Consider the following 144,179-nt stretch of genomic DNA (forward strand, 5'->3'; position numbering starts at 1 on the left):
ACACACACACACACACACTCTCTCTCTCTCTCTCTCTCAAGACATTTTTTCTAAACCAAGTATGATACTTCTTACTACAAATTTATTCTCTCTGGTTGTAACAATAGCATATGAGCACCACAGATAATGCTGTAAACAAAATTTTAACAAGTAAACTAAGGGCAAATATCCATTTCCCTTTATTACAATATTTAATAGATCATGATTTAAGAGTTTCTATTTACTACAATTTCATTTTCATAATTAAAAATTCAGGCATATTTATACAAACAAGAAACAGTTACATATATTTAAAAAAAAGCAGATTAGCTGGGTCTAAGACTCTTAGCATACAAAGTGAGCACACAAAACCTATAAAATGTTACTGTATGCAATGTATAAAAAATCCAATAACCTCTTATTTTAAAGCTTGGTTGAATAGATTAATCACTAGTAAGAATTAAGGATGGTAGTTTTGCTGGCTTATAAGTATTCCTGTAAACAGTCTGAAAGAAGCAAAAAATTAGAAATGTTTTAGTCAATAACTTACCCCTTTTCTTCCCTTCTAAACCAGTGTAATAGTAGTTAATATTGGCTCTTTCAAATAGATTGATTCCAGGAGAAAACAAATTAGGACCATGGAAAACCACTGTAATTGATTCTATATAAATATACTAAAAGGGAAAAAAATATTGTACTCCAAATGTGACCTGGGCTACAAGTTGTGTGGAAAAAGTGACAGTTACTACTCAGTTTTACTGGAATTTTGTTGCTATTAAACTGATCAATCATTTGGTAGCAATATAACAGAAAAAGGGGGGGACCCGAGTGCTTAATAATATATCTACAGATTTATGCAACTAAAAAAACCTAATGTTGAGAATGCTTTTTCCTGTTCTTGTTGCATAGGGAACAAATTTCATTTGGCACACTGGACTGAATTTTGAGAAATAAAATAAACTTACAGCATTTGGCATTCCAATCAGATGTTGCAGTAAAGACAAATGTGGGATGGGGAATGGAAAAAAATGTGTTAAGAGGGAGAAAAAAAAAAGTGAGAAGACAGAAGACCAAAGGTGCTGGTGCCTTCTACCATTCAATGTCTGGAATACTTTTATCTGGAACAACATATACAAATTATTATTCACACCATGATTAAACTGCTAGAAGATCTTAATCATTTTTTATTGTGCTCTAATTTACAGTACCCAGCAAGGAAACCCTGACTATAAAGGCAAGGATGCCTTAAACAGCAAAAGTATTCTATTCACATTGTATGTTTTTATTCAAATTTACTTTCTGGTTCAGTTTCAAGTTTAGTGCACAAATAGTTGTAAGAATCTGTAAGATCCCATAAACTCGGGCCAAATTTCAGCAGTTTAAACCAGCTGCTCCTTGCAAATAATGTTTTTCCTTCTTGGCAGGTAAACATAATCTCCTCAGTTTCACATAAGTACTTCTTTAAACTGTAGTATCTCCAAAGTCCTTGTTCCAACGGATATATGCTTCTAGGGTTTGAGGGCTCACACTGCGCTTTATCTTTTTCAAGGACTCGGTGAAATCAGATAATCGAATATTTCTCATCTGTATTTCAAAGAATAAGAACAAAACATTTTTATAAATACATGAAGAATTATCAAACATTTTCTTTAGCATACATATCCAAGACTAAAATTAATCATTCTGTCCATTAATGCTACAAATAGAGATGTATTTTACTTTACACACCATATTCTTCAAAATATTGTATAAAAATGTTTTATTAAAGCTAATGTTTTAAACGCACAAAGGGAATTTACTACATAAAATGAACTCTGAATTATTATGTTTCTTGAAGTGAGGGCACATCTATATAAGAAACTGAAGCACTTTTGCGCCCACCTATAATTTTAAAGATCATTAGAAGGGTCAACTTGGACATTTAAAAAATGTAGGAGGCAACATGGCAGGTGGAAAGGTTATTAGACTTGGAGTCAATAATTCTGAACCTCAAATTTCCTTGTATTACCTACTTCAGAGGGAGTCTGAAAGGAAAATTATTGTAAGTTCATGTAAAGAGTTACATAATCAAGCTATTATAATAAAGTATAGCTTCCTAAATACAAGTATTTTATATTTAACTTTTTATATGAGAACCTTATGCAAAAGAATGAAATTTGAAAGGACCCTATCTTTATTACTTTAGTGCTTCAAAAAATTTTTCCTGTGTGGGTCTTCCTTCCATCAAAACAGACTACAACACTTCCTTGCTTTAGCAGGTTGTTTATTTAAGAGTTGCAGTGGCAGGAAAAAAGAATAGAAAATCACTAGTAGCCTGTCTCACGATGACAAGCTTTACAAACTTAGCTAAGCTGATACTCCGACTATGTAAGGCCTGTATAAAAAGACTTTCTAGTAGAATTCTTAAGTGAAACAAACCAAATTTTACCTCACTTGATAAAAAACTAATACGAAATAATTCAGGTAAGTCATTTGACTTTTTTTTTTTTTAATACAAAGGGAATGATAAAGCAGTATACCTCACTGGCAGACATATTCTTCACTTGTTCTGGTTTCAGTTCTACAAAATATAAAAAAAATTTTTGTAAGAAATGAAACTAGGGTTTCTGTTGTATAACAATAAAATACAAGTAAATTTGCAAGTATATGTTTGATAAGAAGACACATTATAATTTTACCAATACATAAAATCCTTCAAAATGGTAAAAAGAATAATTCCTTTGCTGAATAACTTTGAGGTAATCTATTATTATGTACAATGCTGAAGCATAGTAGATGGTTATTCCTCTCTTATTAATTCTGGAGAGTACAATTTGTCATTCATATAGATGACCAAATATTTTTCTAATTTGTTTCAAAATAGTAGAAAATGTTTTAAAAATATAAATGACTTATCTTTGCCAATGATCTTAGCTCTACTGTGACAAGGCTTAAGTTGAATAGTTGGGACAGAATTTCTTAACATATTTGTAAGTTTAAAAGGTGCAAGATTGTCAGCCTCAGTTTCATCCAGAGTCACTGAAGTCCAGTGGCAAGACAGAGTTAAGATAACTGGTGATGGCCCAGGATGCAGTGAATGACCACTTGGTGTCTTTGATGTCTGACCAAGCTCTAAGCACTCCACAGAACCTGCTTCAGCTGCCTTCATGGCCACTGGAACAAAATATTCTCATTCACCCATTCTGCTAGGGGAAGTCTTGACATGCTTGGGGTAATCCCCCTGGGAACTTACTATACTAATGAAATCACAAGGCCAGTCCCTAAAACCCACCCAGAACTAGTCATATATATTGTTTTTTTAAGTTGCTTTTTTTTTTAAAATATGACTGAAGAAGAATCCTTTGTTTCTTTTCACTACTGGAATATTCATGTTAATATTTTATTTTCTTGTGCACTCTCTTGTTTTTCAACCAAAAAATAAGCTGCTGCTTAGAAACTACTTTATACCACATTTTATAGTCATGGCAATGCTAACTCTGTCTTAGAATGAATGATGTTTGTAAGTAATTCCACTTGAGAAAGTCTGTTAATGGAAATCTCCTATTTTAAATGCTTTTGGTGCCTATAACCTTTGGTAGCAAAATATTTACAAGGTGACTCTCAAAAGACAGATAGAATAAAATAGACAGAAATGTCATATGTCTGTTTATCACTTACCTCGTATGGGACCCAGGGCTGCATCTTTTGCAAGTGCTGTTAAATCACTTCCTGAGTATCCTTCAGTCATTCTTGGAGAAAGGGAAAGAAAAACAGCAAAACACTTATATCACTGGAAATATTAAATCTTAATGATGACAAGTTTGGCACACTCTATGGATAAATAGTTGCTTACATGGCATGATCATATGGTCCACCTGCCAAATCAAAACAAAACAAAACAAAACAAAACTTCCACACTGGTTTGAAGCTGCTATGATTACTTTACTTTATGTTAAAGTATTTCTTCTACCTTCAGAAAGATCCTGTAATTTGTGTTTATTGGGTCAGGGTAAATCTTTCAACCACTGGAATTCATTAGCACATCAACAACAGATCTATTAACAAAGATTAACTGCTACCCTGACAAAGGGACAAGGACACAGCTCTGAAGATTCGGAAAGGCAGATCTAGATGGGAATGTCTTGGTGGATAATCTAAGGGAAGTTCAGCTCAGAGCAGGAAGGGTGAGAGGAAAAAAAGGATTGTTATAAAAAGCTATTAAGAAAAATGCATGGTAACCAGATCAATAAAGCATTTTTGTTATATGTCACTTATCAGGATAAGGAAACAGTTTCACTGGGTATTATCTATGTAATTATAAGAAATATATTTGTTAAAGTTTAAAAATAAATGAAAATATTTCATGTTCTTCTCACTTTATCCAAAGGTGTTTAAATTTGATTCACTTATTCATTCCCCATGTACTTTGCCAAAAATTAATATGATGAACATGTAGTAGCAGTATATACTTTATCAAAAAGACAGAATAATTCCAATTTGTCCCAGTATTTAATTGACACCTATACAACTATAACTATGACTGAAAAATAGTAGTCACTCACCTAGCTGTATATATACACATATGCATGTTAACCTAGTAGAACTTTTCAGTGATTAAAATAAAGAACATGTGGTATTCTAAAGTCAGAGTTAAGTACATGGCAAATTGTTAAAAAAAAAAATGAGTGCGCTCATTGAAGCCTTTAATATTCTCAGAGACTGAAACAACATTTTCACAGAGAACCAAGAAACTGATGTAAAAGAAATAAAGAGGAACCACACTGCTAGTTAAATGGGATAAATTGACATGCTGCATGCATATAAGGAAAAAAGGTGCATATAAAGTTATTGAAATTTGCATAAATTTTCAAAATTGGAAGGAATCTCATAAGCCATATAATCTAATCTATACCTGAACAAGAATTCTCTCAATGAGTTCCTCAACAATTGGTTATCCCGCCTTTGCTCCAATACTTCCAGAGTAAGGAAAAGCCCACTACTTCCACAGCCAGACCATTTATTTCACTTTTGAGGAGCTCATTTTTTTTCTGAGAAAAAAGTTTTATTAATGCCTTTTATCTTTATGTTAGTCACTTCTGGAAATACTCTCTTCTCAGGTCCTATGCCCACATTACTCCCACCAATGAACCCTTTCTTATAACAAAGAAAAACAGTTAAACATAAACACCTGTTACAGAGAGTACATCTGACAATATATACATTCTGCCCTAGGAATCCCTCAGCCCTCTGTCATAAGCAGGGAGGAAAGGTTCATTATCTGTTCTCAGAGAATATTGCTAGTTCTTTGAGGTACTCAGAGTTTGGCATCCTGTTAGCGGTCTTTTCCTTTACCTTGTTGTAGTAATCATGTACATTGTTCTTTTGATTTTACTTATTTCATTAAGCACTAGTTGATATGAATTTCCCCTGCTCTTCATAGGTATCATTTCAAAGATTTCCTTAAGTCCACTCTAAATCGGCTTCTTAACTCATTGTTCCTAGTTCTGTACTCTAGGGCCAAGTAGAATAAATCAAATTTCTTTCTTAATGACAGCCCCTCAAATACTTGAAAACTGATACCATTCTCCCTACATATTCTTTCTGCCAGTTCCTTCAATCCATCCTCCTCTGTCACAGTCTCCAGTCTCCTTACCACCCTGGTTTGACTTCCTAAAGAAATTTTTTAACTTAATATTCTTCCTAAAATCTGGTACTTAGGGCTGAAAACAATACTTCAAATACAGTCTAATCAAGGTAGACTACAGAAGGTCATTGTTAAGGCGGCCTAAGACTGTATCAGCATTTTGTGTTTCCATGTTACACACAACTCCTACTAAGCTGTCAGTTCAATAAAACTTCCAGATGTTTTTCAAAAGAACTGATATCTATTTTATGCCTCCCCCATATTATATCTGGGTCCAAACAAATGAACTTCACAAATGCACTTTAAATTTATTTCTATTAAATAAACTTTTCAGATTTGACTCTTCTTTTTAGCCTACTAAGCTCCGTTTGGATCCTATGTCATTCAAAGTATGGGTTATTGCTCCCAGTTTTGTATCATTTGCACGTCTCACAAGAATGCCAATTATTCTTTAATCCAAGTCACTGGTAGAAATGTTGAATAGTACAGTCATGAACAGCTCCTTATAGCATGCTACTGTAACTTTTCCAAGCTGACATCACTCAACAAGTTCTAAATTCTACTAACCATTAGTCTCACATCTCAGTCAACAAGCATTTCTTAAGCACCTACATATGTCAGGCACCAGGCTAAGGATTGAGGAAACAAAGAAAGGCAAAAAAAACCAACAAAATGTCCTTGCTCTAAAGATGATCAGCTTAATGGGGTAGACTACATGAAAATAAATATACACAAACAAGATCTAGATAGGATATCAACAGAGGGAAGGCACTAACAGTAAGGGGTATTGGGTTAAGGCTTCTTGAAGAAGGTGAAATTTTAGCTGGGACTAGAAGGAAGACAAGAAAGCCAGGAGGCTGAGATGAGCAGGGGAGACAATTCTAGAGGACAGCCAGTGAAAACACATGAAGTCACAACATGAAATATCATGTTCAAGGAACAGCAATGAGGCCAATGTAACAGGATCTCAGAGTATGTGGGGATGAATAAGGTGTAAAAAGATTAGAATTTTAGAAGGAAGGCCAAATTATAAAAGGCTTTGAAAGTCAGAAAATCTTCTATTTGATGTTGGAGGGGACAGGGAGCCACTGGAGTTTACCAAATAAAAGGGTGACACGGTGAGAACAGCACGTTAACACCAATTTAGTGGCTGAATGAAGGATGGAAAGGAGTGGGGGAGAGACTTGAAGTAGGGAGGCAAGGCAGATTACTGAAGTAGTCTAGATGCAAAGAGATGAGGGTCTGCAACAGGTGGCAGTGTCAGAGCAAGAAGGGAATGTAGGTAATTGACTGAAAGTGTGTGTGTGAGCGCACGTGTGTGTGCGCATTCAAATATAATACCCAAGGTTTGGGCCTGGGTGACTAAAATGCTGGTATCCTCAGAGATTTTAGGTAGGGGAGGTTTGGGGGTTGGGAGAAAGAAGAGAAAGATAATGACTTCAGTTTTTAAGATATGTATAGGATATCCAGTTTGAGATGTTCACTAGGTATTTGAGATGTGATGAAGGTTAGGCCTGGACAAACAGATCACAAATGACAACTGAATGCACAGGTGCTGATGACCTCACCAAAAAAAAAAAAATAGTACAGACTGTTTACTATAGAGGAAGAAGAGAAAAGTGTGTCCAGAACAGAGCCTTGGGGGAAAAATATAAACCGAACAATTTAGATCTGTTACTATCCAGTCAAAGAAAACATATTACTTTTGAGAAGATAGAAATATTTAGGTAGAGTTTTCACATTATATAGAAATTTGCATTTCCTCATCATAAAACTTACTTTAAATCAAACAGAAAACCACTTCTTCATAAAAATGCTGAAGTAATCCAAACAGAATTACTCACCTAGCTAGCTGGGCTAGCTCTTTTTGGGTCAATGGGCTTCCTTGTTTGCTTAATAGATTTTTTAGTAAAAGTAGTCTAGTCTGAAAAGCGAGAAGAAAAATATACAAGTTACAAAGACCATCAGCTTAAAATCATCTTAAGAAACAAATATCTCTATTCAGATGGTTCTCAGATTTCTGTATCTAGCCCTAACCTCTCTTATGAATTCCAGTCCCACATCACCAAATATTTACTGGACATTTTGAACTAGATACCTCATAGACATCTTAAACTCAACATGTTCAAAACAGAATTTATTATCTTTTCCACAAAACCTTCCTCTCTTCCCAACTCCCCTATTACTGTTGAGAGCATCAATGGATCAATCAATAAGCATTTATTAAGCATTTGCTATGAGCTGGGAATTGTGCTAACTGCTAGGCCAGGGATAACAAAAAGAGGCAAAAGAAAGTCCCTACCCTCAAAGAGCTTACAATCTAATGGGGAAGACAACATACAAACAAATACAAAGCAAGCTATTATATAGGATAACTAGAAAATAATTAACTGAGGGAAGGCACTGAAATTAAGAGGGATTGGGGAAGGCTTCCTATTGAAAGTGGAATTTTGGTTAGAACTTAAAGGAAGCCAGGGAGGTTGGTAGACTGAGTACAGGAGGGGAGAGTATTTCAGATATGGAGTATAGCTAGAGAAAATGCCTGAACCCAAGACAATGGAATGTCCTGTTCCTGAAGCAGCCAAAAGGCCAGTTGTTAAAAGAGTGGATCAAAGAGTATCTGTCAGGGGGAATAAGGAAAAGAAGACTGGAAAGGTAGAAGGGGGGCAGAGTTGTGAAAGGCTTTGAATGCTAAAGAGGATTTCGTATTTGCTCTTGGAGACAAGAAGCAGCTATGGGAGTTTACTGAGTAGAGGGGTGACATAAAAGTACCTGGGCTTCAGGAAAATCACTTTAGTGGCTGAAATGAAGATGGATTGGAGTGGGAAGAGAGACTTGAGGCAGGCAGACCCATTAGCAAGTTACTGCAACAGTTCAGCCACAAGGTGATGAGGGCCTGAACTAGAGTGGTGGCAGTGTCAGAGGTGAAAAGGGGATATATTTGAGAGATGTTGCAAAGGTGATAACCAGAGGCCTTGGCAACAGATTGGCTAAGGCGGGTGTGTGTGTGTGTGTGTGTGTGTGTGTGTGTGTGTGTGTGTGTGTGTGTGTGTGTGTGTGTGTGTGTGTGTGTGTGTGTGAGAGAGAGAGAGAGAGAGAGAGAGAGAGAGAGAGAGAGAGAGAGAGAGAGAGAGAAACAGAGACAGAAAGGAATCCTGGATGACTCCTAAGACATGAGTTTAAGATGTCTATTAGACATCCATTTCAAGATGTTAGAAAGGCAACTGGACATGTGAGACTGGAGGTCAGCAAAGAGACTGGGGCAAGAAAGGTAGATTTGAAAATCATCAGCATAGAGATGGTAATTAAATAAATCCATGGGAGCTAATGAGATTACCAAGTAAAGAAGAGAATCCTGAGGGAAACTCATGGTTAGAAAATGTATTCTGAATATGGATCCAGCAAAGGAGACAGAGGAACAATGATCAGAAAAATAGGATGAAAACCGGGAGAAGATGGTGTCCCAAAAACCTAGAAAGAAGAGATTATCAAGGAGGAAAGAGTGATCATTAGCATCAAAGGCTGAGACAGGTCAAGGAGAACAAAGACTGCGAAAAGGTGATTGGATTTGGCAACTTGAAGTTAATTACTAACTTTGGAGAAAGTAGTTTTTGTGGAATGATAAGGTCAGAAACAAGATTGTATGGGGACAAGGAGAGAGAGGGGAGAGAGAAAGTGGAGGGATCTATTGTCAAAGGCCTTTTTGAGGAATTTAGCTACAAAGGACAGAAGAGATGTGATAACAGAGACGGAATGATCAATATTTGTAGGCAATAGGAAATGAGCCAATAGACAAGGAGAGACGAAAAATAAATTAAAAACAGTAACAGAAATATTTTAATGATGATCAAGAGTTAAAGATTCAAGATAATTCCAAAACCCATGATGAAAAATGTTATCCACCTCCAGAAAGAGAATAGATGAACTCTGAATGCAGACTGAAGCATACTTTTTTAACTTTTTCTTTTCTTTTCTTTCTTTCTTTTTTTTGTGTATGTTTTCTTTTATAACATAGCTAATATGGAACTATATTTTGCATGACTTCACATGTATAATTAATATAATATTGCTTGCTTTTTCAAAGGGTAGGCAAGGGGTGAGGACAGAGAATTTGAAAACTCAAATTTTAAAAAAATCAATGTTAAAAATTTTTTAAAATATAATCAGAAAATATTTAATTTTAAGTAAAAATACATTAAAAAAAGAAAAAAAGAAGTGATAGACTGGGGATGATGGGGGCAATCTATTGGAGGAGATGGGATAGAATGAGATCACTTGATCAGGTAGAAGGGTTAGTAAGGAGTAAGTCTCATCACATGAGACAGGGATGAAAGAGGAGATAATAGCAAAAGACAACAGAATGACAAGAGATGATTAAGGAGTTCGTGGTGAATGCTTTCAATTTTTTTCTATAAAATATGGGACAAAGTTCTCAGCTAAAATAATTGGGGCAGGGTAGTCTTGGGAGGTATGAGGAGGGGTGAAAAGGTTTGGCACAGAGTATGCTGCGGAGAGTTGGACAGTGAATTGATAAGGGAGGTATAGTAGGATTGCCCAGGAGCAACGAGCACCCCGTTGAGGTTATGTAACATAAATATGTAGTGGATTCAGTCAGAATGGCTGTATGATATTCTTTACTTTCAATTCAGCACAAGTGAAGGTGGTGACTGGTGGGGGTTATCTGAGGCTGAGCTTTGGCTGGGCATAATAAGTAATATGACGAGTGGGCTAGGAATTCAAGAGAGGAGGATAGTAAAGAGTTGAATTGGTTCACCAAGGAGTTAAGATAGGGAGGTGAGGAGAGAGTGACTAGAGTGGGGGAGATGGTCTGAGAAAGAATTGAGGCATCAAGGGACTGGAGGTCAGGATCTGAATAAAGAGCAGGGTTATGTAAGGGAAGCCTGGCAACCCTGCTGCCATCAACTTCCCCTTAGAACTGATGTCACATAGCTAAGTGTTGCCACTTGTACCTTCAATCTCTCATATACATCCACTTCTCTCCATTCATATAGCAACCACCCTTGTATAAGATCTTACCCCCTCTTTTGCTTGAAGTATTATAATAGTCCTCTATAGGTCTTCCTGCCTCCATTCTCTCCCTACTCCAATCCAACTTCCACTCAGCTGCCACAGTGATGTTCCTAAAGCACAGGTCTGACCATGTCATTATCCACCTATTCAATATACTCTAGGAGCTCCCTGTTATCTCTAGGATCAAATATAAAATCCTATGTTTGGGCTTTAAAGCTCTCCACATTTCCTACATTTCAGGTCTTCTTACACTAGACTCCCCTCTTGTACCACCCAATCCACCTATGCTGGCCTACTTGCTGATCATGGAACATGACACTCTATCTCCAGTCTCTAATCTCCTTGCCTTTGTCCTGGCTGTCCCCATGTCTGAAATGCTCTCTCTGCTGACTTACATGTCTTCATTTCCATGGATCCCTTCAGGACGCGGCTCAAATTCCACTTTTGCAAGAGGCCTTTCCTTTCTCCTCCTCATCCCACACCTACCCTCCTTCAGCTAAAGCCTTTTTCCTCTAAGTTCTGCATATATATTTTGTACTTATATAATTAAATACATTTTGTCTCCCCACAGAACATAAGCTTTTTGAGAATAGAGACTACATTTTTCTCTTTCTTTGTATTTACAGTGCTCAGTAAAGCACAGTGGTTGGTACATAGTAAATTCTTAATAAATGCTTGGACTGACTGGATGACATATTTCTTCCTTCAGTTTAGCTTTTTTCTTATATTCACAAATAGATATTTAGCCTCCTTTTCTATCTGTTAATTGAGTTACTATGTCCCTAATCATGCAAGCTCAAAACTTCCCTCTCTCTAGCTCTTCATATTCAACTGAGCCATCATTTAATAAATGAATGAATGTCATGCAAAAGGCACCATAATAAAAGAAATGAGATAGTTCTTGCCGTCAACTAGCTTGCAAGCTTCCCAGCTTGCAAAAGGAGACAAGACATACACACACACACACACATATAAGTAATACAAACTAAAATACAAATGGAAAGGAAACATTCAAATTATATGCTATAAGGAACTATAGGAGGGAGAGGTCATTTCCAGATTTAGCAGGTGTGGACGGGGACCATAGAAATCATCTTTCAGGGGAGTATGCCCAAGGTTGAATGTGAAAGAAGGGAAGAATTAGAAAGGTAGGGATGACGGGTGGGAAGGCTTCCAGGCATTGGGTATCAGCTAAACAAAGGCACAGAGATGGGGAAAAAAGAGAATGATGATAAAAATAGCAGGCACATAAAGTTTTAAGGCTTACAAAGTGTTCTACACACTTTTTGTCATTTGATCCTAATAACAACTGTGTGAGGCAGGTGCTAATAATATTCCTACATTACAGATGAGGAAATCAAGCATCAGAGGCTAACTGACTTGCCTAAAGTCACGCAGTTATGAAATATCTTGAGGTGGGATTCAAAGCCAAGTCTTCCTGATTACAAGTCCACCTTGGAATAGTTTAAATGGAACAGAACTGGTGAGGTAGAGTAGTGTAAGTAAAGGGAGTCAACACAGGTTGAAACTAGATTGTAAAAGTTCTTAATTCCAAGTTACGGCATTAAATTATTGAAGGTTTTTGAACATGAAAGTGATGTGGTTGAGTAGGAAATAGAGAAGATTCCAAGTAATGGAGTATAAAGGATGACCAGAAACAAAAAGACTAGTCAAACAGCCTACTGCAGCAGACCAGTTAAAAAAGTGATGATGGTCTGAATTAGGATGGTCAAGTGGAAAGGAAGGGGTAGACTTATTTGAAAGTTACTGCACAGGTAGAATTAAAAGAACCTGGGAAGTAACAGAAGCAGGGAATGGGGCGGCAGGGAGAGGAAAGAACCAAAAATGATTATGATTTTGAGCCTAGGTGACTGAGAGGATAGTTTTATCAATGAAAATGGAAACATTAGCAGATTTGGGGTGGTGGAAGGGAGTAAGTTCAGTTTCAGATACGTTGCTGAATTTGAGGTATTCCTGAGATGTCGAAGCACAGATATTCAGAATGCAGTTGGAAATGTGAGACTAGAACTCTAGAAAAGGTTGGAGCTTGAAGTAAAAGATATGGGAATTATTTTCAAAGAGTTAACTAAACCATGAGAGTGAATGAGGTTACCAAAGAAAAGAGAATAATTAAAATTAAAAGCATACAGTCCTCCTATACAGGTGCTATGTAATTGGTAAAAAAACAAAACAAAACAAAACACCAAACCTATATATTCATTTCAAATTCCACATTCTCCATGAAATCATGTCTGACTACCCTGGCTACATGTGATCTCTACTTCCTCTCAACTCCTATGACACACAAAACCATTCTTATGATACAAACCACTGCATTTAGTTATTTGTGTATTTGTCATGAGATAAGTTTTCCTACCAGAATGTAAAATCCACTTTTTTTTTTTTTTTTTGGCTTTTTGGTGAGGCAATTGTTGTTAAATGACTTGCCCAGGGTCACACAGCTAGTGTCAAGTGTCTGAGGCTGGATTTGAACTCAGGCCTCCTGACTCTAAGACCAGAGCTCTATCTACTGTGCCACCTAGCTGTCCTCAGAATGTAAAATCCTTGAGGGTAAAAACTGTCTTACTCATTCTTATTCATCTTATTCTTTTAACAAAATATAATCAGTTACCTTAGATATTAAATTTAAAGATTCCTTCCCACCTTAAAAGGATCTCTTTCAACTTCTACAATGGCATAATAATTAAATTAATTAAAATGAAGAAACCTTTTTTTTTTTTTTAAGGAAAGAGGCACTAGTTGTATAATTGGAAGTAAAATACATACTTACCTCCTCATTTGGTAAAGACACATACACTCGTTTGATGAAACGCCTAAAAAAAGTTTTGACCAAGTAAGAAAAATTAGATTTAAAATGTTAAATTCACTTAAAAATAAAGTCTAAATTCAAGATATCTTAGAGAAGACTTGAAGGAGGTTGTAGAGAAAAATTGTTTTATATAACTTTGAAAGACTTGGGGACTCTGACCAACACAACAACCAAACACAATTCCAGAGGCCTCACGACAAAACATGCTACCCAGTTCCAGATGAAGAGGTGATGCATTCAGAGTGCAGACCGAGGCATGTTTTTTTTTCCCAAAACATGGCCAATGCGGGAATTTGTTTTACTTGAGTAAACGTTTTTATAATAGATTTTGTTTTCTTGACTTCTCAAAAGGTGAAGGAAGGAGCAGAGGAAGAAGAGAATGCAAACCTAAAAATAAAACTGAATTTTTTTTAAAAAGTAAAAAAAAAAAAAGAAAAATGTTTTAAAGAAGTGCTTTTTTACATCATTTACTGTTTAAATTTAATTTATCTACTTTACTTAATACCATCATAAAATAACAGATGGAACTTTTGTAACAGCCAAAAATTGTGAACAAAGTGGGTTCCCAAAGTGAATGGAATGGCTGCACTGTTAACATATGACTGTAATGGAACACTCTTGCACTGTAAGAAATGACAAATATAAAGAAATGAAAGAAACATGGGAAAAGTTGTATGATAGCATGAAGTAGGCATAACTAGAAAAAGTATATACAATGACCATAACAATGTAAATAAAAACAATACTGAAAGGCAGATAAAATGATTAATTGTAATGGCTTTTTTGTTTAGAACAGGTAAGAGGTGAGAGACATTCAAGACTGTTGAATGTTGCATATACCATCAAACATCTGCTTTAATTTTGCATAACTGTTTCTCATTGTTACAAGGGATGTTCAATGAGTGGGGGTTTCTGGAAATGACTGTGGTATCAGAACAAAAGGCACTAATACAGCTTTAAAAAATGATAGGTGGTTCTAATCTATTTTTGGTGATAGCAAAGACATAGCAACATGCTCTAATGGTAAAATAAGAAATTAACTAATCAATTAACTCAAAATATATACCTAAATACTTGTACACTTGGATTGTTAACTTTTTAAGTACAAATATTTTATACAATTTTGCCATAAAATGTTTCAAAAATAATGTTAATTCCTTATATCTAGCTGTTTCATCATTCCAAGTGGTGGCTCTCCCACTTTCCTGTTTTAGGGGAAGCACTTCTATCCTCTTATTCTTGTCAAGAGGTAAGTATGACCAATCCATAACAGTTACTGAACTTATTTTCTGCCCGAAGGAGTTTCCAGTCTAGCAGAATCTCCTCTTATCATTCTGTACTTTAGAAGTTCTCACACCAAGAGTTTTAGGTGCTAAAAGTAGATTTCTCATTTATAAGACTGTTGCTGTTGAACTAATTTCCTCCCATACTGTTTTACCTAACATTATATTTCCACAAAATCAACTGACTTCATTAGGGTAGATATGTCTAAGCTATGGAAATAAACAACCCAGGAGGAAAATTGAAAAAAAAAAGTTAAATCCTATTGTAAAGTATTCTATTATGCTATAGATTTAATTTTACTATTGTATAAATCATGTTCCTCATGAACACAGTGACAGAATAACTATAAAATAGATGATGGATCTTTATTCCTCAACAGCATCATGATAGGATCCTTTTGTAATGGAAATTATTCCTAGATCTTGTAGAACAGTATGCTTCTTCAAGTACCAGCAAGAACTTGCTTGGTAGTACAATTTTCCCATGTTACTTATTACCATTTGTTTTTCCACTCTACATTTCCACAGTTGGGAATTCAAAAAAAGGTCAGAGTAATGGCGAACTGCAATAAAGCTTCTGTACAAACCAAGTAGTCACTATATATCAATGAAGGCCCTAATGCTAGGACTATTATACACACTCAAAGACACCATACAATGAAAAACAAAGAATTTATCAGTTTGAAGCCTGCTTACAGAACTCCAATTTAACTTTACTCATTTGAATGGTTGAATGCTTATTTATATGAAAGCTTATACGTATAATAATATGTAACTGAATGAAAAATGTATTAAAATGCCTCATATTTTAATAAAAGGGCACCAGACTTGGTCAATATTTTCCTAGGCATTTCCACACTTTGGCTTTATTTATATCCATACTAGTATTAAACTAATATGAACATTATAAAATTGATGTTAGGTTTTTTGGGGGAGTTTTCAGGATATACTAAATTATGTGCTCTGCAAAAAACAAATTTCTTAAAGTATATAAATCTTGAGTTTGAAATGTAAAATACAAGCTCATATACAGTAAGTTAACATATATACTTACATAATTCCCATTTTCCTCCACCTATATTTTACTACTAGAAGAAGAAAGTGAGGGTTATTAGGTGCTAATTCTCAATTAGGAAAAGGAAAATGTTAATTGTTTTTGGTTTGAAGGAAAGTCTTCAATTGTGCTGATTTACTAGTTAGTAGTCCTCATAGCTAACTCAAGAAGAGTTAACACTGGTGTGAATGATTTAACACAATGGAGAAAAATACAAACAATAACAATATGGTTTACCTTCAAACCATAAACAATATAGTCTACCTTACTATCAAGGTTTACCTTGATATAATTGATAACCAAAGACGACAAAGGAAATCATGAGAGGAAAAAAATATTATCCCCTCCTCACAATTAAGAGACAGAGGAATCAAGGGGAGAAGAGAAGGCAAATGAGGGAAAAGGAAAGTAAAAGTGTAATGAAGCTTTTACAAATACAGAAAGACATACAAATATTTACCTGAGAACAGCCTCATCAAGCTCTTGTGGCCTGTTAGTTGCGCCCATTACAAGGACTCTGTCATCTCCAGCAGACTGTACCTATAAGATGAATCAAAAAAAAAAAAAAATTTTTTTTTAAGTTTAAAGTGATACAAAAGAATACATAAAAATAATATACACTATACACAAAAATTATATTTCTAATTTTGGTTATTTAAAAAAAGGAAAATATTTATGTTAAAACAAAGATCATGAAGAATACTTACACCATCAAATTCTATTAAAAATTCAGTTTTTAAACGTCTACTAGCATCATGTTCTCCTTCTCTTCTTTCACATAAAAGACTGTCAACTTCATCTGCAAAGAAAAAGATGATACCATCATCAATGGCCAAACTACCCAAATCATTTAAAATTATTTCTATGTAGCTTATTTCTTATTTTAAGAGCTAAATGTTACAAGTTATTAACAGAGGGAAACCAATATAAGTCATCATGTAGTCTTTAACATGAGTTTCTTCTTTGAACTTTTCCATTTTGAAAGATGTTTGCTAACTAGTGTCCCTTCTCCACCACAAAAATCCTATTCCAATGTCCTCTAGGGGCACAGAGATAAATTTGGACTCTTGAAGACTCAGTCAATGGAGAATAAACCCTGTTAGGTTCTACCATGCTGAAAAAGTTTGAATTAACAAAATAGATCTGCTTTTTAAAAAATGCTTTATTGATAAAATTTTCATGTCTGCTTTCCAGTTAATCTAAGTATAAAGAAACTCATTATCAGGGGCAGCTAGGTGGCATAGTGGATAGAACACTGGCCTTGAAGTCAGGAGGACCTGAGTTCAAATCCGGCCTCAGACCAAACACTTGACACTTACTAGCTATGTGACCCTGGGCAAGTCACTTAACTCCAATTGCCCAAAAACAAACAAACAAACAAACAAAAAAAGAAACTCATTATCAGTAGGCAATGAATTCAATGGCTATAGCAATGTGTGAAACAAAGAAATGCATAAAACAGCCCTCAATCTTGCTCTACTCTGACAGTCATGATGGCAGTGGTCGGAAATAATGCAAAGAGTGCTACAAATCAAAAAATCAAAACTGTACAACAAAATAGTTGTAAGATAATTAACATTAATTAGCTGTTGGTACTTTTAATGTGAGGTTGTTGGCCTACAACTGGGCGTCCACTGAACTGAAACTAAAACACTGATAATACTGAAAAGAATCATATAAATACTGGCACTGTCATTATAAAAAGAAATCAAGGATATAAGATCCCTGCAGCTGAACTAAGAGATTACTCACAAATTCTTCAAGAATGAGGTTTTATGACACCTATAAAGGCTAAAAAGAAATATAATTTCAAAGAATACCTGATCATTCTGCACTGCAAAACACATGAGGACCATTTTGCAAAAGGATCACCAAAGATAGTGGCAACTTATTTGACAACCTCTGTCACAAATGATGCAGTGGTAGAGACATTTATGGAAAACTTATTGAGTCCTTCCTAAATTAAATCACTATATACTTTAAAACTCAGGGATCTTTAATGCAAAGATGACTGTAGGAAAGGACAGCGAAAAATATGATGGAAAAATATGATTCAGAAATAAGATAGAAAAAAGGCCAAAAACTCATATTCTACTCAGAAATCACATGCCTATAAATATGAATATTTTCTTCAAGAAGAGAATCATGAGGCTCTGGGCATGGGAAAGACTGAATGTCATAATAAAAAAAATGAAACTTTCCAAACCTTATTAGATAAGAAATGACTGGTTACTAATCTATAGTCAGACCACTGACTTGTTATAACAAAGGTCAAAACCCAACAAATTTAGAAGAATAAAAATGAGAAAAATACTATATCTTAATATTTTGCATCTGACCTACTTAAATAACCTATTGATACATAAAAATGGAAATTAGTAGACAAAGAAAGAGACTATTACCATTTCCAAAGTAAGTTTAATCAACACAGGTTAACTGCCACAGTGAGGGAACCAAGAGTTTAGAAACCACCTTGGATGGCAAACATCTAATATCCTTGCCAACTGGAGAGCTATAATAGCTAAGAACAATACCAGTTTAGAACATACTCATTTGAAAAACAGAAAAAACACATGTAATCCCAGTTACCAGGGATTATTGGGAGAACAAAGCTGGCAGATCTCTTGAGTTTGAGAGTTTTGAGGTACACTGGAATACATCAATCAGTGGTCTGTACTAAACTGGGTATTAATATGATGAACTCTGGCATGGCAATGGGGTGGAAAGAGAGCCAAAAATTATCCTAAAAAAAAGCTGAATTGGCCCAGGCCAGAAATGAAGCATGTCAAAATTCCCATGCTGATCAGTAGGGAGACTGGGCCTATGAGCAGTTCTATACTTCCATCCTGAGCAAGATGGGGAGACAGTACAGAAAAAGGAAAGGAAAGGACAAAGGAAGGGAAATGTAAAGAATTAGATAGTTTCTATAACAAAAATGATAACAGAGCCAATTTGGAATCTAATATCATGCTGCTTAATGTAACTTATGAGGTTGTAGAAATGGCACTAAAGAAAACAGAGATGGGAAAACCAAGAGACAACCTAGAGGGCACTAAGGGATCAATTCTTAAGGTATCAGAAAGAGGGGGAAAAAATCAAAGCTGTTATTATTACAAAAAAAGAAGAGAGAGGAGAACTTGAGAATATATCAGTAACGACTAATTTGTATATCTATTCGTGCAAATCTGCAACATCTTTATGAGAATTTACACACATAAAAGACATTCTTGATGAAGAACTAAGAAGAGAACAGGCAGGGTGCAAATTATATTCTGTGGCGGATGACATTTTTATAGTCAAACAGTTGACTGAAAGGTAGAAAACCTAAAAAGAACCCTGTTTGTTGAATGAAAAAGCATCTAGTCTGGCAGAGGAAAATGTAGCCTTAAAGGTCTCCTTCATCAAAATGTCTCTCAATCATATATTAAGATCATACAAGCTTCCCTGAAAGATGCAACAATAGAGAAAATGTTGACTATCCTCTGACTATTCATATCAAGTGAGGCATAAAACAGGGAGACATATGCTCACCAAAGGTGTTTGTCACTGTCATGAAGGATATCCAGTACAAAGTCCAAAAGGAAGAGTGATTCCCTATAGATGAGGTCTTCCAGAAGCTCCTGTTTGTGGATGACATAGTGCTGGCTGCATCAAGCCCCATAACACTGCAGAGCAGCCAAAACGAAATCCATAATCACTCAAAAGAACTTGGCCTAACTATCCACGCAAGAAATACAAAGTAGATGAAGAATTCATATTGACCAGCCTACCATATACAGTCAATCGGATAATCTATAGAGCACATCCTATACTTTAATTGGCAAACATGGTAGATGGACAATGAACTGGACTCAGAATTGAACAGAAGATAGGAATGGACAAGATTGCCTGTAGTGCTCTCAATTACTCTAAATTTCTCCACTTGATCTTGTTAACATCACTATCTTCCTAGTGATTCTACACTGTAAATCAGAGAATACTATAATTCATGAGGAATCAAAATTATAAGTCAAGGTTAATAGCAAGATGTGTGGTGGTAAACATATTCATCACATTATCAATAATAAACTATGTACCCAGAGCAATGTAAAGGATAACAGAAATTTCTGAACAGAAAAAGTGGTGGACCTGTTATAAATTAGTTATAGATGGACAGCCTACATGCTGCATAGGTACCCATATAAAACCAAAAGATCTAGATGGAGTTCCTCAGCATGTTGGGTGAATCTCTTGTGAAAGATTTATGGGAAGACATGAATAAGAGTTAAACAGCAAGCAAGAGTTTTGATAGGTTGTTATCTGTATCTACAGCAATGATACCACAGATCTATTTAAGTACTGAAAGAATAAGAGCCCTATCATATTTGGAGAAAGGGATTTCATGAATGATATTTATCAGCACAACATAGTCTTACCTATGAAAATTATAGAAGGCTGAAGTTCTCTAGCCACAGCAAAAAGAGCTCTTACCAATTTCTCTCCTTCACCTACCTAAAAACAAAGTATTAAACATTTTGTTAAACATTAAACCTCAAAATTATTCCACCTCTTATCATTTCTATGACTGTAATCTTAGGACAAACAGATCTGATTTTTCTCCTTTTGTTTCAATATAAATTTAGGGGGTAGAGAAAGAAGAAAACATCAAGATTTAATTCGGGTTTGAAAATTAAAATAAAACAAAACAAAACAATAAAGTCAACTTTAGTTTTCTTCTCCCTTAGGAACAAATAGAATTTGGGATAGAGAGCACAGGGGGTAGGTAAGTATATAGAATAAGTGAATGCTCTGTGTGTGTGTGTGTGTGTGTGTGTATGTAAAAATAATTTCTGGAGGGGAGTAGGAGGGTAAGATGAAGGAGAATCCATCTTACAATGAATAATCCCAGTGAAACTTCCTGAAAAAGTCAGCATCATAAACACCAACAGTAGGCAACAAATTCCAGGTATCATGAGTCACTTTGGCCTGATTGAAATATTCCTGAAGTGCCAAATCCAGTCAACTTAGGCCATCTCCAGTTGCCACAGTACTTAGTAATACATAAGAAAACAAATGGTATATAGACAAGCCTAGCTGGAAATATGTTTCTGTGATGCCTCTTCTCCCTTCCTTACCTGTTTCCACAACTCCATTACCAAAAGAACCTGATATTTGGCCAAGGAGACTTGGCCCAAATTTATGGATACCCAATCTTTGCACAAAGCTGCTTTGATGTGTGTTTTACTTTGCACATCTCAAGCAGAAACTAAAGTGCTATTACTGTAATGACTGATTTTAAAAAGGCTATTCTAAATAATTAAAAAAAAAACAAAACAGCATACTAAGTCCTATAGCTCCTTTTTTTTTACATTTAAATTGAGCTAATCATTTACACTTCCAAATTTTTGTCAATTTTCAGATCCTTTTCTAATACCATCTTCTTTTGCTCCTGCTATTCTTCCTTTAATGAAGGAAATACTACTGTTACAATGTGAAGTAATTGGTTGGTAATTCATAAGCTGATAAATTTGTTTTTTTACATAAATAAACAAGCTAATATTAGTTTATGTGTATGCAAAATTGTCCATATTTAACACAGTAGGAAAAATATGCAACTGAAACCCTTGTGAAAGATTTGAGGGATTTCACTTGATCACAAACTTAATATAAACAAACATTCATATGCTCTTGCTAAAAAAAGCTAATGTAATCTCGGACTATATTAACAGAAATATATCATCTGGACAATGTGAAATAAAATAAATTATACATCGCAGAACTGGAAGGCACCTTAAAAACATCTACTTCATCTACTTCAAAAACAACCCCCCTTCATTTTACAAATGAGAAAAGTGAAGTCCAGAGAGTTTCCAAAGTTTTTCAGTTCCTCTATATTTTGTGCTACTCACACATTTGCTGTAACATGCCTAGTTCTGTCAGTTTTTAAGAGGAGTATTGGCAAACTGTAGTATCCTAAGAGGTTGGGAAACAAGGATAATGAAAAAGTCTAGACCCCTTGATCTTTGAGGAATAGCTGATAGAACTGGGTATGTTTAGCTTAGAAATAAGACTAAGGAGAGATATGGTGTGCATCATAAAAGGATATCATGTAGAAGACAGTACATACAGTCTTGTTTTGTGTTGCTTTTGAAGGCTGGATGAATATTTATTAAGAAGCAGACCTGGGTTCAATATAAGGAAAAGCTTTACAATAACTAGTGTGCTCCAGTAATTGAACAGGCTAACATGCTATCCTAACAGATAACGAGATTTCCTCCAGGTATTTAAGCCAAGACTGGGGAGCCATTTGTCTTACTTCACTTATTGAGTGTGACATTAAGTTGGCTGACATCAAAAGTCTATGGTACCTTAAGACATTTAATAAACATTCATCCAACTGAATTTGTAGAATGATTCTAAGATCACTTTAGTGGAACACACTAGAACACACTAATCCATGGTCAGAAAATGATTCTGCTGCTTTAATGACTCATTTCATTCACCATTGTTATAAACACTTAATAACTACAGAACTTATATGCATACTTTCATCAAAGAAGTCTACAACCAAAACCAGACCAACATCTAGGACAATCATAATACAGTACGATTTGAGGGGAACCAGAAAGGCTTTCTTCCTCAGAATTATCACATTCCCTGACCTGCGACCTATGGTTAAAATTCCATCATTAGAGTTGATTCCTGTGGCTTAAAGCTTTGACTTCTATTAAAATCCAAATACTGGGAAATCTAACATAGTATAAATCATCATTTACATATCTAAGTATGAATAAGATAAAAGTTTTTCCATCAAAAAAGTATAACCTTAATGCATATGAAGTGACCAAATTATCTTCAAAGTATTCCTCTTTGTAAGAACACATTGTTTTTAACTTCTGATATAGATAGAATGTATTATTTCCACAACTACTTAAAAATTCTTTTAAGTTCTGTTGGCTATTATGATTTTTGCCATGTTTTTCAAACTACCATAATAATTTTTAAAAGGCTTTTAAAATTTTAAAATATTGGTTATTTCTGTAGTAGGATTATAGTTCGTTATGCTAATCCAGGCTTGTGTTTCCCCTGGACTACTGCAAAAAAAGTCTACATTTTTTTCTTGACTCAAGTTGCTCCCTACATCAATCTATCCTCCACATAACTGCCAAAGTAATTTTCCTAAAGCTCAGGTCTTATTGTGTCACTCTTCTACTCAACAAACTCCAGTAGCTCCCTATTTCCCCTAGGATGAAATATTGGATATCCCAGAAGTCTTTGTGCAGTTTTAAGCTTTGCTTAAGTAGCTTAAAACTGCAGTGACTTCCAGAATACACCATATAAACTCTTCTGCTTTCACCTAAGCTCTTCACAATGTTGCTTCTTTCTACTTTTTCAGTCTTCTTACACCTCACTCTACAATGCAGCCATACTGGCAGACTTCACACAATACTCCATCTTCCATCTCCATGTCTTTGCACTTAACTGTTCCCCATGCCTATAATTAATTCCCTCTTCACCTCTGTCTTTTCAAATTCCCATTTTTTTTTTTACCACCATGCCTCAATGCCTCAGATGCTTCTCACTCCACCACTGTGGTCCCCTTTTCTCATTGGTCAGTTCTACTCAGAACCTCCATTTGGAGAAAGGACTCAGATGAGTTGTGCTTCATCCTCCAGACTACCACAATACACACCTCTACCATGGGGTACATCCCCTCCTTAAATCCCTCCTACTTTTAAGCCCTCTTTGATATGTTGTCTTTCTCCACTAAAAAGTAAGTTCCTTGAGGTCAGGAGCTATCTTTCTTTTTGCTTGTATCTGCATCCCTAGCACTAAACAAAGGGCCTGGCACAGAGAAAGTGATGAATAAATGCTTGTTGATTCAACTCAAGTACCACCTTCTCCACGCAGCCATTCCTAGTTCCTGTTAGGGTTAGTATACACTCTGCACACACTCCTATATATACATATTAGAAAGTAAACTCCTTGGAAGTGGGGACTTTAGTCTCTGAATCCCCTGGTATTTCAGCACCATGCCTTGCACACTCCAAGTCCTTACTGAGTGACTGACTGAAGGCTGGAAATAAAAGTCAAACTACCATATTCACAATTTTGCCTGGCATTGACCTTGTTAATATATCTGCTATGTAACATCAGACACTGCTACTCTTAAAAGTTCTTGCCACTGAATATACGAATATCAAGTTAAGCTCCTTCTGGAATATCATCAATGACATTACAAAGCAAATGGAGAAAAGACACAAAACTGACATATATAAATAACAGAAAGGAAATAAGGGAGAGGCTTAGGAAGGTTACATAGAAAACCTGAGTACTGGGGTAGGGGGGTGGAGGGAGTCTCAGAGAATTTGGATGCTTCCTTTCTAGAAACTAATATTATCTATTACTCCCTTCTCCTAAGGATAAAAACAAAACCTTTATCTTGGAATTTAAAGCCCTCTGCTATCTGGCTACCATCTAGCTCTTGAGTCTTATTTTACATTCTTCACCTCTATTTCAATCAAACCAGCCGATTAACTATTCCCTTTACAAGACATTCCATCCACTGCCTCTTGTATCTTTGCACGAGCAGGCTCCCATATCATCTCACCCCTGCTTCATAAAATCCTTAGCTTCCTTCAAAGCATAGCTCAGATGCTATCTCTTACATGAAATATTTCTTGATTTCCTCCCACTAGTAATTAGTGCTCTCTCCCTCTTGAGGATACTTTTCATACATTTTACATTCATATTTTATATTTACTTACTTTGTACATGTTGTATTTTCTCAGAAGTAATTAAGCTCTTTAAGGGCAAGGACTGCTTCATGTTTTACTTTGTATACTTGATGCTTGTACTTAATAACATTTGTTGAATTGAATGTTTAGAGGTAAAATGATTATGTTCCACAAAAGGGAAATATTAAATAATAAATAAACTAACTACTTTCAAGTCTATAATTTCTTGTTATATCTTTAAAGTAGGTACAAAATCCTAAGAAAACATTCTTACTTACACTACCATTATTAGTATTTAATACATTAAAATTTGCACATTAACTTAAGTTAATAAATATTGAAAGTAGTTACTTACATATTTTGAGGTTAAACTTGCAGCACTTATATTAAAGAAAGTTGCATTGGACTCTGCAGCTACTGCTTTGGCCTTTAAGAAATGTAAAAAAGCAGGTATAAAGCCACATGAGCATATATTAAAATAAGGATTTAAAGAATCACAATACCCTATTTAAACAGTACCTAATTTGGGATGTTAAAATAACTAACAAAGATTTTCTAAAAATTAAAGACATGATTACTGATATTATAACACAATTATGATGTTTTTCTCTATTATGCAAAAGGAGAAGCTTCCTGTCAGTCCTTTTCTTAAAAGGACTAGAAAGAAAAGAAGAAGATGCTGGCTTTTCTCCTTTCTATTATGGCAATGGCAGCTTGCAATAAAGGAAGTTGAGCTGCCAGCAAAAAACAGTGCCAGGTCTTTGTTCATTCTCTCTTTTTTGCAAAGATATCCAGGAGAGCAGAAATACCTGGAAACATAGCAGGAAAAAGGTCTTAGCAACTTTGACAACCAGGTTTCTGTATAATTTGAACAAATTATTTTTTAGTCTGCTAAAGTAGCTAGAATCTAAAAAACTACTCAACATAGGGTATATACAGTGTATATATTGTTACTTGGTCCAGATGTGATGTCACTGGTATGGAGAACTTACAACTTAAATATTCTCTCCACAGATGCAGACTGACCATGCTTCTAGAGTTGCCTTGAGTCACCAAGCAATAAATTGACTTCTCACACTTGTATGTTTTAGAGGCAGAACTTTAATCCAGGACTCCTAAGTCCAAGGCCAGTCTTCTAGCCACTCTGACATGTTGCTTATTGTATGCTTTTATATAAAGCCTGAATACAATGAAAATTATTCCACTACTCCTTTCAGCTGTCCCAAAACACATACTGAGCAGATTGCATGTTAGCCATTATGTAAATTTGTTTGTGAGGTCTTTAATAGAAAAGATGGGAAGCAGAAAAAACACACATCAAAAAAAAAAAAAAAAAAAAGCTACAGTTATCCCTTCCACATCATGGTGGTTAGGGGCGTGGAGGCCTTGCAACCTGGAAAATCTGTGTAAAATTTTTTGGCTCTCCTTTCATACCAGAGAAGATGTCTGGATTTTTTCTTTTATGTGGTATTTATAGTACCTTATTGTAAAATGTGGGTTAAGTATTTGGTTATAGGTTCTGTGTTGTCAGCTGGCCTTCACGTGTCATCTGCGACTTCCACAAAACTCCCAAAAAATTCCCATTTAATTTCTTATGGATTTGTTAAGGGCTGTTAAGGGGTCCTCTGAACTTGTCTTTTTGAGTTGTACTATCTTCCAGAAACACAGGACCCAGAGCATGCAGAATGTGTCATGGATGAAGTCCTCCCTGCCCTAAGGCTGAGATAATTTGCTGTCTGCACCCCAAACCAGATTCCCTGTGTGTCCTTGGGAGGCAAGGCAGGTGTTACACAGCCAGTACCAGACTGGGGAAAATACTTATGTAGCTGGGGTCCTGTGCAGATAAGCAGACACTCCTATCTTCGTAGTCTAGCCGTTCCCAAGGGAAAAGAACGAGGCTTTTGCCATCACCTTGCTCCTCCTTCTCAGGAGGGATCACTTCACCTTTCCCCTCCCATGCCATGCCCCTTCCTGTTTTCTCCTCCTTTTGTGGTACTGTCACAAGCATGCAAAATTCTGTAAGGATTGTAAACTCTTTGGGTTCCACAGGCATATTCATTTCTCCTGTAATAAACCTGGTTTTCACATAAGTCTCGTGACATTGTGATTGCCTGTTGACACGCTGACCCTTGGTATACTGAAACCACAATCGGAAAAGTCAAGATGTGGAAGGGATAACTATACTCAGTTACAATTAAGGAAAAACTATCAAATACTACACAGGATGCAACTATTAAGAAAAATATTTACTACTGATTCCCCAATTCATTTATACAGTTTTCTGAGGAATATAAAAACTTTCTTCATCAGTAAAATCAGGACAATAATATTTGCCTTATGAATCTCATAAGGTTATTATGAGTTAGCTTAGGCACAGAATGTTAAAGTGACTTGCCAATGATCATACCACTAAATGTCAAAGAAGGGATAGGGATGTAGGTCTAACTCACAGTCTAGTCCTTTTTTCCATTACCCCACAAAGCCTCTCCAGCACTAACATTATTTTACAGCTATCTACTTCAACATTACTAAAGTTTCTGGATAGTGATAAATCTTTTATAAAGAAAAATCAGAGAAACTATCTAGGAAAGAAAAATGATTTCTAGAATATATTTCTATATTTCTCAAATATAGAAGATTCAAACACATAACAAGCATTTCTTACCAGCATAGTTTTTCCATTTCCAGGTGGGCCAAATAGCAACAATCCTCGAGCAGGAGCTCTAAGCCCTGTGAATAACTTTTAAAAATACAAGAACATATTTTAGTTCAAAACTTTGTTCTACAGGTAGATGAATATCACTAAATCTGGGGAAATGGTTATTAATGAAATAGAAAAGATAACTTTACAAAACAAAGACAAACATTTCCTAATTATTTTCATTCAGACATAAGACAGACAACATTAGAATTTGAAATCCAGGGAGATGTTAGCACAAAGAATAGTTAGAAAGAGCAATAGGTTTCATTGTTTCTTTATTGAAGGTGAATATGGCAGAAGAATGAACTAGGCTAAAGTAAGGCAAATTTTCTAAGTACAGACATAGATATATACAAGTTACACAAAAGAGAACTAGGAGATATTGACTTACATTAGAATATATTGACTGGAATTTTGAATTTATCTGCAAGTTAACTGTACAAATCCATTCATGCCTCTACCTTCTTCACTCCCTTTCTTCTTTCCAAGTCCTACCCATTCCAAACCCTACTTCCTCTAGGGGGACATTTAGCCTACAATGACCTTGTCCTGCTTCAAAATTTCAATAGCACTTAAGAAGTTCAAACCATTCATTTGAAATCCAACAGCACAGTACATTATGGCATTTACTTCTATTATTAATGCATTCGATTATTAATTTTACCTCTTATAATGTTACTTAGGTTTTTTATAATAATATATTTATATTATATTTTAAGTTGCTTATATTCCCAATTAGACTATAATTTCCTTGAGGGTTACACACTATGGGAGATTAAAAATGAGAGAGAGATTTTCTATCTGCAAGGAGCTTACCAAGTGGTAGAAAGAAAAATAAACAAATAATTATTAAGGTGGAAAATGATTAACACTATAAGAGAAGTATATATAAAAAGGTATAGGGGATAACGAATAGAACACTGGACTTGGCGTCAGAAGACCTGAATTTGAATTTAAATATTGTGAGACCCAGGGCAAGTCACTTCTCTAAAACTCAGTTTCCTCATCTACAAAATGAAGATAGTAATAGCACCAATCTCACAGTATTATTTTGAGGACATAACAACAGCTAACATTCATGTAACACCTACTATGTGTTAGGCACTGTGCTAAGTGCTTTACAAATTTAATTTATTAATCTTATTTAATCCTTACAACAACCCTGGGAGATAGGTCAATAATACATGAGATAACATATGTAAACAACTTTGCAAACTATAAAGGACAATATAGATCTTGGCTATAATTAATTATAATCACTTATATAGGAAACCTTTCTAAGGGCTGAAAGAATACAGAAAAGCTTCAAATGAAGAGATAGCCTTTAATTTAAACCTTAACATAAGTATATAAACAAGCAGGAATGGCAAAGGGAAAAGCTTTCCAGGTACATGGAACAGAATGAGGTGGTGAAGTTAAATGTTTTAGGAATGAGTTGTTTGGTTGTAGTTTTGATTGACTGTATATGTGTGTGGCTACATTCAATTCAACTCAACAAATATATATTATGTAGCTGCCACCTGAAAGACACCAACAAAGTGCTAGAACACAACAAAAATTAAATAGTCCCTGCTCTTAAAGCGGTAGAATGTCACAGATGGGGAATACTAAATAGGTTGGTTTGACTCAACTACATGGTACATGGTGGAGACTAATATGAAATAAATTTGAAAGAAAGTTTAAGACAAGATTGTGAAAAGTTTTTAATGCCAAAGAGCTTGTATTTTATCCTAAGGACAATATAGCAAGTCCCTCAAGCTTCTTAAGCAGGAGAGTTGCATAGTCAAACTTGTACTGTAGGAAGATGATTTTGTGTGGAGGATGGACTAGAGAATGGAGAGGCCAGAAGCAGGAAGATTATTTATTATTATTTAGAAAGTTAATAGTTCAGTCAAGACACAATGTAGGCATGAACATGTATACTGGTCATGTGAAGAAAGAAGGTGAAGGGATGCATGCAAAAGAGGTTATGGAGATAGAATCAAGAAGACCTGGCAAGGGACTAGATACGGGAGTGTGGGATCAAGAATCCTGTTGATTTGAACCTGAATAAATGGAATGATGTTGGTTCCTTTAATAGAAACAGAGACATTAGAAAGAGAGAAGTGGTTTAAGGAAAAAATTAATAAGTTCCATTTTAGTCAAGTTAAATTTGACATATCTGTGGAATACATGGGGGAGATATCCAGACTCCAAAAAGGAAAAAGATAAGGTCTATCTAAGTCTGTCAATCACCGCATGAGAAAAGATTAAAGCAACAACTTCTATCAATTTAGAAACAAATCAAGTCTGAGTATCATCCATTACTTTGAAATAAATTTTATTACTTAAATAATCTGTTACTCCATAATTCTAGAATAATGTGAACATATTCCTGATAATACAAATTATCTGTTATTTTATTACAACTTGGTTGGCACATTGCTACTTCTCTGAAAATATGCCTCACATAAAGTCACAAAATAGTTTTACTCTGCTGAGTAGTAACATCATTTGAAGGAGAAAGTTGGGAGTTATCTCCAAAGATAACTGTATCCTTGTGAGCTTATCAAGAAAGTACAGAGAAAGAAGAGAGGGCAAGAATAGTTTTGAGGTACACCTATGCTTAGGAGACAGATCATAGATAATGGTACTAGAAAAGAAACTTGAAAGGAAGAGTCAGACAGGTAGGACGAGAAACAAGATACAACAGTGTTGTGAAGTCCAAAGAATAAAATGGATTTCAGGCTGAAAGAGTGGTCTACAGTACCACAAGCTACAGAGAGGTCAAGAAAGATGAGTACTGCAAAAAAGACTATTCGAATAGTAGGAATAACAACTAAAAAGGTAACATGACCAAATAACAACAGGTCTTGACTCAGGAGATTTAGGCTTTACTAAAGTTCTCGGGCAAGAGAATAACATGCTGGGAGCTTTATGAAGATTAATCTAGCAGGACTACACTAAATAAATGAAAGGGAGAAGAGACTAGACACAAAAAGACCAGGTATGAGACTATACCAGTATGAGAAAAAAGTGGACACCTCTAGCTAATTTCCCTGCTTATGTACTACCTGGCCTTTCTATCTGTCATGAAAATTTATGTGTATCTCCCCCAATTAGAACATGATCTCTTTGAAAGCAGGGAGCATCTCAATTTTCTATGTGTACCCCCAGAGTTTATCAAGTGCTGTCACTTAGTATTAAGTGACTAATAAATGCTTTTCCATTCCATCCCTCCCAAGCCTATTTGTATTTTTAACAGAAGATCCACGAAGATGAAATCCCTTAGTCAAAATACGAAACTGTAACAGTGAGACTTCATATACTATTGACAAATCAGCAGTAACATCGATTAGAGGAGAACCATCAGCAAAATCAATCACACTATGTAGTAAAGTAATGACAACTAATTACAATTTTACAGTTTACAAAACACTTTCTCACAATAGTACAAGTATTACAGCTGTCATTTTACAGATGAAGAAGCTCAAGTAAAAGAAGGGCTTAGTGACACTGCCTGGGATCAGAGAGCTAGCAGCATGCTACATAAGCATCCACTTATTTGCTTCCAATCCCAGCACCCTTTCCCATAAATCTCATGTCTGCCATGCCAATGTCTATAGTCAAACACTAGACAGAGCAGAGTACATTCTCCTTTGGAAACATTTGAGGAAAGTTGTTTGGAGAGAAGACATTCTGAGTTGGTGGGAAATACCACATCGTCCTGGATAACCTAGTGTTCTTTTGAACATCCACTAGAAGCCTCTGCATGAGAAAAGATTAAAGCATCACCTTCTATCAATCTAGAAACAAATGATATCTGGTTATCATCCATTACTTCGAAATCAAACAGACTGCTTAGACCCCCTGTTCTGTTACCCCACAATTCTACAATAAAGTAAACATAATTGTCATAACACTACCATGTTCTTTTATTCTAACTTGGTTTGCTCATGGTTACTGCTCTGGGAATATGCCTAGTATAAAGGTCACAAAATAGTTTAATTCTGCTGTTTACATCAGGTATGTTCCTGGAAATCTAAGTAATGACAGAATTACTTTTCTCCATGATTCCATTACAGTTCCAGAAATGTTTCCCACAAAAAAAAAAAAGATATAAACCTTAGCAAGTATTAAAAACCACATTTAATGAATATTCAACACTTCAGTGAGTATTGTCTTGGTCTTCGTGTATTTGATTCTCTCATATAACTGCTGACAGAAGTTACTCAAACTGATAATCCACATATTTTGGCTACCATTTGAGGCAGGATTATATAATCTATAGCCAGAAGAGATCTAGAGGTTCTCTTATTTAAATTGCTCATTTTATACACAGATGAGGATACTGAGGAAAAAGAGGATAAGATGACTTTCCCATACTAAGTGACAGAGAAAGAGAGATAATTTGAACCTTGGTTCTCTGACTCAAAATGTAGGGCTCTTCTGCTGCCTCTCAAAGAAGTAAGATCTCACTCTCCATAAGAAGTATATAAAGATAAGACAAATGAAATAGCCATAATTTGAACTCTAAATAAAAAACATAACTGTCCCTTGATTAGTCCTATCAAGTTTCCTCAAAAAAGTATGAAGATTTAATTAACAAGAAAGGCTTCCCAAGGTCTTTTATTTGACAAGAATAATGTTTATATTTTTGTTTTAAAAAGCTTCAAATAATCTTTTAAGTTTTTTTGGTAGTGCTCATGAAATACAAACAAATATATGCAAATCTTGCTTTATTAAGTGTTCAAATCCAAAACAACACTAAATGTTGCACTAAATATACAAAGAGCCCCCGTCAGCAAACTGTTAATTTCCACAAGGCAATTAAGAAATGTATTGGGAATTTAGATGTCTCCCCGCCATTCACTGTCCCTTTCTTCACTCTGGTGAACTCAGTGACTTTGGAGAGTAATTCCTAAGCATTACTGAGGCCAAATTTCAAAGACGTTCCCTTTTGTATTTCTAATTCTGGTTACTTTGACTTACTTTATCAAAACAGTAATTGTTCAGGAACATTCTATTAAGTTTCCTCTAAAGTCCCTTTCAGCTCAGAATCTATGATTCTATAATGTCATAACAAATTTTTAAATGACTGAACAATGGCAAATACTGTTTCCCCTCCTGCATAACTAGTCATCATATTGCACTAATACATAGCATTGTGATTTCCATCCCCTTGTCTGTCTTACCATTTTTTCCATGTTTTCATTAGCTCTATTGTCATAAATAGTGCATAGCATGTGAATAAAGTTGTACTGACATAGTGGCACTTGCTTACTGTCTCTACAGATGCCATGACGCATGATGCTATAGGAAAATGTTAATGATTTCCTTACCTCAGGTCTAAGGGAAGGAAGAATAACAATTTCTTGTAATGCTTGCTTTGCTAACTCTTGTCCAGCTATATCATCAAATTTGACAGCTGTTCCACTGGCAAAGAAAAAGAATATTAATTCTATGATGGGAATCTATTCACAGTTATATCTAAATTGAAGTAAAATAATTAATAGTTTATTAAGCATTTAGTAATTTTCATGTTTCAATATTTAACTATAGCATGAATTATCTTTATTAAGTGAAAACTATCATGAAAATTAAAAATGTAAAAAGTATGTAAACATTGAACTTTATTCACTCAGAACACATATTGGTCATAGAGTAAGAAATTTAAATTGATGAATAGAAGAAAATTCAGTAATATAACTTACTTGTCAACAATTTCATTCATAATAAGATTAGCAAGATTACTGTCCACATTCCTAAAATTCTTCAAATCTTTCTTTTTTCGAGCAGCAGTCATAGGAGTTGAAGGCTTATTTGTCCTATTAGTTTTGGGAGTGCCCTTAAAAAATAAGGTTTTTAATAGTGAAACAAATAACAATCTAACATTTGTACTCTCTTCTAACAAGTTATCTTTAAGATTTCAGACAGTTAAAATTTTAAACTATGAAATAAAATTAAGCATATGCTCAGTTAGAAAATAATTTTTTTTTATAATTCTATCAGTTAAAATTTAATTTTGCCCACGGCACTGGCTGATTTCAAAATCAGATCCTCTATCCCACAAATGCATAGCTTTTCATCTAAGTATTTCAAATCTGAAATTTACCATACTTAATTTAATCCCAGCAGAACTGGCTAAACACATTTTCACTATGAAAATATTTATTATAAGGCAGGTCTGGGGGAGACTTTGTCCAAAAGAATTTAATTGCTAAATATTAAAAATATCCTTTTGAAATCAGCATTTCAAATATAAAGTAGTACAATAGACTAGATTAGAGCTATAAAAAACATTATACCAAGTTTCTAAAATGCTAAGATTCACAAATAGTTTTTAATGACAGGAAAATTAGGATTTCAAATGAAAATGGAATGCTATGCAAGTAAATACAACATATGAAGACAAAATAGGCACTGAAAGAGTCAGGATTAGGAGTCCCTTTAATAGTACATTCCCAACTGCACTTTAAGTGAAATCCATTTTCAGAAACATAGCTTGCAACTTTACTTTTTAGGAACATAACTATTCAGTTAAGGAAAGCACATAGGTACAAAAAACGAAGTACAACCATTTCTAAGTTTTCACTTGTGATAGCAGAGCAAGTAAGGTTACAATTTAAGAGTACCTTATGAGATGTAGTTGCAGGGACAGTTCCCTGTCTAGCTGAAGAGAGCATGGATAGCCCACTACAACTAGGTGCTCTGTGGTGACCTGAAAGACCCGTGGATGCGGTTTTTGCAACAGTTTTTGACCGAGGAAGTGAATTACTAGTGTGTGTTAATGGGTCCTTTCTTTTGGGAACAGCTCCACTTTCTAAAAGAAAAAAGTGAAAACTTTTATAACAGGTAATTCTACAACAGTTAATACTAAAATAATGCAACATATTTACTAGTCAGTCTAATATTTAAAATCAAAACTATAATCACACAAAATATTTTCTCTACTCAAAATGATCAAAGTTACCCCCAAAAATTTATGAAACAAAGCGCTTAAGATAGCTGTTTTAGAATGCCATTGAGGATAAAAGTGGTACTAAACTAAATGAGTTCTAAAATTTCAAGTGTTATGGCATATTATACATAGTTTTACAACTATGCCCCTTCATGTACAGGTATATGAATTTTCAAAACATCATAAAGCAGTCAAAGCATTATAAATAAGGCAAGTATTTAAGATCAAAACCAATGATTAACATAAACTGTACTTTTATTAAAATTACAGGTTAGAAACAATACATTTTAAAAGACCCATCTCAATTTAACTGCTGAATATCCTTAAAATCCATGATTTCAAAATAACATTTTCCTGTCTTATATATCATAATATAACCTAACACTCAAAATTAAAAGTGGAACTTTAAATTACCCAGTAGGGCAACTAGTATGCTTACTGAATAGGATTATAAATTTAAACTCTCCTTCTGACATTAAATAGCTTAAGAGGACTTATATATCTACATATGTGCATATATGTAGATATATTATATAAATATACATACATATGTGTGTATTTATACATATTCAAAATATAATAAACTCTGTTAATAATCTATGCTCACAAACAGGCAGTTTTCAGATGATGAAATCAAAGCTATCATAATCACATGAAAAAATGCTCTAAATCAATAATAATTAAAGAAATACAAATTAAAACAATCCTGAGATACCACATCACATCCATCAGATTGACTAACATGACAGAAAAGAAAAATTACATGAAGGGTATGTGGAAAAATTGAGACACTAATGCATTGTGGAGTTGTGAATTGGTCTCACCATTCTGGAGAATAATTGGTAACAAGGCTGAAAGGGCTGTAAAACTATGTACACCCTTTGACTAAGCAATACCACTACCAGGTCATTATCACAAAGAGACCAAAGAAAAAGGGAAGGACAGACAGACTGACAGACAGACACACAGACAGACAGACAGACAGACACACACACACACACACACACACACACACACTTTTATCAGCTCTTTTTGTTATGGCAAAGAACTGGAAACTGAGGGGATGCTCATCAATAGTGAGGATGGCTGAATAAGACGTGGCATATGACTGTGATGGAATACTATGGTGCTGTAAGAAATGATGAGTGGGACAGGTTCAGAAAAACCTGAGAAGACTTATATGAGCTGATGCAAAGTAAAGTGAGCAGAACCAGAAGAACATAATACATAATAACAATATGGAAACAATGATCAACTGTGAAAAACTTAGCTACTCTGATCAAGACAGTGATCTATTCAAAGGACTTATGATGAAAAATGCTATCCACCTCCAGAGTGAGAACTGGTATTTTTAAAACTTTTTTTTGTTTTTCAACATGGAGAATATGAAAATGTTTCACATGACATCACATGTATAATGAGTATCATATTACTTGCCTTCTTGATGGGTAAGGGAGGGAATGGAGGGAAGGAAAGCAAATGGAACTCAAAAAAATAACATTAAGAAAATATAATAACCTGTGCCTAATATTCAGGAAAAAAGAGAAGCAGATAATCCCCAGAACAATTATTTTGGGTTTAGAAATGTAACCCACTTACCCAACCCTATTCCTCCCCAAGAGCTTAGTTCTCTTATCAATAGTTCAGCATTCTGAGGGAACATAAGTGGGAGGCTTTCAATCATATTTAGAAGGAAAAATGCAAATAATTTTTACTTATTGGTAATCAGAGGCAATCGAGAGGCAATTTATGACTAGCCCTTATCCAGTTTTCATTTCCTGGGCAAAAAAAGTGTCATAATGCGGAGAGTAATCTCTCAGTTTTTATCTCTATATGACTGGAAAATTCTAATTGCTATATTCTGTTCTCACATTGAAGCCTCGCTGTCCCCCTGATCCCTTTTATGTTGTTGCTGAGTCATTTCAGTCGTGTCTGACTCTTTGCGACCCACTTGGGGTTTTCCTGGCAAAGGTACTGCAGTGGTTTGCCATTTTCTTCTCTAGCTCATTTTACAGATGAGGAAACTGAAACAAAGTTCAGTGACTTGCCTAGGGTCACATAGGTAGTAAGTGTCTGGGGCTGGATTTAAACTCAGTACTTTCTGCCTCCAGGCTTGTAAACGAACCTTTTCTGAATCCTTTCTGATTTTGTTGCATTTTTCTTGATGACAATCACAATAGCATGCAGCATATCAAATGCAGAGGCACAAATGGTTTTATTTAAACTTAAGAAAATGTTTTATTTTAATTTCAGTACACTTTCTGACATCACTCAGCATCTTGCTGCTCTTTTACTGAACCCAAGTAGCATACAACGCTCCAAACTGTTTCTTGGGTCATGACTGGTAACTGTAGTCTGGCTTATTTTCCCCTACATTGAAGTTTCTATCTGTGGCTTTCTAGTTCTTCTACATAGTGGCCTTTCCTGATTTTCTCAGTTATCACTGTAGTCTCCCTCTTAAAATTACTCTGTATTACTCTACGTTTACATATTTATTTACATGTTTTGTCATCTCCAGGAGAATGTAAGCTGCTTGAGGGATAAGGCTACTCCATTTTATGCCTTTGTATCCTCACACCCCTGCATGGTGCCTTAACACATAGCAGGCACTTAATAAAGGTAATTTTGAGATTTTCAAATGGTTCAGCTCCACAACTCTGACATTTAACTATCTAGAAAAGACTGTCAATAATGTCTAGTACAGAACATCAACACATAGTAAGTACTTAGTAAATACTTGTTAAATGAATCCATAATCCTATAAATTTCAGTGTATACAACTTTTAAAATCATTTTGTAAAATTATAATGAGACTAAGCCCTAGCCTGGTACAGTAGAAATAACCCAGGCTCTGCACCAAGAGGATGTAGTTCAGCTCCTGTGTCTGACATTTATTACATGTGTGACTTAGGGGAAGTTCCCCATCCTCCCTAGGCTTCAGTTTCTTCATCTGTGAAGGGACAAATTTAAATGACCCCTAAGGTCACAACTAACTCTACATCTATGATTATATGATCCACATCCCAGAGGTTAACATCCTCAGGGTTAACATTATTCCATTCAGGGAGAAGCTGATTACCATTTTTGGATTTGCTTAAACCATTTCCCTATGTCAAAATGTTGCTCCAACTTTTCCTATGATCTCTCCTTTTTTCTCTTTAGATCTATGAAAATTTCTCAAAAGATTAAAAAAACCTCAACTCTGAACAAATTATAGCTACTGTATCTTGTTCAAAGGTAAAGGTGTGACAAACATTTAACTGTATCATAAATGCCTGGAGTTACAAGTTTTTTCATTGTTGTATAAGAAGTATCTATAATCTCAAATTTTCTCTAAAGAAAAGCAGTTGTACTTCAAGTTATAATTCATTTTTTGGACTAAGGTCAAATGTAAAAAGTACAGGCAACTGCTAATTGTTAGAATATATTGCTGGGTCAGTCTGGCACAGAATAAGTAGCAAAACTACCTTACTAAGTAAGGCCTGACTTAATTTCCCAACTCATTCATGAAATCTTGAGAAGAAAGGATCGGATCGTTGGTATGAATTAATAAGGATAAAAGGAATGAAAAGCAGATAAGCCAACTAGATCATAAGGGAAAAACTGGTTAACAGTAACCAAAAGCCAACTGTGGATTCAAGAGAAAACTAGTCTTGGCAACTGAGAACTGCTAGTTAAGAAAAGAACAGAACTTAGAAGCCCAGCTGAGCAACACACTCAGAAAAGACATTTTGCTGAGGGAGAACTATGAGGATGCCACAGGAGAGAAAGAACTTACTCAGCAGGGCCAAAAGTAACGAGTTACCTACATATGTCTATCACTATTAGTGTATTCTAAGTCTTTGCGCACTCTCCCTATAGATGCTGTGTGTATCTGTGGAATAGTGGGGTTGAAGGATGTGCATAAAATGTTCTAACAATAACATAGTAGTAAATATCTTTACTATGAGTTTACTGTGTGGGGCAGCTAGGTGGTGCAGTGGATAGAACACCGGCTCTGTAGTCAGGAGGACCTCAGTTCAAATCCAGTCTCAGACCAGACACTTGACATTGACACTAGCTGTGTGACCCTGGGCAAGTCACTTAACACCAAATGCCTTGCCAAAAAAAAAAAAAAGCTTACTATGTCTGACTTGCTGACTGGTAATGGGAAGCAGACCGGTAGAAACTTGTTAGTTATTAGAAAAGGAGTAGTTAGCCACAGGTACCTTTAGAAGCTGAGGTAGAAGCCACCATCTGGGAACCCAAACCACAAGGGCCAGTGCAAGATGAGCACAGAGGGAGTGTTACACAGAGGATCAGTTCCACAGAAAGACAAGCTAGAATTCTACTGGTCACTCACAAAAACTATAACAGAACTTATACTACTATACTTGGAAGGATGCATGAAAACATACCCATAAGCAGCAAAATATTTCTATCCACCAGGTCCTACTCCAAGGCATCATCATGGTGCAGAAGTGATCATGGTTTCTCTAAGGCTAAGCGAGTAAAGTTCACACACTAGGAATTTCTACCATTCTGGAAAAGTTTCAGTTATGGTCTTATCAACAAATTGTGTTTGCTTTCTGAGGACTAACCTAGATAAGTAGAGAAAGGCTTATCTCCAGTAGGTTGGCCAGCTGCTAAGTTCTTTGGCTATAGCAACACACAAAACGGAAAATTACAAAATGATCAGCCTAACATTAGTGGATTACTGGTTAGAACTGGTCCAACTATTTGGGAAAGCAATTTGGAACTATGTGCAAAAATTCACTAAACTTACACCTTTGATCTAGTAATACCACTATTAGAACTACACCCCTAAAGACATTAAAAAGAGAAAAGGACTCACTACAAAAAAAGAATTCATATGTATGAAAATTTATAGCAGCTTGGCAAAGAACTTGAAATTAAGAGGATGCCCATCACTTGGGGAATGACAACAAATTTAGGCACGTGAATGTTATAGAATATTATTGTACTATAAGAAATGATGAAGTGGATGGTTTAAAAGAAACATGGGAAAACTTGTATGAACTGATGCAGAGTGAAGTGAGAAAAACCAGGATACAAATTATATAACAATAATATTCTAAAGTCAAACTTTGAAAGACTTAGCAATACTGATTAATATAATGACAATGATCATGATGAAATGTGCTACCTATCTCCTGACAGAAAGGTAATAGTGCCAGAATGATTAAGACATGTTTTTTTGGACATGGCCAAGGCGGGAATTTGTTTTATTTATCTATATATGATTTTAATATGGGCTTTATTTTTCTTGCTTTCTCAACTGGGGTGGGTGAGAAAAGGAAGTGGATTTTGGCTTTAAAAAAAATTAATTTAAAACAATAAAGACCAAAAAAATACCATAAAAATTTTGGTATATGAATATGATGAAATACTATTGCGACAAAAGAAATTATGTAAGGGACAGTTTCAGAGAAACCTGGGAAAGCTTGTATGAACTGTGGCAGAGTAAAGTGAACAAAACCAGGAGAACAATTTACACAATTACAACAAATAATAAGGCTGCAAAGCCAAATAATTTTGAAAAACTTAAGACCTCTGATTAATGTAATGACTAACGAGATTCCAGAGGAACCCTGATGAAGCATGCTACCTACTTCCCGACAGAGAGGTAATAGATTTAGAGCATAAAATGAGACATGTATTTTTTAGACACAACCAACATGGGATTTTTTTTTGCTTGACTATGCGTATTTGTTATAAGGGTTTTGTTTTTCTTTTCTTTTTTTCCCAGTGGGGAAGGGTAGGAAGTGGGAGATAAAGAAAATAGACTTTTATTCTTTGAAAAAACAAAATTAATTATTTTTTATTAATGGCCAGCTTGTGAGCCTTTCTGTCCAGGTTGGTTACCTCTGCTCCCTCTGCTTTTGCAGTGATGATGACAAAGGGAGAAGTGAGGGGCTAAGAGTCAGCTTCTAGAAATTTTATAAACATAACTTAGTTATAGATATTCTGACTGTAATACCCTTCTTCAATGACCAATGAGCAAATATACTCTTCTTCTACTAAGGGAAATGAATTATACAACAATGTTGGTATTGTTCCAATCAACAAAATCAGAAGGTTGCTATAATTAAATATAAAGATAGATCATAGCCTCTTCTTTGAAAAACAAAAAAAAAAAGGAACTGGCAGAGTTGGCTTTACTATACACAAAGACAACAAAAATACCTTTCTTGGGAAACCTGGTCATTTCACATTTGCAAGACTACCCTGAAAATACTTGTAGCTTATGAACTAACATTACGCTGAAGATAAAAGGAAGGAAAATTTTACAGAGCACTGGATAAGACTTCTATTCCCCATGAAATCAATATACACTTTAATACTCACTAACTTCAATGTAAAGGTGCCCACTTTTGAATTTAAAAAATAACCAACTGTGTGACTGTGGAAGGAGGGCAATGACTGTAAGAAAAATATTTGCACAAATTTCTGCAACAAATGATTTTTTCCATCAATGACAGTAAAGCCACTGTGTCCTCAATGTGATTCACAGAGGAAATAAAAATGGAACCACGAGAAAGGCAGTTATACAACAGACAAATGCATGTCTCATATATGCTCACCATTTCTGACACAGAATTAGAACATATATATATAAGCACATATATATGTATATAGAGAGAGACTTATAATTTTGATATAAAAGGCTAAAGCCTCCAACAAGATGTCTCCCATGTATATATCAAAATCACACAGATTTCATTAATGATTTAAAACAATTATCTTTGTCCGATGATCTATTAACATCAGACAAAGCACAAAACTTGAAGATAATTATGTTTGCTAAAGCTATCTGCCATCAAGGATATCCTAAAAAAGGAGTACAAATGGAAGGATTCGCTCTAGATAAGGAGTTCTTAACATAGGATCAGGGAATTTATTTTTTAGTATTTTGATGACTGGAAACTGGTTTCCTCTGTAATCTTAAGTATTTTGTTTTATATATTTAATATTCTGACAAGGGGTCGATAGGCTTCATCAGACTGCCAAAGGTGTCTAAAACGCATATAAGGTTAAGACATCCTGGTCTAGATGGTGAAGTTTTTCAGATGGTTCTGTTTGTGCATGGAATTATGTTAACTGCATTTTCCTAGTACAATGTAGAGCCTTCTAGGTGAGAACCATAATCACTCAAAAGTCAGTCTAACTATCCTTCATATTCCCCTTTCCATCCTTTGCCTAGAATGTTCCCCTCACCTCTACTGCTAGTTTCCCTGGTTTCCTTGAAGATGCAGCTTAAAGCCCACCTTTTGGTGGTTTTTTCATACTCCTGTCAGCTGCCAATGGCTTCTCTCTGATTAACTTCCATCTCTCTATATATTTTGTACAGTTATTCAATGTTGTCTTTCCATTAGAATAAATAGCCCAATAGAGCTCCTAAGGGCAGGAACTGTTTTCCTTTCTTTGTATTTCCAGCCGTAATCACAGTGCTTGGCACATAGTATGCACTCAATAAATGCTTACTGGCTAACTGAAAAATCAAGTGAATGAAGATTTCCTATCACCCAGACTATGATATACAGTTGGATGAATAGCCTATTTAAATGTATTTTTGGACAGAGACTGACGATAAAATAAGACTAAGGCCCAGAATCGAACAGGAGAAAGACAGTAGGCTAGACTGCATTTAGGAAACAGCATAGTGCTATTAATGACTTTAAACTTTTCTCTGAAATAAAAGACCCTTTACAAACAATGTTGCGATGATGCCATATGACTGAGTTATAGAATATCACAATCTCCAAAGAATAAAAGCAAGTTACCCAAAGTACAACCAATGGATTGCTGCTTCATGGTGGTTCTAAATAAACTGTAACATGTTACCAAAAAAGAGCTAACCAACCGAAGCCACCCAACATTCCTCCCACACCTCCCATCCCATGCCAAATACACTGTGTGCTCTTAACTCATACCTTTGTCCTCTCTATCTAGAATGTTCTCCTTTCACATCTTCCTCAAGAGAAAAACTCTTAACTATGTTTTAAAAGCTTACCCAAACGTGACCTCCTCCAGGAAGGCTTCACCTAATCTGCCTTCTCCCCTTAGATCACATAGCACTTTGTACTGAAACCCCAGAATACACTGGTCAGGCAATACTGCATATTATAGCTATCTGAGCTCCTTGAAGGCAAGTATTTTATCTTATCCAAACCTTGCATTTCCTCTAACAAAGTGCTTTATAGATGGTACGTACTAAATTTGTTGATTGATATCTTTATATCTACTCACAATTCAGCATTTTATAATTAATAAGATAATCAAAGCTAAAGAGGCGATTGGTCACATTTGAGATTCATTCTTCTCATGATAGAGTCAAATGACAAAGAACAACCTGGAACAACAAAGCATCTTCCTCTTAATGATGAAAGTTCCTGGAGTAACCTTGCAGAGCTCCAAATAGCAGCAGCTGATCAGAAAGAAAAGGTAATTTCTGCTAGTCACAGCACCAAGGGGATCAAGACTATGCCATTTACTTACGGATAAGGTATCATGTCTTCCTTATCATGAATGAGCCCTCTTAAGTTGTTTCATGAACTTAACATTAAAATAAGCATTACTAGGGGTGTGGGGAGGAGTGTCCAAAAGGAGGAGTGAGCTAATAAGAAAAGTGATTCCTTAGGGAGTCTCTATGGGGGAAGGGAGGCTAGAGATAGAATAATTGCTACCACCAAAGCTAATGATTACCCACTAACTTCACTCTTTGCAAATCACGTGCCTAGTAATAGAAATGGGGCTCACTAAAGGACATCTATAATAGCCATTCAAAGAGTAAAGAGTGGTTGGAGACTACATGCCCTAGTTCTGTTCCTCTCCCAAAGATAAGCATTAACAGAAAAAAAACGAAAGAGTATTCTCAAGAGTTATGGCATTCAAATTAAGAAACCATACATAGTTTATGGATCAAGAATAAAATGATTGCTGAAACTTTGGAGGTTATCTGTGGGAAGAATGAAAAGAAGACATAATTTGAAAATTTTACTCCATATTTATTAAATGTCCAGATTAAGAGTTTAGAATAGATTGACAAAACATCACATATTAAATTTAATGAACTGAAATTTTGAGAGAAGCACTTTGTAAAGTATTTTAGATACATTATCTCATGAGCCTCACAAAAACTCCCTGAGTTAGGCAATACAGGCATCATAATGCCTGTTTTAGAGATGAACAAGGTGAAGGTCAGTAGAATTAAAGTTACTTGCCCACGGTCATATAAGTAGTAAGATTCGTATGTGGGATTTAAATCTAGGTCTTCTATACTCTAATAGCAGTTTTCTATTTATTATGCCATGTTGCCTTCTAATAATAATAGTGAGCATTTATAAAGTATGCTTTACAAATATTATCTCATTTGATCCTCACAACCTTGGAAGTAGGTGCTAATGTTATCACTATCTTACAAACGAGGAAACAGAGACAAACAAAAGATAAGTGAGTTGCACAGAATCACAAAGTTATTAAGTGTCTGAGACCAGATTTGAACTCAGGTCTTCCTGATATGAGGTCCAGTGTTCTACCCACTACGCTACCAGTTACCTATAATAATGAACTAAAGACTACGCAAACTTAAATGCATTCAATCTTCCAAATAGGATGAGCTACTTGATATTTTCCATATATGACACTTCATCTTCCACCTCTATGCTTAACCCAAGTTCCTCAGACCTGGAATGCTCTCCCTATGTACAAGCACCTCTTGAAACATGTAAGCTCCCTTCAAGGCTCAGCTCAAGAGACATCACCATCAAGTGGTCTTTCCTAGGGCCCTATTGTTAATGCACTGCCTAAATCACTGTGTATTTATTTGTTATACATCTTCTATCTATTAGTCTGTGGATGCTGTAAAATAGGATATAAGCTCCTTGAGGGCAAGGACTATCTTATATTTGCATTTGTATCTTCAGTGTCTAAGCACATAGGAGTAAGAAAAGCTTAAAAATGACTGTTCACTGATTGAATGCACTGATTGAAAATTTACTGAATATTTGTGGAGTACAACCTAGCAATATACCATAAAAGTTACAAAAAAACCCCAAAACATTGTTTGATCCAAAAGTCTTGTTGATGGTAATACACCATGAAAGTGTCATAAAAACCCCCACAAAAATATGCTATCCAAGAATTTCTAGGGCAATATTATATATAAGAAAGAATGGAAGAAAGAAAGGAGAGAAGAGAAAACAATCTTTAGGTCCAACAATAGAGGAATGATTAAATAATTTATAGCATGTAAAGGTAATATAGTACAGTAAATTAATTAAGACTATCAAGTATGAGGAAAACAAGGCAATGTGAAAGACCTTTATGAAATAATACAGAGGGGAAAAAAGTAGATCCAGAAGATCAGAGTACAAAATATAACCAATAAAAACAAAAGTAAATGAGAACAAATGGAGAAAGAATCCTAATGAGGAATTAAAGAGGGTGAGTAAAATTGTTAATACTCTCCATACTGAAATTAACATAGTTATTAAACAAACTTAGTGCATTAGTGTTCAATGTAAAATTTTAATAAAATATTTAATTTTTTTAAACAAATAACTAGTCTCTTTGTGAAAAGCAAGAGGTAGAAAAAATACTTCATGATTTTCCTTTAGAATGCTTACTTTTAGTTAAATCTTGTCCTATGCCCCTAACCCACACACATGTTGGGATACAAATGTACTGCTGTTTGATTTATTTTGAAAGCTAAACTGAATTTTTAAAAAACTCATGCTAGTATCTTCAGAAGGTCATAGATTAATTTCAAAAAACATTCAAAGGTTAAGAACAAAATGGTAACTTCAGAAATCTCAGTTGAACAGGATTCCACAACATTAAGCAAAAATTTGAATCAAGGAAAATTAAGTGAAATCAGGTTGTCCCAAACATATGTGCTATACAAAATGCTAAAAAATCATTTATGATAATAACAATGAAAAGAAAACCTATAGTAAATCAAAGAGACAGACAGACAGACACACAGACACACACCCACCCTCCACCTATTCTGGGTAAATAGCCAAGGAGTACTATGGATCCATAAAAGTATGGCTTGTCTAAACTTAGAATTGCTAATCAAACACCTATTAAGAAAATTGCTTAAAGACCATGAAGAACTCCTGCAAAAGGAAATGACGATGTTGCAAAGAAGTATATCAATTCAATTAAAATATTTATTAAATGCTGACTTTCTGCAGACTATGTATAGGGGCTGAGAGAAATGTCAAGTTTAGATAATAACCTGTCTTCACTGTTTTAACTATCACCCCTAAACAGAGGGCTTCAAGACCTCCCTTCTGAACTCCAGAATTCAATCTTCAACTTCCTATGGAATCTCTCTATCTAAATGTCCAGCTAGTACTTAAAACTCATTACTAAGTCCCACACTGACGTCTTTTCTCCTAAAATCTAGTCCTCTTTCTAATTTCACTACCTCTGTTGATGGCACTACTATTTCCATAATCTCCCATATTCATAACAAGGTTGCTCCCTTTGACTCTTTGCTTCAGCTTTTACTTCCTTACCAAGGCCTGTTGATTCTGTCTGCAACATCTTTTGTACCTGATCGTTCCTTTCTACTGTTAATGCTACCAACTTAATAAAGGCATGCCCTCATTAACACCCACATTAATTACATTCCAAGGGCCTAAAAAGATCTTCCCAACTGTTCTTTCCTCATTCCAAACCATCTCGTTAGACTCATGTTCATGCCAAAGGCAGCTAAGAGTTTTCAATGTTGCTCCATTTGTAGAAAAATTCATATGGGTGCATACTGCATAAATTTTAAGTAATTATCCATCCAAATCTGGTAGCATCACACCCAGGAGAATTAAATCACGTAACTACAGTGGTGGACAAGTGGTTCACTCATACTGGCCTATTAGTTCATATGCCTTTTTTTTTCCTCCCCAACCCTCTCACATAGTAGCTATAGGGCAGGGCGAGGCAGGCTACACTTTAGATACCTGGTCCCTTATAGTTGGATTTTTGATGTTGCTCCTCTTCTCAAAACCCTACAGTGGATTCCTATTCTCTACTGACAAAAGATCAAAATTCCTCTGCCTAGTATTCAAGGTCTCTTACAATTAGATTCTCTACTTTTCTAGACTTATTTCATATTACACTACAGCCAAAATGTAGTACTATTTGTTCCCTGCACACAACTCATATTTTACCCCATCAATCAATCAAGAATTTGAGACAGATAGGTAGCACAGTGGATAGAGCACTGGGCCCGGAGTCAGGAAGCCCTGAGTTCAAATTTGGCCTCAGACACTTCCTAGTTGTGTGACCCTTCTGTTTGCCTCAGTTTCCTCGACCGTAAAATGGTAACAGCATAGGTAACAGCACCTCTTCATAAGGTTGTTATAAAGATCAAATGAAATAATAACTGTAAAACACTTAGCACAAGAGGCACATAGTAGGCACCTTATAAATAAATGTTTATTCTCCTCCCTATTCTCATTTATTAAGTGCCTACTACGTGCCAGGCACCATGCTGATGCCTAAACTTGGTGAGCTCATATTGTTCTGGAAGTAAGGCTACGTGTCCATAGGAAAATACAAAATAAAACCATGAGGATGGGGGGAGGGGGGAAGGTGCAAACAGTGCTAACAGCTGGGGGAATCAGGAGGTAGCACTTGAACTGAACCTTGAAGTGATTGAGGGGTTCTAACAGGTAAGGAGAGAATGCATTCTAGGTATGGGGAGCGATCTAACACTATAGAGGGGGAAGACAGACTGTTCTTCACAAGAAAAGTAAGAGTATTGGTTTGACTGAAGCTAAGTGAAATCTCATCAGCTTAGATAGATAGGCTGGAGCCAGACCATAAAGGGCTTGAAATGACAGATAAGGTTTGTATTTTTTCTAAAGCTTCTTGTACAGGGGAATAAGATGGTCATACGTGAGCTCTGGGGATATCTATTTGCCAGTTATGTGGAGAACGAATTGGAGAGAGGAAAGACTGGAGGCAGGAAATCCTATATGGAAGTTATTCCAACAGTCCAAATGAGAAGTTATTGGTTATAGGAGGTAAGTGAAAGTGAAAAATCAAGAAGACACAGATTACTCAAAGAAAGGTGGTGCCCTCAACAACAACTACGAAATTAAGAAAAAGGGTAGGTTTTTATTCACACTTTTCTCTATACTTGGAATGTTTACTTCTTTCCTTCTGCTAGCTGAATTCTCACCAGTCCTTTAAAATTAAATCAAACACCATGATCTCCAAGGAATCTTTGATTCATTTTCTTTTTTTTATAATCATATTAAACATATTTCCACATTAGTCATGTTCTGAAAGAAGAATCAGAACAAAAGGGAAAAACCATGAGAAAGAAAAAAAAAGAGAAAGAGAGAAAATAGCATACTTTTATCTGCATTCAAACTCCATAGTTCTTTCTCTGGATGTGGACAGCATTTTCCATCCCTAGTCTTTTGGAAATGTCTTAGATCACTGCATTGCTGAGAAGAGCTAAGTCTATCAAGTTGGTCATTGCACAATGTTACTGTTACCGTACACAATGTTCTCCTGGTTCTGCTCACTTCAGACTTCATGTAAGTCTATCCAGGTTTTTCTGAAATTCACCTGCTTTTCTTATGGAACAATAGTATTCCATTACATTCATATGCCACAACCTGTTTAGCCATTCCCCAATCGATGGGCATTCCCTCAGTTTCCAATTCTTTGACACTACAAAAGAGCTGCTATAAATATTTTTGTATAAATATTTGTGTGGGTCCTTTCCCCTTTTTTTATGATCTCTTTAGGATACAGACCTAGTAGTAGCACTTTGATTAATTTTCTCCAACACCCCTGTACCAATCAGTAATGACCAGACCAACAAGGACTGGACGTATCTCTCTGCTCATACCTCCCTTATCCTTTTACCTTGTACTGTTTTCTACTATAGTTACTTGTATACTTATCATAGACTTCTATTATATATCACTAGCCTCCACAAGTATAGGTATGATTTCATATATGAACCTTTTATTTCATCTCAAACCCTATGGTGTTTTATACTTAGTAGGCAGTGAATAAATACATGAAAACATCTTAAACTCAGAAAGAACATTATAAACAGATACTTCCATTTCAATGGATTCAAAATCTCATGGGTGTAGATTTGCCCCCCAACAATGATAACACAACTCCACATTTTTCCTCCTCTTGTGACAGACTAATCTATGTCCTTTTATAAATTCCCTGAGAGGATCTACCTAGCACCCTGGAGTTTCTGTTTTGTTGGTTTTTTTTTTTTCCAATATTAGTACAGCATTTGGACTGCTCACTTGTCATGCTCACTTTAAATAAATGATTAGCCAACTTCCTTCTTTGGTCATACATTTTTTTAATGGCACCATTACATTTTAGAGCTGAAAAGGACCTTTGATAACATCTAATGCAGTTTAAAGTCACCTAATAATGTTCATAATTTTTTTTATTATAAGCAATATGAACTTAGACAAAAGCACAGATTGCTGTATAACAAAGACAGGATGCAAAAAGATCTCAAAAACTCAGAACATTAGGCCATATCCAATACTATAGAATTTAAAGGACAAGTAAAAATTCTTACACTTGGATTCAAAAAGCAATTTTATACATACAAGATGGGGAAGTCATGGTTTCAGATAACTTCAAATGAATAAGATCTGGGGATCTTAGGGAAATAAACCAAAACCAAATCAAAACAAACAAAAAAAACTCCCACAAATCAAAAATGCAATGTGAAAGCCAAGAAGAGTAAGGGCACCTTAGGCCTTAAGAGAAGAATAGTGACCAAGACTAAAGAAATAATTGTATCAATGGACTCCGCCATGCACAAACAATATCCAGAATATTTATTATGTACAGATGTAGACACCACATTTAAGGATAAAAATAATAATTATGAGAGTGCATAGGGTTACCTAAATTCTTTATTTATTTATTCAATGACATACCAGTTAATCTACCAATCACTTTATAGAGTTAAAAAAAAAATAACATTCATCCAGAGTAACACAAGGTCAAGAAACATAAAGCATTAATGAAAAAAGTGGGAAGCTGGGGAGAGGGGAGGCTAATAATACCAGATCTTAAACTGCAAAACCACCATCAGCAAAACTACTTGATACTGAATTAAACACTGAAAGACTGATCAAGGAAACAGATTAGGTACACAACATTCAGAAAAAAATGGACATAGTAGCATAGTATTCATATTCAATAAGCCAAAAGATCCCAACTACTGGGATAAGGACTCACTGATGGACAAAAACTGCTGGAAAAACTGAAAAGCACTTATGGCCAAAATTAGATACAAATCATCATCTCACACCATAGACCAAGATAAGCTCCAAGTGTATGTATACACATACATATACACATATATAATACATATGATATGATACATATAATATATGTGTGTGTATATATGTATATTTATATATGACTTTGAGATAAAAAGTCAAATGATGAATTAGTAGAGAAAGGAAGAAAATGCCTTTCACAACTATGGACTGGGCAGGAAGAGTTCATGACCAAAGAGGGACAGAGAAGATCACACAAGACAGAGTGAATAATTTTGATGGCACAAAATTAAAATGGTTTTTGCATAAGCAAAATTAATGCAGTTGACATCAGAAGGGAAACAGCTAATGGGGAAAAAAAAATCTTATAGCCAGTTTCTCTGATAAAGGTCTCATATCCAAGATATATAAGGTACTGATTCAAATTCATAAGAGCCATTTCCCAAGAGATAAATCACCAAAGGATATGAACAGTTTTCAAAGAAGGAAATCTAAGTTCTCAATAACCAAAAGGAAAAATACTCTGTATCACTAAGTATTAAAGAAATGCAAAAATGAAAGCACCTATGAAATTCCACCTCATATCTATCAGACTGATGATAAGCTGACACACACACAAAAATGAGAATTGTTTATAGGGCTGCAGGAAAATAGGCACATTAGTATAGTACTGATGTAACAGTGAATTGGTCCAAACATTCTGAAAAATAATTTGTAGTTAAACCCTCAAAGTCAGCAAACTGGGTATATCCTTTGACCTAGATACCATTACTAGTTTTATGCCCAAAGAGATGAAAGAAAGAAGGAAAAAAAAATGTGTTCAAAAATATTTATAGCAACTCTCTTTGATATACCAAAAAAACAGAAACTAAAGAGATGTCCATCAACTGGGAAATAAACATAATATGAATGTAAATTAATATTATTGTACCATAAAATACTGTGAAAGTAATGGTTTCAGAGAATCCTGGGAAGCTTTATAAGAACTGATACAGAGCAAAAGGAGAAGAACCAGAATAATTTGCGTAACAAAAACACTATAAAGATAAATAACTTCCAAAGACTCAAGAACTCTGATTAAGGCAATAACCATCAATGACTAAGAAGGACTGATGAAGAAGCACTCTACCCACTTCCTGACAGAGAGGTGATAGATTCTAGTTGCAGAATGAGACATAAATTTTTTGGATATTACCAGTGTGGTTTTGCTTCACCATGCATATGTGTTACAATGATTTTTTCTTTTCAATGTGGGGAGAGTGGGAGGGTGTAGGAGTGGAAGGGAGGTGGGGACAGGGTTCCTCCCTCCAAAAATAAAAACAAAAAGAAGGTCAGAAGGAATCAGATACAAGCGATGCAACTTTGAGAGCTGGATATTGAGTTTATCATAAACTTAAAAAGAAAAGCAAACTACGTAATGGAAACTCACTCTTTCATGTACATTCCTCTCCTGTTCTACAATGTATATAGAAATGCTTGCTTTATTTGGTGTTTAAGCTGAAGATAAAAATAATATGAAATTTTTAAAAAACAAAGCACAAAAAAAAAGAGAGTGCACAAAGCATTGTGAGCAGGAGAATGAAATGCTTTGACATCATGCCATAAGGGCTTTTTAAACGAAATCAAGATGTTTAGTTTGGGAACATGGTAATGGTTTTCAAGTATTTGAAGGATTATCATAGGGAAGAGGAATTGTTCTGTTTTGCCCCAGAGGGTAAATCTACAAGCAGGAGGTGGAAAATGCACAGAAGCAGATCTAGGATTGACATAATTTCATAACTTTAGAGCTAGAATAAAGTAGAACAGACCTCTCACAAAAGGCCTCCAAGAAAAATGACTGTCAGGTGAAGGCATGGAACTAGACGTTTTCTAAATTTAACCAAACTGAATAGCCTCTGAAGTCACCTCCAATTCTGAGATTTTGTGGTTCTGTGATAACTTAATCAAATTTATGTTAAAATCAAAGTTTAAAGGTAAAAAGGATATCAGAAAACTTCCTAAATCAGTTCAGCAAAACATCTGTCTACCTTTTAAAGAATTTCTCAAAGAAAGCTACTCTGCAATCTTTCCTATATTTCAATATTTCGTAATCTTTATAGTACAGCCAGGAAGGTTTCTAACATCTGACCTAAATTGCTCTTACAACAGTTTACAGTGAGTAGTAATTTTCAGAGGACATAAAAAGAGGAAAAAAAAGGCATATAAAATCATCTAGATAATGAAACAGACCAATAGCTTGAAAACTCTACGGCATTTTATTTCTTCTTAGTTTTGCCATCCACTGATCAAGCAAGTATAATAAATTGCATCTATTCCATAGTGATTGATTAGAATTGTTTGAACGCTCCAATTTCTTTTTCTACATAAATCCAACTTCAAGCTTTTAATATTATGATACAATATTCATAAACTATATATAAAGATATATGCATAATGTACACATTACATTAAAGCATAATTAGAATATATAAACTACAATTCTAAAACAATGAAAACAGTGAAAATCACAAAGTAAAATCTACCATTCTACTTTCAAAAATTACTTCCATAATCTAAAAGACACAAAAGCATAAGTTTCATGTCCTTTCTGAGAAAATGAATTTTAAAAATCAATTAGAAAAAGTGTTACATTAAATGGACTATGCACAAAAGCATAAAGGACAACAGAGGCATGTAACTGTTTTGCCTTTTAGTTAATAATGTCTTCCTAACATAATTTTACTTACAAGTATCATTAGCAACAGGAAAATGCAAGCAAAAAAAATATGCCATTTAATGTCAAAGCAGTCAACAGAGCCTTGAAAACGAAAACTTCTAAAACAGAAAAACATATTCTCTAAGTATGGGATTAGTTGATCCAACTTTGCATGCAAGTCTTATGGTTTGAAATTAAGAAAGGTGCTCACTTACATATGTGTCAGTTAACCCAAACCCACCTGACTGGAGATGTCCATTGCGGCATGTCAGGTTAGTAGTGTCATTATAGACGTCCGTTTGTGACTTGGGAAATTGCAAAACTGGTTGCAGCTTCTCTATGCAACAAATAGAAAGGGGGTAAAAAAAAAATACAAAATAAACCAAAAAACTAATAAATGAATAAAATGTGCATATTAAGATCAAGTGGGTTTTAGAGTAAGCTTTTTTGCATTTATGTAAAACTGATATAAATTCTAATTAGTAAAAATATATGCATGAAAATAACAGAAATCAACAACTGCAGTGCTTGTTTATAGGCAAAAACGAAAGGTTATTAAATTATAAGAAGTCTAGTATTCACTTATTATCATCATTAATAAATACTTATTCAGCAACTACTAGAGACAAGAAATTGTGCTAGGCATTGTGGATAATACAAAGTCTAAGATAGTACTATTTCTATTTCTCATGACCTTAAAATCTACTGGGAAAGATTAAAATATGCAACAGTGGAAAAAAACTACAAGACTAGACATCTAAGTATGAAACTAGACAAAAAAGCATAAGAGAGTCCACATTAGAGGGATATTACTGTAGGTTAGTGTGGCATGTAAACAAAGGTTTTATAAAACAGGGATCTGCCTTGGGTCTTGGGATGCAGCTAAGATTTTGATGAGTAGAGGAACAAAAAACTAACCCAACAGACTGAACAGAATTAGAAAAATTACAAAGCACAGAAAAGGAAAGACCTTTTTCAAAAGTGAGGGTGTCATTCTGTATTACTCATGAAGAAACCAAGACCCCCATCTCTACACTTACAATCAAGCAAGCAAAACACAAATTCTGTGACATGATTCTGATGATGCAAATCAGGGTCATGACTTTATTGCTTGAACAAAAACATTATGCATAACAGCTCTTACAGATCTTAATGTCACATCTTATTTCATGAATAATGCGCCTCTCCCTAATTCATCTACACTTGATTTCATGAATGATGGAGCAATAAATACATACTACTTCTATTATTTATCCTCACTCCTGCTGTCCAAGGAAAGCCAGAGCTACTGATGTCTCTGGGAACTACTGCCTTTGAGTTATTTGTACAGGGTCAGGGAAGAATCTTGCTGTTGACACTGCAGCAGAAAGAGATAGGTTCTAAGTATCTCCAATTCAAACTCATAATACATTATACCACAGGATGAATGTTATAAATGGCAGTTAGGCTCTATAGCAGAGGTTCTTAACCTGGAGTCTGTAAGCTTGTCTAATATTTTGATAACTGCATGTCAATATAATAATTTTGTAACCCTATGTATTTTATGTATTTAAAAATATTCTGAGAAGGGTTCCATAGATTTTACCAGACTATCAAAGGAGCCTATGACACAAAAAAGTCAAGAACCCCTATTCTACAATACTATTAATACTATATTGGTTAAATAGGGTTTTGAGGGCTGAATAGGAAAAATGACCTGTCATCCTCTGTAACACTATTTCCAATAGAAAATGTGCTCTAAGTTCCATTACTTATACACCCTTAAGGACTAAATTTCATTGGCATGAGTATTCCCTCACTATCAATATAGATCAAAACTTAGTAGATAGTGTTGCTGCAGATAAAAAATTCATTTTCCTGAGGCCAACTCTGAATTTGGACTGGTTCTCAGATCAGAGACATTTTGTCTTTTATTTGCCTTGCACTGAAATTTTTCACCAGAACCTGCCAACACTAGTGTTTCATTGACAAAGGTTTCAAGTATCCAGAATTACCTAAGTTCCAAACAAATGACATAAACTGAACTTTTGAAATGCAAAGTAGTTGAAGAATATACATTTTCCACCTCCCCCCCTCCCCCCCCCTGCCCCCCCCCGGCCAAAAAAAGGACTGCAGAAATGCTTTATTTTTTTTTTAATGACTAAAGAAAGTAGTTCCTTGTTTGGTCATAGAAAGTATCTTTAGTTTATGATTACATACTCGATACTGTCTCTTTTAAAAGTTTCAATTATGAAATGACTACATTTAAAGTTATGATTTAATTTAAAATATACCTCTGATTACTGTGATAAAACACATACACACATCAAAAACCTTTACAGAAAACTAAGAAGTCAGTGTCCTTTTAAATTAGACAAATATTCAAGTAAGATATTCCATAAAGCAATTTTCAAGACATTCTTCATTTTTCTATGCAATTACTTTATACCTTTGCCACACAACTACATAATCATGACATTCCATGAAGTTGGCAAAATTAGACTGAATCTGACCCAATGCAAAACCAACACACACACACGCCTTCAGCTAAGCCCCTTCTATATAAAACAAATTTCCACACACAAACTCTTAACGAAAACTTCATTCAAGATACTTTTTTAAAAAAGGTACATTTCTCTTTAAAAACTTTCTATATCCATATAGTGTCACTACATTAAAGATCATAAAATGATCAAATGTTAGATAGCAGATACTTTCTACTTCTCATATTTTATAGATGAAGAAACTGAGGCCCAGAAACAGTAGCAAGGATGGAATCAGACTCAGGTCTCCTGATTCTTAGTCCAGTGCTCTTTCCCCTGTTTTGTATTGTCATTCTGTGGCTATTTTAAAATAAATCTTCAACCTAATGCCAACTTTTATCAAAATAAAAAATTAAACATAATGCACTTAAAAGTAAGTTTATTAAAATCTAATTTTATTACACTATATGCAATGCATTAATCTCTCAGATTATGGGGAAAATATATCCTAAACAATATGGCAAACAGTACCCTATATCTGATAGAAATGAAGTGCATATTTGGGAAGAAAATTCATTTTTCTTCTAAATGTCATCAACAAATTGCGTAAAGACTCTATGATTAACCTTCATTTTCACCATTACAGAATCCCACTTTCAGTACAAACAAACTTTTATCTTTATCTCATTTTCTAACACAAATGCTCTATCCTTCCATAGTGTCATGTTTGACTTAGCTGTGTATATACTGAATTCTCTAGCAGAATGTAAACTCCCTGAGGACAAAAGTTGGTTCATTTTAGTCTTTGCATTCCTAGCAAAAAATAGACACTTAACAAAATGTTTGAACTGAATTCCACAAGGCACTTAGAGGTATATATAAAAGACAGACCAGAGTTGGGACAAAGGCTGGGAAGGTTGTCTATTATAAGATTAGAGTTGCTATAAACCGCTCAATCTACTGGCACTTGACTGCAATGGCACTTTGGAAATCACAATTTCATGAAACTTATGTGAAAACTAGATTTATTACAAGAGAAATGAACATGCATGTGGAACCCAAAGCAAAGAGTTCATAGTTCTTTCAGAAGTTTGCATACTTATGACAGTAGGACAAAGGAAGGAGGAGATAAACCAGAATCTCCACCTAAAGGAGTGTGGCAGGGGAGGGGGAAAGGTGCAGTAAAGGTGGGAAAAGGACAAAATCCCTCCAGAAAGGGGAGGAGCAAGGCAATGGCAAAAGCCACATTCTTTTCCCTCAAGAACTCAATCACGTGGGGCACCGGCCCTGAAGTCAGGAGGACCTGAATTCAAATCCGGTGTCAGACCAAACACTTGACACTTACTAGCTGTGTGACCCTGGGCAAGTCACTTAACCCCAATTGCCTAAAAAAAAAACAAAAAAACAAAAAAAACAAACCTCAATCAAGATCATAAAAATAGGATGGTCTCCTTATCTATAAGGGTCTCAGCTGCATAAGCCCAGTGCAGACTGTCTGGTGCCGTCTTGATTCCCAAGGACACACAAGGAGTCCAGTTTGGGATGCAAACAACAAATTATGTCAGGGCAGAGGGCGGGGGGGGGGAGAGGTAATAACTTTGTTCTTGGCACATTCAGGACCTGCCTTCATGCTCTGGGTCCAGTGTTTCTGGAAAATATGTCCACTCAAAAACATAAATTTAGGAGACTCCTTACCAGTCCTTAACAACAGTGAGATGGGGACTAACATGTCTTCAAATATCAGCTTACATTTAGTAGTCAAAGTTTAGTGAGACCATGGAGAGCCTGTGCTTTTGCACAGGGGAAATACTGGTTGAAAGTGACAGGCCTGGTATAATAGTGATGATGGATCATTTGGTCCAAGTTCTCCTCCTTTTGGTAAGTGGTCATTGTGTTATAATGAGATATCATCAAATCCCTGGATCTAAGAGCTCAAAGGAACTTCTGAGGCCATGGAGTCCTACTTATTCCTGAACAAGTTATCTCCTCTGCAGCTACCTGACATGTAATCACTGGACTCTGCTTGACCTAATCCTCTACATTATGCTTCTAGCACCACAGCCATCACTCTCATCTCCCCTCCCCTAAGCCCATCCCAAAACCTTGAATGTGCTCCTGGTATGCTAGGTTCTGTGGTAGGTAAGCTTTCCCTTTTTGTGCTAAGAACCAGGCCATCCCACACCAGACTATACTGCCAGCACTGCAGCCAACATCCTCTTCCTCCTCTCACCAGAACCTTGGACTCCAGGCTCTGATAAGTGAGCTTTCACTATGGCCTGTAATCAGACCCCCACACTACTTACTGGCCATCTCCACACATGCTGCCTGTCCCCTTTCATATGCTGTTTGCCCCTATTAAAATCTAAGCTCCTAGAAGAGAATTAAGAAATCTAATCAGTGAATCAGAGCTGTGACGTCAAACTTAAATAGAAGGGGGTCACTAAACAATACAAAAGGATCCCTGTGGACAGCATACTGACATGGAAAAGCATATATTAAAATTATCTAGGTTCTACTGTATTATTATTTATTTTGTTAAATTTACATTTAATTACATTTTAATCCAGTTGGCCCATACTAGAGAGTGTTGTAGGTAAAGGTCTGGTGTTTGACATCTCTGCTCCAGAGGACCAGTGATGACAGAGAAGGTAATGGTCTCATGGTGTACAATGAGATAGCTATTTTTGGATATGGCCAATGGGTAAACACATACTGCACAGTTGTTGCAAATATTTTTTCTTTTTTTTTTCACCCAACTTAGGGACAGAGTTTCCACGAAGAAGGTAAGCTAAAAATAGTACTGTCAAAAGAATTAGAAAAAAACAGAAAAGACAGTCATTGAGGTATTTTTTTAAATGCACAGAAGCAAATGGAAACACAAAAGAAAATTGATGAGCAGGACAGTTTTGAAATTAACATAATAAATATATACTTAAAAAGAAAAGCAAATGTACATAATAGCCAGTTTCATATGTAATCTTCAAATCTACTCTACCTAATACATGAAAATTTTCATTTATTTGTTGTTTATAAGGTACTTTTTTTTAGAACTTAAGGCAGTTTTTTTTTTAAGTTAAATTAGTTCCTAAGGTCTCTTTCAATTCTAATATTCTGTGATTTCCAATGAACCAGCTGCTGTAAGCATCATCAGGATAATGACAGAACATAAACCAAAAGTCAAAGTTTACCAAAAGTCAAAGTTTAATCCATTAAAATTCAAGCCAATCTATGTGCTAAGTAAACTTATACCCTGAACTTTATGTTACCAGTGTGAGACTGCTACAGATATTAGTTTGCTGTGAGACCATAAACAGGTCAATATTTTCAGTATGGACTGGCAGTCTCAATAATTCTGAAGGACCAGAAAGACAACCTAACATTTATGTCCCAGTAATCTAACATTAATCAGATAGTTTATATTCAGTATTGACATATACTAAGCTAACACAGGGCTCCCAGCTTCCTTCCACTTCTGCAGACAAAACATAGGGAAGCCAGTGCATATACACAGTGACTCTCCTTAAGTTTTACTTTGCCAGGTCAGACAGGCAGGCACCATGGCTGGTTTGTGGTACACCCTGCACATGCCTCTAGGGTAGTTTGAATAGCAACTACCCTTTTCTCACAAAGCACAAAGGACTGCAGAGCTTTTGTGCTTTAAGGTACCTGATATAATACACCTTGGAGCAGATTTTGTTAGCTAACAGGTAAGTCATCTGATTTTTCTTAGTGATAATGCTCTTCAAATACACCATTCAGAAGCAGGAACTATTTGTATTGGTAAAAGACATGAATTAGAGCAAACAAAACAATGATTTTAAAATGTCACCTTCATCAATTAACATTAAATCCAAAGAAATTTGTTTGCAAAAACACTTAAACTTAACTAACAAGGAAGGCCAGAAATGAAGCTTCTATTTTAAGTACATTTTTATAATCATAATTAAAAAGTTCTACTCATTACTGAAATAAATGATGGAGCCTATTTCTGTATATGTTTACATGAAGCCCTAAAGTTGATTTTGATCTATGGAAACCACTGACATAAAGTGAATCTACTCCAATCAAATTCGCTGTTAGTCAGGGAAAACAAGCTAAGACACCTTCTTCCCAGAGAAGCAAATGCCCTGCTTTGGGAACTCAAACTTTTGAGTCAAAAAAAATCTTCTTGTATTGCCAACAATTAAAAAAAAAAGTGCAAATAAATTTGTTTAAAGTTAAATGAAAAAAGATTTGTCAAGATAGAAAGTGCTACAATGCAAAAATAGTATTTTCAATAGAATGTCTTTGCTGTTTCAATTTTCACTTAAAATATTTGTAAATGAAGGTTCCTCAACTAAACAATAAGCTATTTCCCCCACCCAAAGCAGTATGGATATGGAATTCCAGGATCCTATGCAAAATAATTTGTAATAATGGAGCCCTAAGAATAATTATAGGACCCACCAATGTCACCAGATGCTTTAGCTGTCAGTGAATTTCCAGCTACTAAGGGAGATGAGTGGAAAGACTGCTAGATTTGCAATCAGAAAGACCTGGGTTCAAATTTCACCTCCAACACAAACTGTGAGGTCATGGGCAAGTTAGTTGACCTCTCTAAGTCTGTTTCTCATCTATAAAATTAAAGAGTTTTACTGGATGGACTCTTAGGTCCTTGTAGCTCTAATTAGATAATCCTCATCTGTAGTACATTCTTAGAGTTATGAAGATCAAATGAAATAAATGTGCATGGTGTGATGGAAAAGACTGGATTTGGACAGACAACCTGAGTTCAAATTTCAACTCTGTCATTTACTAGTTATATGACCTTGGGCAAGTCAACTTCTCTGGCCCACAGTTTACTTATATATCAAATAAAGAAGCTAGAACAGGTAAAAGCCTCCTTCCTATGATCCTATGTATGCAAAGCACTTTGTAACCATTAAAGTGCTTTAGAAATACCAACTGTTGTACTCTTGAATAACTGAATACATTTCGAATGTTTGTGGTGGAGGATGATGGTCATGACAATATTACCCAGTACCAAAATACTTTCTATGGCATGGCACCATGTAACTTTAACAACAACGATTTGTTTATTTAGTTCTCTTCTCTAAAGTAATATAATGCAGCTAAGTTTCTCATAAGAAAAAGATATGTCCATTACAGGGATAATTTCATCATCCTGTAAGATCTCATTAACCTTGGCATGCCAAGTTATCATAACCCTTTACCTCTCTGATTGGGTGGTACTTCCATGAACTCCAAACTTCACTTAAAAGGAAACCTAATATCCACATCCAGAGAAAGAACTCTGAAATCTGAATGTAGATGGAAGCATACTATTTGCTCTCCTTTTCTTTTATTGTTTTGTTTCTTCTTTCTCATGGTTCCTCCCATTAGTTCTAATTCTTCTTTACAACATTACTAATGTGAAACTATGTTTAATATGAGTGCATAAGTAGAGCCTATATCAGATTGCACACTGTCTTGGGGAGGGGGGAGAGAAGGGAAGAAAATTTAAAACTTAAAATATTATGGAAGTGAATGTTGAAAACTAAAAATATAGCAATTAATTTTACATATATATATATATATAAGCTAAGGTCAAACACCTTATTTCTTACCTGGCTGCACTATTGTGGGACTTCTCTGACTTACTTCTCTGTCATATCTTCTCACCACAGTACATACCTTCCCCCTTTTCAGGTACCTTTTGTGTACTGTCTTCCCCAAATAGACTGTAAGCTCCTTGAGGGAAGGAGCCCTTTTTTCCCCCTGTATTTGTATTCTCAGTACGTGGCCCCATTAGTGTATTCTCAGTGCTTACCACAGTGCCTGGCATATAGTAGGCACTTAATAAATGTTTATTATTATTGTTACTGATATGCATACAGAGCAATTAATTTAAAATATAACATCTGACACTTATGCTACATAAATTGATTATCTTATTGTCTACAAAATCCTCTACATTATTTTCTCTTCATAGCAATCCCTAAAATGAAAGCATCATAAGAACCCTCAATTTACAGATGAAAAAAATCATAATTGTGAGAAATTAAATGACCTATTCAAAGTCACACAGGTAGCAGAACTAGATAACAAAATTAGATCCAATTCCAAATTTATGTTCTACCATTAGTTTTAATAACTACACTAAATTTAATCTTCATCTCCTCATCCTCTTGTCTTGTATCTTTCCTCCCTTTCACTATCAAATTCCTAGAAAAAGTCTACTTTCATTACCTCTACTTTCTTTCCTCTAACATCTCTACCCCTTACAATCTGACCTCCAAATCCAATACTTAACTAAAATCGTTGTCTCCAAAGTTATCAGTAATCTTCTCATACCAAATTCAATGGCCTTTTCTTAGTACTTATCCTGTGTGACCTCTCTGCAGTATAACTAATTTTTCCCTCCTGGATTTCATGCCACTGCTCTCTTTGGATTGTCCTTTTACTCGCCTGACCATTTGTCCTCAGTCACTTTTGATGGGTGCTCCAGAAGGTTTTCAAATTGAACATATCAGTACAGAACTGATTATCTTTTTTCATCTCTTTTCAGAACTTCTCTATCACTTCAAGGGTACCACAATTCTTCCAGTCATGCATGTTCACAATCTTAATTCCTCAATCTCATTTATCCCACATAGTTTATCAGTTGCCAAATCTTTTCATTTCTTTCTCTACATCTCTCAAGTACATTACATCCTCTACACTTACAGAGCCACTACTCTAGTTTGGGTCTTCATCACTTCTTGCCTTGCACTATTCCAACAGCTTCATACTTGATCTCCCCTCCCCTACTCCAATACATACCCCACATAGCCCTACTCAAATTCCAGTGACTTTTTTATTACCTCAAGGATCAACTATGAATTCCTCTGTCAAGCATGTAAACTTTTCACAACATGGCTCTTCCCTGTCTTTAAGTCCTCTTAAACACTATTGCCCTCCATATACTCTACTGTCCACTCATACTTGTTAGCTTGCTGTTCCTCATGAAGGAAACTCTATCTCCATCTTCCATGCATTTGCACTAGTTGTCCTTCCTAACTCTGCCTCTGTGAGTCTTTGGCTTCCTTCAAGGATTAGTTCAAACCAAATCTCTTATAGCAGGCCTTTTTTGGCCCATAAGTGCTTTCCCCTCTGAAGTTACTTTCCTTCTACTCTATATGAATTTTGTACGTCTCTGTTTGAGTACTTGTTGTCTTCCCCATTAGAATGTAAGTTCTGTGAAGGCAGGGACTATTTTTGCTTTTGTTTCATATATTTAGTGCTTGGCACAGTACCTGACACTTACTAAGTTTTTAATAAAAGCTTATTGACTGATCAGCATCCCTACACAACCTCTTAACTGGGGGTATACTCCAGGACTCTATCCTGGGTCCTCTTCTCTTCTCTTTCTATTTTCTTTTATGATATCCTCATCAAGTCTCATGTGTTCAATTATCTCAAAACAAATGACTTCCAGATCTGATATAAGTCTAGTCTCTCTCCAGAGCTCTAGTCTCAGAAGACCAACCATCTATTGGACATTTCCAACTAATTATTACACAGGTATCTCAACTCCACATGTTCAAAAAGAACTAATTATTTTTCCCCTGAAATACATCCCTCTTCAAAACTTCATTATTTTTGTCAAGGGTACCACCCTCCTTCAGGTTCACATCTTCATCCAGGTTCACAACTTCAGAGTCTGTCCCAACCCCTTATTCTTCCTCACCACACATATCTAATCTTTTACATGTCTTATCAATTTTTACTCTACTGTTACTTTTTCTCTACTCATAGCATCCCCTAGTTCAGGGCTTCATTGATTCTCGCCTTGTATTCCCTACACCCAGCCTCTTCCCTTTCCAATCTATTATCCAGACAGATGCCAAAATGATATACCTAAAGTACAGATCTGAATATGTTATTCTCTTGCTCAATAAAATCCAATGGCTCCCTAATGACCTTAGAATCATAGACGAACTCTCATTAGCATTTAAATCTCTTCAGAGCTTGGATCCAATCTACTTTTCATAAATTATTCCCATTCCCATGTTCCACAGTCCAGTCAAACGGACTTTGTTGCTGTTCTCAAACAGTACAGTCTATCAATCACGTCTGCACTGGTGCACCAATTAAATTTGTTTAGCTGATTCTTTGGAATTTACTAATTTGACCATCGTAACATCTGCAAAAAATTAGTTTTTTATTTATCTATGCTTATTCCTTTGATATCTCACCTTGTCATATTGCTATAGTTAGCAATTCTAGCACCATGTTAAATAATAGAAGTGATTTACTCTTTGATTTATCCCTAATGTTTTGAAAAGGCCTCTAATTTCTTCTTGATTATAAAGAATGGTAGATCTTGGTTTTAGATAGAAACAACTTACAATACTAAGGAAAGGTCCATTTATTCCTGTGCTTTGTAGTTTTTAATAAAAATAGATGTTAGATTTTGTCAAGCTTTTTCAGCATCTCTTGATGTGATCGTGTAGTTTTTATTCTTTTTTTTAAATTAATATGGTCTATTACATTTATAGTTTTCCTTATATTGAATCAACCTTACATTTGTGGTATAAACACAACCTGGTCATAATAAATAATCAGTTTTTAAATATGTTATTGTAGCATCTTTGCTAATATTTCAGTTAATATTTTTTACATAAATATTCATCAGGAATATTGGTTAATGTTATTTTTTCTCTGCTTTGTTCCTCCCTAATAATTTATGAATCAAGATCATATTCATATTATTTTCTATTTCTTCTTTCAACAAGTTATATAAATTTATTATTATTCTTTGAATGTCTGATGGAATTCACTTATTAAAACTATCTGATCTTGAGTTGGGTTTTTTCCCCCTTTGAGAGGTTTAAGACTTGGTCAATTTCTTTTTCTAACATTGGATTAAAGAAACCATTTCTTGTTAATCCAGCTAATTTATTTTGTTTGCAAATATTCATCTATTTAATCTGGACCTTTATAACAGCTTCCTTTTATTTCAACTTCAATTGCTGTAACTATTACTTTTGCATACAAACTTTTGGTTTTCTTGTCCTTTTAAAAACCAGACTACATGATTATGAATCTTATTAGGTTTTTTTTTTTAATTTAATTTTTTTTATTTTTTGGCTAGGCATTGGGATTAAGTGACTTGCCCAGGGTCACAGAGCTAGTGAGTGTTTTGTGTCTGAGGTTGGATTTGAACTCAGGTCCTCCTGAATCCAGGGCCAGTGCTCTATCCACTGCGCCACCGAGCTGCCCCTTAGTAGGTCTTTAAAAAACAGTTCCTATTACTATTCATCAATTCAATTTTTTTCTTTCAATTTTATCTCCTTTTTGATTTTTAGAGTTCCCATTTTGGTATTTATTTAGGGTCTTTTGATTTTGTAGTTTAAATGGAATGTCCACTTTATTGATTCATTCTTTCTTTTGTTGATGCAAATATTTAGAGATATAAATTTTCCCCTCAGAATTGCTTTGACTGTATCCCATAACTTTTAGTAAATCGTCTCATTATTTTCTTTGATAAAACTATCTATAATTTGGCTTTCAGTTCTAGAAATTATATTGATTTAGTCTCCCAATTAATTTTAAATCCTTTATTCAAAATCCTTTTATTGAATACAATTTTATCGCATTTGAGGAGTAAAGGATGTGTCTAACATATCTGCTTACACTTGTGTGGCTTTTACACCCAAATACATGGTCATAGTAAAGACGCCATGCATAACTAAGAAATATGTTTCTTTCTGTTCCCATTCAGTAACTGCCAGAGATCTATCATTCCTAATTTCTAAAATACTGTTCAGATCCACAACTTTTTATGTGACCCCCTCTAAGCACTGTACCATCATTCCAATCCTGAATGGTTTGAAGGTACTGATCACAAGGAGGAAATTCCTTTGATTACTCTATAAGAATCCTTGAGGGGAGTAAAAAAAAAAAAAAAAAAAAAAGAATTGAATAGTTTTATTATTCTATTAAATAAGGCAGAATGTTAACCAAAAACTGTATTTTATCATATTGTGACCTTTTTCCCTGTTCAAGATTCCCACTAACATTAGTTTAAATTGTCTGGTGTTAGATGTCTGGGTATGTCTCTAAGCTAGAAATGCTGGATTTAGAATGCTAAACCAGCAATAAATAAATAAATAAACAAACCAAAAAATTCTAGATAGATAGATAGATAAATAAATAAATAAATGAACGAATGAATAAATAGTTTCTGCCTTACTTGGTCCTACAATGCAGAGTACAGAATTGATATATTTTCTTTAATATCATAATGCCGTTACTCTGCTTATCTCCTCTTATTGTTTTCTTGTCTAAAATTAGGATTCCTCCCTGTGATTTTTAAAATTCACCTGAAGCATATTAAATTCTGCTCCAGTGCCTCCAGTGTGAAATTTATATTTCAAATGTGTTTCTTGTGGAAATGTGTTTCTTGCTGAATTCCATCTTCTAATCTATTCTGCTATCCTCTTACATGTTTATAACATTCACGACTATGACTGTTAATTGTATAATTTCCTTCTATCTTGTCCCTTTTGTTTTTTTCTTCTCTTTACCTTGTCAAGAAGGTGGTAAAAGAGGAGTCTTCTTAACACTAATGATTACTGAAGCAGTCTGTTTCTACTCTGTTGTTCCTCTTCTATTCTCCTTCCCTCAGACCCAATCACAGTTCTCTACACTCTTTTCCTTTAACCTGTTTTTTACAATCCAACCTCCAACATTATGGTTTGTTTTGCTTATAACTATTCCCTGACCCTATCCTTCCGCCTAAAAGTTCCATTCTCCTCTTACTATCCTTGCCTATTTTGCTTTTCAATTCAATGTCTACACTACACTTTTAATGTTTTAATGTGGTCAACCTTCCTTGTTCAGATGAAAGTAAGGTTGCTGGGATGTGCATGCTCCAAACCCCATCCTCCATGTTTGGATATTCTTCCTCCAATGCTCCCCTACTATGTGCGATACTGAGTTCCCTCACCTTTTTCCTTTTCTCTCTCCAGTACAATCCCTTTTCTCTTTCATTTATTTCTCCTAAGACCATCAAAATAGATCAAGATCACACCCCAAGCTCTCTGAATGTATTAACTTTCTCTATGACCCTTGAAGATACTAAGAAGTGATACTTGTTTCTTCTCCCTTTATTAATATATAAACAATTTGTTGTCATGTAATTCTTTCCAATGGATCAAATGTATTTACTTTTAACCATTTCTCTTGAGTCCTGCATTTGCATTTCAAAATTTCTACTCAGTTCTGGCCTTCTTCAAACTTTTGGAAGTCCTTTATTTCGTTCATTAAAGGCTCACTTTTTTCCCCCTGTAGTATTATATCAGTTTTGCAAAATAGGTTGTTCTTAGTTGCAAGTCTTTATCTTTAGCCTTTTAAAATGTCATATTCTAAGTTTCTCTCTTCTTTATAGTGTCAAATGCAAGTATGTATTATCCTGACTATGGTTGCTTGGTACTTAAACTCTTTCTTTTTGGCTGCTAGCAGTAATTTTTCTTTGTCTTGAATGCTCTAAAGCTTGGCTATAACCCTGGGATTTTTTACTTTGGGGTATCTTTCATGAGATGACTAATAGATTCTATTTTCACTTTGCATTAAACAGTTCTAATAGATTGGGTCAGCTTTCCTTTATGATTTCTTGACATATGGTATATTTTAGGGAAGGTAACATAATTTTTCAGCAATCTATTTTTTCTGATATTCCCTCTTCCTGCTTTCCAAGTCAGTTGTTTTTGAGGCAGCTAGTTGGCATGGTGGACAGAGAGCGTAGGACATACAGTCAGGAAAACCTGAATTAAAAACTTGCCTCAGCCATGTATTGGCCATGCAACCCTGGACAAGTCATTTAACCTCTGTCAAACCTATTTCCTCATTTTAATAATAGCATCAGCTTCAATATTATTTGAACATCATATAAAATAAGTGCTTTGTGAAGCTTAAAGCACTTTATAAACGCTAGTTATTTAAGGCAACTAGGTGGTATATTGGATAGAATGCTAAAAAGACCAAAGTTCAAATTCTACTTCTGACATTAAATAGCAGTGTGACACGCAAGTTACTTAACTTCCTTCAGCCTTGGTATTGTCATCTATTGGGAAGCTAGGCAGCACAGTGGATAAGAGTGCTAGACCTAGAAGACTCAACTTCCTGAGTTCAAATTTGGCCTCAGACACTTACTAGCTTTATGACCCTGTTGGCCTCAGTTTCCTCATCTGTAAAATGAGCTGGAAAAGGAAACGGGAAACCACTCCAGTATCTTTGCCAAGAAAACTCCAAGTGGGGTCACAAAGTGTCAGACACAATTGAAACAAATGAACAACAAAATTCTCATCTATACAATGGAGATAATAATGGCACCTACCTGACAGGGTTGTTGTGAGAATCAAATGAGTTAATATAAGTCAAGCTCTTTGCAAAACTTCAAGCACTTTATAGATGCTATCATTTGATAGTATGTACCTTCTGTTTTCTTCCTTTTTTTCAATCTTATGATTTAGTTTTAATACTTCTCACCCATCTCATAAAGTTGTCGCTTTCTGTTAGCTTGTTCTAATTTTCAGGGAGTTCAATTCCAAGTAAGATTTAAACCTTATATTCTAAGTTATTAATTCTCTTGGTCATTCTTTCCTCCCTCGTTGTCATTTCCTTAAAAATTAAATTTTGTATCTCATTTCACTTCTTCCAGGTATTCTTGAAGTGCTTATGGCTGGGACATTATTTTCTCTGAGGCCTTACTTGGACTTGTGGAGTTATTCTCAAATTCTGAGTTTATACCTTGGGCTTTTCTCAGGCCACAGAACTCTTTCACTATGTGATTTTCTTCTGTTTACTCATAACTCCAGACTCAGCTTTTGGACTGAAGCTTTATACATGAATCAGATTCAGCTCCTGCCCACTCTCTTAGATGGTATAGACAAGTCCTGCTGCCAGCTCTGAGCTTGGTGACTCAGACTAGGCCCCATCTTCTGAAAGAATTCCTGGGTTTTGGCTCTGGCTGGACTGATTTTGGCTTGTTTTCCTTCTATGTCCTCCTTATACGTGACTCCAAACCTGGACCTGACTCTGTCCCTTGCTGTAAGCCTGACAAGCCCCCACCTGATGTACATTGCTGATAGCAAAACCCCTGAAAGACCCTTGGTAGTTTGCTTCTCAGTACCCCTCCTAGTTCTTTCTTTTGCTGAGGCTTAGATGTGGGCTACCTGTGCACTTCAATGCCTGAGTACTGGTTTAGCCTTATTTCCTGAACTGGATGCTGATCTGGCCCCTGCTCTTGGTCTATGCTGCTTAAGTACTCTGCCTTCTGCATTTTATCTCTGCTCAGAGCTTCCTCAGGACTCTGGCAGTCCTTCTGTGAAGTCCTGAAATGGATGGAAGAGCTTATCCTGTTTTTTGGTTTTCTTTATCATTATTCCTTATGGTTCTCTAAATTTATTAAAATCATTTTTTAAAAGCCTAGCATATTCAGCTTTTGTTAAGTATACTAATGTAGGGGCAGCTAGGTGGAACAGTGGATAGAGCACCACCCTGAAGTCAGGAGGACCTGAGTTCTAATCTGGCCTCAGACCAAACACTTGACACTTACTAGCTGTGTGACTCTGGGAAAGTCACTTAACCCCAATTGCCTTAAAAAAAAAAAAACAAGTGTACTAATGTAGGGATTGCTATATATCTTAGTATCCCACTCCCCACCCAAAAAAACTACAACCTCAAGGAATTCCAAACAAAATGATTTCTTTTACCTGGAATGAGCAAGACCACTACAAAAAACTTCCTTCACCATTTGTATCCTTTCATTCTTTATGCCTAAATCTAAGTTTTTACTTTATTTCTATCTCCAAAGTATTTCCTTTACTAAAGGAAAATAAAAAGCCATGACTTCATAATGAAATTTTTTTTTATAATTTACTTAAAGTTGGTATATCACTAAAGCATATTACAAAATTAAATGTGTTCACTGATATTCTGATAAAAGAAAAGTTTGAATGCTTAATATTTTAGTTGGGCTTATAATTTCTTTTTTGTCCTGGACTTCTGATTTTATCCACATAAGGAATTGCTCTTAGGGAGGATCTCTGGCAGCTCCTTTCTCTGATTAAGAACAGCAGCTCATCTGTAACTTACTAAGTGGGTTCACTGTGATTCATAGAGGTCAAGAGCCTTTACCAGGATGAAACATGGATTACACATCAAGGCAGAAAATGAACGCAGGGCCTCCAAACTCCAAGGATAGCTCTCTACCTACTATCCCAAGTGGCTTCCCAAAAGTCTTTACATATGTGGATATAGACCTACAGTTTATAGTAATCACAAGGTATACTGACTGTAGAGTGAATGACTGAAAACAAAAGGAATGAATTTTATTATAAAGTAGAAAATCAAAATGTTTACTTACAACAAAATTCAAGCCCAAAGTTAAATTTCAACCAATTTTCACCCATAGGAACATTATATAGAGCTCAGTATCACTTAAAACTCTTTCCCCTAAATAAACCACCTTTTGATCAAGAATAAATCTGAGAAACAAAGGAACTTTCTCTGGATGGGATTTTATCTGATAAGATGGTTAGCCTACTCTACCACAACACTTCAAATAAAAGACACAACCTCCTACTTAAAATTATCCATTCTGCTACTGTAAGTTGAAACATGTTTTAGCATGTCACTGCTATGATAACTGTCTGTTTTTATAAGTTACAGCAGGAAATCAGTCATTATTTTACTCACATTGTATGTTTCATGTTACTAATAAAGTCAAAGTTGAACAAGAAAAGTAGGTTTATTAAAGGACAGCTTTGCAACAACATTCTCTGATACAGTTTTTTTGAATAATGATGCAATAACAATCATTCTGAATGAAGCACATATAGAACGTAAGTGTTTTATGGTGGGAGGTAAGGGAGTAACATTGATTAAGGCAGGCAGACAGTCCTTATAGTCCTTAAGTTATGGAAACATGTCTCAGTAGTTAGGCAATGCAGAGCTTCTTTTACTGCTTTTCAAAAGTTTTTTTTTTTTTGGTGAGGCATTTGGGGTTAAGTGACTTGCCCAGGGTCACACAGCTAGTAAATGTTATGTGTCTGATGCTAGATTTGAACTCAGGTCCTCTTGAATCCAAGGCCAGTGCTCTATCCACTGTGCCACCAAGCTGCCCCTCAAAAGTTTTATTTTTAAACTACCAATGAAAAAATCACTCTCCTCCCAACTCCCCCTTACCTCAACCTAAACAAAAGAGTAATAAAAATAGAAAACCTTTGAGACAATTTTACTTAATTTTTTTTTGAGTGGTGATTGGGGGGAGTAGCTATAAGTGGCTAAACTTAAAAGTCTGAGTTCTTATACATTTTAAAAATTGGTATCACAATTTTAAATTCATGTAAACTAAAACTTACAGAGCTATCATTAAGTCCACTGCCCAAAATATTAACAGTACCTAGAAGTTGTAAACGGTCCTTGGCCATGACCAAATTAGTCATCATTTTAGCTTGAAGGCGCCTAGCTCTGTCATACTGATCACCTAGGAGAAGAAAAAAAAAAATCAAAATTCATTAAAATATCTGTCTCTTTACAGAGATACAACCTAGAGTTTCGTGTACAATATAAATCTAATAACTTTATGAAATAACTTTTTAAAAAATATTATTTAAATCAGTAGTTAATATAAGAAAGTTCAAGTATAGTAAAATAATTTAGATTATGCCTTGCCATTGATTAATGGGAGTTGGCCTGTTATGGCATTATTCAAATCTTTTGAAATAAATCTTAAGTCACTTTTTCAAAATCTTATTTTAAACCATTAGCATAAAGTAAGTAATCAATAAAGGGGGGCTTTGCACATTAAACATGTCTACTTAAAAGTTCTTGTTACTAATTTTCATCAGGATCTCATTGTTGTACCGAAATCCTTTTATTCTTCCCTGACTTGATCCTCTTTTATAATCTTCTGAACAGTTCTTTCAAACCATCTCTCCTCCAGAAAGGAGAAAAGAATCTATTTTTGTGAACGTCAATTTCTTCTCCCTGTACATCATTTCCTAGTTCCGACAAAGAAGCAGTTCTGCTCTTTGTCAAGGTGGACCCAGGTCCTTCAGGTTCTGCCTCCTGTATTATTTAGGACTTTGATCCTTCCACCATCCTTCGTGCACTAACCTTCATTCCCCTTACTCACCAGCTCTTCTTTTTAGTCTTTGAATCTACCCAGGTCTCCCCATTCTTAACAAGAACAAAAACAAAAACAAAACCCTTCAGTTGATCTTCACGCTATTGTTTTCCTGTCTCTCTCGGTCTACTTGTCTCTCTTTCTCCTTTTCACAGCCAGACACCCAGAAAAAATGGTGTCTAATCTCATTCCCTGCACTTCTTCACTTCCCATTTACTTCTCAACTTTTTGCAATCTGGCTTTCAATCTCTCAATTTAAACTGCTCTCTCCAAGGTCACCAAACTCTCTCAACTGCTAAATCTCTTAGTTCTCAATCTTCCTGACCTCTCTGCAGCTTCTGACACTGATGAACATCCCCTCTCTTTCATGGATATACTTTCCTCACTCATTGTCACTTGGTCACAATACTGTGTATGAATAAAGGACATATTCAAATCCCAGAGTCTCTGAAATCTATTGCAAAGTCAGACAAGAATTACTCTAGGATTTTACATACCCACTGCTCCCTGTTTTGTTATATATAATTAATTGGAGGGGAGCATGTATTAAAATTTTGGTTTCTAACTTTAACAAGGGAAAAATGAATAGCACCATGAGGGGAAAAACCTCATAAATAAGCATAATGTTAAAAAGATGTACAACAAGCCAGAACAATACCTTACCTTGTCCTGAGACTACAACAGCTATTCCTTTCTCTAGCTCTTCAATTCCTTTTTTATACCATTCCACAGCTTGATCCTTTTGTCCTGCTTTAAAACGGAAATATTTAATATTTACTAAGCACCAATAGTATACTAAACACTATATAAATCAGAGAAAGAAATTCAGTGAGATTTTTAATTAAATAAAAAAAGATACAAAATAATGTATTACCTGAAAATCCAAACAAATTTGTTGCAAATAAATTGCAAATATAGCTTCACAAACAGTAATGAAAAGCAAACTTTCTAACACAATTAATGGGGGCATTTCTAGTTTCAGTTTCATTATGTTAAAGATTATATCATAAGAACTTCTACGAGATAATTCAAGATAAAATATAATGTTTTAACTAAGATATCATCCTGTGGAAAGAATACTGATCAAGTCAGAAGAGCTGGGTTTAAGTTTTGGCTTTATCATTTACTAACCATGGGACTATGGGCAAGTCATGCTTTCTTTGAACCTACGTTTCCCCATCTATTGGCAGACAGTATTTCTTCCACTACTTTCCTGACAGGGTTATCTTGAGGAAATGGATTTTGAAGTAGAAAAGCACTATGAAAGATATTGTTATTATAATTTCCTCATTGTTATTATCATCATTTCTTAAATAATTGTATTTAAGAAATAGTAATAAGCTCAACCTCCCTGACAAAGGATTAGGCACAAAGAAGTTTTTTTGGGTAGAAAAGCAGTATCAGAGAACTGTCTAGGGACAGGATTGCCACAGGAGTAGGGAAGGCAGTAGTAAATAATAACAATAATATCAATAAAAACAAAGCTACACTAATCAACTATCAGCTCTGCACTAGGGGTAACCACTGCTACTGTCAACTCATGCCTAGATTACATGGAAGCAGGGAGGTAGCAGAGTGATTTATCAAGCAGTATAACATACACTGCACTTCCAGCTTAAGCTCTTCCATCCTAGTGCTGAAAAGGTTCAATGGTATTCCATAGATCATTGCAGGTAATAAAGGTTGAAAGCTATTGCAATATAGCAAAAGCATGTCAATTTACAATCTATGATACTTCAATCTGCCCTAGAAAAAAATCTCGAAGGACAGCATCTCAGAATCTCTAGTATAGAATCTCAAGGTTAGAAGGGATTTCAGGGGCCTTCCAATATAACCCATATGTGAAAAAGAATCCTATAACTGATAAATGGTCATCTAATTTTTTGCCAGGGAAACCCACTGAAAGTTAGAGGATTTAACTTTGATCTGCATGACAAAAATTCCATGCAATTAAACAATCATTAGGCATCTCCTATAAGGTATGTGCTAAGCAAAAACAAAACAAAACAAAACAAAAAAACCAACAGTCCTAACCTTAAGGAGCTTACTGTATGTAAGTTAATGATGAGCTACCACAAGTAGATAAAGCTACATTTGATAAAAGTTACATTTTTTCTCCACAACAGCAACTCAATCAATCAACATTTATTAAACAACTACTATAAGCCAGTACTGTGCTAGGTGCTGAGGGCACAAATACAAAGAATGAAACAATCCCTACTCTCAAAGAGCTCTTGCAGGACTAAATAACTGTTTATTTTGCAATTTAAAAGAGGGTAATAATATCACTTCTTAAATTTGTACTTGAGAACCCCAAATTCCCAGGGTAATACCTCTGGAAGTAGAAACTACTAGTTACTATGCCTGGCAGACTAGTGATTGTACAGTTACTATAGTTAAAAAAGAAAAGTAATTCAGGTTTCATTTTAACAAACTGCCTTACTATTTGAATTTTAAAACTTTACAAATAAATGAATAATATCTAGATGAATTAAGCTTAAATTGGGTGTTTAATACCTAAACTATACACTAAGTGTGATATTTCTGACTTCTACTTTGAAAAATAGGGATAGAGGGGCAGCTAGGTGGCGCAGTGGATAAAGCTCCAGTCTTGCAGTCAGGAGGGCCTGCGTTCAAATTTGACCTCAGACACTTAGCTATGTGACCCTGGGCAAGTCACTTAACCCCGACTGCCTCACCAAAAGGAAAAAAAGAAAAAGAAAAATAGGGATAAAGAGTGAACATGATTAACTGGAAGTTTGTTGTTTTAAATTTAAGTAAAAGCATTAAGTTGATTTAAATAGAGAAATTATAAAATTACAAGAAAATTTATTAAAAATTAAATTTATCTTAAGTTTACTAAGATAATTTACCAAGAAAAACTATGACAGTTTTAGATACTCAATCTTGGAAATTTTGGTACTGTATTAACCTGAAAATGACTGTCACTCTATCTTACAATGTAATGGCCTTTTATTTTCAAAATGAAGATACTTTTATGTAGTGAAACCACATCTCTATCATCTGCCCCTTCATACATCAAATTTCATGTTTGTCTACTTCTTTTAGGAGCTATGCTACTTTTAGGAGCTATACAAAACCCAAACATGTTGTTGATTACTTAAAAAACTTTTATCACCTGTATTACAGTCAAATTTTTTTCTACTTTTTATTTTCCCATAGTTCAATGAGAGACTCATTACCAAAACTGTAGCTATCATTCCACATGACAAAACGAAGCTACAAAGTCTATGATATCAAATTATGAGCTAGGTTACTTAAACTTTGTCTTTGATTCTGCTAGTGACTCTTTACACTTCAGTTTCTTTATACATATGAAATGGCCTTCATAGTAATAAGCTATTATTTTTCCAGATTTGTTCAATGACTAAGTAAAATGCCTATAAAAAAGGTTTTAAGCTCCTTGAAATAAGGGAGACATATTACACACATGGTAATAACACATATTTTACTTGAGAGAAAGTCTGGTATAATCAATAGAAGGCCAGTAACAGAATCACAAGTTCTGTTTGCCCAAAGACAAAATTTGAGATGAGAATTTCAAGATATAGAAATCATTACTATATCACTTTTTAAAGTCACTGTACCACTTTTAAAGGAAAATAATAAAATTAGCCAAAAATAAAAAGCTGAGAAAATTTCCCCAAACAGTGATGATTTACGTACCAAATCTATGTCAACTCTAAATAACTTACGTAGCTATAGAATCCCAAAATTAAGTGCTATTATCCATTTCATTTTCAGAAATTAAAGCATAGCCAAAATGAAAAAAAAAAGTGAATAACATAATGAATTAGTTAAGAACTGTCTATGGAGAAGTAGTACAAATACCACTGAAACCTCAAAAACACATTCAGCTTATTTTAAAAACACTCTTTTTCATATGGCAGCAGTGTGTATGTGTCAGTCCTATTAGTTCCTCATATAGGGCTTTTTCTTTAATTGTGAATTCTGGCCAATCGTCTTCCTCAAGAGGAAAGACTGGAGAACAGAAAAAAATATTTCCAAAAGACTTGGAAAAAACCTTCAGTAGCTATCTAGTGACTATGGCATATAAAAAAAAATTCAAAGTCCCAGGCTAATTTCACATCAATCCACTTCACATTCTCTCTGTTCATTCCAGAGTAAAGTGGCCATTCTCCAATTTGTCCTTTCTCCAATATCCATAAATGTGTTCTATACCATCCCCTGTCCCCAGCAGGATCTCTCACATTTTTGACTGCTGAACACCATGAAGTCTTCCCCAATCTCCGCTCTCCTACCCACCAGGATGTGAAGTCAGAATGCCTTCATGTAAATGTTGGTACTGCCACTCAACAGGTAATCCTACACAATTCACCTCGCCTCTCTTCAACACAGTTCCCTCATGTGCAAAATTTGTGAGCTCAGACTACATGGTATCGAGGAGCCCTTCATTCTCTAAATTATATAATCCTTGATACTTCCCTGCTCCAATCTCTAATGACAGTCCAGTGCTGCCTAAGCACTCAATCATAGTCTAACTGGCATTTCAGTTATAACATGATGCCCCAATGTTGTACTGTGCCTCTAAAATCACAAAAGACCCAAAGGAAGGGAGATATATGACACAGATCATTAAAGGAGGGGTTTATTAAAAAAATGAACAAGAATCTCATAAAAGGAGTGGCCCATAACAGTTGTGAGCTGGACCAGTTGAAGACATACAAATGACACTGTGCATCTACTGAAAAATTATAATTATGTACATATCTCACCCCTTCACCTGCCCAATAGACTGTAAACTTCTTCAAGGTCTATGTCATTTTTCACGTTTGTGGTCCTAAACAGCACTTAACATAGAATAAAATTATGAGGTTACAAAAAGGGCACTGCGATCATTAGACCTGAGTTCTAGTCCAGTTTTTAGGTACATGAATTGGCCAAATTATTTAATTTCTCTGAATATCATTTTCTTTTTCTATAAAATTTAGCTAACAGCACTGCCTATCTCATAAGGCTGCTGTAAGGTTCAACTTAGTTAACTACAAAAGGCTCTTTTTAAACCATGAAGGGATATAAAAATTAGGTTATTACTATTACATGTCTGTTGAACAGAAATTGAATTTTGAACTTCATGGGACAAGTTTATCAACTACCCACTAAATCTCATTTTTTGTCAAAGCACTTTTTTGACTGATTGCAAAACTGCACCAATATCTTTTGCAGCTGAAGTACAGAAATTCTATGAAGAACTTAACAATATCCTCTAAGGACCAAGTCATCACATAACTTTTTAGGAGATGATACTAATATGAAGGTGGGCACAGGCCAGGGCAAACAAAAATGTTGGACAATATTGTTCAGAATTAAGAAAGCCAAGTGGCTAATGGCTTGTAGATACTTCAGAAGATTCACACCTATATATGTCATGCATACTTTCTTCAAGAATACAGCTTAAAGGTACTGTATAGAAACAGGTCACAAGAAGTGAAAACGAAACATCTTGATGGAAAACAACTGGTTACAAGCACAGGTTTTAAAATCAGCTGCTTTGCAGCTAGATCATTAGTTGGTCACAGCAAAAGTAAAAATTAACATAAAATCAGAAAAATAAAAGATAACAAGATACTAAATACAATGAAAAGGGTCTCCAAACTGACCTATTTAAACAGGCTATTAACTCTTAGAAACTGGAAATGGGTAATATACATTGCCTCTGAATATCACTATTTCTTAAAGTTTAAATAATATAAAATATCACCACAACAAGTAGTCCAAAAGAGCTCAGAAACAGCCTATGCCGGCATTTTTTTGACTAGGAAAGAGATGTGACAGTCAAGGCAATACTAGTTTTAGTGTACAAACTCATCTGCAAAACATTACAGAGTAGTGTGAAGGAATATTATTAAATTTATTTTTCAAGATAATGAAAAGCAAACAATAGCAAGAGAGTCAGAGAAGGCAAAAGAGATGATAAGATCATTACATTAGATCATCAGAGGTAAGATCTTTCTAAAGGACAGACTATCACATGTTTCAGAAAGGTCCTCCTGACAGAGAAGTCAAAAAAGAGAAGAAATACAAACACAGAGGCATAATGGGTTGAACCTAAAACTGGAATGATACTTGTCTATCTATGCAGTTTTTATAGGGAACCACGTGTATGTAGGATCTGGTGACAGAAAGACACAAGACCAAGTCAGAACTTCAATGAAAGGAAAAGAATTTACAGATTCAACAAGAAAAAAAGTCTGGGGTTCAGGTGCTTTTAAAAGAAACAAATGCAAGCTATAAAAAAAAAACACATGAAAATAGACCCTCGATTATTAATAAGAGAAATGCAAATTAAAATAACTCTGAGATTCTATCTCATACTTAACCAATTTGCAAAGATGACCAAAGGGGAAAATATCAATTTCTGGAAGGGCTTCAGGAGAAGAAATACAGTAAGGCACTGTTAGTAAAACTGAATTATTCCAGCCATTCTGGAAAGCAATTTGGAACTATGCTCAAAAAACCACTAAACTGTTCATACCTTCTGACCCAGCAACACCAATATTAGGCATATACTCCAAAGAGGTCAAAGACAGAGGATAAGAATGCGTAAGTTCAAAAATATTTATAGCTGTACTTTTTTGCTGTAGTGAAAAAAAAAGGGAATAAAATGGATGCCCAACCAACTGAGATGTGGCTGAACAAATTATGGTATATGAAAAAAAGAAAGAATGAATATGACACATTCAAGGGAAGAGGTGTGACATGATACAGAATGTAATAAGCAGAATCAGAAGATGTATTTACACAGTGACCACAAGAATGTAAAGGAAAATACTTCTGATAGACTCCAGACATTGATCTATGCAATGATCTTTAGAAGACTAATAACTAAGAATGCCTCCCAACTGCTGACAGAGCAACAACGTACTAGTGGTTCAAAATTTATAAAGTTTATAAACCTAAGTAATATGTTTATTTGTTTTGCTTGATTATACTTACTGGTACTCTAGTAAGAGGTTCTATTTGGGCGCGGAGGTACTGGGTAATAATTATGATGCCAAAAAAACCCCAGAAATTTAAAAATTTAAAAATACACATAAGAGAACTTAAGGAAGTTCAGATAAGCAGGGCAGCTTTGTTATGAGGACAGTTTTGTTAGGACAGTTTGTGTTAAACCTAATATACAATTTTTAAAAATTTTATCATGAGACCTTTGGAGATGTCTTAGATCCTTGTATTGCTCAGAAGGGCTAAGTCTATCAATGCTAGTCATCACACAACATGGCTGTTACTGTGTACAGTATTCTCCTGGTTCTGCTCACTTTACTCAGCATCAGTCCATACACGTCTTTCCAGGTTTTTCTGAAATCTGCCTGCTCATCATTTCTTAGAGCACAATAGTATTCCATTATATTCATATACCACAACTTGTTCAGCCATTCCCCAATTGATGGGCATTTCCTCAATTTCCAATTCTTTGATACCACAAAAAGAGTTGCTATAAATATTTTTGTACATGTGGGTCCTTTTCCCATTTTTATGATCTCTTTGGGATACAGCCCTAGAAGTGATATTGCTAGGTCAAAGGGTATGCACATTTTTATAGCCCTTTGGGCATAGTTCCAAATTGCTCTCCAGAATGGGTGGATCATTTCACAACTCTACCAACAATGCATTAGTTTTCCAATTTTCCCACATCTTCTCCAACATTTATCATTTTCCTGTTTTGTCACGTTGGCCAATCTGATAGGTGTGATGTGGTACCTCAGAGTTGTTTTGATTTGCATTTTTCTAATCAACAGTGATTGAGCATTTTTTCATATGACTATAGGTAGTTTTAATTTCTTCATCTGAGAGCTGCCTGTTCATACCTTTGACCACTTATCAATTAGGGAACAACTTGTATTCCTATAAATTTGACTTAATTCTCTACATATTTTAGAAATGAGGCTCTTATCAGAGACATTGGTTGTAAACATTCTTTCCCAATTTTCTACTTTCCTTCTAATCTTGGTTGCATTGGCTTTGTTTGTGCAAAAACTTTTCAATTTCATGTAATCAAAATTATCCATTTTGCATTTTGTAATGTTCTCTATCTCCTGTTTGGTCATGAATTCTTCTGTTCTCCATAAATCTGATAGCTGAACTATTCCTTACTCTCCCAGTTTGCTTATAGTATCAGCCTTTATATCTAAATCATGAACCTATTTTTACTTTATTTTGGTATATGTGTGAGATTTTGGTCTATGCCTAGTTTCTGCCATACTCTTTTCCAGTTTTCCCAGAAGTTTTTGTCAAATAGTGAGTTCTTGTCCCAGAAGCTGGGGTCTTTGGGTTCATCTTAGCAATGCAAGGATCTAAGACATCTCCAAAGGTCTCATGATGAAAAATGCTATCCACATCCAAAGAAAGAACTATGGAGTTTGAATGCAGATCGATGCATGCTATTTGTTATTTTTTTCTTCTGTTTTGTTTTGTTTTCTCTTTCTCGTGATTGCTCCTATTGGCTCTAATTCTTCCTTACAACATCACTAATGTGAAAATATGTTTAATAGGAATGCATATGTATAGCCTATATCAGACTGCATGCTGTCTTGTGGAGGGAGGGAGGAGGAGAAAAACTTAAAATTCAAAATCTTATGGAAGTGATTGTTGATAAATTAAAATAAATTAATAATAAACGAACAAAAAACATTTTACTAACAATTCAGTTTCATATACAATCCTCTATCCCATTCTTCTTTGCATATTGAAATGTTTATGTTTCTTATTTGTAAAGTTTATAATAAAAAAAATTTTTTTTAAAGTGGGAGAAGAGAGAGAGACATCAATCATACTTGGAGATCTGGAGTGAAGCCCACAGGGAAGCTTGCACACAAAGGTACAACCTGGCTCCCTTCAATGGTTCTCTTCAGCTGGCTACTGGTTATTTCTTCATTTCTTCACAAGAGGTGACATCACTGAAGTAGAAGTGTTTATATTTCATGTTTGAAAAATGTTATATAAGGTTCCTGTTTAGAACTAGATTACTGAGCATACTCAAGGAATCTATTGCCCCAGATCTATCAATACTTGGAGGCTAAATCTACTCCAATTTGGGATTAAAAGCATCTTTACTCCATCAAAATGTGGTGGCTACATGTATACTCAGCTTTTTATCACCACAAAAATGCTGTGGTTGTTCCTTGCTTGCTACAGACCACCTAGGGAATAGATTTGAAAACCGGAACCTATTGATAAAAGTAAAGACACTATTAACTTTCTGTCCTGCTTTACCAAATCATAAGATAAAGACAATAATGCCTCATCACACCATAATCAATGAGTTCACCTTTAGGACCAGAGCCTAAGACACCAAACTTGCCACCAGAACATCATACAGAAGTAGGGCCTCTAACACTAGGCTTGACCAGGAGCCAAAGCTAAGTTCTACATTCAAGCAAATTTCCACCTGTGTATCATCCCTCTATATCTTTGGCTGAGGCAAAAAAAAACTAGCTATAAATTCAGTCAGCCCCTGGAGACATGGTCACCAACCATTTATAAATCTATATGCTCAACAGTCCAATCTCCCTTCCTGGTGCTTGAGAGAAAATCCATCATCATAGTACTCTGGAGCACCAATCAAATGATACTACTTCCCTCACTATGGCTAGTAAACTCTCACTTCCTCTCCTAATCCTTTGAATTCTGAGACACCAAGCCTGCTGGCCAAAACCCCCTTCTCCTGCTGCTACTTTCCAGTCTCTCATCTCAATCCATCTGGGCAAAACCCAGCATCTGGGTCTCTACTGAACTCTGCTTCTTCTTTCAATGAGATCCCTGTTCACTTCAATATTTCTTTGTCTTAGAGACAATCTCCTCTCATAATCTATCTTCTTATATTTACAGGAATTTGGCTCCCCTATAGGTCACACTGCATCCCTGGATCTCTTCTCCAAAATCAAGTGCACTTTCTCTCAGACCACTCAACACGCTGAACCAAAAAAATAAACAAGCATATTCATTACTCCTAGCTCCTCAGACCCTCCCTTTGCTAGCACCACTCACCAAGTTCTTTCCAATGAGGTCTAATACATCTATCTATACCATCCTATCTAGATACTTGTTTAATTCATCTGCCAACTCCTAAGTGATTGCTCCTTCTTTGCTCAAGAGGTTCAGCACCTGGTTCACAGTATTCCTTTACTTCTAACCCTTGTCCTCATACTTGGGAACTTGAATATACACACTAATATCTCCTCAAAGCATGCAGAACTCCAAACTCTTAAATCTCCTCACCTTCCATGAGCTACATCTTCATTTCACCTTGGCCAAACACGTAGATGGTTATGCTCCTGATCTCAATCAAGAAGCATTTATTAAGTATTTAGTATGTGCCAGGTATTGTGGTACAAACCTGGGGATACAATAACAAAAATTTAAGTTATTGATCCCAAGAAGCTTATATTCTATCACCGTCACCCATAATTGTTCACTGACATAATCCAGAACTAAATTTTTTCTCTCTGCTCACAATCTAGCTTTCCATCTCTTCCTCATCCTAATTCCTCCTAAACCTATTCTTTGTGACTTTCAATCATTCTAAAACTCCCTTCTCTACCTCATTTTTATTCCTTTGAAGTCTTGACCTGATTGTTAAAGCGGTTCAACTACAAAGCATTCTCTACCCTTGAATCCCATGCCCATTTGAACTATCACTACTCAAAAAACACCAAACTTCAACTTTGCCATCCACCTGGCTCCATTCATATACTGCTGAATGCAAACGGAAGAAGTCATAAAACAGTGCTTACTAATTCCACTAAAAATTTAAGTTCTAATCTCAACCAGGCTCTCTCATTGCTGCACAGCAATTCTTTTATACTTCTCTGATTATCAGACTCTAAAGAGTAAGTACTACAAACTTCTTCTCTTAAGTCTTCTACCAAAGTGTCAAACACCTGATGCATTTCACAGCACTCTCCCAAATGCGGCCCAAATTAGGTTAAAATGCAGTCCCTATCTGATTTTAATGTGATGTATTAATAAAAAAAAGAAATACATAAACATGTCTAGTTTTCTAAGGCAACATGCAGCTTGCAGGGATTCTTATCTTGTTATTATTTTTATCTTATCCTAAACCCTTATAGTTTAGTGGCCTCATTTCTATTTGAGTTTGACATCACTGGTTTACAACAGTGGTATCAAACTCAAATAGAAAGAGATATCTATAATCTCCATATTGACTCAGAAAACCACAAATTAACATTAAATATAAGTTGAGCTGTATTTTTATTTATTTTCTTAAACATTTCCAAATTACATTTTAATCTGGTTTCACCCACTTGGCTTGCAGCCAGTTTGACACCTCTGTTCCACATCACCCTTTCCTCCTTCATCTCACTAAAACACAACTCCCACTATTCCCCTATATTATACTTCAAAACTCCTTTCTCCTCCTTTGCTCTAGCCCCAGATGAAAAGGTGGCTCTCCTTCCCAAGGTAAAATCTTACATAAATACTCTTGATTACATTCCCTCCAGGAGTTGGCCCCTTGGATCATCCCTATCCAGTCTCTTTCATCTTCAATATCTCTTCATCTACTGGATCCTTATCTACTATAGAGCTGCCCAGGTTCCCCATCCCTTAAAGAATCTTCTTCTGACCCTGCCACACACCTTGGTACCTACAGTATCATCCTATATATGCCCTCCTTTTCACAAACTTCTAAAAAAAGTAAACTAGATTTGTCAACCCTTTCTCAGATCCTACTCATTTCTCAACCTCTTACATTCAGTTGTCCAATCACATCTCTCCACTGAAACTTCTCTTTCTGACTTGTGATGGAAAATGCTATCCAGAGAAAGAACTATGGAGTCTGAATGCAGATAGAAGCATACTATTTTCACTGTTTTTTCTTTGTTGTGGCTTTTCCCTTTTGTTCTGAGTCTTCTCTCACAACATGACTAATGTGGAAATATGTTTAACATGATTGTACATGTAGAATCTATATCAGATTGCTGGCTGTCTTGGGGAGGTGAAAAGGAAAGGGCGAAAAGGAGCAAAATTTGGAACTCAAAAGTTTACAAAAATGAATGTTTAAAACTATCTTTACATGTAATTGGAAAAAAATAAAATACTATTAAGTGGGAAAAAAACAAACCTCTCTTTCCAAGGTTAACAATATCTTAATTGCTAAATCTGATTATCTTTTCTCAGTCCTCATACTACTTACAGCTAAAATAGCTACCATTTATATAGTGCTTTGAAATTTACAAAGCACTTTGCAAATATTTTTCAACTATTATCTCATTTGATCCTTAACAACCACCCTGGGAGGTAGTGCTACTATTATTCACATTTTTATAGAAACAGAAACGGAGGCAAACAGAGGTTAAATAACTTGACCAGGGTCACATGGCAAGTAAGTGTGCAAGACCAAATTTGAACTTAGGTCTTCCTGACTCCAAGTCCAGTATTCATCCACTGTGCCACCTAGCTGCCCCTACTTTATTCCTCTGAAGCTTCTGAGACTCACTACCACTACCCTTCTTCCTGGTTCTTATGTATGTTAAGACCATTCCTACAAATCCTTTTTTTCTCCATCAACAATTCTCCTAACTCCTAATCCCTGACTAGATCTCCCCCAAGGATGGGGGTCCTGTTCTTTATATACATTCTTTCCTGATGATCAAATCAGCTTCCATGGGTTCAATGAACATTTTTAGGCAGAAATATTATATCCTAGAGGAGGTAACATTATTTTAAAGGCCATCTCCACGTTATGGAGCCTCCTATCATCCCCACCTCCTCCCCAAAGGAACATCTGAATACATCCATAGAATCATCCTAGGCTCTGATAGGTGAACTTTCACTTTATCTTGACAAAACAAGCCTCAACAACCTTTCCTGGCCATCTACCAAGCTGCCTCCACTATAATCACCAATCCCACCCTCCACTACTCCAAAGAACCTGGGACTCTATAATCAACCTGAGCTCTGGTAGATGAATTTTCCCTGTTCTCCACATATTTCCTGGTTGCTTCTCCACTTCCTCCTTCCCAACCCTTTCCCTAACCCCACCCCTCATTAAGCACCGATAAATCCAGCATAATGCTAAGCACAAGAATTACAAAAAGAGGAAAAAAAAATTGTCTTTGCCCTCAAGGAGTTTACAATCTAAAGTGGAAGACAACATATATATACAAAGGAAGCTATATACAGGACAAACAGGAAATAACTGAGGGAAGGCATTGGAATTAAGAGGGTATTAGAAAAGGCTTCCTGTAGAAGGTGGGATTTTAGTTGGGACTTAGAGGAAGCCAGGGAGGTCAATGGTTGGAACAGAGGGGGGAGAGTGTTCCAGGCATGGGGGAATGGCCAGAGAAAATGCCTATAGCTGAGAGATGGAGCTTCTTGTTCCTGAAACAATCAGGAGGCCAGTGCATGTCAGGGAGTCAGATGTAAGAAGACTGGAAAGGTAGATGGGGGCTAAGTTATGAAGAGCTTTGAATACCAAACAAAGAATTTTGCATTTGATCCTGGAGGTAATAGAGAGCCAGTGGAGTTTATTGAATAGGGGAATGACATGGTCTGACCCACACTTTAGGAATGGAGAATGGATTGGAGTAGGGAGAGACTTGAGGCAGGCCAACCCACCAGTAGGCTATTACAAAAACACAGGTGTGCTAGAGTAGTGGCAGCGTTAGAGGAGAGAAGGAATGCTGCAGAGGTGAAATCAATGGGCTTTGGCAACAGACTAAATGGAGGTGGAGGTGGGGCAGGGAGAAGAGATAGTGAGGACTCAAGGATGACTCACTCAAGCCTGGGAAACTGGGAGGATGGTGTTGTGCTTTACAATAACAGGGAAGGTAGGAATACAGTAGGATTTAGAGGGAAAGATAATGAGTTGTTTTGGCCATATTTGATTAAGATGTCCACTGTATATCCATTTTGACATATCTGAAAAGCAGCTGGAGATATGAGACAGGAGGTCAGCAGAGAGGCAGGGGCAGGATAAGATAGAATTGAGAATCATCAACATAGAGATGGTAATTAAACTCATGGGAGCTGATGAGACCACCAATTAAAGTAGTATAGAGGAAGAAGAGAAAAGGGCCCAGGATCCTGGTGGACACCTACAGCCAGAGAGTGTGACCAGGAAGAGGATCCAGCAAAGGAGACAGATCAATCAGATAGATAGGAGGAGAACCAGGAGAGTAGTATCCTAAAAATCTAGAGAGAAGAGAGTATCAAGGAGGACAGAATAAACAACAATGTCAAAGCTTGTGGAAGGGTAAAGGAGAATGAGGACAGAGAAAGGCCATTGGATTTGGCAACTTGGAGATAATAGTAAACTTTGGAGAGAGCAGTTTTGGAAGAATAAGGTCAGAAACCAGATTGTAAGGGATAGAAGAATCAAATGAGGGTTTTTTCAAGATGGAGATGTTGGCATGTTTATAGACAGCAGGAAATATGCCAGTGAACAGGGAGAGACTGATAAGTGACTGAGTGGAGATGACTGAGAAAACAATCTACTTGAGAAAATAAGACAGAATGGAATCATTTGAACAGGTAGATGGGGTAAGCCTTGTTAAGGAGTAAGGCCACTTCATCATGTGAGAGAGGTAAGAGAGGAAATAGTCGAGGAAGACATCTGAGTGATAGAAGATGAGGAAGCCAGGAAAAGGGGGAGGTCACGGTAAATGGTCTCAATTTTTTCCGTGAAATATAAGGCTCAGATCACAGCTGAGAGGGTGGGGAAGCCATAGGAGCTAGATGAAAAGGTTTGAAAGAGCCACTGTGAAGAGTAGAATAGTGAGTTGTTAAGGGAGTATGGTAGAATTGCTTAGCAGAAACGAGGGCCCAGTTGAGGCTATGTTACATAAATTTGTAGTGGACCTGGTCAGAACAGTTGAATGATTTTCTTCCCCTTTGTTCAGCAGTAAATGTATAGGAGTGAAGGCAGTGAATGGTAGGGTGGGAGTGATCCAAGACTGAGGCTTGACAGTGTGGAGCTGAATTGGTTCACCAGTGAGTTAAGACTGGGAAGAGGAGAAAGTGGCTACTGCAGGGGAGAAGGCTCAGGAGAGAATTGAGGGATCAAAGGATTGGAGGTCATCATGGTATGGATGAAGAATAGAGCTCTGCAAGGAAAAGCAAAGGAAGGAGTGAGAAGCCAACAGATTATGGTTGGATAAGGGGATTTTGAAATTAGTGAACATGGAAATGGTACAACTGTGAATGATGGCAAGATCAAGGATCTTTGTGTGTGGTTGATATGAAGTGGAGAAGCAGCTCATGGGAAGTGAGTAGGTTGAGGAACTGCAGGGTTAGAGAGTTTGAAGGAGAGTCAATATGCATGCTAAAGTCTCCTAGTATGAGGGCAGGATTTGGAGTAGAAAGAAAAATTGTGAGCCATATGCCAAACTCTTTGAGAAAGGAAGGCAAGTAACCTGAGGAAGTTAACAGCTATCAGGATTTTAATTGGGTGGTAGATAGAAATAGCATGAATCTCAAAGCAAGAGAGGTTACTGAATGATGAAGGTAGGAAGATAATCTGAAAGTGGTAATAAGGAGCAAGGAATATTCCAACTCCCCTGCCTCAACCGTGAGCTGAGGGGAATGAGAGAAAGTGAAGCAAATCCTAGAAAGGGTGGCCCAGGGGCTGTGTCATCTGAGGAGAGCGAGGTTTCAATAATATCTAGCAGACAGAAGGTGTGAGAGAGGAAAAGATTTAGGACAAAAAGAAATTTGTTACCTATAGAGCAATCATTTCAGAGGGCACAGTGGAAGGGTTGGGTGGGATTAGGATGAAACTGGGGTGAGAGAGTTGAGGGGAGATGGAAATAAGGAACAAGGTGATGAGGGATTATAGAGTCAGGTTTGGATGATGATTTACAGGGGTTCAGAACCAATGGGATGTGGAGTGTATGACCAGGTGTGAGAATGTTCATCATTGAGCAGAGAGCAACACTCTTCCTAAAGGAGGCTGGCAATCAGGCTGCAGACAAGAGGAGAATGATAAAGAAAGGTCAGATGAGAAGCTCTGCATCACTGGTCCTCTTCCCTCCAAAGAGTGAAGATTAGGCAGGAAAAGAGTACAGCAGGAGATGTAGGTAGAACCTGCAAATCAGGAGAAAGAAGTCTGGTTCTCAATCAACTTTCCTTTTCCTTTTCCCAGAAAGGACAGGCACAGAAGTAATTGGAAGGCCTGAAGTCAAAGGGTAGGTTGCTACTCTTTGCACTAGACATTCTCCACATCCCATTTAGGAGATCCAGGATGGCAGCAGGAAGAGGAAGTTGCCTTGTGTTGGCACTGATGGAAGTCACTGCTTTGGGGCGAGTGAAGTCCTTTGGGACAGATGGAAAACACCTAGCCTGGTCCCTTGCCACCTTCCCTCAGTGAACACACTGAACCCAAAAGAAGACAGAAAACACAAGACAGAAAGTCATGGGAATGCTTCTAGAAGTTGCTCTTAGAAGCTCCATTTTTGGGAAAGGTTGAGGCCAGCCATCCTTCATTCCTTTCTTAGCTCTGTTTCTGACTCTCTGACTACTTTTTCACCTTGCCCCTATGTGAGTACTATTCCTCACCTCTACTTTCAGCTCATTTTAGAATGTAGGGCAGGGACTGTCTTTTTGCTTATATAGTCAATTCTGCTACAACCTGTGTTATCAAAATGAGAAATGTGTTCCAATGTGATTGGTATTTTAGGGAATATTTTGAACATAGCAAGAATTTCAAGTTTGCTTCTGCATGATTTCTTCCACTAGAAACAGCAAAAATGCAGAAAACAGCACCAATTCACAATAATTCAAAAGCCGCAATGCCTACTTCCACAAGCAAACGTTAGGTCTTCGTCAAGGTAAAGGGCAACAATTACTGTATATATCTTCTAGTGCAGTAGGAGCTGTGATTGGAGAAGGTCTGGCACACACCATTCCACCATGGCCTTGGGCCCAAGCCCATAACTGCAGTGGTGACTTGCCAAATTTGCTTGTGTAGCCTAGCGCAGTACCCTCAAATCATGGGCACAGACTTTACTGTAGTATTTATGGATTTCTTAACCATTTGACATGTATAAAAATGTGCTATTATTTTTTAAAATGAGGTTCCTATCTTTTTTTTTTAATGTATCACCAACGAAATTTTTGAGCACTGTGCCTCTATTTTGCCCATAAACTCTGTGAGGTTTATTTTTACATACTGAGGTGCTTTTTGGGAACTCCTATGTTGCATTAGAGCAGGATTGCCTGTATATCTATCCCCAGCACTTAGCACAGTACCTGACACAAAATAAATGTTTAATAAATGCTTGTTGATAGATTTTCAAGCTCTCAAATAAGGTAATATTTGAAGAAGAATAAAGATCATCCAAAAAAAAAAAGTGGCCAAAAAATATCAGTAGCAACTAATCCATCTGCCTACTTTTTCTTCTTTATAAAACCTTTATGAAAATGGTCCTCAAACATATCAAGGACATCACTGACAAAAATATGAGAAGAAAACAAGGAGGTATTAGTGGAAAATTAATTATAGCAGACTGCATCTTCTCAGTCACACAAATGAATGGGAAGTATATAAAACATGAGTCTGTTTATAATTAGTTGATTATAAAATAGGCTTAATGGAATAAAACAGGTTTAAAGATTCACCTCCAAAAAAGATATTTTTCACACATGATAGTACAAGATTCCTTAAACTATACAACCACAGAATTAACCTGTGTTCATCAATCTTCTGATTATCTGTATTTAGCAAAGAATTTAAGAGGGATATATACTCATCAAAAAAGTTTACCACTCTTATGGAAGAGATCCTGCATAAACTCCAAAAGGAAAAGAAATTCCCTGACAATGAGGTTACCCAGGTACCTCTGCCTGCAGATAAAACATTGTGCTTGACTGAAGAAAACCCTGAAACCCCAGATGGAAAAAGAGAACCACTACCAATAAAGAAATACCTAATCTACCCAGGAAAAAAAAGTGTCTTCCTGACTCCAAATACAGTACTCTTTTTACTACACCCCACAGCCAATCTGTAGAATATGACAATTTCATTAGAATACAGTAGGTAATCCAAAGAATGATGGCAAAAGGCGTGGTTGATTAAGCATTTATACAAAGTCCACAATATGCCAGGAGCAATGCTAAGCACTTTTTTACAAATGTTATCTCATTTTATCCTCACAATAATCCTACAAGATATGTCCTATTATTGCCCCATTTTACAGTTGAAGAAACTGAGGCAAACAGAGGTTAAGTGATATGCCCAAGGTCACACAGCTTGGAAGTGTGTGAGGCTGAACTTGAACTCAAGTCTTTCTGATTTCAAAACCAGTTCTCTATCCACTATGCCACAAGTTGCCCCTAAGTGTAAAGAGAAAACAAGGTTGGATATAATTACACTATCATGTACTATCAATTAAAAAAAAAGAAAGAAATAAAAGACTAAAAAAATGGGTCAGCTACATAGTAAGACAGTGATAAAAGATATTCATTTTCATTCACTCATTTTTTGAAAGAATCCTGATAGAACTCAGAAAAAGTATTATGACACTTCATGAATTAAAATTAATTTTAAGATACCAAAAGCCCTAGAAAAGACCGTTAGCATGCTGGGCAGGATACACAAAAGAATCATACAGGGATGAGAGAAGGCACAAAAAAGTTTCATTTTGTACCACTGGGGGGAGTATTCAGACCAATGAGATCACTAATCCACAATAAAGTATAAGCACTAATCCACAATAAAGTATAAGCTATCTTTTGACTTCATTATTTTTATTTGGACATCATGATATTGTGAGAAGAGGAATGGGTTTGGGAATCAAAAGGCCAAGATTAAATACTAGGTCCAACACTAAACCAACTGTACAACTGTGGATAAATCTCTTCATTTAACACTATTTCCTCATCTATGAAATTTAAGATTGTACCACTTGGACTAATCACACTTCAAAGAGCTGTTATGAGAAAACACTTCACCATCCATGAAATCCTGTGCAAAGGTGGGTTATTATTAGTATAACTAGATTCTTTTTTCACCTGGTCCATAATCAATTTCAGTGTTGAATGACATTATGTGGCATTCCCTTCTTGTCTTCTTCCCTTTCCCTCCCAAATTACAGTAGTTCACAAACTCTTATCTCCAAGTCCTCAGTCTCAGAGAAGAAACATTTATTTTTAGACACCTTGTGGCTTAGAGCAACTCTTTGTAAGTGACAGATGCCTCATTACAATAGAGCAGTGTTTGTCAGTGTGATATAATGGAAAGAGTCCTGAACCAAGACAGATCAGGGTTCAAGTCCTGACTCCTCCCCTGGGGCAGGTCACTTCACCTCCCCGCACTTCACTTCAGTTTCTTTATGTGTAAAAGGGGCATAATACTTGGAACTATCTACTTCACAGGACTATGAAAAAAGTGACAGACTACTGTGGTCTTTTTCTTTTTAAGATTCCTCCCTTGCTATCCCAGGATTTAACAGAAGGGTAGAAAAACTGGATATCCAACTCTTTGGTGGTGGAAGCCTCTTCTCCGAGATCTGACCGTGTCACTCTTGTGCTCCCTCTGCCTGGAGATTACCTATTCCCAACTACCTCTATGATTAAATACAAAGTTCTTTCTTTGGCATTTAAAGCTTTTTACTGGCAGGTTCCAAGGGACTTGCATTACTCCCCTTCAAGTCCAGCAGGAATGCCAAAAAACTAGCCACCACTGTAGTTCCTCACATAAGATATCTCATCTTCTATCTCTCTCCCTGCCTTTTCACATGCTGTTATCCCCCATGCATACCTTACCCTCACCTCGGAGTTCCCTCCTTTCATTCAAAGCTCAGTTCAACAGCTATCCCCATCAAAATTTCCCTGCTCTCCCCAGCTGTTAGCTGCTTATTCCCCAAAAGTTAACTTAAACACTTTCATATTCACATATTGTCTCCCCCAATTTAAGGTAAGTTCTTTGAAGGCAAAGACTCTTTTTGTGTCTCCAGCACTTTGCACAGTACCTAGAACAAGGCAGGTGCTTAAAAAAATGCTTTTTGATAAACTGATTCCAAGCCACAGTGGTTTTGGTCTTCACAATTATTGCACCTTTTCCCCCCTATGTGTTGGAAAAGAGGAAAACACTGACAGAATACACTGTCAGTAATACACTGACAGAAAGTCACTGAGAAAACTGTAATCTAACTCTTTGCTTATTAATCTAGAATGCAAGTAAAATTGGGAGTGAAATGAGCAAACAAAACACAATGAAGACCATTATGAGAGGTTCTGTAATTCCAAAAATATTTCTATTGTTTCTAATTAAAACTTACACTTTACATTAAGGCAGTCCCTGTTATGTTTTGATTTAGATTTTTTTTCTTTTTTCTTCTTCTTTTTTCTTTTTCTTTTTTTTTTTTTTTTGGTGAGGCGATTGGGGTTAAGTGACCTGTGAGTAAGTGTGAGTGTCTAGTAGCTAGTAAGTGTCAAGTGTCTGAGAGCAGATTCGAACTCAGGTCCTCCCGACTCCAAGGCCGAACTCTATCCACTGCGCTACCTAGCTGCCCCCAGGTTTTTTTCCTAAATAATTATTTAACATTTTAAAAAAATTTGAGTGCCCAATTCTCCCCCTCCTACTAGCCCTTCTCCTCCACTGAGAAGTCAAACAATATGATATCAATAGGTTTAGGCTCTTCCCACAATTTACATAACAGTATATGCAGGCCATTCAAATATTTCTCAAGTTTCTTTGGGGAGAGTTAGGTAAAATGAAGTTAATAAAATCGGCAGTAAAAGTAATGCTATGAAAATCGACTTAATTTTCCCGTATACAAGTGTCAAAAGTTGAAATTACATGTCATTTTACCGTTTAAAAAAAAAAAAGGCCGGGAAACTTAGTTTTTGTTAAGCTAACGCAAATACAGTAATAAAAACACTATTTCCTTCATAAGACCCCCGCTCAATTTTCTTCCTCCCTATTACAATATCTGCTTTTATTTAAAACCAGCCGCAATCACCCATCGTGGTGAACGAGCGGCTTTTTGGGCAGCAGACTCGGCCCGGGCTGGAGGCCACTACGCGCGGCCCGGCCTGACGCTGCCGCCGGGCGGTCACCGCGGGGCAGTCACCGCAGGGCAGTCGGCGCGGTCATCGCCGGGCCGGCCAAAGCTGTCATGCAGCCGCTTGTCACGCACTGGGGGGGGGGGGCGCGGCTGGTGACAGGGGCGCTCTCGGGCTCCCCGGGGGCCGCGGGCTGCTTAAGATGGGCCGAGTCCTGCAGCGAGCAGCCGCAGAGGCGCCGCGACGGGCGGCCAGTTCCAGCGCCTTGGGGACCCTCCCCAACGAGGGGCTGCTGCAGAGAGCCCCAGATGGCCCTCCCACCCACCTCCGTTACCTTTCTCGTCCTCGTCTATGCGCAGGGCGAAGGAGATGTACTCGAAGGCCTGCTTGTGGAAGGCGCGGACCCGCTCGGCCTCCCCGCCCGCCGGCACGGGTGGCGGGGCCGGGGCCGAGGCCGCCGCCCCCGGCCCGGTGGCCGCCGTGGCCGCCGCCCGGGTGCTCCTCTTGGCGGCCATGAGGGCGCGGGAGAAGCGCTGGCAGAGCCACACGAAGAGGAGCCCCAGGTGGAAGGCGACGAAGCGGAGCAGCGCGAAGGTGGCCAGCAGCGGGTACGAGAAGTAGCAGAGGTTCCGCTTATGCGGGGACTGGCCGGCGGCCGCGGGAGGGGCGGGGCCCGCGCAGGGGGGCGGGGGCCCAGCGGGCGCGGCGCTGCCGGAGCCTTTCTTCTTCCCTCTGCCGCCCGGAGAATTCATTCACGGCCCCCGGGGCCGCCGCCGCCATAACCCACTGACGGCGACCGAGCGGCGGCGGAGCTGGTGCTGGCGGCAGGAGGAAGAGGAGGGCAGGGCAGCGAGGCCGGCTGGAGGGAGAGCGACTCCCCCGAGCTCGCGCTACCTCCACGCCCCGCCCCGCCCCTTCCCTGGGTCAGGGGCGTCACCTCCCCTTCTCCGGGCCCCTCCCCAGCTGCTCTAGGTGTCGGGGCTCTGTCCCTGTCCCGCCCCGCCCTCCCGGCCACAGGCTCATGTAGTAGGGCGGTCACGCGCACGTCCTGTCCCCTAGCTTTCCGTTCATAGGCTGCAGCTGCGAGGCGGACACGCGCACGCTCCACACGTTCTCAGCCTCCGTCGCTCACGGGCGCGCCTCGGTCTTTGTTGACAGAAGCTCCGGCGGTGCTCTTGTGCGGCCTTTCTTTCAGCCCCGCCCACCCCTCCCAGGCTCCGCCTTCTATAAACCTGAAACTCCCAGGCTGCCTTGCAGCTCTTTGGGGCCAGCCTGAACTCCAAATTATCGTTGTTTGTTGATTTGTTGACTAAATGGTAACTGGATTTGTGAGCGCTTTTAGATTTGTAAAGTGCTTTCCATTATCTAATTTGAGCCTCACCACATCCTTATTATTATCCCCGTTTTGCCAATAAGGAAGTAGGTTCAAAGAGTGATTTGTTCAGGGTCAGTCAACTAACTAGCATTTATGAAGTACCTACTATGTGCCCGGCACTGGGCTAAGCAGTAGCGATACAAAGAAGGGAGAAAAAAAAATTAATCCTGGGCAGCTAGGTGGCCCAGTGGATAGAGCACCGATCCTGAAATCAGGACGACCTGACTTCAAATCCGGCCTCAGACCAAACACTTGACACTTAACTAGCTGTGTGACCCTGGGCAAGTCACTTAACCCCAATTGCCTCACCAAAAAAAAAAAAAAATAGTTCTTCCTTTCAAGGAGCTTGCAGTGTAATGGGAAAGACAACATGCAGAAACTACGTACAAACTAGACAAATACAGGAGAATTTGGGGGTAGTCTGAGGGAAGGTATTAAGATAAAAGAGGGCTGGGAAAGACTTCTTTCAGAAGGTGAGATTTTGGTCTTTGAAGGAAAAAAAGCCAGGCAAAATAGGAGACCCAAGAGGATTGTGAGAGTTCCTGATGGGGGGACAGACAGCAATGTTCAAAGTACTGCAGGTGTCAGGATTTATATATGATCCTAGAGGTGCTGGGCACTTCTTGAGTAGCTGGTAGAGGTGGTCAGACCAATGCTTTGGGACAATTGCTTTCACAGCTGAGTGGAGGATTGTGTAGAGTGGAGAGAGACTTGAGGCAGGGAGCCCAAGGCAGGCTACTGTCTAGGCATAAGGTGATAACCTGCACAAGTCACTGGAGAGAAGTGGGGTATCTGAGAGATGTTACCAGTGTAAAACCTACGGGACTTGGCAGCAGATTGGATAAGAGGGGGTAAGAGAGATTGAGCCAGGTAAAGGATAGAGTACTGGAATTGGAATCAGAAAGACATGAGTCTCAATTCTGCCTCAGACCCTTATCAGCTTTCCCCCTAAATCTTGCCTTCTTCCTAACCTCCCTATGACTGTTGAGGATACCACTGTCTTCCCAATTACTCAGGCTTCCAACCTGGATGTCATCTTCTACTCCTCTCTTTCTCACCCCTCACGTTCAATCAGTTGCCAAGGCTTCTCATTTTAATCTTCATAATATCTCTGATTTGTGCATAATTGTTAGCATGTTGTGCCCCCGATTAGACTGTGGGTTCTTTGAGAGTAGAGACTGTTTTTTCATTTCTTTGTATTCCCCCACCATTTAGCAAAGTTGTCTGGAACATAGTAGGCATTTAATAAATATTTACTGACTAACAAAATGACCCTGGAATATTATCATGGGAAGAGTCTTTTGGCATGATCTAGTCCAGGGATGGGGAACCTGCGGCCTCAAGGCTACATGTGGCCTTCTATGTCCTCGGTGCGGTCCTTTGGCTGAGTCCAAGTTTTACAGACTAAATCCTTTTATTAAGGGGATTTGTTCTGTATAGTTTGGATTCAGTCGAAGGGCAGCACTTGAAGACCTAGAGGGCCACATGTGGCCTCGAGGCCACAGGTTCCCCATCCCTAGTAGTCAAAAGCTTTCCTTTTACAGGTGAAGTAAACAGGAGTGACAAGGATCTAATTAATTAGATTAATAATGAAAATAAGGGGTTTTAAAAAATAAACATTAGATTGTGAAACCCTACATGATGTGAACCCCAATATAATGGGAAATCTCAGATCTTAGGATAGTAAATTTAGAGCTGGAAGGGAATTTTTAAATCATTTAATCCAGTCCCTTCATTTTGCAGGTAAGGAAACTCAGGCCCAGAGACATGAAAGAACTTGACCCTACTTCACCTCTGAAGTTTCTATATGATTTAGACTTTAGTGCAAAATTATTAAATTGCATTTAATTAAAGACCTCCTAGACTTCATTATGTTCCCCATGCTGCTTGCTATATGGCTGTGAATCATGGAATATATTGCCACAGACTGCCTGTGAAGGTCTTGTTCACTCACTAAGTTGGGTGGGAGGAAGAGCTACCTTCCCCTTCAGCCCTGTGGCCCTAAGAAACAGACTGGGAGTTCTGGGTACAGGGGTTGAATTCTGCACCCAGAAGCTCAAGCCATCGTAACCTTGGAGCCAGATACCAGGCCAGATGTTACTGTCAGCCCAATAAGGAAGACCTGAGAAGCCAGGATGCCGGGATGAGAGCCCAAAAGGGACTTTGGGCTTAGAATTTGGTAGAACTATCACAGGGGTGTATAGTAAATGGTTAACAACCAGCTTGGAGGAAGGAGAGGGCATTGGGGGAAGAAGGAAGCCACAATATACTTTCAAGTTTAATCTGCATCATTTTCATTTTGTCTATCACTACAATTTGTAGTGCATTGAACAGTGAGTGGTTCAAAGCAATGAGAGCCCACATATGCTTGCTATCACAACTACTCTACTCTGCCATTTTGCCATAGACAATAAGTAAATGAACAAGCATGGCTATGTTCCGTTAAAACTTGGACACTAAAATTTGAATTTTATAAAAATGTCCATGTATCATGAAATATTCTTTTTTTAAATTTTTTATTAATTTATTTTGATTTCTCAATAATCACTTGCATATGCTTTTGAGTTTAAAATTTTTCTCCCCCTTCCTCCCCACCACCCTCTCCAAGATGGCGCACAATCTAATATAGGCTATACATTTGCCATGAAATATTCTTCCTTTGATTTTGTTTCAATGATTTAAAAATGCAAAAACCCAGGCTATACAAAAGCAGGTGGCACAATGGGGGTTGGTCAAACAACAAATGGGCCATTTAAAGTCTGACACACTTAATTTCATCTATTATAGTAGGGGATTCAATTAGTCATGTGTCCCCTGATCAACCCTCCTACCACAGAAGAGTCTCTGGTTTTTAGTTTTTAATCTCTTAATAAATCTTTCCACTTTGCAGTTGTGAATATGGGGACTTTTTTATTTGCAAATGTGTTTGTGTCAGCTGAGTTCCTCACATTGCTCCCTATGGTGTTGGTCTCACAGTCTCTACTAGATGTGGCTTCACTACATGAATTAATTCACTATTACCTTTCTACTTCCGTCTCCACTGAAATCTTGACCTAGGGTACTGACATGCCTTTTTCTGCAGAGGCAGAACCCTGGCATCAGCAAATGCCTCCATTAATCTGCTGCCTCAGTCTCAGATGAGGCCTGCCATCTCCTAAGCAGCAGTATCATGCTCTTGACAACTCAACTAAGCTTTGCAGCTGGACTTCTTCTCAGGCTGCACTCAAGTACAAGCAGTTCTGTTATTAATGGGACATATTAATTCCCCAACAGCACCTCTGTTCTATACAAAATTACCCAATAAAAACTACAGAGCTTATAAAGAAAATGGAGTTAATGACACAATGCTCAAAAACTTCATCATGACATATAAAAAAATTAGGAACCTAATAAAAATGGTAGGACAGTTGTATACATTTTCAATAGTTTAAAAATATGTAAATATTACAATAAATTGTAACTGCATCTGCAGCGTTGGCACCTGCTCCAGTCTGCACAAGCAAGTTAGGCAGGTCACCACTGAAATTCCCAACTTTGGGGCTTTAGGGTTGTGGAAGAGCAGGATGGGAGTGGTGAAGACCTGCTCATCTCCTCTCATAGCTCTTACTGAACCAGAAGATATATGATAAATATGGCACTTTACCTTGAGAAAGATCTAAAGTTTGCTTGTGGAAATTGGCATTGGGAGGGTTGTAGCTTATGAGTTATCGTGAAATGGTACATTTTCTGCATTCTCACTTGTTTCTAGTAGAAGAAATTTCCCTGAAGCAATCTCAAAATTTGAGTGATGCTCAAAATGTTCCCTGATATATAAATTTCATTGGAACAAATTCAGATTTTCAAAACATGCATTACATGTGCAAGTGTTTAGAAACACATGATAAAACTGACTGTTCATGTCTTCTACATCTTTGTCCTCTTGCTGAAAGACACCAATGTTGATGAGGGGAAGGAAAGAGAAATCCCTTCCTTCTCTCTCACTTCGCTGGTCTTGGCTCCTCTTTTTTACTTTTTTCCACTACTCAAATGCTAGCAGTGACAGCTTCTCTGATTTTGATCGCTGTTTATCTGATGAGAAGACAGAGAAAAGGCAAGTCCAGAAACAAGTACATTATTTCTGAAAATCTTCAGTGAGTTAGTTTCTTGACCCTTTTATATGCAGATAGACTACTCAATCTGAAAGAGACTTACCCATACGTCTCCATCTCTCTCTCTCGTTATCTGCCTTTTATATTATTGTTACTGTTGTTCAGAGGTTCAGTCATGTCCATGGTGCCATGGATCATAGCACACCAGGCCCTTCTATCCTCCACTTTCTCCCAAAGCCTATTCAAGTACATGTTCATTGTTTCCCTGACACTACTTATCTGTCTCATCCTCTGCCTTCCCCTTTTCCTTTTGCCTTCAATCTTTCCCAATATCAGTCTTTTCCAATGAGTCTCATCTTCTCACTATGCGGCTAAAGTACTTAAGCTTTGGTTTCAGTATTTGACCTTCCAGTGAATAGTCTGAATTAATTTCTTTAAGTGTGGCTGATTTGAACTCCTTGCTGTCCAAGGGGCTCCCAAAAAGTCTTTCTCCAGCACCACAATTCGAAAATGTCAATTCTGAAGTGCTCAGCTTTCTTTACAGAACAAGTCTCATGGCCATACATTGCTACTAGAAAAACCATAGCTTTGATTATAGGGACCTTTGTCAGCAATGTGATATCTCTGCTTTTAAGTATGCTGTCCAGATTTGCCATAGATTTCCTTCCAAGAAGCAATTAATTTCATGGTTGCCTTCTGCAGTGATCTTTGAACCCAAGAATATAAAATCTGATACTGCTTCCATTTGTTCTCCCTCTATTTGCCAGGAAGTGATGGGACCATTTGCCAAGATCTTCATTTTTTTGATATTAAGTTTCAAGCCAGCTTTTACTTTCTCCTCTTTCACTCTTATCAAGAAGCTTTTTCATTCTTCACTCTCTGCCATCAGAGTGGTATTTTCTGTATATCTGAGATTATTGATATTTCTCCCAGCAACCTTAATTCTGGCTTTTGATTTGTCCAGCCTGCCATTTTGAATGATGTACTCTGCATATAAGTTAAATAAATAAGGTGACAATATACAACCTTGTACTCCTTTTCCAATCTTAAACCGATCAGTTGTTCCATGTTTGGTTCTAACTATTGTTTCTTGACCCACATACAAGTTCTTCAGGAGACAAGTATAATGATCTGGCATTCCCATCTCTTTGAGGATTTACCACATTTTGTTGTGATCCACACAGCAGAAGCAAATGTTTTTTTATTCTGAAACTCCCTTGCTTTCTCCAGAATCCAGCAAATGTTGGCAATTCGGCCTCTAGTTCCTCCATCTCTTCAAAACCAGCCTGCTTTTCTGGTAATTCTGTTCATGTATTGCTAAAACCTAGCTTGCAGAATATTAAGCATAACCTTGCTGATGTGAAATAAGTGCAATAGTTCAGTAATTTGAACAGTCTCTGGCATTGACCCTTCTTTAGGACTGGGATGTAAACTGATCTTTTCTAATTCAGTGACCACTACTGTTTTCCAAATTTGCTGGCATATCAAGTGCAGCAGTATGGCAGTGTCATCTTTTGGGATTTTGAATAGCTCAGTTGGAATTTCTTCACCTCCACTAGCATTATTAGTGAGCTTCCTAACGCCCACTGGACTTCATTCTCCAGGATGTCTGGCTGTAGATCAGTAACCCACTACTGTGGTTATCAATGATGTTACGATCTTTTTTGTATAGTTCTGTGTATTCTTGTCACTTCTTTTTAATCTGTTCTTTTTCTGTTAAGTCCCCACTATTTTTGTCTTTTTCATGTCCATTTTTGTGTGAAACATTCTTTTGATATCTCTAATTTTCTTGAAGAGATCTCTTGTTTTTCCCATTCTTTTATTTTCTTCTATTTCTTTGCATTGCTCATTTAAGAAAACTTTCTTATCTCTCCTTGTTATTCTCTGCATTCTGCTTTCAATTGTTTTATATCTTTCTTTTCTCTTTTACCTTTTGATTTCCTTCTTTCCCTAGCTATTTGTAAAGCCTCATCAGACAGCCATTTTGATTTCTTGCTCTTTGTTTTGTTTTGGATGTTTTTTGTTGCTGCCTCCTATACAATATTGTAAACCTCTATCTATAGTTTTTTGTTTTGTTTTGTTTTTTTGCTATTTTGGTTAGATAAATGGTAAGGTTAAGTGACTTGCCCAGGGTCACACAGCTAATAAGTGTCAAGTGTCTGAGGTCGAATTTGAACTCAAGTTCTCCTGACTCCAAAGCTGGAGCTCTATCCACTGTGCCACCTAGCTGCCCCTTACCTGTTATTCTAATTATCTTTTGGTTTCCTACCTTAATATTCCAATCCCCTATGATGAATGTGACATCTTTTTTGTGTGTTATTTCTAGATGTTGTAAGTCTTCATAGAACTGATCAACTCTGGCCTCTTCAGCATCAGTGGCTGGAGCAGAGATTTGTATTACTGTAATATTGAATGGTTTGCCTCGGATTCAAACAGATATCATTCTGTAATTTTTGAGATTACACCCAGTATGCTTTCTTCACTGTCTTATTGACCACGAAGGCTACTTCATTTCTTCTAAGGGATTCTTGCCCTAGTGATCATCTAATTTAAGTTCACTCATTCTCACCCATTTAAGTTCACAGACACCCAAGATGATGTTTAATCTTTCCGTCTCCTGTTCGATCACATCCAGCTTCCCTTGGTTCATAGATCTTACATTCCAAGTTCCTATGTGACATTGATCTTTATAGTATTGGACTTCTCTTCCATCACCAGACACAACTGCATCTGAGCTTCCTTTTGGCTTTGACCCAGCTGCTTCATTAGTACTGGAGCTACTTGTAAATATCCTCCAGTCTTCCCCAGTAGCATGTTGGTTACCTTACGACCTGAGGGGCTCATCTTCCAGCGTCTTATCTTTTATCACTTTAACAATGTCCATGGGGTTTTCTTGGCAAAGATACTGGAGTGGCTTGCCATTTCCTCCTCCAGTGGCTCACTTTTTGTCAGAACTCTCTACTATGACCTGTCCATCTTGGGTAACCCTGCATAACATAGCTCATAGTTTCATTAAACTACACAGGCCCGTCTGCTACAACAAGGCAGTGATTCAGAAGGGGTAATAATTGGTGGGGGTGCTTAATTGACCCAGAGTCCCCTTACTAGCCCCACGCACACATACACACACTTTATACAAGATAGCATCTGGTATAATTCAAAAGCACTGTAATTTTTTTTTCCTCAGAGGAGAAATATATTAAGTACAAGAAGCTTTTCTCCTTTTGCTTCTTGGGCATACTATCTTCCTGAAGGTATTTATGGTGATGCCTTGGTGCTGGTAACATTGGAGTTGGTGGAAACTAAAAAAAGAAAGAATGGAGTACTGGCAACCAGGGGAAAGAAGAGGCAATGTTAAAGGTTTTGTTCTCTTCTTGCACTGGGAAGATCTCACTGAAGGATCAATGAACTCTAGAGACATATCCAGCATAACTGAGAAATTGTTAAACAATATGGCCATACTAAAGAGCCAAGAGTCATGACAAATGATAAAAAATTTGAGAGAGAGCAAAGAAGTATGTATTCTATACTCCATTTTGACCAGTAGAGTTTAGCAAGCCAAGATGGTGCATGGAAGAGCTGCCATCAGAGAACTGTATCCAAAAGGAACTACATAAAGAAAAAGAAAGAAAAAAGGAAGGAAAGGACTTTCAGTCCTCACAATTCAGTGATGAGTTACCCTTTGCCATACAGGTATCTTACATGTATATACCACAACAAATGGAAGTTTGATCTTACTCCATGAATACTGTGTGTATTTGTGGGATAGTGTACCTCAGGATTTGGGGGGAATGTTTTATGCCAACTATTCTTTTGTATGATACTACAGTACAATAATACCATAGTAAAATATTATATATAACTATTTTATGTATAATATACAGTATTATATTATATTATATATATTATATTTATAATATGTAGTATAGTAATATATATAAATATACTACAGTATATTTAGTCTAGCCTAGTCTAGTATGTAGTTTAGTGTATGGAGTGTTGGTCCTGTAGTAAGAAAGGGCTAATTTCAAATCTGGCCTCAGACACTTACAAGCTCTGTGACTGTGGGGAAATCACTTAGCCTCTGTTTGCTTCAGTTTCCTCAACTATTAAATGGGGATAATAACAGTACTTACTTTGATGGATTGTTGTGAGAATCAAATGAGACAATATTTATAAAGCACTTGTATAGTACAGTACTTGGCATGTACTATATAAATACTTATTCCCTCTCCACCTCACTTTCCTACCACCATAAGGCATCTTAGTGCCTTTGCTAATAACTAATTAAATCTACTAATTGTTAATGAGAAGTATACTGGTAGGAGCTCATTTCATAAGACATACTGTTAGAAATGTAGTCCCACAGTGTTACCACTAGAAATAGTCTCTCTGCTTGGGAACCCAATCCATGATTATTGAGTTCAGGGAGTATTTCAGAGAGTGTCTCACACAAGACTATAAGCCGAAGTGTGTTGGTAAATATTTAACAATTGACTCTCTGACAAAAAAAGTATGGACAAAATACTTTTAAGTTTGATATGCAATATTAACATTTTCACCATCACTTTCCTGTCTAGGCAATCAGCATATCAATAAATCAAGTCCTGATTTGTAGCATTTGCAGATTTCTCAATTCTTAAATAGTCACTGACCTAGAAAATTTAGTGGTCTTTGAAAATTTAACAATCAGCTCTCCTGAGCCTGTTCAAGCTGGCTCTGGCACCTTCCTGATAGAGATTTCCATAAATGTTTGGGATTAATGGTTGCTCAGTTTAATGGTCTCTATTTTATTCTCTTTTATTCAATAACATTTTCTTCTATAGTATTAGGAACAGTATACTTGGAAGTAGGGAATTGATCTCAGTATGTTAGGGGCTATCAATCCATGCACTTCCCTAGATTTCCTGGTGTGGGGGGTGGAGGAGTGAAGTAAGAGTGGTACTATGAAGCAAGAGACTGAGAAAATTCCTCTAAGTATGCTTTGATCCTTTTGTCATGAGATTCTCCAATACAAGAGTTACATGGACAGAATTCATACAGAATAAGGAAGCGTGAATGCATCAGAGCACCAAGTTATGCCCTACCAGCTTCTTCATGAATGGATATACAGGGGAATAAAGCAAGTGAAACTGAGGGAAAGGCTAACCAAGCAAACACTGATGATTTTAATAAGTTAGATGAGAAGCTGCCATCACATAGTAAAAAGAGTACTAAAGCAGGAGTCTGAGACTTGGAGTAATGTCCTGCTTCTCCAAGGGGAAACTGCTTCCTAGGAAATGCAGCTTTAAACATAAAAGCAAAGCTTAAGATATGCACTTCCATGTAAAAGGCAAACAGAGTCAGTACAGGATTTGGGCCTTTTGAGCCCATTTACAAGCCGATAATGCAACTGCTGCCTTCTAAAATTGTTTATGAAGCCTTTCAAGGAAAGCCTTGCATCAACAGTAGCACTAGCCTTGGAATCAGAGGACCTAAGCTCAGATTCGATTCAAAGCAGTGGAAAGTGAAATGGAATCAAAAATCCTGCGTCTTAGTTCCCCTACCTGTATAACTCTGGCCAAGTCATGTCACCTCTCTGACCTGCAGTTTCCATCTGTAAAATAAGGGGGTTAGACTATGTGATCTCTAGGGTCCCTTTCAGCTCTAGGTCTTTGAGCCTAAGATCCTCTGCAATCTACCCAATTGTATGATCTTTGGCAAATCCCTTAAAACTCTCTGATCCTCAATTTGCTCATTTGTAAAATGAAGATTTTCGACTAGAAGATCTCTAAATTATCTTCTACCTATAAAACCTATGAAATTGGATAAATTTGTATAGAGCTAATGTGCTGACTTCAAGAATACGTAATATTTGGTAAATAATATCCCTTTCCTCCATCAAATCCTCCTTTCATGTTATGTGGAGGTATAGATGGGTTCTTGAAAGCTGTGCCAGATGAGCGTAAGCTCTAGCAGGTTCTACCATGCTGGAAAGGATTCAAATACAGTCCTAGCAATAATAATTCACATATTCATATTGACGTGGAAATATCCAATGATTTATTGATAGGTGTTGCTGTCAATCATGCCTATCAACACCAAGAAATATTTTAAGAACCAGTCTTTAATATACTCAGAACACAGCCTCAGCATTCTAGATGGCTACTGAGCAATAGACAAAGTTCTCCTGAGGCTTATATATAGTTTTCAGTTACGTAAGAGAAAATAAAAAGATACAATTACATTTTATATTTGTAAAAAAACAGAGAGAGAGAAAAAGATAAAGACTTACATTTCAATGATAAGCTTGTAAAATTTATAGCAGCCTAGAGCACCAGGCCTGGAGTTAGGAGGACCTAAGTTCAAATCTGGCCTCAGATACTTGACACGTACTGGCTATGTGACTTTGGGTAAGTCACTTAACCCGGATTGCCTCGCCTATAGATATATATATATATGTATATATATATGTATATGTATATATATGTGCACACACATACATACATACACACTCACACACATGTATGTAAGTATGTATGTATATATATATATATATCAGGCTAATCAAGAAGAAAGTTTACTTGTAAAAAATAACAGGAGAGAAATTATATCAGATAAATTGGTCAACAAACACTGAGAGGAGAAGCAAGTGATTTACGACTAGCAAATGACTATCACAAAACTGAGCCATAAATTCTTTTACTACTGATTAATTTCTTATCTGAGTTAAAATATTTGGCAGTCTCAGCTAAACTATACTACAAGGAAAGCCTCAGTCATCTATGTGATTTTTCCTTACAAATAAAAGGGCTGCTCTGGAGCCAAATAGAAAAGAAATTGTACAGAAAAACCAGGACAGACTTATATGGACTGATGCAGAGTGAAATGAGCAGAACTAGGAGAACATGGTACACAGTAACAGCCACATTGTGCAATGACCCCTTCTCAGCCCTTCTCAGCCAGTCAAGGATCTAAGACAATTCCAAAAGACTCATGATGGAAAATGCTAACCACATCCAGAAAAAGAACTTAGGTGTCTGAATGCAGATGGAAGCATACTATTTGCTCTCTTTTTCTTTTGTTGTTTTCTTTTGTTATCTTCTGTCTCGTGGTTCCTCCCATTAGTTCTAATTCTTCTTTACATCATGACTAATTTGAAAATACGTTTAATATAAATGTATAAGTAGAGCCTATATCAAATTGCACCTGTCTTGAGAGGATGGAGGAGAGGGAGGGGGAGAAAATTTAAAACTCAAAATCTTATGGAAGTGAACACTGAAAACTAAAAATAAATAAATTATAAAAAAGAAAGGAAATTGTAAAACTCTTTTAAAAAAAATTTTTTTTAAGGCAATTGGAGTTAAGTGACTTGCCCAGGGTCACACAGCTAGTCAGTGTCAAGTATTTGGTCTGAGGTCAGATCTGAACTCAGGTCCTCCTGACTTCAAGGCCAGTGCTCTATCCACTGCGCCACCTAGCTGCCCCAAATGATGGGTTTTGAGTTACCATGGCCTTAATTTCAGTTATTCCTGCCTATTGTTACCATGGGTAATTGGGAACTTTCCACTCCCCACCCAGCCCCATTCTGCTCTCTCTGCAGCATTATGGTTACTGGGCTGTGGATAGTGGACCTTTCTCTAAGGGTTGTTTTTTTTTTTTTTAAGTGAGGCAATTGTAAGGAATTCCTTCTACTAATTTATTTTTTTTTTCTTTTTTTAGGCAATTGGGGTTAAGTGACTTGCCCAGGGTCACACAGTTAGTAAGTGTCAAGTGTTTGGTCTGAGGCTGGATTTGAACTCAGGTCCTCCTGACTTCAGGGCCAGCACTCTATCTGCTGCACCACCTAGCCGCCCCCTGTAAAACTCTTATATAGCACTTTCATATTTGACTCTCACAATGACCCTGTAAGATAGACAAGATAGTAAAATACATGTTCTCCAAAATTCTTGCCATTGATGCGGTTAAAGTTTGTGTGGGTAGATAATCCCCTTGTATTATGATCTTTAGGAACATCTGGAAATGACCAGATACAAGAAAATTAGGTGGTGGAAGCTGAGATTATAGATCTTGTTAGGGATAGATGGCCATCTGCTGCTTAGAAGTTTTAAATCAAACCACTTTTTTAGTGTATTGGATCCTTCTAATGCCTACAAACATGTTCAGGTCTCTTCCCTTCTGTCTGGCATTTTCTCTTGCAGGTTTTTGAAATGTTTCTCAAGCATATTTTGGTGACTTGTCCATAAAACATGGTCACTCTTCTTTTTAATGTCTCACTTGTAAACAATGAATGAATCAAGCAAAAAGCATTAATTAAACCTATGTGCTAGTAACTGTGTTGAGCTCTGGAAATACAGGGAAATGTAAAAAATAGTCCCTGCCGTTAAGGAGCTCACATTCTAATGGGAAAGAAAATATATGAATAAGTAGGTCCATACGATATATTAGAGTGCCTGTAGGCACTGTTTATATTGCTGCCCTGAAGTTAGTCAGCCCTACACTACATATCATTGTATCTCTCTTTTGGGCCTTCAAGACAGAGACTATGCTAGGGAAACATCTGTCATCTGTCTCCATATCAATCTAGACAATAGGCATTTTTCATTCATTTTTCCCCATATGAGCTATTTGGCTGTTTGGACTATTTGAAGGGTTATGTGAGGAGGCTTTGCAATATTATGGAGCTTGGAGGGGTGGAACCAAGATAGCGGAGTGAAAATAGTGACTTGCTTGAGTTCTCCCCCAACCCCCTCCAAATACCTGTAAAAAATGACTCTAAACAAATTCTAGAGTAGCAGAACCCACAAAAAGACAGAGTGAAACAAATTTCTAGCCCAAGACAACCCGAATGGTTGATAAGAAAGGTCTGTTGTGCCAGGCTGGGAGAGAAGCTCAGTTCAGCAAGAGCCATGCAGGCAAACTGGGCCGCAGGGAACCTGGAACAGGTCTCAGGGGAATGAATCACTGGCAGCTGTGGCAGTTTCCAGACTTCTCAACCCACAAATGCTAAAGACAACTTAGAAGGTCAGTAGGAAAGGTCTGTGGGACCTGGGTGAGACAGGAGCACAGTCTGGTCCCAGCCATGGCACAGCCCCAGGGCAGCGGCTATTTCTGGAGCTCTTGGTCCACAGACAGTGTGGGGATTGAGCATTTGATCAGAGAGGGATTGCAGGGATCTCTTTGCTGGCTCTGAGGCAGGATTCTCTTGTTTTACCCATACCTGTGACCTGGGTCACAGTCCTGGGTGGTGGTCCTAGGGCAAGGAGGAGTGCTGGCGTGGTGGAGCTTGTGGCCTTGGTGGAGAGGGAATCCTCCTCAAAGTTCCAAGGCAGATAAGAGTCAAACATAGACCACAGCATAGGCCAGGAAAGGAGTAAATATCTCGCCCTTGATCATACCACCTTGGAAGAACTAAAAATTTACAGGTCCCTAGAAGTATCTCTGAAAATAGCTGCACAAAACCCCTGAAACTTCAGACAGTATACCTTCCACATTGGAAGCAGAGCCCTACTTTAACAAAGAGTTAAAAAAAATCAAGTAATTGACTGGAAACATGAGCAAACAGAGGAAAGAAACGCAGACTATAGAATCTTACTTTGGTGACAAAGGAAATCAAAACATACAACCAGAAGAAGACAACAAAGTCAAAGCCTCCAAGAAAAATATGAATTGGTTTCAGAGCTTGGAAGAATTCAAAAAGGATTTTGAGAAGCGAGTTAGAGAAATAGAGGAAAAACTGGGAAGAGAAATGAGAGTGATACAAGAAAATCATGAAAAACAAGTCAACAGCTTGCTAAAGGAGACCCAAAAAATACTGAAGAAAATAATACCTTAAAAAATAGACTAACTCTATTATGGCAAAAGAGGTCCAAAAAGTCAATGAGGAGAAAAATGCCTTAAAAAGCAAAATTGACTAAATGGAAAAGGAAGTCCAAAAGCTCACTGAAGAAAATAATTCCTTAAAAATTAGAATGGAGCAAATAGAAGCTAACGACTCTATGAGAAATCAAGAAATTATAAAACAAAACCAAAAGAATGAAAAAATAGAAGATAATGTGAAATATCTCATTGGAAGAACAATTGACCTGGAAAATAGATCCAGGAGAGATAATTTAAAAATTATTGGGCTACCTGAAAGTCATGATCAAAAAAAGAGCCTAGACATCATCTTTCAAGAAATTATCAAGGAAAACTGCCCTGATATTCTAGAACCAGAGGGTAAAATAGAAATTGAATCCACTGATTACCTCCTGAAAGAGCTCCCCAAAGGAAAACTCCTAGGAATATTATAGCCCTATTCCAGAGTTCCCAGGTCAAGGAGAAAATATTGCAAGGTGCCAGAAAGAAACAATTCAAGCACTGTGGAAACACAATCAGGATAACACAAGATTTAGCAGCTTCTACATTAAGGTACCAGAGGGCTTGGAATATGATATTCCAGAGGTCAAAGGAGAAAGGATTACAACCAAGAATTACCTACCCAGCAAAACTGAGTATAGTCCTTCAGGGGGGAAAATGGACATTCAGTGAAATAGAGGACTTTCAAGCATTCTTGATGAAAAGACCAGAGCTGAATAGAAAATTTGACTTTCAGATACAAGACTCGAGAGAAGTATGAAAAGGTAAACAGGAAAGAGAAATCATAAGGGACTTATTAAAGTTGAACTGTTTACATTTCTACATAGAAAGATGATATTTGTAACTCATGAGACCTTTCTCAGTATTAGGGTAGTTGGATATCTATATCTATATCTGTATCTATCTATCCATCTATGTGGAGAGAAAGAAAGAGATAGAGAGAGAGAGAGAAAGAGAGAGAGAGCGCACAGGGTGAGTAGAATATGAAGGGAAGATATCTGAAAAATAAAATTAAGGGGTGAGAGAGAATTGTACTGGAAGAAGGAGAATGGGAAAGATAGAATGGGGTAAATTATCTCACATAAAAGAGACAAGAAAAAACTTTTAGAGTGGAGGGGAAGAGGGGGGAGGTGAGAGAGAATGAGTGAATCTTACTCTCATTAGATTTAGCTCAAGGAGGGAATGACATATACACTCAATTGGGTATGGAAATCTACCTTACCCTACAGGAAAATAGGGGGGAAGGGGATAAGGGGGGGGGACGATTAAAGGAAAGGCAGATTGGGGAAGGTGGTAATCAGAGGCAAACACTTTTGAGGAGGGACAGGGTCAAAGGAGAGAATAGAATAAATGGGGTTGGGATAGGATGGAGGGAAATATAGTCTTTCACTGCATGACTGTTACGGAAGTGGTTTTTTTTTGTTTGTTTTGTTTTTTTTGTAAGGCAATTGGGGTTTAGTGACTTGCCCAGGGTCACACAGCTAGTAAGTGTCAAGTGTTTGGTCTGAGGCCAGATTTGAACTCAGGTCCTCCTGACTTCAGGGCCAGTGCTCCATCAACTGCGCCACCTAGCTGCCCCTTGTTATGGAGGCGTTTTGCAATGTATTACATTGCTTGCCTTCTCAATGAGGATGAGTGGGAAGGGAGGGAGAGAGAAAATTTGGAACTCAAAGTTTTAAAAATGAATGTTAAAAATTGTTTTTGCATGCAACTGGGAAATATGATATACAGGCAATGGGGTATAGAAATCTATACTGCCCTACAGGAAAATAGAAGGGGAAGGGGATAAAAGAAGAGGGAGGCAGTGATAGAAGAGAGCGTAGATTGGGGGAAGGTGTATTTAGAATGCATGTTGTCTTGGGGTGGGGGAAAGGGAGAGATGAGGAGAAAATCTGAAACTCAAAATCTTGTAGAAGTGAATGTTTGAAAACTAAAAATTAATTAATTAATTAATTAAAATAAATAAATAGAAAAAGAATGACAAAATTTGAAAAATGTGAGGGTCATCTGACTATGACATCGGTCACCTCACAACTTCAAAAACAAAAATAAAAATATTACGGGGCTTGAATTAGCACAGTGATATCCACAAACAAGGAGACCTAGAACACCTTATCATCTCTAGAGAATCCCTTATCTTCCATGCAATGGCAAATATTTTTGGAGTTCCTTGTGTTGCAGCTAATTTGAGGCTGATAAACAGAATTGTTGACCAAATTATCTCTGTTACATCTATATATGGAACCTTTCTTTTTGTTGTTAATGCCCTTGGACTATATGCTGAGCAATAGGATCTCTGGATCACAGGGTAGTGAGTTCATAATGTATACATAGAGACACCTTGTGGGAGGACAGCCCTTAAGTCTGTATTTTGCTCTATCCAGTAGAGTACTCCTAAAGAATAATGAATAAATAGTAAATATGATTTCAGTCAATTATGTGACTATGAATTAAGGTCTACTGTAGAAAATTGTTAATGAAAACCAGCCTGTTTCCTTCTCATATTTTTTTTTAATCAAAGACAGCATGTGTTTAGATAATTTTTATAAAAATAAAACATTAGATATGTGTGTAATTGATATAAAGCAGTGTGGTTTAATGGATAGAACAACACTCTAAGTAATGAAGAACTGGATTCTTATCCTGTTTTTGACACCTACTATCTATGTAACCATGGGTAAGTCACTGGACATCTCTGAGCCTCTGTCTCCTCATCTGTAGCATGAGGATAATAGTACTTGTTAAAATTTGTGATATTTGAAGTCTCAAATATGGTAATATACATATAAAATGCCTTACAAACTATAAATCTGTTTATAAATGCCAGCTATTATTGTCATTATAATGTGCAGAAGGAGGTGGAAAAGAATTATTTAGGCCTGACCCAAACTCCTCTTCCTTGTTCCTTCTTAACCAGATGTGAATTAGTTTTGTTATTGTTCAGTTGTTTTCCAATTGTGTACAACTCTTTGTGATCCCATTTGGGGTTTTCTTGGCAAGGATACTAGAGTGGTTTGCCTTTTCCTTTCCAAGTTCATTTTATACTTGAGGAAACTGAGGCAAACAGTTAAATGACTTGCCTACAGTCACACAGCTAATAAGTGTCTGAGGTCAGATTTGAACTCAGGAAGATGAGTCTTCATGACTTCAAGTCCGGAGCTCTACCCACTGTACTACCTAACTGCGCTGTGAATTCCCTTGACAAGATAAAAATTCCCCTTGTCCTGCTCCTTATTAATGAAGCCCAAGTTTCTGACAATGACTGAAGTTCACAGGGAATTCACATACCTGAGTTAGGCTGTGGGGCTTGACTTTTAAAAGAGGGGTCAGATAGAATTTGAGACAGACAGATAGACATATAATATGGGCACATAGATACACACACACACACACACACACACACACAGGCGCGCACACATACACACAGAGGTACACAGAGTCATACCTACCTGGAGGAAGGCCAGCACAACAACATGGTCTCCCAAGTAGAGAACGAGCCAGGGTTAGATGAAAACAAAGATTGATGTGGTAGAAAAGAAGGATCTATCTCTAGATGGAGATACAAAAGGGGAGAAGGACAAGCACAATATGGTGGTGGGGAAGTAACCCAGACTTATCACTTTACTAGTACTGCCAGTCAATTAAACAATAAAGGTCCTGGTGGAAAATGGTACTAAGAATTAGGGAGGGTTGTTAGTCTCCTTAGCAACCCAGAATTCTTTCTTTTCATAATTAAGTACAGGCATCTAAAGTGGACCTAAAGTTCCTGATGATTATACAAATCCCTAGGAGAATTGTGAATTGATTCAACCATTCTGGAAAGTGATTTGGAATTATGAGAAGAAATTAACTAAAATGTCCATACCCTGTGATCCCAGAGATCCTTTCACTAAGCATATGGTCCAAGGACATTAACAACAAAAAGAAAGGCTCCATATATACCAAAATAGAACTTTTTTTGTTGTAGCAAAGAATTGTAAAGTAGACATCCATTGACTGGAGGATGGCTAAACAAAAAATTGTGCCTCATGAATGTAAGGGAATATTACTGTGCTTTAAAACAAAACAATGAATATAATGAATAGAAAAAAACACATAAAGACTTGCATGAGATAATATGAAATGAAATAAGTTGAACCAGGAAAACAATATACACTATGATCACAACAATATAAATGAAAAGAAAAATAAAAAACAATAGAAATTAAATGCTGCAAAATTATATTGATCAAACAGCTTCAAATAAGAGACATGAGAAAACATGTCCTTCCAACACTGCATATAACTCTAGGCTTTTTTGATAGTTTGGTTGAACTTTTTGTTCTTCATCTCTTAAAACAATTCTTGATTATAAGGAATGGCTCTCACTCCCCAGTTGATAAATGGCCAAAGGATATGAACAGGCAGTTTTCAGAAGAAGAAATCAAAGCTGAATGAAAATGAAAAAATGATCTAAATCACTATTGATTAGAGTAATGCAAATTAAAACAACTCTGAGATACCACCTCACACCTATCAGATTGGCTAACATGACAGAAAAGGAAAATGACAAATGTTGGAGGGAATGTGGAAAAAGTGGGACACTAACACACTGTTTGTGGAGTTGTGAACTAGTCTAACCATTCTGGAGAACAATTTGGAATAATAGTACCCCAAAGGCTATGAAACTGTGCATATAATCCAGCAATACCCACAACTAGGTCTGTCTCCCAAAGAGATCAAAGAAAAGGGAAAAGGACCTATTTGTACAAAAATATTTATAGCAGTTCTTTTTGTGGTGGCAAAGAATTGGAAATTGAGGGGATGTCTATCAATTGGGGAATGGCTGAACAAGTTTTAGTATATGATTGTGATGGAACATTGTGTTATAAAAAATGATGAGCAGGATGGGTTCAGAAAAACCTGGGAAGACTTATACTAACTGATGCAAAGTGAAGTCAGCAGAATCAGGAGCACATTGTATACAGTAATAGCAATATTACAAGGATGATCAGCTATGAAAGATTTAGCTACTCAGATCAAGACAATGATCCAAAACAATGCCAAAGGACCCATGACAAAAAAATGCTATCCATCTCCAGAGAGAGAACTGATGAACTCTGAGTGCAGATTTGAGCATACTTTTTTTAAACTTTCTTTATTTTTATTGTTTTATTTTGTTTGTGTTTTCTTTTGCAACATGGCTAAAGTGAAAATATGTTTTGCATGACCTCACATGTATAATTGAAATAAAGTTACTTACCTTCTCAAGGAGGAGAATAGGGCAGGAAGGAGGGAGAGAATTTGGAACTCAAAATTTTAAAAAATGATTGTTACAATTTTTACATGTAATTAGGAAATATCTAATGAAATAAATAAAAATTATTTAAAAAAACAAGGAATTGCCCTGTAGAAGGGTATTGTTGAAAGGATACTGTGGGAAATGTAAGTGCTATAAAAACAAAAGATTTCAATAAAAGTTAAAATAAAGAAGACTCATAGGAATGGTAGCATTTGATCTCTAGGCTTTGAAGAATAAATATTATTTTGATGGAAAGATTTGAGAAACGGACAGGTATTCTAAGTGGAAGGACTGGCTTAAGCAAAGGCATAGATATGGATGAAAGTAAGATTTGTTCAGGAAATGGTGATTAGAACACTTAGGCTGGAGTGGAAAGTACCCATAGGGGTGATAGAAGTGAAGACTAGAAAAGTAGTTTTATTTAGGAGGTAATTGCTCTTATCAAAGTGGTACTATAAAAAAATTAATTTGATTCTATTTTGCTGGACAGATATTTTGGAACATTTTTATAAAATTGCAGAAACTCCCAAGTGAAATTCATAATCACTTAGAATAATGTAGTTTAAACTATCTATACAGGGAAACTAAGTGGATGAAGAATGTCTATTACCCACACTATTAAATACAGTTAGATGGACAACCTACAAAGGACATATTTGTGTCTTGGATAGTCAATGAGGTTGAATGATGAATGGGGCCCAGAATTAGAGGAAGAGTATGTATTGATTTGATCGATTAAATTCAGGAAATTGCACAGTGATGACCGGGATAAGAAAGTATAGATGCATTATGCAGTATTAGAAAGAGTCACCACCTAGACAAAATCACACATCTGCCAAAGCTTGGAAGTATCTATGTTCAAGCACTGTTCTGGGTACTAGAGATACAAAGAAAGGATGATATAGTCCATATTCTCAAGGAGTGTACAATCTAATATGAGGACTAATTTCTAACTCCTTTATGACTTCTTCTCCAATGGTTTTATCCCACATGGCTCTCTTCTTGTTTTTGAATTTTTACAGCATTCACGGTCTTATAAATGAACTTATGAGGTATTATGTGTATTGTCTATACTGGCACTTAATCTAATACTTCATTATTATCATTTCAGTGTTTCACATGTGTATGTCTTATTCTCACAACTTGATTGTAAGCTCTTTGAGGAATATAGCATCTCATACATTTTATAGTATTCCCTACTTTACATAGCACAATGCTATGAATATTACATGTTTTCAATGAATATTTATTAAATGAGTAAAGTAGAAGTGATTTTTCATTCAGTATGAACATGTACTTCTCTGTATTCACTCGCTATTCTAGCATATGAATATACTTGTTCATTGTTACTCTAATTTGTGGATTTTTTTATATTGAAACAATTATCTGGATGTCCTTTATTTCCTCATATCAATATCTTAGATTATAAATTCTTAGAAGCTATAGGTCATTTACCATGCTTGGTACAGCATCTACCATACATAAGAGGCTGTGGAATCAATTTATCAATAATAGTATAAGGTAAACAATCAGAACAATGGTAATTGTAACAAATGTAAGTTGCATGCCATTAAGTAGTTCTGAAAATGGAGGAGGTTGTGGAAAACTGCTCATTTAGAGGTACCTTGGTATCATAGAAAGAAGCACGTATCAAGATAGGAAAAGGTATAATTTGAGGATTTCAAGGACAAAATTCACAATCATGGCTACCCTAAGCTAACTAGGAAGTTTATTGAATAAGATACAAACCATATGGTCATGTTCATACATAAAGAATACATGTAGATTGCAGTCTCCACTTTTGTATGGCTTAGGGAGAAGAAGCTGCCTATGAAACTAGTCCCAGAAAGTCAGTTCTACCCAGATCACTGGACAGAATGAAGCTGATAATGGGTATACAGTCTTATACTGAAAAAGACAAAGGGAGCTTGTGTCTTTTACCAATGTGCCAATCTAAGGTAAGCGGATAAGACTAAACACAGGGATTGGCAGAATTCCATTGGAGTCAGGGACTTCACTCATGGATATTCATCAGTCACTCTACCTGTTTCTGTCGCTCTTTCTTCTTTGGGTAAAGGCCCTTGGTCTGACTCACCGCATGAGAAGAAGACTAGAAGAAAAGACCCAGAGACAACATTAAAAAAAAGAGAATAAAGGCAATAAACAAAGAAAATAAAACTTATGACCTCAGATGCCTATAGATTATAGAAAAATGCATAAGGAATGGATAATAAAATAGGGGAAACCAGAAATCCTTACCCACAGAAAGCAAAGCCTCAGAGGTATCACTGAGATTGTTGGATAGGACCTTTGAGTGGTATATGGTCCCGGACAGCTATATTATATTCAGAGGCAACAGAATAGATAAAATAAGAAAATAAACAGATAAAAAGAGTGCTTATTGTTGAATTAAAAGGGAGCAGGGTCATAACATTGTATGCTAAGAGGATAATCTTCATATGAAGAAATATAGGAATCCAAGGAAGAAATATGATAGAGGACATTTCGATGAGGAGCAACAGAGGAAGAAAAAGTAAAATTATTATCATGGCATATATACAGACTAACTGGACAGAAGAAGGAAATAGACAAGAATTTAAATAAATTAATCACAAAAACCAATATAGAAGTATGATATTGTAGTGATAGGGGACTTCAGGTACAAGACAACTGAGGGAAGTTCCTTTTTTCTGCCAAAAGCAAAGCAGTTGATAGAGTGGGGATTTGTCTACTTGATGATTCAGTTATTCAAAAGATGGAATGTTCTGTCTGTTACTTTCCATAGTTTTGGTTAGGATGTTTTCCATCTTCCACCTCAATGCTCTAGGTGCCAAGTTTATTAAGACATAGCACAAGATCTTCCCTGCTAGCTAATAGCTTAAGGTTTAATCTTTTCTTTGATAACGTCCTGGCTTGGGTTTGAGTCTCTCTGTTGGAGATCTTACTCTATCATGAACTTTCCCAATGCTTCCTGACTTTAATCTCTGACTATTAAATTATACCTAGTTATCATTCATGGATGGGTATAAGATGAAGTCACATGACCAATAAGATAGGAGAATAGACATTTTCTAATCTCCACTAACTCTCAAAAAAAAAAATCCCCAGAAGAGGAATTATGTTCCAAAAGGAGAGCAATTACAGCTGAGTCCAAAGGACAAGAAAACAAGAAGATCAACAAGGTAAATTATCAATGTAAATTAACAATGGACAACACTATAATGATTCTTTTAGCATTTATGCCACATTATCCAAACACACAAACCAAAACACAAAGCTCATGCATAGAGACCCACTTGAGGATTTCCTTCCTATTAAAGAATCTCTATTAGCAGATTATTATTCCCCCATCATCCTATTCCAATAAGCCATGGGCATCAACTCTTTCTAACTATGTGACAAGGAGGAGGAAGTATAAGGAGGGTTCTCCCAACCCCACAAAAATTGAAAGAAGTTGATTCACCCTACTCAGAGAACTAAGAAATGGAGGGAACTGAGGCACCATGGTTAAAGGAAAGGTTACTGGAATCTAGCTGGGGATAGTCCTGTCACTGGAGACGCTACTTGGTATGAAGACCAAGGTCATTGAAAAGTAAATTCCTCCCAATTCACATCCAGGTCAAGATGTTACCCTGTGATGTCATTGGTACTCTTCAAATCAAAGGATAAACAACATTAACCCCATGCCTGAAGGTAATTCACATAGTCTCTCAGTAAGAAGAGGGTACAGAAGAATGAATGAGGTGGCTAAAGGAGGGATTAAAACAGAAGAAAAGTAAGGAGGAGGCCTCAATACAACAAGGAGAGAAGATCCCACTGAAGAAAACTTTCAAGGGGGAAGAGGTATGCTTTATAATCAGAGACGAAGATCTTAGAAAGGTTCGAATTTTCAAGGGATTGGTACACAGAGAGACCACATCTGCTGAGAGAACATTGTGCCTCTATTGACAATCCCCTGTCTTAGGAGAAAGGAAATTAGAATTCTTTGAGGTAATTAGCACCCAGAAGGGTGGAAGGACAAGGACCAAGAGAGATTATTTCATGGCAAATTAAAAATATAATGATAATAGGGAGGGCAGAGGGTAGAATTATAATGCATAACTGGGAAAACAAGAAAATTCCTGCCATGGGGCAATGATAATAATAACAACAACATTTATATGGTGCTTTGTGGTTTGAAAAGTTCATCTCATTTGATCCATTTAACAAATATTATCTCATTTGATCCTCAGAACAACTCTGGGAGGTAGATGCTATTATTATTTCCAACTTTACAGGTGAGGAAACTGAGGCAGATAGCGTTGAAGTGAGGTGACTTGCCCATGGTCACACAATAAGTGTCTGAGGCTAGATGTGAATTTAGGTCTTCCTAATTTCAGGTCCAGTACTCTATCCACTACAGTACCTCACTGCCTCTATTACTTACCTCATGCATTGATACTTCTAAGAATGAGAAAAAATGGGTAACAGAGCAAGATCTACAAAGGCAATAATACAGATATTGGCTAGAAAAGGGTATGCAGATTTGGTACTTCAGAAATATTAATTCCATGAGAAACAGAAAGAGACTAAAGAAGAAATAATATATATAAAAATATACCATGCATCAAAGAATTAAAGTACAGAAAGTCAGAAAGAGAAAAAAAATTATTGAAGAGAACAAGATAAACAATACTTCTTACAGAAAGGTGCATAAAAAGAAAAAAAACCAAACAAATAAGGGGGAAATGAATTAAATAATAGATTAGAAAGAAAAAGAAATCAATAAATTCAGTGAAACTCCAAAATTAGAGAAAGAGTTGATAAATGGAGGATGGAGGTTTGAGTAGAGAGAAAGTAACCTGAAGGAATAGGGTTTCATTGAAATATATTATGCAAAACAACTCAGTGAAAAGTACTAGCTAAAAGAGGAAGGTTAACAAAAAAAAAATCTTATTTTGAAAAAACAATACTAGAGATACAAATGAAGGAAAATCATGAATCTGACTAAATTAAATTGAATAGATTAAGCAATTCAATAATATAAAAGAGAATGACAGATTGGATATGAAAACAAATTCCCACAATCTGTTGCTTATAAGAAGCACATCTAAAAAAGCAAACATAAAATAAAAATGAGAGGCAAACAAAATGTATTATGCATCAGTTGAATCTAAAAAGTAAGAGTTTCATTCATGCTCTCAAAGTAAAAAAATTAAAATTCACAACATACACAGAGACAGACAAGGAAGTTAAGGAAACAGACAACAAAACAGTATCAATAATAAGCTTTTATGCTCCAAATGACATAGCATCTAAATTCATAAATGAAAAAATATTGAATTTCAGAAAGACATAGATAGTAACATAATAATAATAAGATACTTTAAAGTCTGTCTCTCAGAGCTGGACAAATTTAACAGAAAGGTAAACAAAAAAGAAAATATAAAATTGAACAAATTGTTGGAGAAATCAGAGCAAAAAACCATATGGCACCTTCAGAATGGGACCACAAAAGACTAAACATATTTCTCAGTACCATATGATACTTTCACAAAAATTGACCATGAATTTCAAATGAATGTAAAAAGATAAAAATACTAAGCATGTTATTTATAGAATATAAGGCAATAAAAATAACCATCAATTCAGGGACTACCGACAAAAGACCTAAAAAAAAATACCTAAATGGAGACTTAATAATGAAATCTAAATAATGAGTGAGTCAAAATATAAATCACAGAAATAATAATTGTGTGAAATATAGTGGTAGTGATGAAATGACATACCAAAATTTCTGGGATAAAGCTAAAACGATCCTCAGATGAAAAATCATATCCCTAAATACATACATTAACAAAATTGAAAAAACGAGGACTAATGAACTGAGTATGCATTTTAAAAATCTAGAACCCCAGAAAAATTAATAAGTTTAAAATGAACACAAAGGAGGAAATCTTGAAGATTAGAAGACTAATAATATTAATGGTAATGATATTAATAACAATGGCCAACATTTATACAGTGTTTACCATGTACCAGAGACTTTATTAAATACTCTATAATTATTGTCTCACTTGATCCTCACAGAACTCTGGGAGGTAAGTGCTATTGTTATCTTCCCCATTTTATAGATGATGAAACTGAGGCAAACAGAGATTAAAGTGACTTACCCAGGGTCACAAAACTATTAAGTGTCAGAGGTGAAATTTAAAGTCAAATCTTCTATCCATTGTAGCACCTACTTGTTCCCAAATAGATAAATTGAAAACCAGAAAAACTATACTACTGATAAACAAAATTAAAAACTTGTCCTTTGAAAGTAGTAACAAAATTGACAAACTTTTAATTTATGGCTATTTGCTCAACAACTGCCAAGGTCCCTGAGTCCCAGGATCTCTCACTTTTTCAATTCCAAATCTCATTCACTTTCCTAAGTAATGATGGATGGTCAGGAGAAAGGCACGGAGACAAAGCTAAGGTTAATGTTTCACCTTCCTGGCTCATCATATTCCCAGACTTTCATATGTAGACGTGGCTAGTCACCTTTACATCACTTTGTACTACTCAGGGCCCCTTTCACATTTGCACAAGGAAGTTATAGTCCCACTGTGTACTCTGTGTTCAGTTGTTCAGACCACATGTGGAGTAAAGTGCATTATGTTCAGTGCTGGGCACAGCATTTTAGGAATAGGTATTATACTTGTTCCCCTTGACCTCTGGACTTGAACCAATGGATGTAAATTACAATGGTATATTTAGGCTTTATATAAGGAAACACTTTCTAAATAATTAGAACTGTGTAAAGGCAGAATGAGCTGCTCTCTCATTGGGGCTCTTTATGCAGGGGATCAATGACCGCTTGTTGGGGATATTGTAGAGAGGATTCTTGGTCAGATTTAGGCTGAACTAGAGAACATTTCCAATTCTTAATTTATAGTATAATTTTGTTGTATAAATAACCATTTGAGAAGAAAAGTGAGGGAAATGCTAAGAAGAAATCGGGTGCCTTGTAATTAATTTGTGTTCATTAAAATATAATAAAAAAATTTCAATTCTGATATATATACATGACTGCCTATTAACACAGTGAGGGGCAGCTAGGTGGCGCAGTGGATAGAGCCCCGGCCCTGGAGTCAGGAGGACCTAAATTCAAATCTGGCCTCAGACATATAACACTTACTAGCTGTGTGACTCTGGGCAAGTTACTTAACCACAATTGACTCACCACAAACAAACAAACAAACAGTGAGCCATTATAAATTATAGTCTAAAACACAAATATGAAGAGAAGTGTGAAATTATTCATGGAGAGTAATATTAAAGCAATGTTCTAGATAGAAAATAAGAGCCATCAAGTACTGATGGAATACAGAAGGCAATTTAATACTCACTTCTCTCTACTTTTATATACTGTTTTTTTCATACATGGGTTATGTCTATATGATGCAAACTATCAGATCATATTGATTTTATATAATAACTAGATCTGCAAGTAGGCTGATTGAAATAGGTGAAAATCCTCAGTTGATAAAAATAAAAATAGTGGTCACATATAAATACTATATGCACAACACAAAGTATCCCAAAAGTCTTAGGGCAATTTGTAGTTATTAGAGGTTTTAAAACTTAAAATTGCACTGAGACTTTTGGGACGCTCCATGTAATTATTGAATGTCATATCAGAAACTCAGAAATGAGGATAAGAATAGAGACAGCCATTGGCATAGTTGTGGTGGTAGGATGGTTCCAGAGCAGAACTGGGGGTTAGAAAGAAGAAGAAATGGGTAGATAAAGTTTGATAGTGGAAAGAGTATTGGACTTGAAATCAGGAGAGACCAAGGTTCAGATGATGCATTTCCTATCTGGGTGACCATAGATAAGTCACCTAACCTCTCTGATTCTTTTTCCATCTGGAAAAAGTAGATAATAAAACCTATAGCACATGCCTTACAAGGGATTTTGTGAAGATCACATGATGTAATGGAAATAAAATGTTACATAAGTGTTAGTTATTATTTTTGTACCACTCATTCCCCAATGACCTATTGGCAACTCAATTTGCCTGACCTGGTGCAAACTTTAGGGTGTGCTTTAGGTCCTTCCTACCTCCTATGGCTCCTTCTGGTGTAAAAGTACTCTGTACAACTCTACTCAAGGATCATAATGGTCTGCTTTTCCTTGTGCTGATGCCTCTTTTTGTGACCCTGGGGTCATACCTTGGCTCTCCTCGTGTCTCAGGGTCCCCAAGTACAAAATGAAAATGACAGACTTGGATAGTCATATAACGCCTAGTACTTAGGGCCTAAAATGATGCATGCTGGACAAATAAAAGAAAATAGTTAACGCCAAGAACCATACTACTACATGAGATCCAGATCTAGAATAGAAACATTCTTGTCTTAGTGTTGGTGTTGGTATTTATCTATCTATCTATCTATTTGATAGGAAGATACTGAAAAAAAGTGTTACAAACACAATAGCCCTTCTTCATTATTTTAGTAATAGTAACTTACCAAGAACCCAAGAATAAAACTAGTCTAGAGAGCAACACTCTGATAGAAATAGACAATCTAGAAACATTTATTTGAACACAGCAAAGCTATGAGCCAACAGTATGCCAGAAAAGGAAAATGCTTAATCTATGCCCATAAATTAAAAACTTAAATTTAATTATTCTAAATAACATTTATTTATAACTTAAGTATATATAGATTTAAACTTCAAAATAAATACAATCTCTCTTTTGAATATAAATACTTCTTTTTTCATTGCCTCCCCTCTTTTCTATTCTCCTTATGTTTCACTTAGTCACCTTCATGTAGTACAAATGTTTCTGAAAATATTTTCTTCTATTATAACCACAACCAATCAGAGTTTTCCATCCAAACAATTTTGCCAACATTCTACATTTTTAGAACACTTTACAGTTTCTCCTATTTTCCCACTAACTGATTTGGGTCGCTTTTTTAATCAGCTGCCTTTTGCCTTTCTCTTTCTGGGGTCTGCACATCTTTAGCTTTTGACTAGTAAGCTTCCTTGCCTCAAATCCTTTAGTTCAGAGGTTGTTAAAGTGGAGGTTGTCAAAATATAGTCTCTAGGCCCCTGGTGGTCCTCAACACTCATTCAGGAGGTCTATAAGGTAGAAATTATTTTCATAATAATACTAAGGTGTTATCTGAATATTTAACTACTTCTTTTCCCTCCATTTCAGTGTCTGGGTGAGGCCAGATTTTCTTTATATACTTCAACCAAAACAACATATTATGACAGATTGAATGCAGTGGCAGATATGAGAATCCAGAGAGGAGGTTAGGGGGTAGGTGATAGAGTGCTGGGCCTAGAGTCAGGAAGACCTGAGTTCAAATCTGGCCTAAAACCTCCCCAGACTGTTGTGAGGATCAAATAAGATAATATGTGTAAAGCATTTAGCATAGTGCCTGGCACATAGTAGGTGCTATGTAAATGCTTTTATTATTATTATTTTATCAGACATTAAAGAGATGTACAAAAATATGTAAACCAATGCCTCTTTTATCACTATTTTTTGTTTCAGAAAATATACTTATTTTTCATAAAACATATTATTTGTGTTAACATAAAGTGGATTTTCATTGTTACTTTTAATGAACTAATAATGATTTTATTTATCAGTTTTAATTTCTGTTATGGAGATATTGATACATATGTGTGCATCGAAAAAAGCTCTTCAGGGTCTTTAATAATTTTTAAGAGTGTAAAGGGGATCCTGAGACTAAAACATTTGAAAATCACTTTTATGTAGCACAAATTTTCCAAGATCACATTATAACTTCCTTGGTAGAATAAAAACTGGCAGATGGCTAAATGGATTGTTCGCTGTCCTCTGCTGCCCCCTTTATAATATATTATCCCTTATTCCCTATGACTTTTTCAGATTTTTTTTTTTGAGAGGGGGCTTACTCTATATATTGTTTATGGAATGATAGGATTTAGAGCCAGAAGGAACCTTAGAGATTTTATCCAAATTTCTTATTTTGAATATTACAGGTCACTAGAATTCAGTGTCTGCTGATGGATATAAAGCCTATGCTAGAGGGTCTGTGACTATGCCAGAAAATTGGTCTACAACTCCCTCTATTTTAGAAGGAGGAACTGAAAATTTTGGGAGAGTCAAGAAGTATACTGTTTTCATCAAAATAGAGCAAACTGAGACACAAAGTTCTGAGTATGATCAATTTATAAATAAAGTGTGAACGTATTAATAAATAGGATCTCAGCTTCCTCAGCAAAGCTAAGACCCCAAATGAGGAGGACAGCTCCCTTACATAGTTTTTGGGGAGTATAGAACAAAAAACAAGATTTTGTAGGCAGGGAAGAAGTTACAATTGATTATAAGAATTCAACATGAATAGTGAAATCAATATGATTGCTTACAGAGCTGAGGCATGGGAGACTGGCTTGATGATTGGTTGGAAATTGGGAATGAGGGGCTAGTAAGAACTTCCTCCTTCCCTGACTAACAAATGTTCACTATTTGAGTCCACCTGCAAGGTTACATGCAGTGGACCAGACTTCTATGGATAACAAAACAGAGATCTTTGAAGGATAGCTTGGTGGTATACCAGACTCCTTGATGTTCACCTGTATCCCTCATGGAAAATAGATTTCCTTGAGGTAAGAATAGAACAGTGATTAGCAAGAAAATTGGATTTCTAAACTTAACTCATTACAGGCCTGCTGGATTTCAGAACTATGTTCTTCAAAGCACCACAACTTAGGCAGCAACAGGACAAAATCAATTAACCATAAATAAGGTCAATGAAAAAAAAAAGACAGAATCATTCTGATCATTTCGATTCCCTGCTTTGATCAATGAGAGACATATGTGTCTCTCATAGATCACTTATCAGACTAATTCTATAATATTTTTAATATAGTCATTATTAACAGGATGTACTGACATCAGTTTTTCTGGTGTAACTTTAGAGCAGTCTTTAACATAGCAGCTAATGCAAAGTCTAAAAAAGGATTATAAAACAGAGGGCAATAAGTGCCTATTTACCAATGGTGCCTAACAGCCTGTGTCCCTGCAGCCAAGTGAACAAGAGAAGGGATTCCTCTGGGGTCACCTAAGGGAGGTGGTTGTGTTGTGGCTATAGCTTATTGGCTCTTATATAAGCTTGTCACAATTTCTACTGACCAATTAATGTAAGAATAATAAGATTGATTAATCATATCTCAATCTTAGTGAAAATATCTAAAACCATTGACTAATTTTAGAGGGAAGATTCAAATGTCATCAAGGTAATCAAGAAAACTCAGCAAACAGATACAGTGAAACAAAAAGCCAAAGTAGTATAATAATGATCATCAGTATTAACTAACATCAAGTTTCCTTGTAGGTTGGTAACCCACTCCCAATGTCCATTTAATCAACACATTACATCTTGGATCCTAAATGTGCTGTGTAGTTGTTTGATCTCTGAAAACATCTTCTCTTGGACATTCTGGAATAGGTCTCATTCACAAGGCAGTTCTGAAGGGGGCTCCTCTCTAGTAGATTTGCTTCTCTGGTTCCAAGTCACTTGTAGAGATTCTTAGATGTTTCTGCTAAAATCTTTTGCAAAACAGATCTCAAGACAATTTAGTATACCCTCCTAAATTTTACTTCTCCAGTAACTCGTTAACATGGAGAAAACTAGCCTCGAGTCTTGTGGTTCTGATCTTATTAACAATAAAACTATAAGAAGAACATCAAATTAGGAACTCATGGTTGACTTGAAACTTCAGAGAATTTAAGTTTTTACATGCATGCTGTTTCTATCTTTACTTAAACCCTGTACCTGATATGAGACACTGCCAACAGGCTGAAGGAAGAATATTAAAAAGAATCTATGAGGATCTGATTTGTGAAATGAATGCTTCTGGTTAAAGATTAACATTTACCAAAATAGACATGTAAGCTAAGGTTAGGATGCTTTTCTCATTTGAAATTGATTCCATTATCATTTAACTTTTTAAGACTGGTGTTCATTTATTTCATTCTTTTTTTTTTTTTTTGGTGAGGCAATTGGGGTTAAGTGACTTGCCCAGGGTCACACAGCCAGTAAGTGTCAAGTGTTTGGTCTGAGGCCGGATTTGAACTCAGGTCCTCCTGACTTCAGGGCCGATGCTCTATCTACTGCGCCACCTAGCTGCCCCTTCACCCTATATTCTTGATCTCATCCTCTCCTGCCTCATCTGAGACCTTAATCCATTTATTATCTCCCTTACTCTCTTTCATCTTCCATCTCTGCCTCTCTCTTAGTTTCTTCTCGTATGTCTACACATATGGTCAGGTTTTCCTACTCTCAAATATTCAGCAAGAATTTATTAAACACTTATTATGAGGGGCAGCTAGGTGGCACAGTGGATACAGCACTGGCCCTGAAGTCAGGAGGATCTGAGTTCAAATCCGGCCTCAGACCAAATACTTGACACTTATTAGCTGTGTGATCCCGGACAAGTCACTTAACCCCAATTGCCTCACAAAAAAAACCAAAACAAAAAAAACCCCAAAAAACCCAAACACTTATTATGAGCAAGACACTGTTCTAAGCTCTGAGAATATGAAGAGAGAGCCAAAATCAGTTTCTGCCCTCAATCAACTTACATTCTAATGGGGAAATGTATATAACTAGGTACATATAAGATATATATAGTAGAAGTGAAAGGTAATCTCAGAGGGAAGGTATTAGTAGTGGGAGGATATGGAAGGGTGGGGAGATGGGGAGAGAGAAGGAAGAACCTGGAAAGGCCTCTTGCAGGTAGAAATTTCAATGAGTAGTGCTTCTTCAAGCAGGCTAGGGAAACCAGGAGGTGAGGGTGAGAAGGAAGTGCCTTCTAGGCATGGGAGACAGCTGGTGCAAAGTCAACAAAAAGGGCCTTCTTCACCAGAAGGGGCAGAAAATAGCCACAGAACATCTGTGTATGATCAAAAGGGAAGAGCCAGATCCTTTCATCCATTTCATTATGAACTGCCAGAAGCAAACTTACCCAGCCTCTACATGGGTGACAACATCAGAGAGAAAATGTTGCACATGTGCCTAAGGACTATTTGGTCCTGTTACAGAAAAAAAAAATGCTCCAAATCTTTGTTAATTAAAGAAATGCACATTTAAAAAACTTAGAGGTTCTACTTCACATTCATCGAATTGGCAAAACTGACAAAAAAAACTAAAGTAATAAATGCTGGAAGGGATTTTTGAAAACAAATACATTAATGCACTATTGGTGGAGCTGTGAACTGGTCCAGCCATTCTAGAACTGATTTGGAACTATGCTCCAAAAGCTATTAAATTGTGTATTCCCTTTGACTCAGCAATACCACTATTAGATCAATACCCCCAAACACATCAAAGAAAGAGAAAAAGAACCTATCAGTACAAAAATATTTATAGTAGCTCTTTTTTAGAGTGGCAAAGAATAGGAAACTAAGGGGGTGCCCATCAATTGGGGAATGACTGAATAAATTATGGTATATGAATATATTGCAATTTTATTGTGCCATAAGAAATAAAAGGGATTAGTTTCAGAGAAACCTAGGAAAACTTGTATGAAATAATGTAGAGTGAAATAAGCAGCATCTAGACTCTGGACAATTAATATAATAACAACAACATTGTAAACAAAAGCAATATTAAAAGACTTAAAAATTCTGATCAATGCAATGAGCAACCATGATTCCAGAGGACCAACATGTTACCCTCTTCTTGTCTGAGAGATGATAGACTCAAATTGCAGATTGAGACATACATTCTTAGATACATGAATGTGGGAATTTGTTTTGCTGGAATATGCATATTTGTGAGAAAGGTTTTTTTTTCTCAGCTACATCAGGGAAAAGAGTAGGGAGAGGAGAGCTTGGGATATGAGAGACAGCTCAGGATAAGGTGACAGGGAGGGAGAGAGGGAGAAAGAGAGAGAGAGACACAGAGAGAGAGAGAGAGAGAGTAGGAGAGGTGATAAGTGTCATCAAAACATGTTTTCTAAATGCATAGAAGAGAACAAAAGGAAAGCCTGGAGGAATCACAGATGAGCAGGACAGCTCAAAAAGTAACAAACTGAATTTCTTAGACTTGAAAGAAAAAGCAAGATGTACATAATAGAGATATACACTTTCACATACTACAACTCTCTCTGTTCCACCTCATTTTAATTGATATTTGTTGTATTCAGAATTTTAAAATGGGAAAAATGAGTAACATGTCACTTAAGCTGAACCTTTAACAAGCTAAGGTTTTCAAAAAGTGGAGGCATGGAGGGGAGTCTGTGGAAAGGCATAGGAACACAAGATAGATGTCATGTACAGAGAACTGCAAGCAAGTAGACTAGTCTACCTACCGCATGTGAAGTGGAATAATATATAATAATCCTGGAAAGATAGAGTGTAGCAGAAATTTGAAGTGCCTTAAATACCAAAAAGAGGATTGTTAAAAGTTTATCCTAGAGTCAATGGAGAGTCACTGAAGCTTCTTGAATAGGAGACCATCATCATCAGACCTATGCTTTAGGAATAACAATTTGGAAGCTGAGTAGAAGCTAGCTTGGAGATGGGACAGGTTGTTTGCAGGGAGATAAATGAGAAGGTTATAGCAGTAGTTCAGGAAAAAGGTAATAAGATCTTGTACTAAGATAGTTGTCATATAAACAGAGGGAATGGAACAAATAGGAGATAGAGGTGAAATTAATAAAAATTGTCTACTGATACGGAGAATGAGAGGTAGGTCAAAGATGACTCCAAGGTTGCAAATGTGGGTGACTGCAAGGATGGTGGTGTTGTTAACAGAAATGGTAAGTTTAAGAGGGCAGGTGAATTTACAGGGAAAGATGATGAGTATAGTTTTGGAAATGTTGATTTGAGATGCTTATCAGACATCCAGGTAAAGACATCCAACAGGCAATTGGAGATGTGAGACTGGACCTCAGGTGAGAAAAGAAGTGTGACTGTGTAGATTTGGGATTCACCTGTATTAGAGATCATAGTTGAATCCTTGGAAGTTGATGAGACCAGCATGAGAGAGTGTAGAGATAGAAGAGAAAGTCCAGGTCATATCCCCCCAGATATGAAAGGCATGAGACATATATGATAGTATTGCAAAGACCTGAGGTTCAATTCTTTCATTTTACAATTGAAAAAACTGAAGCAGAGAAGTTGTGACTTGCCCAGGGTTACAGCTAGTGTTTGGGGGTAGGATTTGAAATCAGATCTTCCTAAGTCTAGAGATCTATGCAGCATTCCTTGCTACTTCTGACAGGGAAAGATAGAAGGTCAGGAGGTTTTGGTTAGATAAAGGAATTTTAGAATTATGGATTGTAGAGGTGGAACACTTGTAGTTGATGACAGGTCAAGGACATGAATTTGAGGGGCTTCAATGAGTAACTTGAAGGCCCCAAGTTGTTGCTGTTTGTCCTTTGTTCTTGAAGAGGACCATGACATCAGGAAGGTAAGGCTATGACTTGCAAATGAATTGGATTTAAGTGAGGGAGGGCTATACAAAGTCACCAACCTCCCTGTCTCCTCCACAGCCATCTGGGTCTGGTGGGAAGACATAGATCAGGACAACTGGAGATGGCCCCCAAGGTCTCAAGTATAGGACAAGGATGAAGAATAAGGCTGTTAGGAAGGTATCAAATTCCTTGATTAAAAACAAAAAGGTACAGTGATCTATAGGCTGGTAGATTCAATTCAATAAACATTTATTAAGCACCTCCTATGTGCCATGCACTGGGCTAAGCATTGGGGATACAAATAAGAAAGTACCAGTCTTCAAAAAGCTTACAATCTAATAGGGAAGACAATACACAAAAGGAAGCTGAAAAGGGAAGGGGGAATGGCTAGGAGGGGATGGAGTATGATGTTCCATGGAGTTGAAGCCAAGTAGTGCTGCTGATGAAAAGTACAGTTATCTGAAAAGTTTAGATCCCAGTCCTCTATAAAGGAAGGCTTTGGGAGGAGTTTAGTACTCCACCTTCTAGCCCTCCAATCAGAGGAGAGAGTCAACTGAGGGGGCCTAGGTGTGAAGCATCAAAAACTGAGTCAATCAGCATGATGATGAAATTTAGGTGATCAAGTTATCCTGGGTAGGGCATGGAGTCTAAACTAAGCAGAGCTGCTGATAGAAAGAGGAGTTATCTTCATTCTCTAGATAGTCTCCAGTATCTGGATAGGGTGATATATATGGATGGAGTGAACCACAACAGAAAAGAGGTTTGAAGTGACTAAGTGATGGTGTGGAAAGGAGTGCCTAGAAGTGGCAGTGAGGAGCAAGAAGCATGTCCATACTCCATCCTGGCTGAGTAAAGGAGAGAAGGTACAGATAGTACTGGAAAGACTATCAAAGGCTGCAATAAAGGCAAGGATACTCTTTTGGGACAGATTCAGCTTTTCTTGCCTGCAAAGAGATGGAAGGAACATTAATATAAGAAATTTAATTAAAGAGAAGTTTGTTAACAATAGAATGGAGTTGTAGAGGTTATAATGGAAGGAGAAGATAGAGTGAAATTGGGACAGGGAAGTCTAGGGCTAACATGGATGAGTATGAAGACATATAACTATGTAAGTTAGTGGTGTCAAACGCAAATCAAAATAGGGGCTACTAAACCATGCATAAGGATCCCTGAAGGCCATATCTTGACTTAGAAAACCATGTATTAACTTTATCTATTTTTTCTTATTTTTTTTGTTAAATATTTCCCAATTTCATCTTAATCTGGTTTGAGTTGCATTTAGGACTGTTGTGGGCCATATGTTTGATACCTCTGAAGTAAGTGATAACTGGGGGAGGGAATATTGGTTATAGATTGCCTATAACTCTGAATCACAGGGATCATGAATGGAGCCATAAACAGCAGATGATCACAGCCTTCCCAATAGTAATAATAATCAATTGATAGTCAATCAAGCAGCAGTTATTAAACCCCTATTTTGTTCAAGGCACTGGGCATACAAGTGAAAGAGTCACAGATCACAGAAATTGAGATCTGGAAGGGATCTCAGGAGACATTTACTTCAACCACACATAAAAAGAATCTCCATGATAACATACCAATGGTTGTTCAGCCTCTGCTTAAAATCTTTCATGGAGGACAACTCCACCCACTCCCCAGGCAGCTCATTCCACTTTTTGATAGCTTTAATTGTTAGAGGCTCCCCCCACCCCTTTGACATTAAGCTTAAATTAGCCTCTTTGCAACTTTTCTCCTGGTTTTGTCCTCTGGGGCCAAAGAGAACAAGTTCACTCTGTACTCCATATGAAAGTCCTTCAAATACATGAAGATAACTACCATTTTCCCCTCTGAGTCTTCTCTATTCTAAACGTGCCCAGTTTCTTCAACAGATCTTCATATGACATAGACTCAAGGCATTTCACCATTCTGGCTGACCTCTTCCTGAATATTCTCCTCAATGTTCTTAAATCATGGTGACTAGAACTGAACACACAAGTCCAGGTCAAGCCTAATGAAGTTCGTGTATAAATCACTTCTCTTTTTCTGGAAGTTATGCTCATCTTCATACAGCTTGAGATTGAATTAGATTTTTGGCTTTCATATCAAACAGCTGACTGCTTTTGAATTTTCAGATCTTTTTTTTTGGAATAATTGTTATCTAACCATGCTTTCCATTTTTTTTTGTACTGAAGTAGATTTTTTAAAACCAAAATATATAACTATACATTTATGTATATTGATTTTTAAATTGCTAAATTCGTCCCAATGCTCTGGCCTATTGAGATCCTTTTAGAATTCTGACTTTTGCCATCTAGTGTTAGCCATCCTTTCCAGCTTTGTAATATCTGCAAATTTGATAAGTATAACATTTATACAGCCCAGGACCAAGCACTGATTTCTGGGGTACTCCACTAGAGACCTGCTGACATATTGACATTGAACCATTAAAACTATCCTTTGAGTGGGGCCATCCAACCAGTTCTGAATCTGTCTGATGGTATTATTTTTTAAATAGTAACACTCCATCTTCTCCATAGGAATAGAATGAGATGCTTTATCATAAGCTTTGATAAATTCTAAGTAAACTATGAATACAACATTCCCCTCATCTAGTAGTTTAGTAGTCCTATCAAAAAGGAAGTGAGATTAGTCTGACATGAACTTTTTTTTTAAATAGATCTTTATTGAGATAATCTGTTTTTACATTGCCTAGTTTTCCCCATTTTCCCACTGCTCCTGCCCACTTCCCTGAAACACACCCCTTATAACAAATCATTAAAAACAACAACAACAACAACATGGGGCAACTAGGTGGCGCAGTGAATACAGCACCGGCCCTGAAGTCATGAGGACCTGAGTGGCCTCAGACCAAACACTTGACACTTACTAGCTATGTGACCTTGGGCAAGTCACTTAACCCCAATTACCTAAAAAAAAACAAACCCCCCCCCCCAGAAAACCAACAGTCCTAAGTGCAACTCAAACCAAATTAAGATGAAATTGAGAATATTTGACAAAAAAATAAAAATACAAGAAAAAATAGATAACATTAATGCATGGATTTCTAAATCAATATATGGCTTTCAGGGATCCTTATACATGGTTTAGTAGCCCCTGTTTTGATTTGCGTTTGACACCACTAACTTACACAGTTACATTTCTTTATACTCATTCATGTTAGCCCTAGGCTTCCCTGTCCCAATTTCACTCTATCTTCTCCTTCTATTATGACCTCTAGAACCCCATTCTATTGATGAAGCCATTCTGTTTCTTTGTACTCACCTTTTCCTTTCCTAGATATTCACCAATCATCTCTTTAATGATCCTTTTGAAAAATTTCCCAAGAATTACCGTCAGGCTCATTGGCATACAGTTTGTAGACTTTGTCTTTCTTCCTGCTTTTTTTGAAAATTGGGACATTTACTCTTTTGCTATCTTGGTATGTCTCCTGCTTTCCATGATTTTTAAATACACTGAAAGTGACTCAGTAATTGCATTTTCCAGTTCTTTTGGTACCCAAGGACATAGTTAATTTGGCCTAGGTAACTTGAACTCATCAGCTAAGAGTACATAGTGTTTTGGCCCTGGAGTCTGGAAGACCTGATCAAACTTCAGGCATTACTAGTCACAAGTCACTTAACCTGTAAAAAAGGGATAAAAATAGCACCTCCTTCCCTCCCTCCCTTCTGGTTGTTGTGGAATAAATGAGATAATAATTGTAAAGCATTTAGTACAGTGTCTGGTACATACTAGGTGCTATATTAGCTATTATTATTATTGTTGTTGTTGTTGTTGTTATCAGGGAGCAGTGAGATATCTATTTCCTATTAGTCATTTTTGTCCTCTCCCTTTCAGTGCTGGGGCCTTTCTACTTTGCAGAGAAAACAGAAATAAAATAAGAACTAAGCAGCTCTGCCTTTTCTCTTGACAATTATCATCCTATACACTCTGAGTAAAGATTCTGGCTGTTCTTTCATATTTTTCTCCCAATATGGATAAAAAACAAAACAACAACAACAAAAATCAACAAAAAACCAATGCAATTCCTCTTCCTCTTCTGTTGTCTTTAGCACTCCTGGCCACTTTCAGTTCCTTCTAAACTTCATCACTTCTGATCCTATTTTAATGGAATAATGCCACATGGTTTTATTTTTGGTTCTGTGGACTTGCTTCTATCTTCTGTACATTTCTTTAAAAAACAAAACAAAACAAAATTATGTCAGCTGGTGAGTTCCCTGTGCATCTATATTGGTCTCTCTAGACAAATCTCATTTTTCTTCCTCAATGGAATTTTTTCTTTTGTGTGTGTGTGTGTGTTTGTCTTCAAAATTTAATGTGTTATTCCAATCCCAAAGTATGGGACTCTCTTCTCATTGCTGAAGATCAATGCCTTGGGCCTCTGGGAGGGGTGGGCCAAGTTTTCTCCTAGGGGAAGGCCGGTAGCTTCAAGAAAAAAGATAGAGGAGGACAACCAGATTGCTGAAGAAAAAGAATCAATGGAAGAAACCAACTTAAGAGGAGTCTCCATCATGTCCCTATTCCCAACTTGCTACATTAGAGACTTTGGGGGAACTTCCCCTTGGGTAATTTTTGGAATTCTCTCTCTCTCTAGGTGAGTTACCTCACTCCCAATGGGAGAGCTCCTTCACTCTATATTGTCTGGTATATTTTTTCCTTTGTATTCTTTCACTGTTTTTTGCTTGCTATTGAATTGGATAAAAAGATTTCTTTGCTAAGTTATATATGTGTTCATTGTGGTACTGGTATTTGTGGGGGAAGGGAGTCTAGCCTTGGATATAAATTTTGGGATCCTGTTTCCCCTCATGTAATGAAGCTGAAATCAGAAGTTAGCTTGAACCTGAAAAATCATATCCCCCAAACTAACAATATTTAATAGAGTAGACAGATAGAATTCTAGTGGCTTTTAGTCTCAATTTCCTGCTTCCTCTCCCCCCAGTGAAATAAAGTATCCCTTGGAGAAGGGTGGTATGAAAGGCAAGGGGGTCGGAAGAAGAAAGAGGCTAGAGAATTCTATTCTGCCTCCCTATGAGCCACAAAGACACCCCATGTATATGCTATATGTGGGAGACAAGTCCTCACTACACATTTTTGAGCATATATAATCTTTTCTGGGCTGACTTCCCCAGTAGCATGGGATCCTACTTATTTTTACTCTGAAACTTTTGAAATCTGCTTTCTCTTGATCTGGAGAACATATCAGACTATGCTCTAATTTCCTTTCCTCCACAAACTTTAGGATGAGGCTGGCACTTCTTCTATGATTGCTGGCCTTTTCTCAATCTTTACTATCCTTGACCTCTTTGCAGCTTTTGACACTGTTGAATGCCCTCTCCTCCTTGATACTTTCTTCTTTCTAGGTTTTCAAGATACCTCTCTCCTGGTTCTCCTCTTATCTATTGGACCTCCCCTTCTCAGTCTCCTTTGCTAAATCTTCATCCAGATCATATCTTCTAACTGTAGATGTCCCTCAGGGTTCTGTCCTAGTCCTTCTCCCCTCTATATTACTTCACTTAGTGATTTCATCAGCTCCCATGGATTTAATTACTATCTTTATGCTGATGATTCTCAAATCTACCTATCCTGCCCCAATCTCTCTGCTAACCTCCAATCTTGCATCTCTAACTGCCCTTCAGAATTTTGAACTGTCCAGTAAACATTTTAAACTAAACATTTTTGCAACTCATTATTTTTCCCCTAAACCTCATCTCCCCCCTACCTACTCTATTACTATAAAGGGTGATACCATCCTCCCAGTTCCTCATCCTCTACTCCTATCACTCATGCCTAGGTCTATCAATCTCACCTTTGCAACATCTTTCTAATACCTCCCCTTCTCTGACACTGCCTACTCTAGTGCACGCCCTCATCACTTCCTGTCTTGGCTATTACAATAGCTTGCTGGTTGGTCTGCCTGTATCAAGTCTCTCTCCACTCTAATCCATCTTCTATTCAGCCACCAAAGTGATTTTTCTAAAGCACAGGTCTGACCACGTTATTTGCCCTCTCCCCCCCACCCCCACCTGTGGCTCCCTGTCTCCAAGATCAAATACAAAACATTGGTTTGCAATTCAAAGCCCTTCATAACCTAGCCCACTCCCATCTTTCCAGTCTTCTTATACCTTACTCCCCAGTACATACTCTGCCATGCAATGACACTGGCCTCCTGGCTGTTCTACAAAGTCACTCCCTCTCTTAGCCCTGGACATTTTTTCTGGCTGTCCCCCATGCCTGGAATACATGGTGGGGAGACCTCTTCAATTCTGCTTACTGATTTCCTTGATTTCTTTTAAGTCTCAACTAAAATCCTATCTTGACCGGAAGACTTTCCCAACCCCTCTTAATTCTAGTGAGTTCCCTTTGTTAATTATTTCCTATTGCTATTAAAGTGCTGCATTCAATATGCCTGCAAATTTGGAAAACTCAACAGTGGTCACTGGACTGGAAAAGATCAGTTTATGTCCCAATCCTAAAGAAGAGCAATGCCAAGGAATGTTCAAATTACCAAACAATTGTGCTTATTTCACAGGCCAGCAAGGTTATGCTTAAGATTCTGCAAGCTAGGCTTCAGCAACATGTGAATCAAGAATTACCAGAAGAGCAGGCTGGTTTTCAAAGAGGCAGAGGAACTAGAGACCAAATTGCCAACATTTGCTGGATTTTGGAGAAAGCAAGAGAGTTCCAGAAAATTATCTACTTCTGCTTCATTGACTACACTAAAGCCTTTGACTGTGTGGATCACAACAAAGTATGGCAAGTCCTCAAAGACAGGGGAGAATCAGATCATCTTACTTGTCTCCTGAGTAATATGTATGTGGGTCAACTAACAACAGCAAGAACCAAACATGGAACAACTGATTGGTTTAAAATTGGAAAAGGAATATAACAAGGCTGTATATTGTCACCTTATTTATTTAGCTTGTATGCAGAGTACATCATGTGAAATGCCAGGCTAGATGAATCAAAAGCTGGAATTAAGGTTACAGAGAGAAATATCAACAATCTCAGATATGTATGCACTATTACTCTGATGGCAGAAAGTGAAGAATTAAGAAGCTTTTTGATGAAGGTGAAAGAGGAGAGTATAAAAGCTGGCTTGAAGCTTAATATAAAAAAAAAAAAAACCAAACCCAAAACCCAAAACCAAACTAAGATCTCGGCAAGTGGTCCCATCACTTCCGGGCAAATAGAGGGGAAAAAAAATGAAAGCTGTTAGATTTTATATTCTCGATCTCAAAGATCACTGAAGAAGGCAACTGCAGTCATGAAATTAAAAGACGCTCCTTGGAAGGAAAGCTATAACAAATCTGGACAGCATACTAAAAAGCAGAGACATCATCTTGGTGACGCAGGTCCACATAGTCAAAGCTATGGTTTTTCCAGTATCAATATATGGCTGTGAGACTTGGATTATAAGGAAAGCTGAGTGCTGCAGAATCAATCCTTTTGAATTGTGGTGCTACAGAAGACTTTTGAGAGTCCCTTGGACAGCACGGAGTTCAGATTAGTCAATACCAATAGAAATTAATTTAGACCATTCACTGAAAGGTGAAATGCTGAAGGTGAAACTTAAATGCTTTGGTCACGTAGTAAGATGTGACTTACTGGAAAAACTCCTGATGTTGGGAAAGATTGAAAGCAAAAGGAAAAGGGGATGGCAGAGGATGAGATGGACAGTGTCACTGAAAAAATGAACATGAGCTTGTATAGACTTCCAGGGGTACTACAGGATAGAAGGGCCTGGTGTGGCTGCTGTGGTCCATGGGGTCACAAGTCTGACACCACTGAACAATTTATCCTTCACATAGCTAGTATACATATATGTTTGCATGTTGTTTCTCCCATTAGATTGCAAGCTCCTTGAGGGCAGGGGTTTTGACTTTTTTTGTATCCCCCATGCTCAGCACAATGCCTGTTATCGCTTAATAAATATTGATGGTTTGATTTACCCCAACCACCAGTTCCTCTCTTTTACTAAGAATCAGATCCAGAATACAACTTCTCTTTGCAAGTCCCTCCACTTTTTGACTAGACGAGAACTTATTAACTGCTGTTTTTCTGGCGAGGAGAGAGCTCCAACAGATGGCTGGATAATCTCTGTCTAGAATTTCCCCTAAGAGAGTACTTTTCTCCGTTAGCAGCAATTCCGTTTAATTCCAACTGAACGAACATATTAAGTGCCTACTAGGTGCTACACACTTGGTTACACAAAAGATTAAAGAAAAGGAAACGGTCCCTGCCAACGAGCAGTACGTGTGTGTGTATGCACGCGCGTGCACATGTGCACAGAAAAGCCAATACAACACATATTCAAAGTACTTCCGTGCTCGGGAGAGCACTAACTCCTCGGGAGAGGCAAGCCCAGCACGGAGGAGAGGGGAGGGTTAGCGGAGAACGAGGCCTCTCCGTTGCTCAGGCTTTGCACTGACAGGCCCATGCTCTGCTCGCCTCGTCAGGGGCCCCCGGATAACCCATTCCTCGTCACGCTCCGGGGGCGGCCCCCTGCGGCGGGAGTGGTCACGGGGACCCACGGACGCACGGTTTGCTTCACCGCCCTCCCTTCTGCAGCCGGCTCCGGGGATTGGTATTTGCGCAGGCGCGGCACTCGTGCGACGTCCTTGCTTTACGGCCGGCCCGAGCGGTTTGCCGTAGGGAGACGGAGGTGCGGTGCAAGGCTTTTGGGCGCGGTTCGACTTGAGCGCGGTAAGGAGTGTCTTTCTCTCCGAGCTCCCGCCTGTAGCCGGGCCGGGGCTGTGCGCTGCCTCCCGCGCCGCTCCGGGCAGGCGGGCGGGCGGCCCCGCGTTCCCCCGGCCAGCTCTGCGGGCCGTCCCGGGCCTCCGGCCCCGTCCCTTCCCTCCCGTCCCAACCCCTCCTTCTCTCCCGCTCTCTGGTGATCACTGACGCGGGGCTCTCCTTGTTTCCCCAGACTCGCGTCCCGAGCCGGCCACTTGCGGGACCCGCGTCATGGAGCCAGAACAGCTGCTGGAGGGACAGACGCCGGTACCCGGGGGCCTGCGGGGGGAGGGGGTGCGGGGCCGCCGCTGGGCGCGGGGTGCGGGGCTCGGGGCTCGGGGCTCTGCCCTGACGCTTGTCTTGTCTTGTAGGTTTCGGAAAATCCTCACGCCGAGTATGGCCTCACAGAAAACGTCGAGGTAACGAACTTCACTTCTTTGACTCACTAGTAATACTTCTGCTCTGGTTGTAACCGGGAATGTTGTTGTTGTTTGTTTTTGTTTCTGTTAGACTTGCAAATGAGGGAGACCTGGATGCTGGTGGTGGTATAAGCTTGACGTTTTAATCTTACTGACAGTTTGCTTTTATTGCATTTGAATTCTCTGTTCTATAGTATTTTACAGTGGTGTTAGATGCTTGATGTTTTAATCTTACTGACAATTTGTTTTTATTGCATTTGGATTTTCTGTCCCTATGGTGTGCAGTGTAGTTATCTTCTTTTGCATCTATAAAATACGCTTATTAAAACCGGTCTGAAGAAAACATTTCCGAAGGTTGTCAGATTACTTTATTTGGTGGTCAGTGGTGCTGGGGTTTCTACTGTCAGTTCATATGCTATTGCCTACGTAAGACCTTTTCTAATCCCTTCAGTTACTAGTGTCCCCTGAAAATTACCTTGTGTTTACCTTGCATATACTTTGTATTCTCTTTTATTTATACCTGTTGTTTCCCATGATAGAATGTAAGCCCTTTGAGGGTAGTAATGTCTATTTTTGTTTTCATATCTGTAGCACCTAGCATAGTACTTGACACTTAGTAGGTATGTAATAAATGCTTGTTGATTGATTGATCTTTCCATTACTTCTTGAGTTATTTAAGTAATCAAAAGATTTCCCTCTGTTGACTCATGTGATTGCTAGTCAATATTTATTAATTGGCCAACAAATACAGAATGCTATAGGAGTTGCTGTTGAGATACATTTAGTTCAATTCAGCATCATTGAATTCACAGGCTATATGCCAGGCACTGTGCTAGGTGGGGATATATAACAGAGGGAACAGAAACAGTTCTAGTAGACAATCTAAAGGGGGAAGGAGGATGAATTCATTGGAAAACAAAAGGAGGCATATGTTTTGTATATGACAGTAAAGCATGTACCTCCTTTTGTTTTCCAGCAAATTCATTTTCTGGTATATATTATGTATTTTTTTCTGTATATATGCATATGTGTGTATATTATATATATGTATATATATTATACATGTGTACATATGTAATATGCAAGGGAGAATCATTTTAGCATTAATATATAAGCTATTCTGTATAAATTATGCAATTTTATTTTGTTATATATAATTATTATATATTATGGAAACAATATATACTAATGATAAGGGGATTTTCCCTTGCATGTAATAGGAACTTAATTTTTTAAAATAGAATGACCAGAGGTAGGTACTCAATAAAAAAAGTTTTCATGAAAAATAAAATGGGTGAATATTATTTAAAAGTGAGTGAAAGGGGCAGCTAGGGGGTGCAGTGGATAGAGCTCCAGCTTTGGAATCAGGAGGACCTGAGTTCAAATGTGGCCTCAGACACATAACACTTACTAGCTGTGTGACTTTGGGCAAGTCACTTAAAGCCAATTGCCTCACCAAAAAAAAAAAAAAAAAGTATGTGAAAGAAAGAAGTGACATGTTTTGGAAATAAAGGGGAAATTCATTTCAGAGTTAGTGGAACTGATGTCAATTGCATTTAGTTGAAGTAAGATTGAAAAAGTGTTCTCCAAATTCCCCTACTATTAGAGTTGGCTTTGATGAAGTAGTTGGTAGATTTTCTAGTGCTGTGTTAGTAGGATGGAAAATTTTAGATTTTAGAAATTAACCAATTAACATCCCTTTGATTTCACTACCCAAAACACTCCTCCTTGGCCACCGCTTCTCTATATTTATTGTCTTCCTCTCTTAGAATGTAAGCCTTTTGATCACAAAGACTTATTTGTTTATTTGCTTTGCTTTAATTTCTATCCCTAGTGCTTAACACTGTATCTGGCACTTAGTAAGTGTTTATTCATCATTTTCAGTTGAGGAAACTAAAGGTGAAGTGATTTACCTGCAGTCACACGGGTGGTTAATAGCAGAACTCCTGGATCTTCTGACTCCAGAAGTTTTGTGATCAGTACTAAAAGGCAGTCATGTGGCACAGTAGATGTTGGACTTGGGAGTCAGGAAATCTTGAGTTCAAATCCAGTTTCAGGCACTTAACTAGCTTTGTGACCCTGAGCAATTTGCTTAAATGCTGTCTGCCTCAGTTTCCTTACCTGTAAAATGGGGGTGATTAGCACCTACTTCCCAGGGTTGCCATAAGGATAAAAATGAGATAATATGTGTAAAGTGCTTTGCAAACCTTAAAAGACTATATAAATACTAGTTATTATTTTATATAGACTGATTTTTTTTTTTGATATTGATGAATAATTAGATCAGCCACTTTTAGCAATACAGGATATTGTTTTTGATGCACCATTGGGTTGCATCAGGTGTAGAGGTAACATAACTTGCTTGTATTTTGCACCCATAAGACATTCCTAAGTACCAGTACTGACCTCCTTGACATATGATTTCAACTTAAGGCACAGCTACAGCTCTTTTCTTAACTAATTTTCATCCTTTATTTTCTGAGGTATTGAAATAGATTAACTTAGGGTTATAACTAAAATATAGTTAGTGAAAGGAATTTCTTGTAAGTCAGTACATATCTCTTAACTTTTAGGATATCTAGTAGTTGTTATGTTTGAAGTTTTGGTTTTGGCTTTAATATTAAAATATATAATGGACTACACTTCTTGGCATAAATAAATGGTGTGTTCCTTCTTAGCTTTTTCAGCTCTTCAAGGCTTAGCTAGTAGGTAGTGATATAACTTTTAAAAATGTCCTTGGATTCTATGTTGCTTTTTCTTTTTTTCTTTTTGCAATAAAATAATGCTTAGAAAGATGATAATTTTTGCTTTAGAACAGAGACCCCACCACAATGACTTACCATTTTCAGGATTTTAATGTATAAAATGTAGTCTAGGAATTTGGTGCGGAATGCAGAGGTGAATTTATAAAGAAGAGAAAGGAGGAGCATTTTTTAAAATAGTTAAATTACAGGTATATTGATTAGTAGTATCTTTGTTACAAATTGAGCCCAAATACAGTTTTTGTGTAATGTAATTTGTATTTGTTATACTCCCATTGGATATTTTCTCCACTGATGCACATTACAACCCCTCCATACATGCTCATTTCATACAATTCTTTTCCACCTGTTTCTATAAATCTTTCATATATACCCTGGAGCCCTTTTTTCTACCTTTTATAATATCCCTAGGATACCACTGTAGCAATCAGAAAATCTTTTGCCTCTCATTCTTACTGTATGGCCCCCCACATCTCTTTTTTTGGCAACTTGTGTCTTAGAGATGTTTTAGATGATACCAGCAAGTGATGGTTATTGTTGGTAATAAGTTTCAGTCTACTTTTCATTGCCATTTGAAGTTCTTGTAATTTTGATTCTTATGAGATCATGTTCTACAATTCATTGCTAGATAGCATCAGTAGCGAATATTAGTGTAATAGAGATGGGACTTTTATATTGGTTTTAGATAGTTAAAAATACTTTGTAGTCTCTCAAATGTGCTCCAGCCCACTCTTTCTTACTCAGTTCTTGGCTCGGCAGATTAACCATCCATCCATCCATACATCCATACATCCGTACATCCATAGACACACATGTATATGTGGGCTAACTTGACTCTGCAGTTGCATATAAAAGTGTGCAATATGTATTTTTCATCCTTTTTTTTTCTTTTGCTGTGGATTGTTAGACTATTTTCAAATTCTGTGAGTTTCACTTAGGAGGTTTGATATAATTAGTACAATTTTATCTATGAGTAGGAACATTAGAGAACTTGCCATCAGTAAGGAATTCTTTTATGTAAAATGTGAAATAATAGTACTTTTGTTACTCACCTCACAAGGTGATTATGAGGAAACCCCTTTGCACATCTTACAGTACTTAATAAATGTGAATTGTATTATTATTTTCTTTGTAATGTTTGCAGGACATCTTCCATGACACTGGCAATTAGCTTGGTTGAGCATTAATCTTTTATAGTCATCTGTTGTCAGTGGATTATTGAACAAGGTTATCTCTGTAGTTGTATCTCATAGTTTTGTGTAATTTTAAGATATGCTTGGAAGATATCTTTTTTTGAGGAGAGCCTTTGTTACAATTTTTTCTCTCAAATACTTAGGTTTTTTTCATGACTGCAAAATTGATCCACTATAGAAAATATCTATAAAAAACTATCATGCTGTAGTGTTATCTAGGGTATTCTTGATGTATATATGTATATATGTGTACTTATATGTACACACACACATATATTACTATTGTAATAAATAAAGATTAAAAAGCAGGCGCATGGTGATGACTAATTGGTGGTTGGTGATGACTTCTTGGCTGCCTTTTTTTTTTAAGGGTTTTCAAAGCACTTTAATCTGCATTCCTTTGACACGTTCCCTTTCTTAGGACATATTAAAAATCCATTCCTGGGTATCTTTAAAATTGAGTTACGTCCAGTGTGGATTTAGTGTGTATTCATTTGGTCAGATAACAAATTCTTGTTGAATGAATAAATCAATTCAGCTGCTTTGTGAATCAAAGGATTATAATATAGGCTTTAGAGCAGAAAGGGACTTTTACAGATCACCTAGTGTGGCCCTCTGTGTTTTGCAGATAAGGAAACTAAGACTCAGGCTTAACCCAGAGGATAAATGACTTCATTTTCTTAAGTGTGTTTGATGCTTCCTCACATAGTAAATTTCGTTCTTAGTTGGATGAGTTCAGTTTCAATAGGACATGATAAAAACTTAAGCACATTGGTTCCATTTTATTTGTTTGATGCCCTGGTTTTCATCTACAAAATATTGGCATTGATCTCGAAACAAATTCTCAACTTTCTTATTTTCTCTACATACAGTTCTCAGTTTACATAAATTGACCATTCAGCAGACCTCAATGTAAAAGGATTGTTACATAATACAAATTTGCCCCACCTACTCACTTTACTTAGTCTATATAACAAAGGCATACACAGAATAATACCTTTATGCAAGTCATAAAATGTACTAAAATGTAAACATATTAAATACTGTATCATGATTATAAGTAGAATTATGAAATGATAGGTAAAGTTAATGATAAAGTATGCACAAAACTATATAGTAAAGTTAACATAGGTGTGCAATATGTTACTCCTTCCCTACTCGCTTCACCTAGCCTTTATCACTGGTGGTTGCTGTGCGACGTTTTTTCCCTCCAATTTTAAAAAATTTTTATTTAAAGCTTTGAGTTCTAAATTCTGTCCCACCCCCCCCTTCCTCTCCCTCTTCCCTCCTCCCTGAGACAGTAAGCAATTAGGTAAAGATTATGCATGTGCAATTATGTAAAACAATTCTATATTGGTCATTTTGTACAAGGACTGGAATAAAAGAAAAGATGAAAGAAAGTGAAAAATAGCATGCATCAGTCTGTGTTCAATCAATATTAACTCTTTCTCTGGAGGTAGATAGTATGCTTCATCATGAGTCCTTTGGGATTGTCTTGTCTTGAATCATTATATTGCTGAGAATAGCTAAATCATTCACAGTTCTTCATTATACAATATTGCTGTTACTGTGTACAGCATTTTCCTGGTTCTGTTTACTTCACTATGCATCAGTGCATGCAAGTCCAGGTTTTTCTGTCATCATCCTGCTTGTCATTTCTTACAGCACAACAATACTCCATTACAGTCATATACCACAGGTATTTAATCATTCTCCAGTTGATGGACATCCCTTTGATTTAACATTTCTAGTATAATATTAAATAATAGAGGCGATGATGGGCATCTTTGCTTTACCCCTGATTGTACTGGGAAGGCTTCTCGCTTATCCCCATTACAGATAATGCTTGCTGATGGTTTTAGATAAATATTACTTATCATTTTAAGGTAAGCTTTATTTATTCCCATGTTCTCTAGTGTTTTTGATAGGAATGGATGCTGTATTTTGTCAAAGGCTTTTAATGCATCTATTGAGATAATCATATGATTTTTGTTGCTTTTGTTATAGATATGGTCAGTTAACTGTTCATAGTTTCCCTAATACTGAACTAGCCCTGCATTCCTGGTGTAAATTCTACCTGGTCATAGTGTATGATTCTTGTGATATAATGCTGTAATCTCTGTGCTAGTATTTTACTTAAAGTGTTTGCATTAATATTCATTGGGATAATTGGTGTATAATTTTCTTTCTCAGTTTGCCTCTTTCTGGTTTGGGTATCAGCACCATTTTTGTATCATAAAAGGCATTTGGTAGGACTCCTTCACTTCTTTTTTCAGATAGTTTATATAGTATTGGGATATAATTATTTTTTAAGTGTTTAGTAGAATTTGCTTGTGAATCTGTCTGGTCCTGGAAATTTTTTCTTAGGGAGTTCATTGATGGCTTGTTCAATTTCTTTTTCTAAGATTGGGTTAAGTATTTTATTTTTTCTTCTGTTAATCTGGGTAATTTATATTTTTTGTAAATATTTATCCATTTCATTTAAATTGACAAATTTATTGGCATGTAATTGGGCAAAATAGCTCCTAACAATTGTCTTAATTCTTCTTCATTGGTGATGAATTCAGCCCTTTCATTTTTGATACTAGTAATTTGTTTTTCTTCTTAACTTTTAAAAATCATATTAACCAATGGTTTATCTATTTTATTGTTTTTCATAAAATTACCATCTAATTTTATTTATTAGTTCATTGGTTTTCTTTCTCTTTTGATTTTCAGAATTTTCAATTTGGTGTTTAACTGGGGATTTTTAATTTGTTCTTTTTCTAGTTTTTTTTAGTTGCATGCCCAGTTTGTTGATCTGCTTTTTCTCTTATTGATGCAATGATTAGAGATATAAATTTTCCCCTAAGTACTGCTTTGGTTGCATCCCATAAATTCTGGTCTGTTGTATCACTGTTGTCATTTTCTTTAATGAAATTATAGATTGTTTCTATGATTTGTTCTTTGACTGACTTTGTGCAACTTTTTTTATGATGCTATTGAGAGGTGTTTGGATAGTGCCTCTTTTTCCCCCTCATATATCTGACAATAGCCCACAATATTATCCTCAATTAGTTTTTGAAGTATTTGGATCCAGTTTTCTTTCTTTTTTAACTTCATTTTGCAAACCAATTTAATGCCACAAATTTCAACTTAAAAAAAAAAAAGTGCTTTGCAGGTCAGTGCCAAGAGGGCTTGGGTCTACCCCCACCCCCAAATGGATCCAACTTTCAATACAAGAAAAAAATTCACTAAATTGATAAAA

General features: G+C 36.7%; 2 protein-coding genes across 5 annotated transcripts in view; one reads left to right on the forward strand and one right to left on the reverse strand.

The window, feature by feature from the left end:
• Positions 1 to 1,240: 1,240 nt before the first annotated feature.
• SPAST (spastin) lies at positions 1,241 to 92,528 on the reverse strand. 4 transcript variants are annotated; one of them, XM_027850572.1, is made up of 17 exons: positions 92,111 to 92,528; positions 71,434 to 71,517; positions 70,045 to 70,128; positions 52,394 to 52,489; positions 33,833 to 34,020; positions 32,912 to 33,045; positions 32,540 to 32,633; positions 27,183 to 27,257; positions 24,873 to 24,944; positions 20,216 to 20,291; positions 16,508 to 16,599; positions 16,261 to 16,340; positions 13,425 to 13,467; positions 7,447 to 7,526; positions 3,637 to 3,707; positions 2,499 to 2,539; positions 1,241 to 1,563 (listed from the first exon to the last, which is right to left on the reverse strand). In XM_027850572.1, exons 1-17 carry the CDS (start codon positions 92,526 to 92,528, stop codon positions 1,441 to 1,443), a joined length of 1,851 nt encoding a protein of 616 aa, XP_027706373.1. In that variant the 3' UTR covers positions 1,241 to 1,440. The 4 variants fall into 4 exon arrangements, with proteins under 4 accessions (XP_027706373.1, XP_027706372.1, XP_027706376.1 ...); XM_027850571.1 differs by having other exon boundaries at positions 71,434 to 71,520; XM_027850575.1 differs by lacking the exon at positions 52,394 to 52,489.
• Positions 92,529 to 136,445: 43,917 nt separating this feature from the next.
• The window catches only part of DPY30 (dpy-30 histone methyltransferase complex regulatory subunit), an 18,049-nt gene continuing 10,315 nt past the window's right edge, over positions 136,446 to 144,179 (forward strand). Inside the window, exons 1-3 of the mRNA XM_027850577.1 lie at positions 136,446 to 136,528; positions 136,752 to 136,825; positions 136,930 to 136,977. Of these exons, the coding sequence (XP_027706378.1) occupies positions 136,790 to 136,825; positions 136,930 to 136,977 (84 nt within the window). The 5' untranslated portion in view covers positions 136,446 to 136,528; positions 136,752 to 136,789. The remainder of the gene's footprint in view (positions 136,529 to 136,751; positions 136,826 to 136,929; positions 136,978 to 144,179) is intronic.

The sequence above is a fragment of the Vombatus ursinus genome, unplaced genomic scaffold (genome assembly GCF_900497805.2).
Source record: "Vombatus ursinus unplaced genomic scaffold, bare-nosed wombat genome assembly UNPS02009062.1, whole genome shotgun sequence".
NCBI classification, from domain to species: Eukaryota; Metazoa; Chordata; class Mammalia; order Diprotodontia; family Vombatidae; genus Vombatus; species Vombatus ursinus.

Bases quoted from the DNA above. Each gene is read 5' to 3' on its own strand.
- SPAST (XM_027850571.1), bottom strand. From the start codon at position 92,528: ATGAATTCTCCGGGCGGCAGAGGGAAGAAGAAAGGCTCCGGCAGCGCC. The intron at 20,292-24,872 runs GTAAGTAACTAC...CTTTGTTTTTAG, and splicing joins CAAGTTTAACCTCAAAATAT to GTAGGTGAAGGAGAGAAATT. The intron at 3,708-7,446 runs GTGAGTAATTCT...CCTTTCTCCAAG, and splicing joins GAGCTAGCCCAGCTAGCTAG to AATGACTGAAGGATACTCAG.